The following is a 144179-nucleotide window of genomic DNA, read 5'->3' as shown; positions in this document are numbered from 1 at the left end:
CTCTTCTTTGTTGGTATAGATCTAGGGTCTTAATAATAATAATAATCCTTGCATTTGATATACCGCCTTATACATCATTGAGACTTCTCAAAGCGCTTCACAGATTATAAAGTAGATTGATTGTGTGTTTTGTGGGCAAAACCTGGCAGCCAATCGCTCACAGCAGTGTCCCACAAACAGTTGAAGTGAACATTTTTTGGGGGGAGGGATTATTATCCCCAGAAAGCATTCCGCCAGTCAACTAACAATTGGGTTCCTATTGGGAATCAAACCTGGGTTCTCCCGCTTGTGAGGCATGTGCATGGGACTCCTAGCACTGATTGCTGATTATTTTCCAGAAAGGACTGACACATTCTACTTTGTAACCTGTATTTTTTTTACGAAACAGCAGGTAAAGGTTTGCAACGTACTCTAATGTCAGTCAGTCCAATTTGTTCTATGAAATGGAAATGAATCCTGAATGAAGCTGCTGATTTTGCATCCTGTCTTTCTCTTCATGAGTTTACTTACCTTTTATGGTCTAAACTATAAGAGCAATATATGTGTGTGTTGGTCAGTTTCCATTTATTCAACGTTGAGGTCCTTCAAATGTATAATCAGTCATTACCTTATTCATTGCACTGAACCTTTCACTTATCTCCTGTTAACCCTGCAATCCGAAACCCTAACGGACAGAGTGGTTCTATCTGAGCAAGCAGTAGGAAGCTTGCCAGACAATGCTCTCAAATAGCAAGCCATGTGGTAAGTGCGTCAGTTTAGCCCAGTGGTAGCACTCTCGGCTTTAAATCAGAAGGTTGTGGGTTCAAGCCCCACGTCAGGACTTTGAATCACATGGTCTTAGTTGACACTCCAATGCATTGTTGAGGGGTAGTGGATTGTATTGTAATGAAGTGAATGACCAGTTAATCTGAAGGATTATTTGGGCACGCAGTTTCTGGAACAGGCCTCAGGAATGGCAATAGAGGAGGTCAGTCGATCAGTTTAAACTGCAGGTGGACGGGTGAGAGAGGTTGTTTGCAAAGCAGGTGGGGAAGTGAGGGCGAGGAGGAAGTAGGATGGGCCGTTTCAATTTGACAACAAGTGAACGGGCGGGAGCATGGTTAGACATCAGTGCATCATAACGTACCGAAAATTGCAACTTATTCCTTTGAAGTAGCTGCCAAAATCTAATACTTATACGACTACAAATAAAAAAGAGGTTTTTGTGTGTGAATGTGATGGCTTGCTATGAGTAATTGTGGCATCAACGTAATCATTATTGCTTTTTCTAAACTGTAACCTTATGACCGCAGGCATTAACAGATAAAAACAGCACCCAGAGAATGATTTCCAATAAAAAAAAGTTCATCTCTTCAGTTTTAACGTGCATACAATTGCAAATATTACCAACCTACATGTATATTTTCCAACATGCAAACATATTTTGCAACATGCATGTATATTTACCAACATACACATCAATGGGGGTGATTTTTCTGTACCATGCTCCTATATTGAGTGTTTAACTGACATGCTCAAAGGATGAGTGAATTGTACAGAGCACCTGCTTAATGCTGATTTATTCTTCCACAAAACACAAATTACATCTTATATATAATACATCTTGCAATTGATGTATCGCCTCATCACATCGTTGAGATGTCTCAAAGCCCTTCACGGATTGATTGTATTTTGTGGGTGACACCGCATGTAAGCTGCAGAACTAGTTCAGTAGATATGTCACTGATTGTCATTTAGAATGCCTATGAGGAACTAATAATAATAATCCTTGCATTTGATATAGCGCTTTTCACGTCTTCTAGATGTCTCAAACCGCTTCACAGAATAGTGTCCCACAAAGAGTCATGGATTGAAATGACCAATTTATTATTGTTTTTTTTGAGGGATTATTATCAAGTATCTGAACTAAGGAAACTTGCCCAAAGTTTCACCCTGCTGGGAATCGAACCCAGGTCTCACGCTTGCAAAGCGAGTGCTCTAACCACTGAGCTACAGGACTCCACATAATATCTGATTAGATATTAACAGAGACGTGACACTTGGAGAAAGAGCTGTTCACAGTTTAATTGCCAGATTGTCGGTATCAGTCTTCAGTACAATTGTGTGAGTCCGACTGGGAGCTGGTGCAGTGGAAAGGCACAAATAAACAGGAAAATAAATGTGGGTTCAAGACCAAAAGGAGAATTGCAACAACAAGATGTAAAGATAAGATGTACAACCTTTTCAAGATAAGCCAATGTTTTCGATCTAAGCTTACAGAATGGATATATTTGCAAATCCATTGCAAATAAGTTAAAATAGATTAAAACTCACAATATGAAACCAAAGGTTCAATAGTATTCATGCAATAGCAGGCATTTGCTTATACAATGCAGTCACTATGCTCTATAACAAATCGTGTGAAGCACTTTGAGGCATTTTGACATAAGGTTGTGATATCTTATAAGGTCCTTACTCTTCCAAATGTAAGGACAGTCATCATTAAGTGATCATCAGAGTATGTTAGTAAATTTGGGATAAATGTCTTGCAGACGGATTCTTGACAATAAAACTAAGATAATGAATTAAACACCGACCTAGTAATGTTTTTTGCCCCAGTGGTTTTTACCTGCTTTTTTTATGAATTAACTGCAGCGAACATTATGCTACGTAAATGGACCTCAGGCTCACGAATTGCTTGCAACATCTGAATGCTACCAACACATTTAACTGCCAAGCATCCTTCCTGTTTCCTTTCCTTTACTGAGTGACTGCACTACTTGTAAAATATTTCGAACCCAAGATTTAATCTTATCACCCATCAGCATCTAAGCACAAACCTTTACCTAGTATTCTATTGATTTCCACATCAAGAGGCACTGTCTCTGCACTAGATTTAATAGGTGTCGGGTCCATTTGTTTATCAGATTTATACTAGGACAGGCAAAACTAAATTGCATGCTGTGCAAATTGAGCTGCAATCTTTTTTTCACTATTCTTTGGACACTATGTTGACAAATGAGGAAAGTTGTTCTGTGTAATATTAGGACGAGAGTTTACACGATCTGTTCTGACCAGTGTTCATATGGATATTTAACAAATTTGATTGAATTATTTGAAGCAGTCACCAAGAATAATAATAAATAATTATATCTAATAATGATAATAATCCTTGCATTTGATCTAGTGCCTTATCACGTCTTTGAGACGTCTCAAAGCACTTATCAGCACATACTGTGAAGTGTAGTGACTGTATTTTATAGGCGAAACACGGCAGCCAATTGCGCACGGCAGTATCCCACAATAATAACCCTTGCATTGTGACTAAAGAAGTAAAAGTGTCTGCCCGGCTCGATTGTTAGCACTCTCGCCTCTGAGTCAGAAGGTTGTGGGTTCAAGCCCACGTTAGGACTTGAAACTCACAAACCTATGCTGATATATGAATACAGTGCTGAGGCTGCGCTGTAGTGTCAGAGGTGCCATCCTTCGAGTGAGACATTAAATCAAGTTCCCATCCATGCGCCTATTCAGCCTAATGTTAAAGATCCCACGGCACTATTCAAAAAGAGAAGGGAGTTTCTCCCGGTGGTCTGGCTAACTATCCCGCAAATAAAATTGGTCACTCACTTCATGGCTGTTTGTGGGACAGTGTAAATTTGCTGTTGCATTTGCTTGCAAAACCCAGAGTCACTACACTTTACAGTATATATAAGCGAGAGACCTGGGTTCAATTCCTGGCAGGGCGAAACCTTGGGCAAGATTCCTTACTCCACATGCTTGATAATAATCCCTCAAGAAAAGAAATAATAATAATTTGGTCACTCAATCCACGACTTTGGCTGCTGCGAATCACCCACAAATACAGTTAATTTACTTTATTCTGTGAATGGACTGTATATTTTTATGAGCGAAATGCAAAGATTATTATGATCATTATTTATTAAAAGGAAAGGTTCAGAAAACCTCTCAGGGTGGTCAGGGTATGGAATGATTTGACAGGGGAGGCGATTACAACTTGCATTTATATAGTGCTCTTCACATGGGGCAGATTCCCGGAGCGCTTATTAGAGTGGAGTGGGGATATTTAGAAGAGAATTAAACAAGCGCAAGTAGAGGAAGGTTACTGGAGGGTAAGGGGAAAAGTGGAGTTTTGGGATTAGAATGAATGGCTTCTTAGAGGAGCAAACATCATCACAGATAAATGTGCCAAATGGCCTCCTAATGCAACGTACATTTCAATAGTTCTAAGGTGACCACAATACACCTACACAGGCTGTTGTTTCAAATTCAGTCACACTTGGAATACAGTTATATTTGGTGTCAGACTGGCTCAGTTGGTGGAACTCTCACCTGCAAGTCAGAAGGTTGTGGATTCAAGCCCCACATCAGGACTTTGAACTCTAGGTCCAGAGTGACTCTTCAGAGCACGATTGGGCTAACAGAATAATGTCAAGTTTAATGATTGTTTTTAGGCAAACATGGCAGCCACTCATCATACACACAAGTACCCAAAAAGCAGTCATGTAGTATTGCTTAATATAATAGTAAGGTTACTCCAGTGGGAATGTGAAGTTAGGAAGTGAAGTCCATGGACTGTATGGAAAATGAAAAACCTCACAACCAGAGGCTTGGGTAACTGACTACAGAACTCCAGCCATGTCCTATCCTACACCAGGAAGTGGAAAATCTATGACCTTGATCTCTAGATCAAATGATTTGTTTGGATAAAGAAAGCCCTTCGCCCAATCTGAACCCATGAAATATACAGTCAATTCGCTTTACAGTATATCCTGTGAAGCGCTTTGAGACGTCTCGAAGACGTGGATAAGGCGCTATATCAAATGCAAGGATTATTATTATTATTTTCTTATCGCTCCAGAACACCCACCTAAGTATCCTCCTATCACAGCATCAAGATAATTTTTAAGTGAGTCGCAGGGTCCTGGCCTCAGCCACCCTTCCTGCCAACTTGTTCCAGTTGTTGATTATCCTCAGAGTAAATAAAAACTTTGCAGTATGTGGCCTGACATTACCCTTTGCAACACTCAACCCATGTCCTCTTGTTCTACTGTTTTGGTGCATCCTAAAGTATTCTGCGTTTGCTTTTTCAAACACATTTAAAGTATGCCTCTATAAGGTCCCCTCTGAAACAGGTCAGGTCAGGTGAGACATTTGGTCAGGTAAGCACAAAGGCATGACACACAGTTCCATCATATGAGAATTGAGCAGGTCTTCCCTCCATGCTATCGAGAATTGGACTGTTGCATTCTCTTTTGGAGTGGCAGCTTAGACTGTGAGCTCCACAACCACAACAACTTGCATTCATGTAGCGCCCTTCACATGGGACAAAGTGTCAGAATGCTTAACAGTGGCGGCCTGATGCCGAGTCGGAGTGGAGGGAAGAGGTGACTGTAAACAAAGTTCCAATGTGGGGCTTGAATCCATAACCTTCTGATTCAGATGGAGAGTTCTACCAACTGAGCCAAACTGATACACACACAAACAAACACATATATAAATGTCCTACCACCCTTTGACTCCCCTTCTGAAAGGCCTAGGAGGTGAGCTGCATGTAGTGCAATTAGACACTAGGAGACATGTAGGATTATTCCAGTTCTTTCTGTTCTCTCTCTGATGATTCAGATTAGAACATCTCTACATGGAGGAGCATGTGAGCCCTGGATCTCACCACCCCATATAGCAGTAGATTTTTTGGGGTAATCCAGTTGATCTCTCTACATTGAAAGCGATTGTGGTGATCACATTTCCACAGATCGTGTAAACAAGAGAGTGAATTGTAGAATCTTACAGCACAGTCTAACTAGTCCCACTCCCCCGCATCTACCCCATGTCCCTGCATTTTTTTCCTTTTCAAGTAACTATCCAATTCCCTTTTGCAAGCTACTATTGAATCTGCTTCCACCACCCTTTCAGGCAGTGTGTTCCAGACCGTAACAACTCTCTGGGTAAAAAGAAATTCTCATCTCCCTATGCAAAGTGCAAAGGTAAATATATTTACAAAATCTATGCAGCATAGTTCTGCATCAGATTGGAATACAGAATGACCTTTTGAGCAGCTTTTCAATGTAACCTCAAACTACATTTTCAGATCTCTATCACCTTCCCTCCCACACTACGCTGTAAATAAATTGGATTTTTTTTAATCAAAATTCGTTCTTGCACAATTTAAATCTTTTAAAATGGAATCCTTGCGGCACAGGAAGACCATTCAGCCCATGAAATGCCAACTCCCTGCCCTTTTTCCCTTCACTTTTTTTCAAATGTGTATCCAATTCCTTTTTAAATGCTGCTGTGGACTTGGCTTGATCAGCCATTTGTGGTAAGGCATTTGATATACTAGGTGTCAGCCTGGCTCAGTTGGTAGTACTCTCACCTCTGAGTCAGAAGGTTGTCGGTTTTCAGTGAGTCCAAGACAACAACATTTATACAGTGCCCCTCACACAGGGTAGAGTCCTTTGCTCCTGTTACTGCTTATCATCATAGGCGCAGTTTGACAAGGGCCTAGAAGGCTAAACCAGTATTTTGCAGTAAAATTGGACCCTTTGTATTCATAATTCCGGATTTATATTTAAAAACACTCGTTTTAGTGAAAAACAAAGCGCTGTCCCTGCAAGGGTGAAAATTTCACCAGCTTCTCTGCTTTCTTGCAAATTGATAGGTGAGATGGCACTGTAAAAATACTACATGTATTGCAAAGATGAATCTTCACAAAATTTTAATGAAAACAAAAGTTAGTCAGATGTGAGGATGATGTAACTGCCAAATTAATCCCAGAGGACCTGGCAAGATGTGTATGCTAGAAGACAATAAATAAAATAATAATCCTTGCATTTGACATAGCGCCTTATCACGTCGTTGAGAAGTCTCAAAGTACTTCACAGGTTACACTCTAAAGTGTGAGTTTTGTGGGCGAAACACAACAGCCACTTGCACACAGCGACGTCCCACAAACAGTTGTGGATTGAATGACCAGTATTCCTCTTTTTATACGGAGATTTAGTCTAGTTGCCCAACATTGCCAAAGACTTTTGCTGTGATGAGCCTGACTATATATTGATTCACATATTTTTTGTCATTCACCAAGCCTATGGCACCAAAAGATTGTATTTCTCTTTGCCAGATTTCAGTGCTTAATTTCAGTTCATTCCAGCAACTATCACAGTGACCGCTCAGTTATATCATTGACTAACCTTTCCGAAGCAATCAATTGATGCTTGTTTGTGTTCTTTTAAGCATTCTATGATTCAAGGAGAAACGCCAGGAGCTTAGTTTGTTTCTCAGCCCTCTTGCAATTCTAGCTGGAAGGTGGAAACAAATTCTTGATGGGAAGTTTTCTCTCAGTGCTTCACACATTAGCAGGACAAGTAATTATACCAGTAACTCACTTGCACTCAGAGCTCTGCCAGTGCTCCCAGTGACTGGGAACAGAACTCATTCAAACAAAGTTGAATGGATTGAATGGAATGACCATTGGAAATGAAGACATGATTTACTCGCCCTCCCCCATAATATATGCTTTTTTCAGTGGAAAAGCAAAGGTGTATATGTTCAAGAACAACAACAAATAATAATAAGAATCTGATCACTCAATCCCGACTGTTTGTGGGACGTTGCTGTGCGCAATTAGCTGATGCGTTTGTCCCACAAAATACGCAGTCAATTCACTTTACAACAACAAGATTTCATTTATAGAGCGCCTTTCACATCGGGAGGACGTCCCAAGGTGCTGGACAGTTGGGTCAGGACCCGAGCAGGGGTGAGGGGAGGGAAGGGAGGGAGTATACTGTATATTCTGAGAAGTGCTTTGAATGTCACGAAGACGTGATGAGGCGCTATATCGAATGTAAGGATTATTATGTTACAAACCTAAATATAGGTTCAAATAAAAAGCCTTCGGAGCCAATTTCCTTCTTGAAGCGTTGACTGAACTCACACATCAGTTCAACGTTTGAAGCGCATGAAGTTTCAAAGAAGCTATAACGGCATTCTTGTGATGATTCAGTCAACCATAACACTAAAAACAATCCACATAAACCAGAGCTTTGAGTCATACTGAACAACTAGCTCAAGTGCCTTATTTACGCTGCCAACCTTAGATGAAATAATTTCTTTTTAAACTTAAATTTACAAAAAATTATTATTTTCAAGTGATGCTATGGGATCTTTAATGTCCACCTGAATATAGGACCTTGGTTTAACACACTAGTGGCCAACCTTTATAGAATCATAGTATCATAGAATTTTCAGCACAGAAGGAGGCCATTCGGCCCATCGTGTCTGTGCCGTCTCTTTGAAAGAGCTATTCAACTAGTACCACTCCCCTGCTCTTACCCCATAACCCTGGAATATGGTTGAGGTATAGGTGTGACGTGACAAGGAGCTATACTTTATTTAAGGCCCTGTTGGTTGGTCAACAAAATAACATTTCTAGATTGAATATTTCTTTGATTTTCATCCTTAAGTCAAAAAATATTCAATCAAGAAAACTGAAAACACACTAATGATTGAACACGGACTCACTTAGACTCGCGAGAATGTTCGGGGGCTGATTGTTAACAGTAACTTCCACAGGTTGCCCATCACTGATTAATGTCTCATCTGTAGCCCCCCCTCCCCACTCCCTCAGTACTGCCCAGGCCTATATGAGTTGGGAATTTTAGTCACTGCTAAATTAATTGAAATCTTCAGCATATTGTATCACTGCCCCTATTCCATGCTTAGATCTAAGGCCCATGTCCAACTATTTCCCAATAACCCTTCTTGTGTTTAATGCTCAGGTTCTTAACCAGTTTCTTTTTGAACAATTCTGTTTATCTTGTCTCAATATAGCCACTTGAGGTAATGAGGAAGGAGCTTCATGTTGACCTTGACATGACCAAGGAGCATGCAAACTGCAAAGTCTGGAGATATGTCATCCAACAGCAGAATGAGATTGATAAAATATTCATTACTTACTACATATATCTCTCCCTTAGCTTTCTCTGCTGCTTCTAACATGGTTGACCACTCTCTGCCCACAAATATACAGTCTCTGCACTTCACAGTAAAATGCCATGAAGTGCTTTGAGACGTCTCAACGACGTGTTAAGGCTCTGTACCAAATGCAAGGATTCTTTTTTTTATTACTTAAGGTTAGGTCACCACTGGATTTTTAAAAAATCCATTGCCTACAACACAAAACTGTCAAGGAAGGAATTGATAAGTTTCATATGTACAGAATCTCGTAGTGATTTGAAGCTCAGAGATAAACGCTTGAGATTTGCTAAACTTGCACAGCTCGAACCTGTTTTGTGGCAATATTGTGCTGCCCTTCTCTTGATGAAACAACATAAACTTCCTTTCGATACCTTTTAGCTTCTGCTTATGCAGGAAGTGGCTACAAAGAATTGGAAAATTCTGCATAGACCGTAAGCTTTAATTACGATAAGAACTCTCTGTTGGTTTCAACACTCAAAAACCACAGCATTCGAGTGGAAAAGCAGAGTGGTACGAAGAACAAAACTAAACGCCAGATCACAGAGAAAAATAAAAGCATTAGCTAATCTCTCGATCGTTTTGCAGGCATGTCATTTAATTTTAAGAGTCACCTCAGTCTTTCTTACGCAAACTGTTTCACAATTGGAGGACCCTCAATGCAAAACCAAAATTCAGGCAGTAATCGGATTTCTGCGTTGATTTGTATTTTGACACTTGATGCTCTTTTGATTCCACGCAGCGACTGGTGGAAATACTTCTGGATCTACTTGCTTGAATTTCTTGATATCATTAGACATCACATTTGATTGGTATATTTATTTTATATGAGCTAGTGGAGTCTTGTGGCTCAGTGGTTAGATCACTTGCCTCGCAAGCGAGCGGACCTGGGTTTGATTCCCAGGCAGGACGAAACGTTGGGCAAGTTTCCTTACTCCACACACACCTGGTTACCCAGAGTAAGTAGGAACCCGGTTGTTAGTCGATTGGCAAATCGCTTTTCTGGGGGTAATAATTCTTTCAGAATAAATTAAAATAATTTGGTCATTCAATCCATGACTGTTTGTCGGACGCTGCTATGCACAATTGGCTGCCGAGTTTCGCCCACAAAATACACAATCAATTCACTATACAGTATATTCTGTGAAGCGCATTCAGACATCTCGAAGAGGTGATTAAGCGCTCTGAGATGCTACCCCGCGTGGAGGGCGCTATATAAGTGCAAGTTGTTGTTATAAGGCAAGGATTATTATTATGTCTGTGGGACATTGCTGTTTGCAAGTTAGTTGCTGTATTTGCTTACAAGATACATACAGTCGCTACACTTTACTGCAGGAATAAGCTTTCGGTTAAAACACTGGGATCTGTTGCAAACGGTTGAGAAAGAATGAGAGTCTATTCAGGTAAACAAAGGAATTCTTTACAAACTCGCCTCATACAAAGGAAGAAGTAACCCACGGAACAGAATCCCTTTAGAGGAACTGTATTTGAATATTATGATTTGTTTCCACAAATGTACTTACAGACAATGCATTGTGTTTGTATGTTGTCGTACTTCAACGATTAAAATCGCAATTAAGAACTTCAATGTTCACAGCTACTACCTTTCAGGGAAGTAAAAATACAGTTTTTTTTTAAATCGCCTACAAAATACACAGTCAATCCACATCGCAATATATACTGCGAAGCGCTTTGAGACGTCTCAATGACGTGATTTGCTGTCGTTGTTGTGATAAGGCGCTATTTCAGATGCAAAGATTATTATTATTATTATTAAGTATAAATTTTGCACTCATTTGGATGAGGAACAGAGAAATTAAACATTCATAAGAACGAAGAATTTATTGGGCGGAAAGAAGACCAAGGTCCATATAGTTCGCCTTCCACCATCCATGGCAGTCGCTTGACATGTCGTGTCCACTTGACATTCTAGAAAATTGATATATAGCCATGGGGACGTGTCTGTCTTCCCCGACTCTGATGTCGCATTAGGTTTCTGATGATGATTACTGACTCATAATGGGATTTAGTTCCATGGGCTCTGCCCCAAGGAACCACCTCACATCATGATTCCACGCAATCTACACAAACACCTGATAATAACCAGAAGCTGATGAAAGAAATATGGGAATATGGGGCACAATGGGCCCCATTGAATTGCCTTTAAGGTTTTCAACCCCAAAAGGGTTCCGTTACAGTATTCCTCTAACACTGGGGACTATCCTTGTTGCTCCTCCTCTACAATGCCTCTGACAGCCCAGTTAATCCGCTTATGCAGCGGTGACCAGAACTGGACATGTGGCCTGACCAGAGCCCTACACAGCCTGGGTGTGACTCACAAGTTTAGACCAGTAATCCACCCAAATAAAAATAAAATGGTCATTCACTTCACAGTTGTTTGTGAAATATTTGCTCTGCGCAAATTGGCTGTCCCTTTAGCCTAAAAGTATACACTACACTTTACTGGATATTTGTAAAGCACTTTTGAGACATCCTCTCGACCTGAAAGGCACTATATCTAATGGAAAGATTATTATTATTAAGACATTTCTATTTTGTATGACTTTAGGATGACAATGCTGACCCCACTGAAATATTAACACGTGTTTTGTGAAATCAACCTCTGTGGAATTGCACTTGCTTAGGCGGGCAACTCAAAATTTCAGTTCTCTATGGTGTGGCCAAGGGTGGAGTTCAGTAGATTAGTGGTGAGAGCACTCGCCTCGCAAGTGGTTCAATTCCCGGGCAGAGCGAAACGCTGGGCAAGTTTCCTTACTCCACCCACCTCTGTTTACGTAGCAGTAAGTTAGTCGATTGGAGGATCGCTTTTCTGGGGATAATAATTTCTAAAAAAAATAATAAATTGGTCACTTCAGTCCATGACTGTTTGTGAGACACTGCCGTGCGCTACCGCAAATATATAGTCAATTCACTTTACAGTATATTCTGTGAAGTGCTTTGAGACGTCTCGACGTGATAAGGCGCTATATCAAATTCAAGGATTATTATATTATATTCGTCTACCCCCCTAATCACCCACTCAGGTGATTCCTAGCAGAACTGCTCAGCATCTCTTGCATTGCAATCACATTGATAGTGTTGGCAAACCCAGTTGTTTTTCTGATCAGCTTTCCATAGTTGCTGGACCTGCTCTGTCAGTTATTCAGAATCAGTGACATCTGTCAGAATAACCGACGACAAATGCAATGAGTTAAACAAGTAGATGGAAGTAAAAATAAAGCAATCTTACCAGTGTGACCTTGCCGACTAAAGCAACACAAGCCAGTATTTGGTTCAGGCTTAAGTCTATTTTGGTCTCTTCTGCATGCATAAGATTCTTCACTCTTTGAAATTATCATCCCTGCAAATAGGAATTATTATTATTCCATATGGAAAGAAAATCAACTGGGACATCAACCCTTAAAAAAGTTGCAGCCTGGACAATCAAACTTCCTTTCTGTGCTTGGATTTGTTGTCCAGAAAACCAGGAGAAACTCCCTTCTCTTTTTGAATCCAGCTGAACAAGCGGATGGAACCTTGTTTTGAATAATAATAATAATCCTTGTATTTGCACTTTTCACATCTTCTTGACATCTCAAAGCGCTTCACAGAATGGACTGTAAAATGAATTGACCGTATATTTGTGGTTTGAAGTCTCTTCCGAAGGCCGGCACCTTTGATAATTCAACACAAGAGCAAATGCACTGAAGCAACCTCTAAATCACACAAGGAGAGAAATTTCTATCGGAGGTGGGTGAGTACGTGTTATTCTCTTTCCATGTAACTCAGGGTAACCGTTCCTATATAATCCAGTGTTCATTCTTTCTCACCTGATCAGACTTCGGATCAGACTCGAGTGTTATAATCTTCGCGTTTGACATGGCTCCTTTCACATTCGACAAAGCAGCTTCGCAGGCGAAGCGCGGGAGCTAATTTGCACACAGCAAAATGCCCCACAATCAGGTTCCCATAAAGCATTTTAAAAACCATTATAGCAAAGGAGAAGTGAAATACTTAATAGAGAACAATAGAAAAAAGGGTAGCCACATAAACGGGAAGAGGTCTGTTCACTATGGAAGGACACACAGACTCAACCGATGGCTACGTTTACAGCACTAGAACCTTGCAACAACAATAATCCTTGCATTTGGTATATTGCTTTATCAGGCCCTTCAGCCACTCTGTCCCCACCCTCTGGAACTCCATCCCGAGGTCTCTCTGCCTTGCCCCCTCCTTTGCCTCCTTCAAGACCCGTCTCAAGACCCGAGACTTCGACCGTAACCCTCATTCCCCCACCCTACCATCCACCCTCCCCGATCCCCAGCTCAGGTCTGAAACACTGATTGTCCAGCGCCTTGGGATGTCCTCCCGCTGTTAAAGGTGCTATACACATATAATTTTGTTTTTGTTGAGATGTCTCAAAGCGCTTCACAGAATATACTGTAAAGTGGCTTGATTGTATATTTTGTGCGAAACAAGCAGCGAGGTTGCAGCTTTGAATTAATATCTTTGCTGAGGTGATCTCAGTCAGGGTAGCAACTTGAAAAAAAGCATACAATTGAGTTTGGTATTTCTTCCTCCCTCTGTGAGCTATGGAAGGGAAAGTTAAGACACGTTTGTAGCTGAGCTGGAGGTTGGATTCACTAAGGGTGGGAACCAAAAGGGTGGGGTGGGGATGGGGGAAGGGAAAAGGTGATTAAAAGCATGGTAAAAGAGGAAGGTCTTCAAACAGGCCTTAGAGGAGGCAAATGTAAGCTTGTTTGCTCATGTAGGTCTGCAAACCACACGTGCACATGACAATTTGCCGTTTAAAAGGCCCCAGTGACTGAAGATGATCTTTGGTGCCGCTCTGTGGCCAAAACAATCCTTGCACCAAACAGCATTTTAAGAACAAAGTTCAAAGCCAGGCTGATATTTGAAATGTCTCCATGTAACAGGCAGTGTTTTGCTTTCAAAAATAAAGAATGAGCTATTTTATGTATTAATCCATCAATCTTTCCATGAGCAAATTGATTTAATCAACAGATGGGGGGGAAAAGACACAACTTATCTGGACCTTCTCAAGTGTCCTTTTAAAAGCCAGTAAGTCAGGTACTATGGAACAGGCGCCACTACAATCACACTAAACAGTCTGTTAGTTTGCATCAGTAAACTCACCTCTTTTCCGAACCTTTAGTGTAAAACCCCCTCTTCTTACCTTCACTCCCAGGAACGTATGAATTGTGGATGTGAAAGTTCGATTGCGCCTTCAGCCACCTTCCTACGCCCCTCCCTCTACCTTCCCGATTGCAACGCCCTGCTCGGGTCCAAATCCCCGACTGTCCAGTGCTCTGGGATGTCCTCATGACATGAAGGGCGCTATACAAATGTAATTTGTTGCTGTCGTTCCTAGCCTTGTGTTCTGAACCATGGGAATCAAATAAAAGTAGCCCGGCATTATCTTTCCCTGGTTCCACTGGGTGCAGCTCAATCAGGGAAGAGCTCAGCAACATGGACAATTGAAACCCACATTGTTGTTGCTTGCAGTTTATGGCCTAAGGAAGCTAAACCACAAACATATCACACGTGAATCGAAGTTAAATGAAATTCCACGCAACAGAAGGCAGTAGGCATCAGTGTGTTTATTTAGGCTAAAAAGAAAATATCAAATTACTTGTGTATTATCTGTTACATCAATAATTAAATACGTCACCACATACAGATGGATAATGAAACATAATAAGGTTACAGAACATTCCGTCACACATCCATTGATTTTGATCCCAGATTTCTAGAATGAGTAAGCATTATGTAGCGTTTTAATCATAAAACGTAAGTCTTTACTGCAAACTGTAACTTAAACCCACTCGATAGATTATCTGGAGTCTGCAGTCTTTCTCCATCATTGTTTTAGACTGCTGAGACTTCCACTTTTAAGATTATGAAATTCATAGAAAAATAAAAAAGTTAGTGAATTCGGATCTTGGGTCATTTGGGCTAATTTTATTTTCTTGCTTATTATTATTGTGACCTGATCTTGTTTTGATCCAAGTTAATCGCTGCAGAGGAAAACATGCAAATGAGGGTCAAGTCAGCATTGGCAATGAATGCCAACCAGCAGGGCACAGAACAGACAATGTCAAGGAAAATCTGATTTAAACATATCACCAGTTTTCACTTACCATCTTTTTCCCGCTCATCTTCTAATCCCACATCTTTTTCCTACATCAAATGTCACATTGAGGGAACGTGTTCTATAAAATGTCAATTCAGCTGCGTTTACTTACACACTTTTAAGATATTTTGTGACTAAATGACTTGTTACTGTGGGGGGAGCTGGAGCAATGTGGACTGACCGGATGGTAAATAGGTTACGTTACGGGATCTAGAGAGTTGGTAGGCGATATCTTCAGCTGCTTCAAGTTTGCGGAGCTCAATCAGACCCTCTCCAGCGTGGGATAAAGAATTGGCGATTAATTCGGCTGCTTTGGAATCTCCCTCTGCGGAAATGATGGCTGCTTTCTTCTGCTGTTCGGCCTTTTAAAATAAAATTTAAAAAAACCATGATGCTGTAAAATGATTTATGGTTGGATTGAGTCAAAGAAAATACATTCCATTCGAAGAATGAACAACTGGAAAACTCAGCAATGTGTCAGTTCTTTTCACAAAAGCAATTGTGCAATTAAGAGTCAAAGAACATCCCTTTTCAAAACGGTACTCTCCATGTTCAGCTGCTGAATGCAAAGGCATCTGCGTATTACTCCAAGCCTCGGCGTTATCTCTATCTCCTGCTCTGTGCTATGAGATCACCAGCCAGGACTATAGTGGGAACACTATAAAGAGACATTCTGTATCTACCGCAGGGCCAAAGTTGAAAGAAACGAAGGGTAAACACCCAACTGGTATCTAGTGACCTCTGGTGGTATAATAATAATCTTTGCATTTGATATAGCCTCATCACATCGTTGGGTGGTCTCAAAGCGCTTCACAGAATATACTGGAAAGTGAATTGACTGTATATTTTGTGGGTGAAACGCAGCAGCCAATTGCGCACAGCAGCATCCCACGAATAGTCGTGGATTGAGGGACCAATTATTTTCTTTGAAGGAATTATTACCCCCAAAAAGTGATTCACCAATCGAAAAACAGCTGAGTTCCTACTTTCTGTTAGAAAAACAGGCGCTTGGAATAAGGAAACTTGCCCTGAGGTGTGGATGATGGACGAGATTAGCACTCACTGAATAAACGCAAATGGAACTGTGCTCTGATGGATGTGGTGCGCGAGCCAAATGGGAGAGGATTTTCACAATGAATACTGTCCAGAGTTTAGGTACAACAGCAACAACAACTCCTATTTATATAGCGCCGCTCGCACAGGCTAGAGTCCCAGAGATAGTACGTGAAACGACCAGTTATTTTGCCAGTTGTGACTGGCCAGCAAGTATTGTGTAAAACTACGGCAATGACAAACAGAGATAAGCACTCACCTTTTCCACCACAAACCTGGCCCTCTCGGCTTCCTGCTGTGCTACCTGCTTCAGCTCAACAGCCTCAGTGAATTCTTTGCCAAAGGTTAAGTGAGTCTGAGGAAAAAGAAAATTCGGAATCATTTTAGAAAAAAAACGACAGACAACAACAACTTGCATTTATATAGCGCTCTTCACATTGGGTAGCGTCCTGGAGCGCTTGACAATGACCCCGAACCAGGTGGAGAGAGGGGGGGAGGTGACTGCAAGCACAATCAAGAAAAAGGTCTTTAGGTGGGATTTAAGTGGGCAGAGAGGGGGCAAGGTGGAGGGATAGAGGGAGCTCCAGAGCGTAGTGACTGAAAGCACGACTGCCAATTGATGGCGGAGCGGAGGGGGCGAAGGACAAACAGGAGGCTGGAGCCAGCTGAGCAGGAGCAGTGGAGTGGTGGCGGGGACGGGGTGGGGGGGGTAAGCAAATCAGATTTGTAGGGAGGTGCGAGGGCATGAAAGGATTTGAAAACAAGTGAGAGGACAGATAGGACAACTGGAACAATAATAATTTGTGCGTCTGATAAACGGGCTGCACATTCTTGTGTTTTTTTTNGGTCAACCGGGTATCTGACATGTATGGGAATCCGTTGCCATACTTAAGAGTATCCAAACTGAGCTCCACATATGCACATGGAAATCTCCCCACATGTCTTGAATGGAATGGGTGCTCTCTGGAAGATTGTTGGCCAAGGGTCCCAGGAAAAACAATCCTTGAATAGCGTTGTGGGATCTTTAATGCCTGTCTACCTGAACAGGCAGAAGGGATCTCGGTTTAATGTCACATTTTTAACAGAGCTGCTCTTCCTCTCAGCCCTGCACTCTATTGCAGCATCAGCCTCAATCATGTGCAGACAAGCGGTTTGAATCCACAACCTTTGGACTCGCAGGCGAGAGCGCTACGAACTGAGACAGGTTGAGACTAAACCAAGAGTAAAGGGTGGAAAGTAAGGGAAAAGCTACAATATAGTTACCAGAGACACATCATCCAGGATGAGTCCAAAAGTGGCAGCTCTCTCATTCAGGTCCTCACTGACCTGCCTGGACACCAGCTCTCTCTGTGTGATCAGGTCACTAGCATCGAACCGGGCCTTGAAAGAGATTTATGTCAAATTATTTTTGAAAAGAGCTACATTATTGGATTAATAGCAATATCTAAACTATAATAATAATCATTGCATTTGATATAGAGCTTTATCACGCATTTGACACGTCTCAATGTGCTTCACAGGATACACTATAAAGTGGATTGACCATATTTGTCCAGAAATTGGGCTAACTTTTTTTTTTAGGCCCCATCCTCACTTGGCTACATTTCACCCCTATCCAACAACAACAAGATTACATTTGTATAGCGCCTTTCACGTCGGGAGGAATTCCAAAGGCGCTTTCTCCATTCGGCCTCGCTCAATTGGTGTATTCACAATTGGTGAGAGCTTTCAGCCATTCTGCCCTGCTCTCTGGAACTCCCGTGTCGAAGTCTCTCCAACTCACCCTCCCCACTTCGAAGCATGCCTTAAGGCCTTCCTTTTCGACGGCACTTTTGTTCCCCCTCTTCCCCCACCCACCCATCCTGTGGAGTGCTTTGAGGTGGCCTCCTGACATGAAAGGTGCTATATAAGTGTAAAATTGTCGTTGGTGGTTGCGTTAATATTATTAAACGTTTAAAATAGTCCCTTTAAAGTAAGTGGGCTACCCATTGTGGTCTGTCACAATATTTTCAAGGGATCAATTGAGAGCAGAATGTCAGTGCAGTGTGAACCAAAACAAGGGCTGTGAAAATAATGTCCTTAAGGTAATTTCAACAGCAGCCCCACTTTTTTTTTTAAAAGCATGAATTGCAAACAAAACATTGCAAGACATGGTAGATGTTAATCTCATTAATACTGTATTAATACCTCTCCTTCCCCCCACCCACCACACACTCTCACACACACACAAAATCACTTACTACTACAGACTTCAGGATTTCTGTTGTGATTGACGGAAGGACTCTTTCATCATAATCTTCACCAATGCTGGTGTAAATCCTAGGAAGCTCGTCAGCCACTGGTCTGAACAGGATACGCAGTGTTATGTTTACATTCTGTAAATCTAAAAGCAGAGAATTTTTTTAAAAATAAGGTTAATGTGCAATAAACTGTGAAAAGTTCCAGGCAGAGGGCGAAACCTTGGGCAAGTTTCCTTACTCCACACAGAGCCTAATAATAATCCCTCCAAAAACTAAAAACAATAATTAAATTGGTCATTTTCAATCTACGACTGTTTGTGGGACATTGCTGTGCGCAATTGGCTGCTGCGTTCGCCCACAAATATACAGTCAATTCACTTTACAGTGTGTTCTGTGAAGCGCTTTGGGACGCCCTCCCGACGTAAAAAGCGCTATATCAAATGCAAGGATTATTATTATTATTATTATAAAAGTCACAATTGTTTGTCGGGTCAGTCCTATTTCTCCATCCATCCACAAACTCCACCTCCATTGAATACACTCTTGAAACTGTTAACACTTAACAATGTTAAGTGAATTGACCGTATATTTTGCGAGCGAAACATGGTAGCCAATTGCGCACAGCAGTGTCCCACAAGCAGTTGTGGATTGAGTGCCAATTTATTTATTTTTTGAAGGAATTATTATTAAATAGCTGAAAGTACTCTCTCCAGAAGTACATGTGGTTTCTATTGAGTAATTTTCAGCCATACAAAGATTTCCTATACCCAACACATGAAAAAAATTACAGCTTCCATCGTACTTTACTGAAACCCAATCGGAAGACATTGCTCTTTATTCATCTCCATCACAGACCAAACTGAGGGCATCACTAACCGCTTAAGACGCTGCTAACTGTATGACTAATAATTGTACAGTTGTACAATTCTTTTGCTTGTTGTACGCTCACCTTTACTACCAGTGACAACTGGAACATTCCGTGGCCGGGAGCGGCAATCAAAGATGATTGGTTTTTGTACCCATGGAATAAGAAAGTGGGTCCCTTCTCCAACCACCAGCTCCTGAATCCCACGAAACCGATCAAATATCACAGCTCTGTGTCCGGCATCAACTGAGTACATAAAATGGATTAAATATCAATTGAGCGGCAAACATCACACAGCAAATACAATCACCGTCAGCGCCTTGGGACGTCCTCCCAACGTGAAAGCCACTATACAAATGTAATTTTGCTGTTAATTGTTTGGCGACCAATACAGAACCACTCCATTTGATGGCAATTACCTGTGAAAATCCACTGTTGTTATGGGCGCCCATGTCAATCAAACGCAAGGACAATTATCATGACCGGGTCTGAGCTGTGAAAGATGCCCCACTCCCCATTGCGTGGTGTCTTACAGCCGCAGAGAAGGGTTTAGAATCGTAAAATTATACAGCACAGAGGAGGCCATTTGACCCATCGGGGGTCCGCCCCGGCGCTTCGAAAAGAGCTTCCAACTGGTCCCGCTCCCCCCGCGCTCCCCCCGCAGACTTGTCCCCCCCAAATATTTATCTAATTTGGGTTTCATTCCATAAGAGTGGGTTGAAGGTTAACGCGGGGAGATCGGGAGGGCCGGTGAGGGTCAGACTGTACTAATATAAAGGCTGATCACCGCGTTGAGACGCCTCAAAGCGACTTCACGGAATACACTGTGCAGTGGACTGTGACTTGTGCAGTTTGGACAAGTTTTGAGAACCTCGAGGGCGGCTCAGGCCGTCCTCCTCCTCCTCCTCCTCCTGCCCCCCGGGTGCCGGGCAAGGACACGGGGGGGGGGGAGGGGGGAGCAAGGACTCTCCTCCTCACCCCCGACCCCCGGGGGGATGGGGGGGCGCTCACCGTTATAAAGCGCCGAGTTGACGACCCCTCCGGCGAGGGCCACTCCGAGGCCGAGCTTCCCGATGGTTTCCAAGAGCCTGGCGGCCATTGCCGAGCCGGTTCACACCACACACAGCCGGGAAGGAGGGAGAGAGAGAGAGACACGGGCTGTGAGGCCTAGAGTCGGCGCCTGGGTCACCTCCACACCGTGATTGCCTGCAGCCGCACCGCGCATGCTCGCACGCCGTGCATTCTGGGAGTTGTAGTTCTTTCACCACCCGCTTTTGCGTCATTGCTGGCCTGGCCTATGCGTGTCGCGGTGTCTTCTGGGGGCTGTAGTCGCTCCCCAGCGTCAATGGCTGTCTGGGTCGTTGGGTGCCGCGGTGCATCCTGGGGGCTGGTGGCTCACCCACCGTCCCCTGCCGAACTACAACTCCCGACATGCTCCGCGCGCACCAGCCAATCAGGCTCCTCCCCCACACACACCCACTGCAAACCCACGTGGAGAGGCAGAGAGCAATGGCAATCCTTCCCTCTTTGCCTTTCCTTTGCTGAAGGGTCGGTTTGCATCAATAATAATTATTATTATAGTGATAATTATAATAATAATCATTGATAATAATCCTTGCATTTGATATAGCGCCTTATCGCGCCTTCGGGTCATCTCAGAGGCGATATTGTAAAGTGTACTGTAGTGACTGTGTTTTTGTGGACAAAATGCGGAAGCCGATTGTGTACAGCCGTAAGGGTTTGCTCGGCGAGAGAAGACCAAGGTCCACCCAGCTGGCCTGCCGCCATCCTGGCAGTCACATGATATGTTGTGTCCCAAAGTCTATTATATCCCGAGATATTATTTCCTATACGACCAGTTAGTGTGTGTCCTTCAAAACTTATTTCTAGCCCAGCAGTTACCCTCGGGACATCCTCCCGACTTGAGAAAACACAGAACCATTGAAATTTAACACAGAATAGTCTGTGGTGGTTCCCTTACGAGCAATCCTTTCAGTCTCATGTACCTGCCCTTTCACTTTTCCGGGATTGATAATCCCTCCCAAAAAATAATAATTTGGTCACTCAATCCACGGCTGTTTGTGGGACACCGCTGTGCACAATTGGCTGCCGCGTTTCACCCACAAAATATACAGTCAATTCACTTTACAGAATATTCTGTGAAGCGCTTTGAGACGTCTCAAAGATGTGATAAGGCGCTGTATCAAATGCAAGGATTATTATTATCCTTGTTCAAGTTTGTAAATAAATTTACAACCTAATTGAAAAGGAATGTATTCAATAAAGGGGTATAATATGGATACATTGTAATAAAATGTAAACAGCTTTTGCAATATGTGGTGAGAAAAGGATATATATACGGTAGCAACAAAAGATTGACTAACATGAAACAAGCCTGCAGGAAGCATCAAGCAGGTTGCCACAATTTGTCCTTATCTCCAGAATGTCTTGCTCTGCTGTGGCTGTGCGGGCATAGTCCTGCGATGATTTACAAAACTGTCTGAAGCAAAGAGAAGCTTAAGGCAGATCTGAATTTGATGCAGCAACGTGGCACAATTAATAACTAGTCTTAGAAAATACCGTTGGCTTTCTTCCTATTGATAATAATGATAAGCCTGGCATTTGATATAGCGTCTTATCATGTCATCGAGACGCCACACAGCATTTGACAAGATTCACCTCAAAGCGTTTCTTAACTGTGTATTTTATTGACGAAACGTAGCAGCCAGTCTGCGCACAGCAATGTCTCACAAACAGCCACAACCGGAGTGAGCGACCAACACGCACTCTGAATCTGATAAAATATAAAACAAATGTGTTGGTCTTTAACTTACTTGTCTGCAATGTGAACTTGAAGACGAGTTGGCAATAAGCCACAGCCTTTAAAGATACGTTCTTTATCACAAGGAATGGTTACTTAGACAATCATGCAACATTTAAATGCCTATTTTTATGATCAATTGAAAGCGTTGTTCTTTTCTTCCGAGCCTTTGTCAAATAAAATGTGAACTTTAATAGCCGGCCCAGTGCCAGATGCCGGTGGCAAGCAAGTATTGACTTTGCATTGAAGAAAAACAATGCAGAGATCTCGATCGCTCTTCACCCACAGAATCTTATGAAACTGACTCACAAATGTCATGTGGTAAATGATAGACTTCTGAAAGCAATTGCCACAAAAAGAGGATTTTTGTGTTCTGACAACTACAAAGGGATTCTGCTATTATTGTGACTTCAAGACCCTCCAGCGGAGTGTACTTTTCTGATAAATATCAGCATTCACAAGCTCTGAAATTACGCTTTAAGCAATAATCAGTCCGGTGACCAGCCAAGCTGCTGACAATTAATTTTGCTTGTGTTCCTTAAATCGTGTTGTCATCATGCTTGCGTTTGAGATTTAGTCATCTTTTGTGTCCTTTTTTGGTTGGGTAACAAAGCAATTTTATTAATAATCTCGTAAAGCTAGATAAAATAACTGAAATGTTAAATACACCAAATTTCACATTGCTTGATTTCTAGTTTATTTGCAGCAACGGTTTAGCAAACCAATGTTTTATTTCTTTTCACAGTGTGAGCAAAGCGCACTGTTAAATTACAGCGAGGAATTATCTGTCGTAGCCAGCACGCAGAAAAAAAATTTTCGTACAAAAAATTCCGTGTCAGCAGCACTTGTGAAACACAGTCCTCTCAGATTTCATATTCTGCTTCCCCTCATTAAAAAATAATGGACCACGGGATTAATAATCCTTACATCTCCTACAGCGCCTTTCATGTCAGCAGGACGTCTCAAAGTGATTCACGGGATTTACAGTAAAGTGTATTGGCTGTGTGTTTGTGCGGGCGAAAGCTGAACGGAAAGAAGATCAAAATAGTCAAAGAAACAGTGTGAAAGGAACAGGAGGAGAATGATAACTGGTAATACAGTATTGAAAACCATAATTAGCAACAACAACTTGCATTTACACAGCACCCCTCACGCAGGGTAGTGTCTCGGAGGCGATTGACACTGACGGAGCCTGATGCCGAGCCGGGGGGAGGGGGGAGGTTAGTGTAGGGACTGTCGAAGAGGAACGTCTTCGGGCACGACCTGAAAATGGGGACAATCATCCCTGCTGATTGACGTGAAGTTCCAGCCGTGACCATGTGGGGGAGGTGTTGCCATGTGTTTCTGGGCCGGGGCGATACCAGTGCGAAGCCACAACAAAGAGGGTTTGAGGTGGAAAAAGATCCTTTGAGAATAATACCTGATGTCTCACAGTTTGCAACACACGCGGAACGATCTGATTACGCTTTAACCATAAGAGCAAAACCTGCGAAGTTTGTGAATGAAACTCGCGGGCGGCTGAGTTTTATTGTGTCCTTCATTACTCTCAGCGACTGCTCGATTCTCTTATAGGATTTGCAAGTGTTCGGTTGTGTTTTTTTTCTGTCTGTGAAAATTTCTTTTTTTAAATTTTGCCGTTAAAATCTTATCCTCTGAATATTCTGAGTGTTTCCAAGTAACAAGAACAACTTGCGTTTATATAGCGCCCTTCACGCAGGGTAGCGTCCCAGAGCGGCAGTCCTTTTATTATAATAATCCCTGATTTTGAAACCTCTCCAAACACTTCACTGTTTTTTTCCTGACAAGTGTCGTGACTGTGTACATTTGTAGGCAAATGACTTGGCAAATGAACTTGCGCACTGCAATGTCTCAGAAACAGCCCGGAAGTGAATGATCCATTTTTCTGGAGAATTTTTGGCCAAGACATAAGAAACCTATCATTAGGTGGTGGTTGTTGTTGTTAAATGTATGGATTTACATCAATAAAGTCTGAATGACAAATCAACGAGAGATGGGAATCTGCTCATGTGAGTTAAATGTACGTCTTCAATCCATGGCTGTTTGTGGGACTGCTGTGTGCAATTGGCTGCCGTGTTTCGCCCACAAAATATACAGTCACTACACTTTACAGTATATTCTGTGAAGCGCTTTGAGACGTCTCGAAGACGTGATAGGATGGTGTATCAAATGCAAGGATTATTATTGTTATTATTATTAATATCTTCAAACAAGGAAACTTCTGAAAGACATTTTGAATTGTAAAAGGATGTCGAGTGAATACGGTCCTAATGATGGCATGGATAACACCGATGGTGTTACTCGGGAGGCAGCTGAAAGCATTTAGGTCTAATGCCAATCACTGCAACTGACAGGACAGTATAATAACTATTATCTCCGCTCATTCTTTTTTTACACACGCACACATCCTACTTCCCTTCCACACCAAAATGCTAGGCAGTTTTTTCTTCACAGATTCAAGAGCATAAACCGCTGTGATAATTGCTGGCTCGGGTCCAAAACACTGACTGTCCCCACCGTGATTCACACACAAGGAAAATGACTCATCAAAGCCTCCATTATTATTATTATGGTAATTGTAATTCTGACAGTTTTCTACCGAGACACAGATGATAATAACAGGCTGTTTTGTCAAGAGTGTATCTCGATTCTGCTTCTCCAAAGGGCACGGCTCTTATGACAAATTATTTGGACAACTTTTTTTCCATCAAGTTACAAACACACGCTCCATTAACGGAAACCACATTGCCAGTTCATCGTTTGAACTCATTTGATCCTACAACCCATTTTGAGACCCCCCCCAAAAACGCAACTTGCACTCAGTGCTGACCCACTACGTGACACCGTTTGATAAAGTGATGAAGAGGATCAAGGGAAACGGGGCAAAGGCGAGTAATTGGAGTTGAGTTACAGATCAGCCATGATCTAACAGAATGGCGGAACAGGCTCGAGGGGCTGAATGGTCTACTCCGATTCCCGTGTTCCTACACCAACAACAACTAGGTGCATTGGTGTACAGGATAGTGTCTCGGAGCGCTGCACAGTGGCGGGGTTGGACGCCGAGCAAGGGAGAAGGGCGAGGGGACAGTAGGTATGGTCGAAGTTATTAAAAGCCGATTTATGAAATCCAACCTCCCCGATCCTGACCCCCAGCTCAGGTCCGAAACATTGATTGTCCAGCGCCTTGGGGTGTCCTCCTGACGCGAAATGTGCTGTGTAGATGCAGTTTTGTTGTTGCTGGTGTTTGGGAATCTTCCCATTTATTTAGAAAACAGGATTTTGTTGCCAAAAAATGGTACATTGAAGCTTAAGACTAAATAGTCATTTCCCCTCGTAAATGTGTAACAGGATGCCAAGCACTGATCTTTAGGATTCGCAGTTTATTTGCAGGGGGAAGGATATGTAATAATAATAATGATAATAATAATAATCCTTGCATTTGATATAACGCTTTATCACGTTGTTGAGATGTCTCCAAAGCACTTCACAGAATATACTGTCACGTAAATTGTATATTTTGAGGACGAAGTAATGACATTTTTCAGTGCATTTTTTTATCATTGGAAATGGCCATTTTTTTCTTTATTTTAAAATAATAACTGGACGGAGATGGCGGTATCATTTATTGATACCTGCTTCGTCAACAAAAATAACTCTATGGAAGAAATGGCAGCTTAAAAGCTATTAGCTTGTTAGCAACACAGTGAGAGAGCAGCGAGGTTATAATTCACTTTATAAATCCTGCCATAAATCTTTCAAAGCTGGTCTGTTGAACCTAAAGTGCCTGAGGCATTGCCTTTCAGTTACAGCAAGGCGATTAATGGTAGGTTTACAGATTGGTGTTTCCTCTGGTCTCCTGGCTGGCCTCCTCATGATGTACCAGCTAACTATTTGAGATGGGAGGAGATTATGCTTCTTTTAGCATATTTATTGTGCTCCAGGTATCACTTAAGTACCAGTTCAATTCATCTATTCAAGCGGAATTTGTTAGCCAAAATGGCGCACGAAAATGGTTACATTTTACATTCAAATTGTAATTTTATTGTCGTATAATCACACTGGTGCTAAACAGGAGAGGTGTCAACGAGGAAGGAAGTGGAAACTTCTAAGTGTAACACTTCTGTTGGGACCTGGAATCATATAGTTTAAGACAGTGGTGGCCAACCTTTTTGGTGGACATTAAAGATCTCGTGACACTATTTGAATAGAGAGGGGAGTTTCTCTCTCCCGCTGTCCTGGCCAAATAATCCTCCCAAATAAAATTGGTTACTCACTCCATGGCTGTCTGTGGGACACTGCTGTGTACAAACTGACTGCCGCGTTTGCCCACAAATATACAGTCAATTCACTTCAGTGTGTTCTGTGAAGCGCTTTGGGACGTCCTCCCGACGTGAAAAGCGCTATATCAAATGCAAAGGTTATTATTATTATTTGTGTTGTCTCAACGAGGTGATAAAGCACTATGAAATGCAAGGGTTATTATCATCAATTTGGGTCATCTTTCCCCAGTGTTTGGCTCAATCTCTCAGCCATCACTGACATGTAATCCTTCGATGTAAATTGTATTGTACTGTATTTCCGTATAATTGGAAGATTCTGCATTTTATACAGGACCATCCGTAGATAACCCCATTGACCTATTCAGCGCAGTCAAGCCATATTGAAAGGAAAGCTTCAGCCTTAACTCTCCGCAATCCCTGGAATAATGAGATCAGCGTTGCAGTGAAATAGCAGAATATACAAATGAAGATAAAGCATTAACACCAGGAAAGACATGGAAACTGTCAGGTCTTTCTGGCTGCTTCCGCACACTGACGCGCTGAGGAGCTTAGCGTTAAAATAATTCTATCAGGGAACACCACCTTGATCGTCTAATAAATTTCTCCTTTCAACTCCTTTGTTGCGAGGAACCACAGGACAAAGCGAGGAGGTGGGAAGAAAGGTCCTTTGTGCAGATCGCTGTCCCTGTAGTGATCCTGCTATACTGGGCTGCATTGTAAGCACGGCTGGTGATGTGTTTATTCCTGACCTTTGATGATAAAACGGTCTGGAATGTGTGACACATTTTCATTCACATTTTCTACTAACTTATACAAACGTGATTGATTTACAGAAATGTCTACAGGAACGTTATGATCTGCAAAAGCAAAATGTATCACTTAGCAATCTTCTGGGGTTTGCTGTGTGCAATTGGACTTCCTGCAAATACACATTTACTTTGCAGTAAATCCTGTGAAGCACATTGGGACGTCCTCCCGACGTGAAAGGCACTATACTAAATGCAAGAATTATTATTTTAAAAAATCAATAATACTAATAATAACAACATTTGCTTACATTTAGACTGTTGGTTATTCCTTTTTCCAGGTGACGAACAGGCAGGATGGACAGAATCTCTACAAGAATCTGCAAAAATAATAATAATAATAATAATAATAATAATAATTTGGTCTCTCAATCGACGCTGTTTGGGACACTGCTGTGCGTAATTGGCTGCCGCGTTTCGCCCACAAAATATAGTCATTTCACATTACAGTATATTCTGTGAAGCGCTTTGAGACGTCTCGAAGACATGATAAGGCACTGTATCAAATACAAGGATTATTATTATTATTATTATTATTAAGTACCAGTGTTGTTCTTATGACTCCTCTGAACAAGAACTTTGGAAAATAAAGCTAAAATATTGAAAGAGTTTAAATCCTCCTATTTAATGCTGCAATATTTAGCGATAGATGCGAATATATACAAGGACAAGTGTCAGCTTTTTGTGAAGCCTTGCAGGAAAAGACCAGGGTATGGGACTTTCCATTCTTCACATTATTCTCGAAATAATTTTCCTTGTGACGTGTTTTAGACAGAATACTGGAATTAAGTCTGTGACAGTCTTACTTCTGTATTTCTGCTTTCCTTTTCTATCAGCAACAAAGAAAATGATGTGCTCCAATCATGTCCAAATAGCTTGTTCCAAAACAAACTACGATGCTATGTATTAGTTTCGACTGAATCCACATGATGTGCAGAGAGAACATCTGTAGCAGCCCTCACTGTAAATGTCAGTAGCCCAGTGGTTAGAGTAGTCGCCTCGCAAATGAGAGGATCTGGGTTTGATTCTCGGGTGGGGTGAAATGTCGGACAACTTTCCTTACTCCACACGCCTCTGTTTACCTAACAGTAAATAGGAACCCAGTTGTTAGTCGATTGGCTTTTCCGAAGATTAAAACTTCCTTCAAAAATGGCCTCCTCCTCTCTGTGATACATTTTCTATAATTCTAATTATGAATAAATGGGAGGTTTCCTTTATATGCATGGAAAACGTATTCCTTGTTCGGTCTTAATATTTATAATATTTATTTGAAGTTTTCTCTTTTGGGGAAAGCTACACTTTCAATACTCATGTGAGTAATAGAATGAATAATAATAGTAATAATAATCCTTGCACTTGATATAGCGCTTTATCACGTCACCGACACGTCTCAAAGCTCTTCACAGAATGTATTGTAAAGTGGAGCGACTGTGCATTTGTGGACGAATCGCGGCAGACAATTATTATTTATTGATGTGATGGAGACTGATTCAGGAGAAAGCAGGAAGAGAAACAATCTGCTTACTGTAGTAACTTTCATCTTGATAACTGGCATTAACAATGTTTAATTGATGCTGTATTGAGATGGGAGTCTGAGGTCTCACCATCACAGCAAGTTAGAACTGACTGATGAAGACAGCAACTTCTCCTAATAATTTTATCTGGACATGAGAAGCTTGACATTGGTTGGATAGTTGGCCACCAATTACTGGATATACAAGTCTGCTTTCGCACGTTTAACAAACAAATCAGATGAAGCTTCAGATGGTGACCAAAGAAGATTAGAATTTTTCCCATTTCGTTCTTATCTCCGTTTGAAGGTAAAAACGCACACTTTACCTTGATCCATTGACCCATTTCGCCCACAAAATACACAGTCAATTCACTTTACAGTATATTCTGTGAAGTGCTTCGAGACGTCTTGATGACGTGTCAGCCTGGACAGGGAAATATTGGAAGGCATCAGAAACGCGAGTCAATGACACTGAGCTAATGAATTCTCATGCATTCCTTCCACTATTAGTATCTCTTTATGCATCTTAACTATCTTCGTATTTATGGCTTGGGCTGATAATACTCAAGTGTCCATTCCACGTTTGTAACTGTACGGATGACCTTTCAGAATTATAAATTAACGCAGGATGTCAATTCTGCTTGAAACCAATAGATTCGTCGCTAATTTATTTCATTCCATCCAACCATTAAGTGAACAATGTAGCACTTTCAGTGGTAATTGAATTTACATTTTAATAGGAGTGCAACAAGAGGGAAATAGTTCTGACGTGACAAATATCTTCAGGCAACTCTGTATACTGCACATTGAACGCACTAAGCGAAACTGTGGTCAAAGAACTGCTGATCTGCTGTTAGTCTGTCGATTTGTAGCCTCTTTAAACAATGTGCTGACTCACTCAGAGAGAAATGTGGATCTAATGCATGTGTAAACTGATAAGATCTCTGAATAACTGGAGTCTATCTGAACGTTCAGAAATATTGCTAGTTGAATTTAGAGTCCTTTTATGTGTCTAGGATTTGTTACAGCTTGGAGACAGATGTTTGCAGCTCATTTCAGCCTTAGGTCTGAAATTCCTTTAAAAAATAATAATAATAAATTGGTGACTCAATCCACAGCTGTTTGTGGGACGCTGCTGTGCGCAATTGCTGCCGCTTTTCGCCCACAAAATATACAGTCAATTCACTTTACAGTGTATTCTGTGAAGCGCTTTGAGACGTCTCGAAGACGTGATGAGGCGCTGCTTCAAATATAAGGATTATTATTATATTATTATTATTGCAGGTCTCTACTTCATGGAAGGGGTTTCACCACGGAGCTAACCAGTTCTTTAACGCCTTTTTGTGTCGGTGGATTTCAGGGGCAAGGTGATAAAATCTTAGGTTCACTCCTGATGGGCAAGTAGTCAGCCTGGCTCAGTTGGAAGCACTCTCGCCTCACAGTTACAGTGAGGGCTCACACGCCAAGAATAAGTCACTCACACAAGATTCACGACACCGAGTTAGAAATCGAAGGGGAGAACAAAAAATTGCACGTTTCTCAGAAGGAAATGTGGATATTCTGTATTTTTTTCCAATAAAAGACGGAAGTCTATTCCGAAGCCACTTTAAAGCTGTTAGAAAGAAGATTGGCATCTATAAGTGCTTCACAGATACCTTTATTTGTGGTGTGGGGAGTGGGTGAGTGGTTTGAAGGCAGGCAGAAGGCAGAGGAGATGTTGGCTGCTGAGCAGTAGTGCCGGCTATCAGTGAGATTGCAGCTGTGAAAAGGGAAAGCAGTCACAAGGAGAAATTCATTGAACTCCCACTCAATCAAAGAAGAAAATGCTGGTTCTATGTACCACACTTACAGTACATACTGTATGGAAAAGTACAGAGGCAAATGTACAACATAGAGCAGCTATCGAGAGGATTCGAGCATTGCTTTCACAGAGGAGTGAACACTGGCTCCTCACCACCACCACCATCATCATCATCATTATCACCGCTCCAGCTAGATTCAAGAAGCACCAATTGACTGCTGTGTTCACCCAAAAACACCCAGTCACTCCGCTTCAAGGTAAATGCCGTGAAGCGCTTTGCGATGTCTTCCCGATGTGAAAGGTGCTACACTGGATGCAAAGAATTATTATAAGAATTCTTCGATACAGCTCCTTATCACGTCGTCGAGATGTTGCACAAGATTTACAGTGAAATGTGTTTTGCGGGTGAGGACGGCAGCCAGCTTGCACCCAGCAATGCTTCTCAAACAGCAACCACGACAACAAGAACAATAATTTGGGATTATGTAGTGTCCTTCACACGGGGTAGTGTCCCGGAGGGTCTCACAGTGGCGGAGGCTGACCACGAGCCAGGGGACAAAGCAACACAGTGAATGCCCAATTGTATCTGGAGAGGGGATGTTGGCCAGGACACCACACGAGTTGTGGGCAGAACATGGTTAGAACAGTTTTTCTCAGGGTCTTGGTTGGGAACGTCGATCCATTGGGAATTTTACCCCAGCTCCTGTGGGAGAATCTCCGACTTTCCCACAAAGTGAGGAGAGATCCAAACTAGCAATGGCCCCAGTGGGTTAAGTGACTGTGCACCCAGGCGACAGATGAACAAGAATTACAGGCTGTAAATCTCTTATACGCCCTTATCATGGTAGCCAACACACGTTCTGTTTGGTGGCCGTTGATTGAGAATGATTACAAAGGTTCCGACTTGAGAATACTTTTTAGTAAGAGGAGACGATACCAGCCTTTCCTGCGAGTCTTGTTTTCGCGTGAAAAATGCTCACCATAATTTGAACCATAAGACACCGATAAATCCACCCGTAGACGCCGGTATTTTAATAAAATAATAATAATAATCCTTTTAAATAAATAAAATCAATCAATAAACAAACAAACAAACAAACAAACAAACAAACAAACAAACAAACAAATAAATAAATAAATAAATAAATAAAATGTCGCTTCGATGGGAATCAAAAAAAGGAAACATTTTGTAAGAGGGAAAAGGATCTTGAACGGATCGTTTTCTCCTTGTAGTGTTGGTGTTGCTCCGGCCTGCTTCACGTCCCCCACCTTGCCCACCCCACCCCACCGGGCCTTCAACCTCTCTGCCCCCGCCCTCTGGAACTCCACCCCACAGTCCCTCCACCTCGCTCCCTCCGTCGCCTCCTTCAAGACCCGTCTCAAGACCCGCCTCTTTGACCGTGCCTTCGGTCACCCTCCTACCCCGACCCTCCCCCACCCTCCACCCCTCCTGATCCCAACCACCAGCTCAGGTGTGGATCCCTGACTGTCCAGCGCCTTGGGATGTCCTCCTGACGTGAAAGGCTCCGTGTAAACATAATTTATTGTTGTTTGCTGTCAGAACTGGATTGGGGTCATGCCCTCCCTTCAAAGACTCTTTAATAAGTCAGACAAGCAAGACAACCATCAACAATGGAGAGAGGGGGTTGAAAAGGGGGAAACCTGAGAGAGGTGTACATAATTATGAAGGGTCTTTGACAGGGTAAATAAAGGAGTCGGTGACTAAGGAACGTAGTTATAAGATATCCACAAGAAGAACGAAAGGAGGGATTTTTTTAACTCAGAGTGTGGTTGGGATGTGCAACACCCTGAGGCGTATTGTGGTGGATAAGGTGGAGTGCATTGTGGTTTTAAAGCAGGAAGTAGACAGGCAAGTGAGGGAGAGGGGCTTGGAGGCCTTTGGATGTAAGACAAGGTGGTGGGATTGAATTGAATTGAACTCCTTGCTCTGTGAGCCAGTACAGACCCAATGGCCTCCTTCTGTGCTGAATAGTTCTATGGTTCTAAGCCTCACAAGTTGTTCTGTAAAGGTCCTCTCGTATTGGAAGCAGATGCACGTCAGATAACTGTTGTGGGGAAGCTCCGAGACTTCGGTTGATAGCTGCTGGAAGGCGTTAAAGTCCATCCAGAGTGTGTTTTCCATTCCAGACACAGGGGGAATTTCCATGTGTAGGTGACAGACATGTGTGGAAGTCTCAGTCTGGTTTCAACACTCTTAAACGTGGTTTTTCACAACGTTGTTTTGCACGAACAGCAAAAATAAACGGGAAGTTTGAACCTTCGAAAGTGCAGCTACATGAACACACCACAAACAGCAACAAATCAACTGTAAGTTACGTCTCCAGAATGTACATAATAAAATAATCCTTACGCTCGACAAAGCAGCTTTTCGCGTCAAGAGCCGTCTAGAAGACGTGATAAGGCGCTATATTAAATGCAAGTGTCATTATTATTTTTAGTAAGGCGATGTCTCAAAGCGTTTCACAGGATTTACTGTAAAACATAACGGCTTGTGTTTCTTACACCGACGTACTTTTATATATTGTAACCACTGTGAAAATATCTGTAATTTCTCTCCAACACAGCTGGGAAACGTCAACAATGAAATGAAATGGTGTGTTTAGTCAGGAAGGTGGTAAATTAAAGTGGTTGCAGATTTTTGCGTATCTAAGAGACAGCGAACGGCACAATACTCTCCTGGTACTTAATGTAACTGTAATGTGATGGAAGATTCATCACAGAGCAGTAAAGAGATGTGTGTGTGTGTGTAGCAGATGATTTCTAACGGTGATAATCCCTTTGTCAATTTGTGCAGCCAACACAGACACAATCAGCCCAAAGGCTACGTCTCCATCAATCCACCAAGGTAGATAAGTGCAAGCAGGCAATTTGCAGTCACCCGCAGAAACCTGGGATTAGCAATGGCCTGTTTCTATAACTACCATCAAAACGACTTAGCAAGGTCACAGCAAGGTTGTGGATGCTTTACCTTTTCTGTGATTATCCTAATTAATTAATCGATCAATCAATCAATTTTTTTTCCTGTAATGAATCCCAGGTGCAGAATGCATTTCATACAGTGATATCAATGCAATCAATTTATAATAATGACAATAATAATAATGCTTACATTTGATACAGCGCCTTTCGCATCAGGAGGACGTCATAAAGCGCTTCACGGGATAAACTGTAAAGTGCAGTGATCTGTGTAAATGACTGTGTAATTAATAATAATAATAATCCTTGCATTTGATAAAACGCCTCATCATGTCTTCGAGACGTCTCAAAGCGCTTCACTGTAAAGTGATTTGACTGTGTATTTGTGATGCTGAAAATGGCAGAATTCATCACTGTAACATGGAGTTTTACATTGCCAACAACCACTTGATCCAAGAACTGAACTCCAGCAAAGCTGCGTTTATATTGTGTCACCTGAAGTTTATGTTGAAACAGATTTCACATCTGTTTGTAAGCGTTTGCAACGCCCTGTTTAAATCTTTTGGGCCAGTTTGGAATTAATAGTCACCAGATGCCAATAACGCCCCTCTTGGCTTTTGTTTGAAAAAAAGGTTGACTTTTAATAAAACATTAATAAACGAAAATTGTTCAGCTGCATGTGACATCCTGCGACAAAGTGAAGACTGGTTCTCAGATGTCAATTTATTTGTTCATTGCCAATTTTGGAAATGATTAGGTTGTTATTAGTTTATCATTATTCAATATCATAAAACATGTGGAAAGACAGGATAGCAGGGGTTTGAAGCTTAAATAACATTAATAATTCTTGCATTTGGTGTAGCGACTTGCTTGTCAGGAGGACGTCTCAAGGTGCTTCACTGGACACAATGTAAAGTGTAGTGACTGGGTATTTTGTAGGCAAAATTGGCAGCCAATTTGTGCATAGCAAATGTCTGACAAACAACCCTGAAATGAATGAGCAATGTTACTTTGAGGATTGTTGGCCGGGACACGGGGAGACTTGATTTATTCAGCGGCCTTCACAATAGAATAATGTCTCGGAGTGCTTTACAAGATGGGGTTGGACTCTGAGCAGGAGCGGTTGGGAGAGGGGGAAAGTGACCTGAGGTGGGGATAGAGTGGTAGATTTTGAGGCAGGATTGAAAGCCAGACAGAGAGGGCATCGGTGAGAATAGGGAGGGGATGGGAAAGAGGGTTCGAGACAAGGAGTTCCAGAGTTTAGGGATGTGGAATCAGATAGCAGAGATGTAGGCCAGTCGACCCATCCCATTGGTGTCATGTCTCTCCCAGTCTCCTGCTTGCTCCCCATCCCATCCCAAACCTTCTTCATTAATAATAATAATCCTTGCATTTGATACAGCGCCTTATTGCGCCTTCGATGTCTCAAAACGCTTCACAGAGCATACTGTAAAGTGAATCGACTGTATATTTTGTGGGCGAAACGCGGCAGCCAATTGCACCCAGCGTCGTCCCACAAACAGTCGTGGATTGAGTGACCAATTCTTTTATGGATGGAATTATTAATTGTTCACTGAATAAGAAGTTTGTTGCAGCCTTCACATTAATTCTGTTAAGAAAGCCTTTGGAAAAACGTGTTGCTGACACAGAGGCTTCAGTCATTGAGAAACGTCTCTTGCATCATGAGATATTAATGGTTTCACTGTGGCCACAATGCCGAGTTTATGGAAAAACTGAGTCTTCCTGATGTCCTGAGTGCCGTAGATTACAGATTGAACATTAAAATATTCTGGCAGCCGTGTGCTTCCACCCAGGAAGATTTGGCAGGTATGCAAAACAATGTCCACTTCCTGAGCTATGAATATTTAAACAAATTTATACAAGCTAAAAAAATTGCTGGGACAAGGTATCATCTTTAATGTGCAACAAAAGGCCAATGTTTCAAGCACTGCTTCAATCCTCGCTGGTGTTAACATAAGCCCTTTATTGTTGGGCATAAACTGTGCTGGAAAATCAGGAATTGATATTGAAGTGATGTTATACGACTACTAATAATCTTTGCCTTTGATATAGCGCCTTATCGTGTCTTTGAGACGTCTCCAAGCGCTTCACGGAACATACTGTATAGTGGAATGACTGTATTTTGGGTGCAATTGGCTGCTGCGTTTCGCTCACAAAATACAAAATATCCTGTGGAGCACTTTGAGACGTCTCAATGACGTGATAAGGTGGTGTATCAAATGTATTATCATTATTATTAATAAAGCAATAAGTTCACCAGGATTTTCCAGGGAGACCGGAGTCGCTTCTCACTGGTAAAGTGGAAAATCAGGGTCATTGCAAATAAGGAGATGAAATCTGAGTTTGGGTAGCTTCCCATATACGGTAAGCCAATAACAAGTTATACCCAGGGATGGTCTCGTATGGATCCGCTTCTGTTACCCCTTGCCCTGCTGTGAAATGGAAATTCAGAGAAGAGCCAAGCTCTTACATTAGTTCGCAGCTGACGGAAAGGATACAGTTTACCAGAAAGGCCAAGTCCCTGGATTCATTTAAGAAACAACTTGATACTTTGATGGGAGGATGGTGGAGTGGGTGGTTGTTGGAGAGAGATGAGATCCAATAGGCCCAAGGGTCTTGAGATTGAGATTGAGAGGAGGCAGAAAGTGGTGGAGAAATGGAGTCATGGAATCAGAAAGTCACTTATAATAATAATAATAATCCTTGCATTTGATACAGCGCCTTTTCACGTCTTCGAGACGTCTCAAAGCGCTTCACAGAATATACTGCAATGTGAATTGACTGTATATTTGTGGGCGAAATGCGCACGCAATATACCAGTGACTGACGCGCATATTATCGAGTGCTCAAGAACCCGAGCTGTTTCGTGGGAACTTATTGAGACTGACCTCAGAATGTCATTAACCAGTTACGGCTTCCAACATGTGGCACACCTGGGTAACCAGTAATAAACGCCATCCATCTGGCATGGTTCAGCAGCTCAGTTAATGCCTCTGCATTAACTTCCATGTGTACATCATCTGGCCTGGAAAAGAAATGGCTTGTAAAGCTGCCATAGCACACAGAGAGAGAGAGAGAGAGAGAAAGCGCGAAAGAGAGAGAGAGATATCTATCAGTCGTTAAAGCTGATGAGGCTGGGGATGAATTTGGACAGTGTGATGGGGCAAATACGGAGGTGAATTTGTGTCGTTACCCATAAATTGATCTCAATGTGAAGGGAGTAGCAGGCAAGTCAGTTGAAAGAACTGTGGAATGTTGCGACCTCCTTGGCAAGGCTAAAGATTTAATTGAAGGCAGCAGCTTATTTAAGAGAGGAGAGAGAGAGCATGTGTGTGTGTGTGTATGTGTGTGTGCGCACACACACACTGTGGGGTTCCATGCACTGTTTTGTTATTATTCATTTGGTGACGGATTCTTTTGATCTCCCGATGAATAAAACGCTTATTTGAGTTCCCACCGTCTCTCGCTCACAGCAGGACAAACATGATTTTATTAGGGAGGGTGTGTGTGTGTGTGTGTGATTTCACTTCGCTCTTTTAACTAGCAACTTAGACTGAAAATATATAAGGCTATAATAATAATAATCCTTGCATTTGATACAGCGCCTTATCACGTCTTCGAGACATCTAAAGCACTTCACAGAATATACTGTAAAGTGAATTGACTGTGTATTTTGTGGACGAAACAAGGAGGAGGGTGGGGCCTGGAGCTAGGGGTGGGGGCGAGGATACAATATATCCTGAATGACTCACACAGAGACCCCCTGCTTGTAGGTCAAAGACAAAATTTCGGAGTTGAAGATTTATGACCCATTTTCCCGGGAAGTATTACTACAAATTCCAAGCAAATCTGCTACCATTTCGCCAAACTGATATTTGTACCGCAGTCGGTTGGTGAACGTTATACGTTGACTGAGAGACGCTGGCTAAATGCATTTCCTGAATTGGTTTAATGGCAACTTGTGTTTAAATTCAATTTTGCTGCAGGAACCGGCTATCTGATAGAGACTGCACGGCCTCCTTTTAGAAATGACAAGAATCTGGCTGCCTTCCTTATGAAATTAAAACTATTTCAAGATCTAATTATTGGACTCAGCAAAGCCTGATAAGTTTGCAATCACACCAGAGTTGCATTGACTTCCTGTAGATCAGAATTGCTGTCGATATCCAGAGCATTCAACCTTCTCTTCGATCGCGCATTCGTTCACTCTCCTATCCCTACCTCCGCTCCCTGGCCTCCACCCCTCCCAATTCCAACCCCCAGTTCGGGTCCAATTCCCCGACTGTCCAGTGCTTTGGGATGTCCTCCCAAGTGAAAGGCGCTGTGTAAACGTAATTTGTTGCTGTCATTGTATTTCCAAGGTCCTACCTTCACGTAGGCTAACAGCACACTCCGAGGCTCAAGGTTGTGGATTAAAACCCCAGTTAGGACTTGCAACCGATATTGTCTACACTGACACCTCAATGCTGTTCTGGGGATGTGTTGCATTGTGGAGGTACCGTCCTTCGGCCGAGACAAACCTGTTCAAGCGGTCGTTAAAGATCCCGTGGGTTATTCGGAAAGAGAAGCTTCTCCCAGTATCCTGGCCAAAATAAGATTGGTCACTCACTCCGTGGCTTGTTCTGTGTGCAAATTAGCTGCTGCTTTTGCCTGCAAAACACACAGTTGCTACACTTTGCTGTGAAGCACTTTGATATGTCCTTCCAACGTGAAAGGAGCTATACCAAATCTAACAATTATTATGTTATATAATGGTTAGAATAGTGCCAGCTGGACAAGCGGTTACTGTGTTAATAATAATCTTTGCATTTGATACAGTGCCGTATCATGTCATCGAGATGTCTTAAAGTGCTTCACAGAATGTACTGTAAAATGCAGTGACCGTGTGTTTTGAAACGCAGCAGCCAATTGCGCACAGCGGTGTCTCGCAAACAGTGTTCTCATTGGAAAGCTGTTGGGCTTCAGCTGGTTAATCTCTGGCAGTTACTCTAGTGCACACTCTGGAAGTCCCCAAGGCTCGCTTCTTGTCAACCTTCCACTAATACATTCCCCGAGTTAGACTGTGTCCCTCTTGGGAGAGAGTGCATCCCATTCCAGACAAAGCAGCATTTGCATGTGCAGGTGGCCTGTGTGTGTGGAGATCTGATTTGAATGCTCAACCCACACTGATGTTTTTTTCATGTGTCAAACACACGACTAACAATCGCCATCCAGCCCTCCCCCAACACCCCCAATGGGACAATCTATCACTGACAGTAAAGTGCGGGTGCCTCTCTTGGTGCCTGAAATGCTTATGTTGGGAGATGGAGTGTAATGAAAGTATTGTAATAATGTAATAATAACAATTATACTTGCATTTAATATAGTGCCTTATTATCACGTCTTTGAGGCTGTGTATTTTGTGGGCGAAACGCGGCAGCCAAACAGCGCAGGACACACAGGCAATTTTCAGTCAGGTGCAAATGAATGCATTTGTTTGCCTGATCTGTCCAATGTGTCTAATTCCTCAGGGTGGTCCTCAATGTTTTGCATTCAGCATCTTTGGTGGTCTTGGAATGAGAATCTCCTAGTGGTATATTCTGCGTTGTGTGTGTGTGTGCGTGCGTATGAGAGAGGGAGTTGGCATTCAAGTCTCCTCACTGATCTCTTATTTATTTGGGTGGGACTCGAAATTGCATCTGACACCAAACAGGAATTAGAGAAGCCAAATTAACCTGACCTTTGATCTTGGGCGCGTGCTCAATCAAGACAAATAGTGCATCGTAAACAAGAACCAGGCAATGCAATCAGGTCGTGTGATGAATTGAAGTGTCTAAGTAGCAGTCAATATAAAGCATCTCTTTTGATGCTTTCCAATTGCAGACTGGAATCACTCACACATTCTAGCAAGATATAGATATTGCCACATGTACTGGACCCAGACTGGATCGTTTTCTTTTAGGAAATAACATTATAGGGATATAGTACGTAGGTAGTTCGGGACATATGTGCAGGCGGCCATCAGGAAGGTGGAAGGCGAACTAAATGGAACTTTGGTCTTTTCTTTCACCAGAATTTCTTACGTTCTTATGTTATGTAGGAGAGATGTGAAATACACATACCAGGACTACAAAAACACATTTCTGACCGTTCACACCGTCCACGAAAATTGACTTACATTTCTGAACCTCTTTGCCGAATTTTCTCTAAATCTTATTTTGAAAACAAAACCTGCGAACAATGTTGTGTCCCAGACTGGGAGAAACTCCCTTCTCTTTTCAAACAGTGCTGCAGGATCCTTAACGTCCACCTGAACAGGCAGACGGGACCTTGGTTTAACATCTCCCTATAAAAAGGACGGCACCTCCAACAATGATACACACCCCCAGCGCTGCGTTGGATGCCATCTTAGACTATGCAAGTTCAAATACCAATGTTGACTTAGTTCGGAGGTGAGAGTGTAACTAACAGTTGTGCTGACGTAAATCTGTGAAGTGCTTCGATCCATGAATATAAAAGGCACTGTGACAAATGCAATGATTATTGTTATTATAAATCTACCCAGGTTTGCGAGTTAAACCTCACGCCAGGCTGTACAGCACACAGTCTCTCTGAAACAGCAGATCTACTGCTCTTTATTCATTTCCTGTCTCCAATCATGATCACTGCATGGGGGCGAGGACCTGTCGCAGGAATCAGCCAACCATCTGATAAAATCAAACACATATCAGTGGTTTGCACAGAATACCGCAGGAAGAGCGCATGGGGTTTTATACAGGTGAGTGAGGGGATTTTAACAGGCAATGGGCATTGCTCACATGAGAATTGGTTCCTGGTTGACCTGGGTTCGATTCCTGCGTAGGGCAAAACGTTAGGCAAGTTTCCTTAGCTGCACGCCTCTGTTTCCCTTGCAGTAAGCAGGCACCCGGTTGTTAGTCGATTGGCGGATCGCTTTTCCAGGTGTTAATAATTCCTTAAAAAAGAAGATTAGTCACTGAATCCACGACTATTTGTGGGATGCTGTGCGCAATTGGTTGTCACGTTTCACCCACAAAATATACAGTCACTTTACAGTATATTCTGTTAAGCGCTTTGAGACTCTCGAAGACGTGATAAGGCGCAATATCAAATGCAAGGATTATTATTATTATAACCGCATATGGAGTGTGTCTCCCACAAGCCAAATCAAACTGCTTTAGGTTTCTCAATAAATGTTGTTTTTCTGATTTAAATGTCAACCACTTCACATTGAGTAATTCCTTGGCACCTACTCAAGATTTCACTGCTATATCTATAACCCTTCCTTACTATAGCAGCCAGCAGGTGTTAAACCATATGATTATGAAAGAGTAGCAATGTCATTCAGCAAGAAGATTGATAGAAGAAATGTTCCCTAGATTGGAGAGGAGGTGGTTGACAAGATAGAGAGTCTATTGTAGAAACCAGCAGCTTGATTCACTACATTAGGCCATATAAATGACGGATAACACACTGTATCATGATGGGTTCAGTTGAACAGATTCTTGGGAAATTCCATAGGTTGGCTAGTACTTTACTGTGGTAGATTACGGCTGTGGAATTACATTAAAATATATGGATTTTGTATGGATTGCCTCATGGAAAAGGGATACATTGAGGAATTACAGACATAAAATAATAATTATAATCCTTGCCTTTTGTACAGTGCCTTTGACATTGGGAGATTGTCTCAAAGTGCTTCTCTGTTGCAGTCAGAATCCATGAGAGCTTGTGTAGGGAGATTCATGTTGGACTGACTGATTGAAAGGGTGAGAAACACAACTATCACACCACGGGTGCCAGAGGAAGCAAGAGCCATAAATCCGAGGCTTTATGATAATAATAATAATAATCCTTGCATTTGATATAACACTTTTCACGTCGGGAGGACGTCCCAAAGCGCTTCACAGGACACACTGTAAAGTGAATTGACTGCATATTTGTGGGCGAACGCGGCAGCCAATTGCTCACAGCAATGTCCCACAAACAGTCGTAGATTGAAAATGACCAATTTATTATTGTTTTGTTTTTTTGGAGGGATTATTATTAGGCTCTGTGTGGAGTAAGGAAACCTGCCCACGTTTTGCCCTCTGCCTGGAATTGAACTCAGGTCTCTCGCTTGCAAAGCGAGTGCTCTAACCACTGAGCTGCAGGACTCCACACACATTATATACTATATAACGTCTTGGAAAAATGGTAATATTTGAAGACTACAAATAGGTCACTGATGGAGGCTTTTCAAAAAGGACCGTTATATTGAAATAATGTTACAGACAGAATCCAGTTCATAATCTCCTGAACCCTCAAAGTTTCCTTGACATCAACAACAACTAGCATTTATATAGTGCCCTTCATGAGGGATAGCGTCCTGGAATGCTTCGCTACATTTTACAGTGTATCTGGTGGAGCCCTTCGAGATGTCCTCGCGACGTAAAAGGTGCTATGTTAAATCCTGGAATTATTGTTGTTATTAAGTATGATTTTGTACTGATAATAATAATAATCCTTTTATATAGCAGTAGGTTCACTGGCTGACCTGGACAGTGTGCTGTGTCAGCCCCTTAATCACCACTGATCACATTACACCTGAACAATGGGGCAAAGACCCAGGTGGCGGATGTGTGAGAGACCTTAACAGGCGTATAAACTGACATGGTCATCCATCATTACCCCACACCATCACAGCAGGGAACTCAACAGGCCACAGAAGAACAAACTGAAAACGAAACCCCTACCTGCCATTCCTGCAACCCTTCAGTTTCATTTCTTTGTAAAAAGAACGATTTAGGATGTCGTCCTAGAATTCATCTACAACTTGACTTTCTGCGAGTTATTGCAAAACGTGTGAACAGATCTTAAAACTATACTTAAAAAATAAGTGGAATCCTGTAGCTCAGTGGTTAGAGCCCTCGCCTTGCAAGCTAGAAGACCCGGGTTCGATTCCCGGGACAGGGCGAAACATTGGGCAAGTTTCCTTACTTTGTTTACCTAGTAGTAAGTAGGAACCCAGTTGTTAGTCGATTGGCGGATCGCTTTTCCAAGGGGTAATAAATCCTTCACAAATAAAAAAAGATTATATAAATAAATAAATAATAATTTTGGTCACTCAATCCACGACTATTTGTGAATCGTTCTCCATAGGACAGTTGCAACCTACGAGGAACAATTTCACTTGAAGCTGCTCATTTTGACACCAGGGTTTGTTTGCTTTAACCTTGTTGTGGCTGATTAATGTGAAGGAAGTTGGTGCTTTCACTTCACAGCCAGCTGATGTTACTGTTGAATACTGCCAGACCAGGGATAGCTTAGCCATGTCCTCCGGGTGGCCTGAACACAAAAGTGGTCTGTTCCTCATCACTGTCATGTCACACCTTGACAAGGACCAGGAGTACATTACAAACAGCAACACAGAATTCAAATGATTTCAAATCAACATAGAAATTGTGGAGCCCTGCGGTGTATTGGTCAGAGCACTCGCTTCGCAAGCAAGAGACCTTGGGTTCGATTCCCAGGCAGGGCGAAACCTTAGACAAGTTTCCTGAATCCACACGCCTCTATTTACCTAGTAGTAAGTAGGTTGTTAGTTGATTGGCGGATCGCTTTTCCGCAGTAAATAATTCCTTCAAAAACATAATAATAATAACCATTTGGTCACTTCAATCCACGGCTGTTTGTGGGACGCTGCTGTGTGCAATTGGCTGCCGCGTTTCACCCACAAAATACACAGTCAATTCACTTGACAGTATATTCTGTGAAGCGCCTTGAGACGTCTCGAAGATGTGATAAGGTGCTATATCAAGTACAAGGATTATTATTATAAGAAGTTTATGTTGGCATCGCCATACGCAGTAAATTCAGTGTGTGTTTTTATGTGGAGAAGGGACAAGGACTCCGATGTTTATCAAAAATAAGACGGCTGTTGATACAAACAGCTTCGAAGGTAAATAGGAAGGACTTATCACATTTAATGTGTGACAAAACACTGTTAATTTTATCCCATTGGGTGTTGGCTGGGGTTGATCTTATGACTTGTTCAGTGGCAAATAGGCTGATTCCTTTGCTTCAGTTTAAGAGTTAAACTACCCAGCACAGTGATACCACCATCTGCAATTGGCTTTATTGAACGCAGATGACCTCTGATCTCCACTAATGCCCCTACAGCTTAAGAAGGAAATTGGAGTTAACTCCATTCATTTATTTTACGCTGTTCTTTCTTGCTGTAGTCTGGCCACAGCTGTCCTTCTGCATGATAGACTGTTTAGACAGTACAGTGGGGTAACTGCTTCCAAGAAACCAGGTGTGAATAAATTGTTTACACGTATAAAGCTTATCACATTCCCTTCTCTCTCTCTCTCTCTCTCGTCATTGACTAAATGGCTTTAAGACTGGTGCATACCCAATGCAGTTTACCGACACATTAAAGCAAATCATGGGGTAATAAACCCTTCAAAAAAGATTATAATAATAATTTGGTCACTCAATCCACGATATGCAAACGGCTGCCACATTTCGAGATCTGACAGCAGAACATGATGACACTGACTTGCCTTACGCAGCACCCTTTACGTGTCTCGGAGCGCTTATCAGTGGCGGAGCTTGAAGTCGAGCCGGGGAGAGGGAGGAGGGGACCATGGGGACGATCAAACGAACGCCTTTCAGTGCGGTCTGAAGGCGGGCAGAGAGAGACTGAGGCAGGGAGTTCCAGCGTTTTGGGGCAGAGCGGAGGAAGTAGCAGGCAGGCAGACTCCGCCACTGTCAAGTGCTTTGGGACACTACCCTTCATGAAAGGCGCTGTATAAATGCAAGTTGTTGCTGTTGTTGTGGAGCTGTGCATCTCCAATCCAGTTGGTACATGACCATGTAACAGTCCATGGCATTGGGATGAGCCACGGCATTATTATTTTGGTTGAAGGGAGAAAGAAATCAGCAAATAGCCATGGCCAGACTACAGGAAGAAAGAACAGTGTAAAATAAATGAATGTAGTTAACTCCAATTTCCTTCTTAAGCTATAGGAGCATTAGCGGAGATCAGAGGTCATCTATGTTCAATAAAGCCAATTGCAGATGGTGGTATGACTGTGCTGTGTAGTTTAACCAACCATCTGTTGGGTTGGAAACCTTCAGACTCCAATTAACAGCAGCAGAGGGAGATCGCCAAGAGACTTGTACAATACTCAAGTGATCCATCTTACTTGCAATCGATGGACGCTAACTGGAGCCTCTTCAAGGGATTTGAAGCCCATTGACAAGCATATGGTGTACGGTTGAATGGTCAATAACATCTGCTGGGAGCTCATTCCTTCTGGCTGCCACTCTCACCGATGTGTCAGGTCAGCGACTGAAGTTTATGTGATTGGACACTGCACGGCTGAGGCTAGAAATGGTTCTGACACGACTGTTTGTGGGACACTGCTGTGTGCAATTGGCTGCCTCTTTTTGCCCACAATATATATACAGTCAATCCACTTCATAGTATGTTCTTTGAAGCGCTTTGAGACGTCTCAAAGGCGTGATAAGACGCCATGTCAAATGCAAGGATTGTTCTTATATCGATCATTAGATTTGACAGTTCTGCAGTTTTTAAAGAAGACCTAGCTTCCAAATTAGATTCATTTTTAAATTTTAAGACAAAATCCTCTTACAAGTAAAGACGAGATGGAATTTTGGATGTCTGTTTTGATTTCAAAATGCAAGTCATTGCTTTTATTTTATTTGAAATGTCAAGGAGTCCGACGAGGGCTCAGCCACACGTTTATTGTTACAGGAAGGAAAATATATAACGTCTTTCCCAATCCAAGGGGGCATTAGGGTCAGTATAATTTCCACAGGAAATCATGGTAAAATTCAGATTTAAAATACAGATGTCTTGAAACGTTCAACCCAATCTCATTGAACTTTTCCGACCCTGTTCTTACTGTATTATTCTTATAATAATAATCCTTGCGTTTGATACAACGCCTTATCAGGTCTTCGAGACGTCTCAAAGCACTTCGCAGAATAGACCGTAAAGTGAATTTACTGTACGTTTGTGTTGCTGAAAATGGGAGAATTCTGTTCCCTAGGCTTGTAGTTCCCACCTTGATAAGTAAATGAAGTAAAGGGCTTTGAGACGTCTTGACGATGTGATAAGTCGCTATATGAAATGCAAGGATTATTATTAATATTATTATTAATGCAAAACGTATTTGACTGTATATGCAAGAGTCGCATGACCACAACGAGAGTCAGTTGAAAAATATGTGTTATGTCTGGTAGTCCAAACAAAGACTTTAATTCTGCCAGACACCTTGCTAATCAGCCTTTGAGTAGTAAATCTATCGCAAAAACAAGGGAATTAGTGAGTTGAGGAGTCAGGCCAGAAATATTGCCTTTCACTTCTGATGCAAGAAGTTGGCGGGAAAAGCTACATCCTAACCGTTTTACGGACTTTAGCCGAGAGCCGATTTAATTTACTGTCTTAAGCTTAACCATTGTATCCTACAAATGGATGTGTTCATATGGAACAACAATAACCCGAGGGAGTGCAGTTTGGGAGAGGGCAGATTCAGATGTAATTCCTGGAACAGCAACTGTTTAGCAACCATCAATTGTGCGTTCAGAATGATTCTCTTTGAAGCTTTTCGGATCTCACTCCCGGCTCATTGAGGTGCATTTCGTTTTGCCCAAAGCGAGTCAAATTAGGAGCTGTGCTAACAGGGCAGGAAGGTAATTAGAACAAATGGTGGAAAGGTCAGCACTTGGGACGAAGGTTATTTATCTCTCTGTAAACTTTAACTTAGAACCGTTAAAAAGGTCAAATCTTTTTTTTTGATCGAATGGTTTGTATCCCCACGGACTGGAACTCACAGAATTTGGTTTATTTTGATTCAGATTGCAGTGACAGCGTTATATACATCGTTTCGTGTCGTTGGAATAGAATTCAGCTGAACGTTCAGGGATTAGCTACTTAAATCCAGTTTTTAATCCCATCAATGGGACTTTCACAGATGATTTGTGATGTTACCCTATTTCTTGTGAGATCAGTGTTTTTTATTCAGTGGGTTGATTCTTAGATTTTCTCCATGCAAAACAGCATTAAAAAATAATAATATATCGGTCACTCATTCCACAACTGTTCATGGGACACTGCTGTGCACAAAATATGCAGTCAATTCACTTTACTGTGAATTTGAGACGTCTCGAAGACGTGATACAGCGCTGTATCAAATGCAATTATTATTATTAATATTATTATTATCAAAACCCTGGTGCAAAAAATCTTGCTCGCCTCCCCCCACTCTGCACCCACCCTTTGGAATTCCATCCCACTGTCCCTCCATCTTGCCCCCTCCATGGCTACCTTCAAGACCCACCTCAAGACCTTCCTCTTTGACCGTGCTTTCGATCTCCCTGCTTCCCCCCACCACCCTCCCCCATCCCGACCCTCAGCTCGGTCCCGTAACTCTGTCTGTCCAGCGCCTTGGGACGTCCTCCTGACGTGAAAGCCGCTATACAAATGTAATTTTGTTATTGTTGTTGTTGCATTACTATTGTCTGTTCAGAAGATTCCCAGAAGCTTTGGTATTTGTGAAGTGTGTGTCGGATATCATGCACGTTTTCAGATCACAAGAGACAAAGATTCTGTGGGAACTCGCAATGCAGTGCCTGTGTTTAGATTTGTCTTTTAAAAATTCATGCTACGATCTCTGTGTTTGAAAACCTCTTGAGACATCTCCTCAACCTCCAACAGTTTCCACAATCAGACATCTCTCCCAACAGTTCCCCATGTCTCGACTCCTCCGCTCACTGCCTTTGCTCAGCTAACATAGGCCTGTTGCATATCCCCGACACCTTCTGCAAACTACATCTCCAAGTGGAGTCCCGTAGCTCAGTGGTTAGAGCCCTCGCCTTGCAAGCGAGAGACCTGGGTTCAATTCCCGGGTAGGGCGAAAGGTTGGGCAAGTTTCTTTATATATAACATACAGTCAATTCGCTTTACAGTGTGTTCTGTGAAGCGCTTTGAGACGTCTCGAAGAAGTGATAAGGCGCTATTTCAAACGCAAGGATTATTATTACTATTATTATTATTAATCATCTATGAGAGTCCAATCTGGCCACCATACAGTGCTGTGAGACACCATTGTATGTGAAGGGGGTTATATAAGTGCAGGTTGTTGTTGTTGTTAATTGAGCTCCCAGATCATTATCTCCCTGATCAGGCTCCAAAACTCCATAAACAGACTTGAACCTCAGTGAATGTTTTTCCACCACCTTATCAACTATCCATTGACCTGTGTCCCAGCTTCCCTAACAGCAATGCACTGCCCCCCTCATTACTCTCCAGCTGTTAGGGCTATTTCCTGGGCACGTCAAAGTGATAAATGAGTCATTGATCGAATTCTCATAAGAAAAGAACAAATTGAATTTCAATGGAGTGGAACCATTGATGGTTGAAAAATCTCCATTCTAAATTGGCTCAAGTACAGTGACTCTCCTGAGTCATGATATCGGGAACAAGTCTCAAAAAATATTATAATAATTTGGTGACTGTTTGTGGGACATTGAGTGCAATTGGCTGCTACGTTTCACCCACAAAATATACCGTCAATTCACTTTACAGTATTCTGTGAAGCGCTTTGAGACGTCTCGAAGACTTGATGAGCTGCTACATCAAATGCAAGGATTATTATTATTATAATAAACCTGCCCTGTTATAATCAAACGTATCTGGGTTGGAGGAAGGTTCAAATTCGAGCTTGAGCTCAGTCTAATTCCCGCTAAAAAGCTTCATTTAATCATCACTTTATCTTAGCGAGATTTGCCAATTAACAGGTAAATTGATTCCGTTTCTTCTATTGGTTCCAAATCCCTCCATGGTCTCGCCCCCACCCTATCCCTGCAACCTACCTCAATCCTACCTGGTGTGGCGGTTGGATGAGATGTTAAACTGATGTCCCGTCTGCCTGTTCAGGAGCGTTAAGGATCCCTCGGTGCTATTCGAAAAGAGAAGGGAGTTTCTCTCTCTCCTGGTCAACAATCCCCAAATAAAATTGGTTACTTTCCCCCAGTGCCTTCGCCGCCTCCTCCCTTTCATCCTTCAAGGCCGGTCTCAAGACCTTTCTCTTTGACCGTGCCTTCAGCTCCCATCTCGACTCTCTACCCCCTCCTCGCTCCCTCCCTTCCCTCCCCTCACCCTGACTATTTCCCCCCGACCCAACTGTACAGCGCCTTGGGACGTCCTCCCGACGTGAAAGGCGCTCTATAAATGGAATCTTGTTGTTGTTGTTGTTACTTACATTGCTGTGTGCAAATGTCTGTGCTGTTCGCCTACAGGATACACTTTGGAATAAAATTCTGTGAAGCGCTTTGAGACATTCTCCTGACCTGAAAGGCCCTGTATCAAGTGCAAGGTTTATTTCATTCTACTTTAAGAGTAAATACGTTTAACAAGGTGCCGCATCTGTGTAAAAGCCACGAGGTTGTAAAGTCTTCAATGAAAGGTGATTACAATTTCTGAACTAAGGAGGTAATGATGTGAGAATTGAGGGAAGGAGCGACTCTTTTTTTACCTCAAAGCGTTTGGGATAATAAAAACATCTGCTCTATCCATTTATTGCAGAAATAAGCCCCCATTGTTCAAATGATGCAGTATGATTCTAACAGCTTGCAATCCTTCAGAAACACTGGATGGAAATGCCTTGGACACGATTTCCTGATTCAGTCTCAACAATTGTAGCCATCCAAATCCCAGTCTTACTTTTTTTGGACTTCCACCCAACAGAGAGACTGACTACAGGGCAGTGTATTGTAATACAGGGCTACAGTGATATAGTGCAGGCATCAAATTTTGGTTTAGGTGCAGGTCTGAGAGCCAGTTGGCACAAATCCAATTTTAAATCAAAACCGAACGCATCCTTTTTAAGGGAAAAATAAAGTACTATTGTGTGCGGTTTTCAGGGCATATTTTTATTCATGTTTTCAGTGAGTGAGCTGAATGTTTCTCAAGTTTTTTTTTCTCTCAGTTTGGTTCGGGGAGTCTTTAAGCACGGTGATGGGTCTCCGCATGTGTCAGAGACCCGGCTGACCGAAAAAACATAAATCCTCTTTAACTCTTAAGACTGATGGCAGGTTGAGGTGAAAAATCAGCTTTTCTCAGCTTCATGGCTTTGCACATTAATATTAATAAGCATCCTTGTATTGCATGTAGCACCTCATCAAATTGTCAAGACGTCTCAAAGCACTTCACAGGATTTATTTGTGATGTGTAGTGACCGTGTGTTTTGTGAGAGAACTCGGCAGCCAATTTGCACACTGCAACGTCCCACAAACAGCGATGAAATGAATGATTAGTGATAGATAAGTTCCGTCAAATATCAGCAACATGCTACTTACTGCTCAGTAAACAGAAGCATGTGGAGTAAGGAAACTTGCCCAACGTTTCGCCCTGCCTGGGAATCGAACCCAGGTCCTCTTACTTGCAAGGCGAGTGCTCTAACCACTGAGCTATAAGTCTCCAGGATAGCAATTCCAGGATAGACACCGGAACAAATACTCGTTTTCTTTCAACTGTCCCCTTGGCAATTTCTACCCCTCTCCATGAGGTAGATAGGTACCTGTACCTCCTGATTTTAGCTCCTCTAACACAATACCTTGTATTTATCTGCGTTGAACTTCAATCCCAAGTGGATCTACAACCTGTAGATCCCTCTGAGTAATATATGTTGTTCCCCTCTGCTTCCTTCCCCTCTCTCCCCCTCTCCACCCTCCCCTTGGTGTTGGTGTCTGGAAATGTTACAGTTTCAGAGTTTGTGAATCCAGGTAATTTATGTACATCAGGAACAGGGCCCCAAGGCACCCTATTCAATACCTCTTTCCATTCTGCCTCCCCTTCCCCTATGGCTAATCTCTGCTTCCTTCTGTTTAGTCGCTTGCTTTTATCTTCTATCCCTTTGATTTCTTTCAGAAACATTTTCATTCTCTCTCTTCTCCCCCCACAATGGTTTAGTTTTTTTTTCTGTTGTTCTATGTAACTGAAGTGAGGAACGATGATGATAGAGATATGACTGGCTTTTCTAGGAGGGATGTGGAGCTTTGAATGATTCCCGTCCACACCCCCACCCCCCACACGGAACCAATTTTGGGGAATTCATAAAAAAGAACAAATGATACGGATTTAAAAAATCAAAGATCGACAATTGGCAACTCTTATTTTATTCTGGAAGCTGAAAAAATTGCCTCAATAATAACGCCTCAAACTATCGCGATCCGGTGCTATTGTACCTCTCCAACAGAGAGGAACAAGTCAAACTGGACTTGGAATCGAAGCGGGAAACAGAAAACTGCGATGGTTTGAGTTTTTGGCTCTGATATAACTGGGCTGAGAATACAACAGCAGCAACAACTTGTGTTTATAACGCGCCCTTCACGCTGGGCAGCGTCTCGGAGCACTTAATAAACAGAAAAGCATGTTTGTGCTTTGTGTTTTATAATAATCCTTACCTTTGATGAAGTCCGGGGGACTTACCACAGCGATGTGCCACAATCAGCCATGGAGTGAGGGGCCAGTTTTGTCTGGGGGATTGTCGGCCTGGTCTTCTATGGAATATCGCTTAGAGGTTCGGAATTGTTTTGATACTCATTTTTTTTTCTCTCCGGAGTTCTTAAAAGAAACAGTTCAGAAGAACTGCTTGCTCTGATTGCGGGTGCGTCACTCGATCGAGCGACCGCTTCTGAGAGCGTCTGGTTTATTTACCGGTCAATGTCCACCGCTAGTTTAAATTGCCACGGAGGAAATGGGCAGGATGCTGACCAGCTTCATCGCTACAGGCTTCACCTGAGCTGACAGGTTCAATAGATCAGAGGGCTTAGAAACGGAGCAATTTAGTGGGTTCAAAATAAAAAAATCCAAGTGACGAGGACACAGCTGCTGGTATTGAACTGATGGAACACCATGTCCTCTCGCTCCAGGCCACTGTAAAATCTTTATCAAAGCAGAGGAAGGACAAGTGTTAGCAAAACAGAACAAAGCAGTTTAGTGCCACTTGACTGAGGAAACAACTAAGTGGGAAGTGCTGTTACTTGATTGCTGTTTCGAGCCTGCGTCTCAGTAGCTAACAGAGTGGAAGGAATTTATGTCCCATTTCCTGAGGTCCTTCCCTTTGACGGTCTTCATTCAGCAGAAGTGACACATTCACGACACTGAAATATTGACCTCGCAGGCAAGCTCAAGGAGAAGGTTTACACACGTGCTGTGTGATTGGCTGTGGCTTTGCCTTTTACTGTCTTTGTCAGTCACATCTGAAGTGTGCAGAAGGTCCTTTCTTTTGCAAGAGGTTTCCCATCAGCGAGTAAAGATGCTGTGTGGTGTGGTCAGAGAGCGTTTCGAGTTTGCTCATAGCTTCGAGATCTATCCATGTTGGGTTTCAAAGCCTTTGGTTACAATTCAAGAGGAATTTGCTGAACTGTGCGTTTGTGTGTGTGTGGTGTTTGTGTGTGTGTAAAAAAAGGACTTCGAAGTGCTGTTTAATATCAATTAAGCATCTGTGTGCACGGGTAACTATGCCTGTGTGTAAAAATGTCATTACTGCATAATGCGGTTAATTTAATCACCGAATAATGTAAAAAGTGATTACCGCATTTAACAAAGCTGTCTTTTCTCTATTCACAAGAACACAATCGGAGATTTCGTGATGCCAATCTCTCGGCAAACCTACACTCAACTTCAGCAACCACTTTTTATTGACCTTTGCCTGTTGTTCAATGTTGGATTTCAAAGATCTCAGAATTTGAGGGGAATTTAGCTGATATGCATCAAGAGCTTTTTAAACTCCAGCTTGGCATCACTTGACTGTGACCGTCTTGGCTTCATCTTGTTGGACGTTTCACTGAAAAGTATATCATCTTCTGTGTGATAGACAGAATTGTACCATTGCTGTCGTTTCACCACATATCGTATTTCAGATTCCTTACACTTATCCTTGCATTTAACACAGCGCCCTATTACGTCATTGAGATATCTCTTAGGGCTTCACAGGATGTACTGTGAAGTGTAGTGACTGTGTATTTTATAGGCTAACGCGGTATTTATGCGCAGAAATGTCGTACGAATAGCCATTGAAGTGAATAGTCTAAGTTTTTCAGGAGGATAGTTGGTGTCACTGGATCTTTAACACCCACCTGAACAGGCAGACGCAATCCACAATCTTTTAACTAAATTAATCAATATTAATTTACAATGAGCGGCTTTCTGTTTATTTTTACACTTTGTAAACTGTTTCTCCGACACCTCAGTTGGTAACGACACCCTGTGCCAAATACAGAGTTCGAGGCAGGATCCCTGTTAGCTTTTGAAGAGGGATTTATAGCTTAAAAAAGGACTCATTTCACAGGCCATGGCAGATAAAAGGGACTGGATGGATTCCAGTTTTGAACAACAAACACAGGCACGATGGGCCAAATGACTTTCTACTGGGTTGAAAATTTCTACAGTTCATATTGCAGTAATGGATAAAATCCCACATACCTGCAGTGAAATACCAGATTCACTTCCCACCTACACCCAACGAAATGTTACCACATCTGCTTAAGTGAAATTCACAGCTGGATTAAAGTTTGACTCGAGAATGAATCCAGAGCCAAGAATGTTGCAATGGTTACAGGTTTACAAGCCTGATGTACTAGACTCCCTATTACAAGGTGAGAGTGCTCTGAGTTGATATCCTGTGTGACGATCACGATATTAATTCAAGTTGTTGTTGTTATTAAATGTACCGCATAACAACATTGTTATACAGTACATTCAATCCGGAGCCAATTTGGAATGAATCCAAATCCTCTGAAACGCTCTGACTCAATCCCTCTGACTTGCTCCCACTTTGTCTGTCTTCGGATTGCAACTGAAGACGTTCCTTCTTGACCGCGCCTAAGGTCACCTCCCCGCTCTTACCAGCCGATCGCCGAACGCTGCCATCGTTCAGCTCTCCGAGATGTTCCGCAGTGCGAAGGTCTTTATATAAATGCAAGTTGTCGTGTTTTCCTCTTGTGTGTCATTAGAAGTGCTGGGGATTTGTAGCGATGGGGCGGGTGGGGGGGGGGGATTTGTTATTTATATTTTGGATTTTAAAGCCCCAAATATATAGTTTTAATATTACAACAACAACAAGAACAAGAACAACAGCAACAACTTGCATTTATACAGCGCCACTCATGCAGAATAGTGTCCCTGAGCGTTTGAATGATGTAGAACCAATTTTTTTGACAATTGGCACATTCGTTGAGCGAGGGTGTGGCTCGATGAGTCCTGTGTTTGGAAGCCTGACTGGAACATGAATGAACCGGTGATTTGCTCAATCGCCTCGAGCTACAGAGAGGGAGCAAAGTATCTAACACCGACATAAAGCAAAACATGCTACAGGATGTCAAGACCGTCAAGGTGTGGCTGGTAATGTTGTTTGCATCATTGAAATTTTTTTTAGGTTTGAACAACTTCGACCACAAATATACGGTCAATTCACTTTACAGTCTATTCTGTGAAGCGCTTTGAGACGTCTAGAAGACGTGAAAAGTGCTATATCAAATGCAAAGATTATTATTATTAGATCACTGACATTTTCGAGAGCTTGTTCTATGTGGATTTTAGAGGCAATTAATTGCCATTCCTACTGGAGTCCTGTGGCTCAGTGGTTAGAGCGCTTGCCTCGCAAGCGAAAGGACCTGGATTCAATTCCCGGGCGGGTCAGGACGAGACCTTATGCAAATTTTCTTACTCCACACACGCCTGTTTACCTAGCATAGGAACCCGGTTGTTAGTCGATTGGCGGATTGCACGGAGGTGAAAGTTGCGACATTTCACAATAAGTTTTGCCCACAAAACACATGGTCAATTCACTTTACAGTGTATCCTGTGAAGCTCTTTTGAGACATCTCGAAGACGTGATAAGGCGCTACATCAAGTGCAAGGATTGTTATATACTGTATATTATAAATGCTGCGAGATGCCATCAGGCACGATAGAAATGCAAGTTGTTGTTGTTATACTGCAATGCATTCGACATCAGGAATTGGAACCCATACAGTCTAGGCTGATGCTCCAGTGCATTGCTGGGGTGTGTTCTGCATTGTTGGAGGTAACGTCTTTGGGATGAGATGTTTAATCAAGTTCCCGTTTGCTTATTCAGGTGGAGTTTAAGGTCCCGCTGGCACTATTCGAACAGAGAGTTTCTTTCTTCCAGTGCCCTGGCCAAATCCCCCAGATAAAATGAATCAATCACACCATGGCTGTTTGTGGGATGGTATTGGAAGCATTGCAGAAGAATGGTGATTGAATTAGTGTCGGAAAAGATCATTAAATTAACATTTCAGATCCTGCAATGACTCATTTTCTTACAAATCCATTTGTGTTTCCCCCTACCTCCTCCCCCCCTTATTTTTTAAACAAGATCTGATGAAGATTAATCAGTGTTACGAGTTCACGATTTACTCTGATTTTCCCTCGTACACTGTTTAGGAGAGACACAGCATTGCATTATAATAATCCATGCATTGGATACAGAGAGTAATTAAGGACACTAAGTGAAGTCTTGCAATTCACTCACAAGGCAACCCCACAAATTATTCTTGTTAGAGTTCAGTCACGGTGGCTTGAAGCAAGTTCACACTGTGAACTCTTGAAGTTCAGTGATGCACACGTCTTTTAATCACAACTCAATCCGTTCCACTTTGTACTGATGAAAGAAGTCAGGCAAACATTTGAATGCACCCTTATTGGGATCTTAAGACTTTGAGCTCGTAGTCTATCCTGACTCTCCAGTGCAGTTCTGGGTGGGGGGGGGAACTCTGCATTGTCAGAGGTGCTGTTCTCTGGAAGACTGAGGTCCCCACAAATCTTTGGGTGGACGTTATAAGTCCTGTAGCTTTCTTCGAAAAGAAAAGAGACTTTCACTCGATGTCCTGATCAACAATCCCCTAAATAAAATTAGTCATTTGTTTCTGTCTGTTTGTGGGACTGTGTGCAAATTGGCTCCATTTCAAACGTCAACAATGCAAATTATTATCGTTATACAGTCACTACACTCCAGCAAATCCTGTGAAGCGCTTTTTGATGTTTTGGCATCTTGATAAGGCGCTGTCTCAAATGCAAGGTTTATTGTTATTTATTTTAAAAGACGCGGCTTCCATTGAAATCTTGTTTTTCGTCAACAGCATTTTGAAGGAAACAACAGAGATGGTTCGATAAGTGTTCGGCTGTGAGTAGCTACTTGAGAAGGGTCACAGATGGGGCAATAATGCCTTAAAGCTTGGAAATTCACACTTTGAGTGGCAAATTTATTCTTCAGAGGATCATATTTTGGGGTCTTGTTTTCGTAACCCTATCTCCCTTTGTGGAAAAATCTTGATTTTTATTGCATTTTAACACTTAATGCAAACCTGGTGTTGCAAGATAGATTAAAAACCTCACAGTTAGGTTTACTTAAGGCAATTGCTGAAGAGATGCTATTTATACTTAACTGTGTTCAGGAGAATTATAAATTAATCCCTTAGTTGCAGGGTGGATGATCTGCCTCAGGATGTTTGAATGAAGCTTTATAATGAAAGCATTTGTTGACACTTTTAAAAGCAAATTGATCGCTGTAGCGAGCGAGCAAGTGATCAAACTTGATTTCACATGTGTTTATGCTCTGTGGATGTTGGTTACTGTTCTACATTTTACTTTTAGGGATGTAATGTCAAAGAGTTTCTTTTACACTGAATTGTCAAGTTTCCAATGTTGTTCAGCATTGGGTGTGTGTTTACTAATAATACTAATCCTTGCATTTGATGTAGTGCCTTATCACGTCTTCAAGATGTCTCAAAGCGCTTCACAGAATATACTGTAAAGTGAATTGACTGCATATTTGTGGGCAAAATGTGATAGCCATTTGCGCACAGCAGCGTCCCACAAACAGTCGTGGATTGAAGTTACCAATTTATTATGTTTTTTTTCTTGAGGAATTATTATCAAGCATGTGGAATATTTGATAATAATCACATTTGGCCCACAAAATACACAGTCAATTCACTTTACAATGTATTCTGTGAAATGCTTCGAGTCATCTCAAAGGCACTATATCAAAGGCAAGGATTATTATTATTATTATTATTATCAGTTGCGAACGCTCCTGTGCTCTGTGGACGTGCTCTGTGTGCACGTTCATTTTCCATTGCTGTGCAAAATCAATAGGATGTACGAAAGGCCACATGGTTGATGCGTAGTGCAGTTACACCAGAGCACATGGTGAACACGAAGGATAATGAGCGTGTTTGTGCTTCTTGGAAATGTATAAAAATCTGTGGGCTTAACGCCAGAAGATGAGCCAAGTTACCCGCACCTCGGATATAATGCTTCAATGTTCCACTCAATATTGGATGCAACATTTTGCAATAATACCATTGATCTTTTTGACAGTGATTGTCTCCACCCTTTTTGACAGTGTTTGTCTCCCGTGCCAAATACCTTACTCACTCCGAGAGGTGCTCCATGGGGAGGCCAGTTCGCGAGAATGCACTTTAAAGTGGGTTTACTGTCTCGGATCGAGGTGATGTATTCATTCCAAGAACTTCCAAGTTGCGAATGCTCCTGTGCTCCTTGTGTTGTGCCACGTGTGCCTGTTGGTTTCGTGGCTGTTTGTGGGACGTTGCTGTATGCAATTGTGCTGCCACGTTTACCTACAAAATGCACAGTTGCCCCATTTCACAGTAAATCCTGTGAAGCGCTTTGAGGTGTGCTCCGGACATGATAAGGCATTTATTCAAATAGTCAAACATTTACTCACTTAACTAGTCAAATAATCAAATATTTCTGATAACATTGAATGACTAGGGGGCTTCCTGTAAACGTTTCGACAAACAACTTTCCCTTACGCTCTGTGAAGCACTATCCGGTTTTACCTGCTTATACCTGTCAGTACAACTCAGGTACACACAAGTTCAGCTTCCTGCTAGAGTCACTGTTCCAAAATGGTTATTTGCTTAAAAGGATAAGAGGACATGCTTGCATTTGATATGGCGCCCCAACACCTCTTCGAGACGTCTCAAAGCGCTTCACAGAATATACTGTAAAATGAATTGACTGTGTATTTTGTGGGTGAAACATGGCAGCCAATTGCGCACAGCAATGTCCCACACACACCGTCGTGTATTGAAGTGACCAAATTATTATTTTATTTAAGGGATTATTACCCCCGCAAAAGCGATCCGCCAATCGACTAATAATCGGGTTTCTACTTATTGCTAGACAAACAGAGGCGTGTGGAGTTAAGAAACTTGCCTAACGAGTGCAGCGACTGTATATTTTGTGGGTGAAATAGCGGTGGGATTGAGAGACTGAATCATTATTGTTTATCTCTTTATTCTTGAAGAAGGTTGATGGCAGCAGGAAATAAGCCGCAAGTAATGAAAAGGAAAATTACTGGTTGCTAAACCATCCCATTCTTTCTGATGGAAGGTTAGACCGTCAACGTAAGAATTGCTAGATAAAAAAAAGACCAAGGCTCGTCCAGTTTGCCTTCCACCATCCTGGCAGTCGCACGCAAGTGTCATATCCCAAACTCCTATTTCCTAAAATAAATCTACTTAACTTGCTTTTGAATGAATCGAGACTTTCTGCTTCCACCGTCTTCCTGGGGAGCCTTTTCCATACACTTACTGCTCACTCGCTGAAGTAGCGTTGCCGCAGATCTGTTTGGAATTTACTCTCCCTTCAATCGCAGACCGTGTGAGGGTGACTTGTTTACGCTTCAGAGTTGAAGCTTGAGAATGTATTGTAATAATAATAATTATAATAATAATAATCCTCGCATTTGATACAATGCTCATCACGTCGCCAGCCATCTCAAAGCGTTTCACAGGATATACCGTAAAGTGAATCGACTGTATATTTTGTGGGCGAATATACTGCATTTGAGCTGTTGGCTTGAGGTGAATGGGATTTCCATCGTTAATGTGCTTGTTAGAAATTCTACGGCTTCCCATCATCGATTTTCGCTCCATTTTTCTCGCCCGCTCGTCCTCTGTGGAAGATGATTCAGTATGATTTCCATGGGCTCTGGCACTGGCTGCTACTCTCTACATCTGAGTCCATGATGGAGTTGGCAGCCTCTTGTGGTGGAACCTGGCCCAAGCCTGTCCTCACCCGATGTTCACATTCCAGAATTAATCACTGGAAAAATCAGGAACAAAAGCCCTGGGCCATGTTCTTCCCTCAGCTTCTCCCTCGCCCAAGGCTGTGGTTGTTGGTTCCAGTGTACCATCCATCATGAGCTAAAAGATAGCACACATCAATTCACTTTACGGAGTATTCTGTCGAGTGCTTAGAGATGTCTCGACGATGTGATAAGGCGCTGTATCAAAAACTAGATTATTATTATTTTTATGTTTTGCAGATTGGTGAAGCTTTCGGTCATTGAAACCGCCAATAAAACATTTGCAGCTTCTGCAAACACTCTTGGCTATTGAGCTTGATTATTATTATTATTATTATTATTATTATTATTATCCATTGGTGACTTAGCTCAGCCAAATCCGCCATCGGGTTTAAGCCACCTGCCTAAATTACAGTCACTACACTTTATGGCACACATCAGAAGTGGGAGCTTCCTGGGTTGCCTAATTACTACCACAATAATAATTATAATGCGCTTCAGAGGTTTATTGTATTATTATTGATGGTGATGTTGCTGATCATCTCTATTTGTACTGCCTAGCCTGAGTTGAGTGTCTGACATTAATTGTTCTCACAATAATTTGCTTCCTAAGTGATTCACTACATTTCTTGCTGTTCGTAGTTCACATTTTAAGATTGTTCCTTTTTCTCTCCCCAGCGTGAGTGGCTAGGATTGCCCAAAATCTTACTGCAAGCTATAGATTCCCCAATGAAGTGGGCTGTTGTCCTCCACGGTCTACTGTTCAATTACTCCCATGACTGATTGGCATGTGTTTTGTTTAGTGCTTAAAATGACAGCTGAATAAATCTTTAAAATTACCTGCTCATTTGGGCTCAATTATGCTGAAATTAGCTTACTGAATTCAATTCTCCATTGAAACCACTGATCTCATTTAGAGGGAGTGATTTTTTTTTACCTAAACTGTCATTTTCTTGTGCATTTTTATCTGTCCTTTACATTTGCAAGGTCTTTACCAAACGTTACAAGATTTATTGCATTTATTATACAACCAAAAGTTTCTCAAAGCTGCAGAAAGATTCTGAAAATAATCCTTACATTTGGAATAAGGCCTTTCACTGTGTTCCTACATTCACGTCAGGAAGACATCTCAAAGTGCTTCAAATTATATACTGTAAAGTGGAGTGACTGCATATTTGTAGGCAAATGTCTTGATAAGAGGTGGGTTATAATGACGGGTCTGATTTTATAAATGGTCATGAAACGTTTAGTTCTTTTACACCAATTGGAATAACTCACATTGTTACTTTCGTTTGTGAGACAGAAGTCTAAACTCAGACACATTTAGAAGCCAGACAGAGCTTTCTCAAGGTACTGAATACAGACAACTTGGCCGTGGTTTACTGATAAATGAGACTAAAAGTCTGGGTTTGCTGATCTGTTGCTGAGTCAGGGCATTTATATTTATAGCTGATATCTGCTGACTAATTGTAGCAAAAGCCATATTTATTACAATGAAGGTGTCTCTAGTAACCGAGGGTGCAAGTAAATTGTTAACTTGTCAAAACGAATGTAAGATAGCGATTAGGGGGATCTTAAAGTGAATTTAGGAGAAACTGCTTTCAAGCAATTGCTTGAATCAGATACTTACAGATACGTTCAGGAGGAAGCGAGACCCTCACATAACAATAATAATAATCCTTGCATTTAATAAAGCGCCTTATCACGTCTTTGAGACGTCTCAAAGCGCTTCACAGAATATACTGTAAAGTGAATTGACTGTATGTTTTGTGGGTGAAACGCGGCAGCCAATTGCACACAGGCAACGTCCCACACACAGTCATGGTTTAAGTGACCAATTTGTTATTCTTATTATTTAATTTTTTTCTCCACATAATGGAGAGGGAAACAGAAGGGTGTGGGAGGGGGTGAGGAACAAGTGAAAACTCGTGCGGAGGGTAATAAACGTGGGCACAGACTGGTTATGTTCTTTGCGAGAGCAGAGTGGGTTCCAAAAGAACAAATGGACCGGTTGCAATCGGAGCAGAGAGAGTGAGAGAGAAAGAGAGAGAGAGCGAGAGAGAGAGGAAAGGAGATGTGGAAGTGGTGCCAAGCAGGAAGGAACAGGCAAATGATCAATACAGGGTTGTTAGAATGAACCTAAGTGACCGAGCGATAATTTCTCATCTCTTCCTCCCGTGCGTTTCTTACGGATTTAAATGGCTGAAGGTCTGTTGAGTCTGTTTGCTGACACATAATTGGAAAACATCACACACGATCAGGAAATGGCACCGATGTAGGATGGTGAGACTGAGGAAACTAATAATAATAATAATAATTATCCTTGCATTTGATACAGCGCCTTATCACGTCTTGGCGATATTTCAAATAATACAGTGTAAAGTGAATTGACTGTATGTTTTGTGGGCGAAACACCCACAAAATTGCACACAGCAGCGTCCCCACAAACAGTGCTTGATCGAAGTGACCAAATTATTATTATTGAGCACGTTATAGCTCAGAGAACCTGAGCCCCTTTGAACAAAGCTGTGAGACCAGCTCAGCGTGAAGGGCATGAGATAAACGCAAGTTGTTGTTGTTGTTGTCCTGGCCTGTCCAGGCTTCAACTTTTTTCCTCCATCATATTCTCCCATTTTAAAGCCCATTTGTAGGGTTAAACGGCCCAAATCCCACTTTAATTCTGTGTCTATTTCAAAATTGGGCTTTGACGCCTCAGTTAACGTTGATTTAATTGGGGATTATTGGTGGGAACAGATAGTTCGAGGTGAGAGCTCTAACCATTGAGCTACAGCACTCCACGTTAGGTGAGTGTGTTCGGCCCCACTCATGTTTTGCAGTTTACTAGTTTTGTTGTGACTTGCACCGTCTCCAGCTGTGTTGTTTTACATTGCCCAGGTGATGCGTTCCTCAGGTTTACACCATTTTTCCTCATATTACATTATTTGGATTTCGACTCAGACTTTCAATTAATGAGAGCAATATGATTGCACAGACACAGTGATGATCTTAATAAATAATCCTTGCATTTAATACAGCACTTTTCACGTCAGGAGGATGTTTCAAAGTGGATGTCCGATATACTGTATAATATAAATGTACGTAGGTACACAGTGTAGTGACTGTGCACTTCACAAAGCGCTGTATCAAATTCAAGGATTATTAAGCAAGGTCGACAAATGCAAGTTTTGTGGATTCTGCTGCAAGTGAAACCCTTCCTGTACCATGCTCAATGGAAGGGTTAGTCAGGCACAGCAAACTCTTAATAAAACTTGGTTGTGTAGACTCCAGAAAATCAGGACAAGGGGAGCATAATCTTAAAATTTAGAGCTAAGCCATTTACAACAACAACAACAAGATTCCATTTATTGAGCGCCTTTCACGTCAGGAGGACGTCCCAAGGCGCTGTACAGTTGGGTCAGGACCCGAGCAGGGGGGAAATGGTCAGGGTGAGGGGAGGGAAGGGAGGGAGCGAGGAGGGGGTAGAGAGTCGAGAGGGGAGCTGAAGGCACGGTCAAAGAGAAAGGTCTTGAGACCGGCGTTGAAGGAGGAAAGGGAGGAAGCGGCGAAGGCACTGGGGGATGGAGTTCCAGAGCCTCGGGGCTGAGAGGCTGAAAGCCCGGCCACCGATAGTAAGGCGGTTGGGGCGGGGGATGTGGAGCAGACCGGAGCCAGAGGAACGGAGGGTACGGGCGGGTAGGTAGGGGGATAGTAGGTCGGAGAGGTAGGAGGGAGCGAGGCCGTGAATGGCCTTGTAGGTGAGGGTGAGGATCTTGAATTCGAAGATTTAGGAGTGAAATAAGGAGGCAATTTTTTCACACAAAGGGCAGGGGAAATCTGGAACTCTCTCCCCCGAAAGGCTGTGGATTATTACATTTTCAAGACTGAGGTGGATAGGTTTTTGTTAGGTCAGGGTATCAAGGGGTATGGGGCAAAAATGGTTAATTGGAATGATCTTTATAGAATGGCCATGATATTATAGAATGGCAGAACAGACTTGAAGGGGCTGAATGGCCTACTCCTGTTCCTATGTTCTGATTAATGACTGCGGGCTAGAGCGGAGTGCACACATTCTGTGGAGGAAGGGACTTGATGGACCAAATAGTCTTTTATTTTCTCATTACATGTGTTATAGAACATTAACCTTGTCCATATCCATCTAACACAGAAAAAAAAATGTCATCCCTACTGTCAAACAATCCTGCAGGTGGAAGGGACTCACTGTGTCACCCCATGTTGTTGAAATATATGGTTTATTACCTCAGAGTGCCTTGGCATATTTCAAACCGAATGTTCCAGAAGGTTTGATAGTTAAATGGTTAAAAGTAGCTTTGCTGAACGGGCTGAGATTAGTTTCTGATTACATTTTGTATTTTCCTGGGAGATGTTCACACCTCTGAGACAATGAGCAATCAGGTCCCTGAGCATAGATGTAAGAACGATGGACCACAGAAAGAAAAAGCTGCAGCCTCAGACACCTGCCTGTCTCAAGGCTGAGAAACAAGCAGCGTGTGGTAGGCTGCCCACAAGTTGTCCACATCTCTCTCTCTGTGCAAAGCAGCCTGCGAAGGGTATGGGCTATCTCTGTGACCATGGAAGGTGGAGATAGAAACACATCGAAGAAAGATGTAACTTTGGATTAGTTGTATAGAGGGTCAGCACACTTTCCAGTGGAATCAATATAGATTCTACTGTACCTATGTATATGTCCAGGAGATGAGGGAATTTACCTCCAGTAAGAAAGTGACCATTAAAAGGGAAAGAGGAGGAGTGGTCGGCAGAAGCCAGAGGAAAGACAAGGATGGAGGTCAGATGATCGTTGCCCAGAGTCAGCGGAACGGGTACATGGTTTGATTCTGTAAATACTTATATTTTCAATCTACGACTGTTTGTGGGACATTGCTGTGCGCAATTGGCTGCCGCATTCGCCCACAAATATACAGTCAATTCACTTTACAGTGTGTTCTGTGAAGCGCTTTGGGACGTCCTCCCGACGTGAAAAGCGCTATATCAAATGCAAGGATTATTATTATTATTATTATTATTATTTGACTAATTGTTCAATAAAACTTTGTTGCATCACTTGTCGGGTCATATTTCGAACTCAGGGGTCAGAAATCCTATCAATGTCCGTTGGACTTGTTGTTATACTGATTTAACAATTTTTCAAAAGCTGTCACTGTGTATGAAATACTGAGGATGCCAGCAATTACATATGTAATGGAAACCGAGTGATAGGAACTTTGCAGTGCGGATTCCAGTTAGACAGCAGTTAAAAATAGCTGGCTGCTTTTTGGCTGTGTTTGTTGGAAATATGGTACGGTAAATAATAATAATAAAAACGGACATTAAAGGATTAGCAACAGGAAAAAAGAAACAAACCTGAAGGAATAAAAGCATCCAAGTAAATTAGAACTGAAATTTAATCCTAAATTACAAAATCAGGCCGTCTCGGAAAAAAACGTCACTGACTTGTGTTCTGACAAAGTCAATCGAAATGCAGTTTAATAATGTTGATGGAATAATCTAATATTTGCAATCAACATTTCAGTTAATTCATGCTGTATCCGGTGACGCGCCTTGAGACATTTCGACTATGTGATAAGGTGCTATATCAAATGCAAGGATTATTATTATTATTATTATTATCATTATTTTGCTACAAGCACATTATCCCAGTTACTGACTCCCACACTCTGGTGTGATGCCATGTAACCATTTATTTTATGGTAGCGCTGCCCTCAATACAAGAGGTGAATGATCAATTTAATTGGAGGATCAATTATTCTACTGATGTCTTCCTGTCCAACACCATAGTTTAATAGCGAAATCAATAGCTTTCTCATTCATGCGGAAAAAATAAACATCTTCATTTACTGACATCATCTGAAGTTTGTTTGCGGCCTTCATAATAGTGAATTGACAGGGAAAAAAAGTTTGTGAATTCAATAGATCTTTGAGTTTGTGTTATAGATGATGAAGACTGGTCTTTTGTAGGTATTGTTGCCATATTTTCTATATTTCAAACTATTTGAAGTGTTACGCGAGGAAGCCGCTCACTCACTTGAACTATGTAACTATATATAACATGACAAAGGGGGTATTTCACACTGTTATCCTAACATGCACACCTTATTCCCCTGTAAACAGAAGTACACGATGGAGAACATTACAGATAGTCGAGATCGGGTCATTTAATCAATGGAACGGGATGAGTATATAATGACATAATCTGAAACCCGTGGATTAAATTACAGCCACTTAACTGCGCAATTGTGTGGTATTTTTATAATTTTATGTCAAGGTCTCAACAAAGTTAAAACTGCACCAACGGGGGAGGTTGAAAGCAGCATTGAAATGGCACTGATTGATGACTGTGTCCTCACATATCCTCACAAGTCCTCAACCCACTTTATAGCGTTTTCTCCAGGCCGGTTTAAACAAACTGGGGCCGTCCTTGGATATGGAACCCATGATCTGATTTTGCCGAAAGCAATGTGGAACCATTACATCAACAACCCATGAGAGAGTTAACCACACTTCTTACTTCAGAACCAAATTAGCCCTTCAAAGTGCACAATCCTATCATTTTCCCATAACAACTTATCTAAAGTTATACCACCTACCCCGTAACATTCATCACGCTCAGACATAAACGCTACCATTTAGTTGATTTTGATTAGAAGTATAGCGTCTACAAACCATTTGAAACCAAACATAAACTTTTCTCACCAGAACAGAATAATATTTTGAACAACGACATATTTCTGATTCCGACAGAAGGAAAGCAGAGAGAGAGGAGAGAGAGAGAGAGAATGGGAGCCCTGGCGTAGGGTTGGAAGGATAGCAGGACTATTTGAAATAATATTCCTATAATATTTAGCCAACTAATATGCTATGCATAATTTAAGATATTCTTTGAAACATTGATTGGTGAATGCGAGTGTTTTCTTGTCTCTCTCTCTCTCTCTCTCTCTCAGCCCCTGAGCTACAAAGCATCTCAATGACCAGCTGATCAAAGGGTCTTACCCTTAAGTGCTCTGAAAAATAAGGAGCCAGAGAATTTGGAATTTAAACACATCCTTCTAATACGAGCTCAGACATTAAGCTCTTTGGGAGCATTGCTCACCCAACAGTAACTAGGGTGTCAAGGAACTGTCGATAAGTAATAGTAACCCTCAAACGTGCTGTGAGTTGCACTGAGCTCATGTCGAGATTCTTAAACCGATTGAAACTCAGGTTCTAAGGTTATGCAGGTTTGTTAATTAATGGAGAAGCATTCACATCACAATGTCACTTTTTGATGATAATAATAATGATAATAATAACAATCCTTGCATTTGATACAGCGCCTTATCATGTCTTCGAGATGTCTCAAAGCGCTTCACAGGTTACACTGTAAAGTGGATTGACTGGGTGTTTCCTGGTGAAATTGATCTATTGATGTCTTCCTGTCCAACACTGTGAAGCAGAATACACTCAGTGTTGGGGCCCAACACCCAACAATAGAGAACAGGAGCTGTTTATTATAATTTTATAATTATTTGAGCGAGGCGATCAAAAAGTTTAATTGGCAGTTGCAGCACCTTGGGACGTCCTCCTGACGCGAAAGGCACTATACAAATGTAATGTTGTTGTTCTTGTTGTTGAGAGGTTTTCAAGAGAGACAAAAATGTAAATTGTGTGTTGGGGGAAGGGAGGGGGGAAGAGAGAGGACTTTGAGCTATTTTATAGAGCTGTTCCCCCTATTGGGTCGTTTTCTACAAGTCCCCTTTTACAGGGCTTTTGTGACAGACCTAAGTTTGGGTTTGGGAGGAACATAACACGTTGTCTGATCTGTTTAAACTGCGAGAGAAGACCTATTTACAGGAGTCAGACTTCCCTTTGTACAAATCAGGGGGTGTCGGTTTCTTTAACCTTGAGATGGACCAGAAAATATATTGTATGACAAACAAAGAGAGAGAGAGAGAGAGATGGAGAGCCACAGGAATCAGTAACATGCACAAGGTTTGGAATGTATACAGCAGAATGGATTGGAGCTGCATTTAAAATGCATCCTATTTTGTTGTATATATCTATATATATATATATATATATAGAAATGTCACAAAAACAGTATTTTGCCCTTTTTAAAATATATTTAAAGGCAGATCCGTTTAATAATCCCTGTGCGTATTGTGTTACCTATTCACTCTTGGTGCAGACTGGATCCCACACCCATCAAATGATTGTAGATTCCTTTACGAACTCGTGTGCACATGAGCGGAAAAAAGCACCATTCTCCCCATCAATCCACGAATTTTAACACGAATTGGACAGAAGGCTTCGCAAAGGGAGGACAAAGCCAAAGGGAAAGAGATAGATAGAGAGAGAGAGAGAGAGAGAGGGCTATTCCCATTGCAATTAGAATTGCTGAGCAATGGGCATTTTAAGGAGAGCAAAAAAAATACTAAATAGGGAACCAGTCTGAGCTCACAATTTAAAATATATTCAAATACATACATATATATACCTTTGATCCCTTTACATATGCTATAAGCAGTCTCTGATATATATATATGAGTGTATATATATATCTGAGTGTATGTGTATATACAGCCCTATATATATATATATATCAAATGATTGTCGGGTGTATATACTGTATGTGTGTTTCACTACGATGTGGGATAGTGAGAGTGGGTGTGGAGATGAGGTTAAGACTCAACCAACAACCAACAACCAACCAACCAGGAACAGCTGAGTTAGAGCTACTTTGTGGCTCAAAGGCACTCAGTCAGTCAGTCACAGTCAGTCCGCAGTCAGTGTGGTTCTCAGCTCTCTCTCTCTCTCCTCTCACACCACACACACACACACACATATATATATATATAGCTTCTCTCTCTCTCTCTCTCTCTGCTGCTATGGAGATGTAAACGGATCAAAGTCATAGCAAAGAAAGGAAGACACCAAACCCTCACTGAGCGGATATTGAACTGCATCTTCACACAAAAGATGAAGATCGCATCCTTTATTTTGGTCCTTTCTCTGGTGAGTGATTTGACTTTCTCTCCTCTCCTCTCTCTCTCTCTCTCTCTATACCTCTTACCCCCCAATCCTCCCCATCACCACCACTAACACCATTCGGTTGCTCACCTGCTTTTTTATTCCTCCCTCCAAAAATAACGCTGTATATATTGATTTGTAGATAGAATATATATCTGTGAGTGCTCAGGGTAAACCATTCCTCATGATAGAGACTGGGAGACAGAGAGAAGGAAACAGAGAGAGAGGGACAGTGTGAGAGATGGAGAGTGTGAAAGAAAGACTGAGAGAGAGAGAAAAAAGGCAACTCGTTATTTTCTCTGTTACAGGATCCGACCCCTTGTGTGTGTGTGTGTGTGTGGGAGGGTGTGTGTCTGGGGGTTGTGTGGGGTGTGTGTGTGGGAGGGTGGGGTTGTGGGGTGTGTGTGTGTGTGTGGGGTGTGTGTGTGTGGGGGTGTGTGTGTGTGTGGGGTATGTGTGTGGGGTATGTGTGTGTGTGTGTATGGGGGGGTAATTTACAAGATGGGTCATGTACCCCCTCCCTTCCCAATCCCACCCCCACCCCCACACCCTTTTGTGGGGCGTGCGGACAGGTTCACAGCACGCGACACATTTTGCCGCTCACTCCTTTTTCAAACCGGGTTGGGAACGAACATACGTGTGCAGGCACCGCACACGCCCTGTTAAGGGTGCGCTTGCTGATCACACGGCTGACGTGCCCCCCCATGTTGCCCTGTACGCACACGTGTTTGCAACCGAAAACACACAAAAATGTCTGGCTGCACCACATGTATGTATGTATGTTTGCGGTGCAAGAGCAGATCAGTCCAGTCCCTGTGGTGGTAGAGATTGCTCTCTGCACCTCCACTGAGATAGGGGCAGAGCATCGAGGTGTCCCCACTGGGGCTCTGTTGCCTTTGTCTACTGGGAGCAGTTAGACGGGGAGCGAGTCACTGCCGTACTTTATTTTCAGGACCAAATAAATTCATCGAGACGTCTGGTGAGATATGATAAGGCGCGATATCAAATGCAAGGATTATTCTTCTTTTTATTACTATTCCCTGGATCGCACTCCCGTTATCTCATGTTGACAGGGGCGAAGGCTGAGATATCTGAGCCTGGATTCACGAATGCTGTGGGTGAGAGCAGTGTTCAGAACCGTAGGAGACAATGGACAGGTAGCGATGAAATTGAACCGGTTATTTTAAGCAACGCTGGCGATTCTCACTCATTGTGTGCAACTGAACAGCTGGACGTGGGATGGGCAGAGAGAGAGAGGGGTGGGGGGGGGGGGGGGAGGGAGAGATAGAGGGGGGAGAGAGAGGGGGAAAGATAAATCTCTACTCCATTCAGCAGGAAATCTTAGATGCTTAGTCACGTTAAACAAACTATGCTTTAAGATGGATCACATTCCCTGGCAGCCCTCAGTTTAAAATAAGCTTTGATAAAGCCCGGTTGTGTTCTGGAGAGGGGGAAATCAATCTCTAATGTTTTACAGGCATGCGTCGACTTAAAGGGGAAATTTTAAGAGATGCCAAGTCTTGTGAAGGGAGGGGGTGAATAGTCTTGTGAATGTGAGATGCTAACTTGCCTCTGACCATCGAGTTATAATCTTTTCTGTTGCACACGGCACACATCATTCGTTCTCTTTTTATGTATACAAAATAGTCGGTTTTTATTCTGTCCTTTAACTGGCCCAAATTCAATTAATTCACTCACAAATGTGTATTTTCCCGGGAGGGAGGGCGGGAGGGAGGTGCAGTTTAATAGAGGCAAAATTGCAGGGTTTTATTACAAGGCGTTTGGGGCGGGCGGGGGGGGGGAGGGGGGAAAGAGAAGGAAACGTGTAGGTGATTAACATTTGCTTTTTCAAAAAAAAATTGAGCATTTGGTTGCAAAGGTTAAAACATCTCATTCCATGTTCAAAAAAGAATTCCAGCTCCACCTTTCAAACAGATGTGGCGAAGTTCTCCTTTGATTCCCAGCTAGTCTCTCCTGTGTTGTTTTACTCGAAGGTCGGAGGGTGGGGGCAAGAGGAAAATCATTTTTTTTGAAAAACAACAACTGAAAGCTACTTTTTTTGTGTGTAACTGCTGTCATTAGCTGCTCGCCTTGGGGGTGATGTTGGTGGGTTAGACTGGATTTTATTGCTGGGTTTCCTCTGAACAAAACATTGATTGGAACGAGCCAACTGTGGTGGTCAAAGGGAATCTTCTTGATGTAAAACGAAGGTCTAAATTCTTATTGTCCACAATATATTTATTTTTTGGAGGGTGTGTTTGTGTTTGCGTGTGTCCTTTCGACCTGAAAGGCGCTTTGGGATGTCCTCCCAACGTGAAAGGCGCTGATACAAATGCAATTTGTTGTTGTTGGTTGCTGTGTGTGTGTGTGTGTGTGTGCGCTCGCGGGTGTGTGTGTGTGTGTATTGGAGGGAACCACTTATTTATCTGCTTGAGGCCACATCTTCTGTGAACAGTGTGACTTGACAATGTTCACTGAAGGTTGGGATGAAATGGAAATGGACGTAAGGGACTTAGAATCATGTCCATTTCTTCTGTAGCCCACACACACCCCACTTTGCAACACGACACGGGGTGTATGGCTTCAGCGGGTAGCAATGAAATTGAACACTTTATTTTAAGCAACCTTGACCATTCTCATTGTGTGCAACTGAACAGTTGGATGTGGGATGGGCAGAGAGAGAGAGACCGAGAGGAGAGGGAGGGAATGAGAAATCACTACTCCACATTCAGCGGGAAATCTTAGACAGCCATAAAAACGGTGTCACTTGATGATTTTTTTTGTTTGTTTAGCTAGTTTTTTTTTATTATCTTTAAATTAAATAAAACATTTTTTTGGGGGTAGATTTTTATATTTTCCCAAGGAGGTTTTTTTCCAAAGTGGTGAGTGGTTTGGGGATACTCTGTGTGTGTGTGTGTGTGTGTGTGAGTGTGTTTTTGAGTGGGCTGCATTTCAGAACAGTGGACTGTTTTATGGGGAAGTTTTTTTTTCTCGTTCTGGGAATAATTCGATCCATCAGACTCGGGAGGGATCGGTCTGGATCAAACAGGTGCACAGGATCTACAGAAGAGACGAACAAAGGGCAAGCTCGCTAGGGGGATGCGAGCAGTTTCATTTGAAAGAACTTTTATTTTTTTTAAGTCAGATCAGAACGCTTGGTGATATGGCAACCCCCAATCCTGGGGAGTTTAGAGCAATAGGAAATCTACCCCTTTTGTCCCCCTATTTTTGGTGCTAAGCGTTAGAGAAGGGTTCCTTCCTCACATTGGCTGATGTGACTGTTGATAATCTGTTGTACAAGTGTCCTTTCTTTTGGCATTGAGAGACATCTGACAGGACACACCTGGGTAAGAGAGGCATTATTCTACACAGGAACGCTGTGTATGTGTGGGTACACATACACAAACTCACCTCGCCCCTGTTATGAGCTGAATAAAAAGGTTTGCATTGCATCAGTGGGAAGGGACGTGAGAATACCAAGACAAGGCCGAGTCCCAACAAGACTGGAGAAACAGAAAGAGAGAGATGGAGAGAGATTTAGCAGATTTCAAATGGATCAAAGAGCCGGAGGTATGATCAATACAGTGCAAAGGTTGTGAAATCAGCTTTGCAAATAATCCAACATTATTGCAATTAACCGGGTTGTTGCAGACCAGAACAGATTTTGCTCTCAAACTTGTCTTTCTAGTTATGCAGAAAGACAAGAGTTACATATCACCACATTGTATCATTAAGAGTCCAGCACACACACACACACAAGCATTGAAGACTTGCACACACACACAACAGACTTGCACACACACACAGAAGACTTGCACACACACATTGAGGATTTGCGCACACACACACTGAAGACTTGTACACACACACACTGAAGACTTGCGCGCACACACACACAGTGAAGATTTGGACACTCACACTGAAGACTTGCACACACACAGTGAAGACTTGGACATACACACACTGAAGACTTGCTCACACTCATACACACATAAGACTTGCACACACACACATTGAACACCTGCACACACACACATACACACCTGAGGATTTGCACACACGCGCACACACACACCCACTGAAGACTTGCACACATACACACAGAAGACTTGCACACACACACACAGTGAAGACTTGGACACACACACAGTGAAGACTTGGACACACACACAGTGAAGACTTGCACACACATACACTGAAGACTTGCACACACACACACACTGAAGACCTGCACACATACATACACCTGAAGATTTGTACACACGCACACACACACACACCCACTGAAGACTTGCACACACATACACACAGAAGACTTGCACACACACACACACTGAAGACTTATGCACACACTGAAGACTTGCACACACACACACTGAAGCCTTGCACACACACACACAGTGAAGACTTGCACACACACACACTGAAGATTTGCGCACACACACACTGAAGGCTTACACACACACTGAAGACTTGCGCACACACACACTGAAGGCTTACACACACACACTGAAGACTTGCACACACACACACACACACACACACTGAAGGCTTACATACACACACACTGAAGACTTGCGCACACACACACACACACTGAAGACTTGGACACACACACAGACACTGAAGGCTTACATACACACACACTGAAGACTTGCACACACACACACACTAAAGACTTGCGCACACACACACTGAAGGCTTACACACACACTGAAGACTTGCACACACACACACTGAAGACTTGCACACACACACACACTGAAGACTTACACACACATAAACACACTGATTTTGTGGGCCAAACTGTGCTGCTTTGCAAAAGATGTTTTGCATTACAATCTGTCTTCAATATCAGGCTGTAAGGCATTGTGAACAACAACAATTTGCATTTATATAGTGCCCTTGATGCGGGTTTCCTACCGGAGTGGTTGACTGTGGCCTCCTAGCGAGAGGGAGAGGGTGGAGAGCAATATGCCTTGTAACCTAACCCCTGTTAATGTTATAACCTTAGTTCTGTCGGCTTGGCATGGTTTGAACCTGGGTCAATAAATCATAGAATCACAGAATCGTACAGCACAAAAAGAGGCCATTCGGCCCATCGAGTCTGTGCGGCTCTTTGAAAAGAGCAATTAATGTCAATCCCACTCCCCAGTCCTTTCCCCATTAACTCTGCAAACCCGTCCTCTTCAAATACCCGTCCACCGCGTTTTTAAAAGTAGTTATCGAATCGGCCTCGACCGCCCTTTCAGGCAATGCCTTCCAGATTTAAACAACTCGCTGCGTGAAAAAATTTCTTCTCACCTCCTTCTTTTAGAGACTATTTTGAATCTGTGACCTCGAGTCACCGACACACTCACCAGTGGAAACAGTTTTTCCCTTTCCAACCTATCAAATCCCCTCATGATTTTGAAAACCTTTATTAGGTCTCCTCGTAACCTTAAGAACAATGATAAATAATTAAGCAGGAACCCGGTTGTTAGTTAATTGGCAGATCGCTTTTCTGGGGGTAATAACACCTTCAAATTTGGTTACTGAATCCGTGACTGTTTGTGGGTCAGTGCTGTGCACAATTGGCTGCTGGGTTTCGCCCACAAAATATACAGAAGACAGATCCTCTTACTATCCTCCCAAGTTGGTGGTGGTGGGGAGAGGGGAGGAGAAGAGGTGGGGGGGAGGAGGACTGAGCTGGCTCCAGATTTGATAAACTGATGCCTGAATCTGCGGAAACACTATATCAGGGAGTGAGCAGAAAATGTACGGAACAGGCTCCTTAGGGAGACGGTGGAATCATAAAGTGTCGATTCTTTCAAGAGCAGATTAGATATTCTGATAGAAAATAATATCTCATGATACGGTTTGGTATATAGTTTGGGACACAAAACGTCAAGTGACTGGCAGGATGGTGAAAGGCGAACTGGATGGACCTTGGTCTTTTGTCTGAGCAATTCGTACGTTCTTATTTATCTAATCGGTACACTGGTCCTAGCTGGACAAACAGCACGCGAAACAGCACTTCAACGGCAAACTGCGGTTTTAGCTGCTTAAATTCCAGCAGTTACCCCAAAATCTGGGACCTCACCAGCCTGAGACTAGTACTTTCTGCAACTGGATAAACAGGATGTGTCCTTCAATTGGGTTTGGTAAACATGGTAATGGATTTCCACTTGTGTCGGATGCACGGCTGACCAGAAAAAGCAATGGCTATATATAAAGGTGATTTTTATTCCTTATGTAAGTGGTTGCGTATATTACTTTTTTGAATGAATCTCTCGATTTCTTTATTTCTAATTTAACTGTATTCGCCCACAAAATATGCAGTCAATTCACTTTGCAGTATATTCTGTGAAGCGCTTTGAGACGTCTCGAAAACGTGATAAGGCGCTGTATCAAATGCAAGGATTGTTATTATAATAGGTTCAGTATCCGCCTGTTTCAATACTATCTCCTTTGGAAGTAAGAATTAATTTGGGAGTTTGAATTTGGTAGATAATCTGAATAATTAATTCATCACAAGAGGGACCAGGTTCCTGCTGTTTGCTGTCTCCCACTCCATGGGGATATCTTGTTAAATATCTCATTAAATATTAATTCATCTCATTATTAAATCTCCAGAATTTTCCCCTTTGTAACTCACAATTTTATTTAAATTTTTAAACCAGCGATTTAATAAATAAATCTGTGATCGCAACATTGGAGAGTTTCGACCGTGTGGATGAACTGTTATTACACGCAGCATGAATTAGCCCGACTACGTAAACATAAAACAACACTACATAATGCGATGCTTGCAGTGAAATGGAAACATTTGGCAATGCATTAATGGGGCTGCAGGGAGTTTCGCACTTGGCTGAATTATGCCACGTGACTCCTCTCAGCTCACATATCTCGCTGCTGTGCCTATCTACTCCACTACTACCAGCCTGCACTCTTAATTCTGTCCAGATCAACCACTAAATATCCCTCTTACCCACAGGCCAGAGCTAACGCTGACCAGAATCCTTCTCAGTGTTACACTGATGGCAGCATTGATTTGCAATCTGGGGGGGGATAAATGTCTATATCACATAATATATAAAATACATAATATAGAATCATATATATAATGTTGAAAGCAATATAATGAACGGCTTAAAATAACACATGTTCGTGTGGCTCAGTTGGTAGCGCTCTCGTCTCTTGAGTCAGAAGGTTGTAGGTTCAAGCCCCACGTTGGGACTTAGAACTCACTGTGGTCTTAAAGGTGCTGTGAATGGGCTATTTTCGGAGGTGCTGTCCTTTGGATGCAGTGTTAAACCGAGGTCTCGTCTGTGTCTGTTCGGGTGGACATTAAGGATCTTGTGGCTCTGTTTGAAAAGAACGGGGAGTTTCTCCCGGTGTCCTGGCCAACAATTTCCCCCACCCCAAGTAAAACACTTTATGGCTGTGCATAAATTGGCTGCCGTGTCCACCAACAAAATACACTGTCGCTACAGGCCACTGAAAGCTCGTTGAGGTGCTTCAAGACATTTCAACATGACGGAGTTCATATTGAACGCAAGGGTTGTTATTATATCTTTCCAGAAGGAAATACTTAGGGGAAGCCTGGAAAACCTGCAACACATCAACTTTCCCAGAACTGGACTAGGTGTTAATAAAACACAAATTGATTTGGCTCGCAATGGAATGCATAAATATGCGCTGAGTATTGCTAGTAGGTAACTATTGCAGTCTGTCAGAATGTGTTCTTCCCCCCAGCTCTCCGAAGGCTGTGAAACCTTGGGACGTCCTCCTGACGTGAAAGGCGCTATACAAATGTAATTTGCTGCTGTTGTTGTTTGATGTTTCCGCTTTATCTCACTAGGGTTAGCTCTGCGTATAATAATCCTTACATTTGATATAACGCCTTATCATGTCTTCGAGACGCCTCAAAGTTATTCGCAGGATACACTGTAAAGTGAATTGACTGTATATGTTGTGGATGAAATGTATATGTGTAATATCTTTGCCTATAATACCTAACCCTCCAACTCCAAAGAAAACACTTTTCAAGGCTGTAGGAGAAAGCTATTGATCGCCTAACAGAACCCAATTTAATATGTACAGTGTCTCTATGACCACAGGACTAGCTCAAGCCAATAGCATTTGATACAGTTTAAAACCCAGTGAATTTCATTGCTCATCATTTCCAGGTCACTTTCTATCAGCAAATGGCTTGGGTCTCCATTCTATTTCTTGAGTGCTTCCATCTGAAAATGGCTTCAAGAACGGAAAGAACGCTATATTGCTGTCTTAATCCAGCTCAGGTCCAAATCCCTGAAAAGTTCCAACACTTTGAGAAGTCCTGGTGAAAGGTGCTGTGTAAATATCATTTTTGTTTGTAACAAGTCAAGTTCCTTTTGGATTTATCCGTTTGCGTACGCAATTGTCTGCCACATTTCGCCCGCAAAAATGTAATCAGTTCACTCCCCCCCACTTCCTCAAGTCTTATCTTGCCCTACGCTTTACGATGAGCCTTGCTCACACAGTTCTGTTCCTGACTTAGTCTCCTGGTGAGAAGCCAATCCTGAACTGGTAGATGCCAAGGTGGATTTGGTTATGAAAAACTTGGACAACCTTGAGTAGGGGAGAGAGAGGGGGACGGAGAGGGGGAGAGAGAGGGGGGTAGAGTGGGGGAGAAAAGGGAGGGGGAACAGCACGGGGGGAGAGAGAGAGGGGAGGGGGAAGAGGGAGGGAGAGAGAGGGAGGTCAGACATTTCATTTAAAATTCAAAGCTTGCGCTGTTCAGGATTACATAAACGGCAACTTCTCTCTGGGAGAGATGAAAGTGACCTCTCATTAAATATACATAGATATAAAAAGCATTAAATATTCAAAATAGTTATTAAAAATTCAATCAATTGAATGTGTACACATACATATTTGCACTGCTGAACACATTTCACAGTCTTGATTTGTTTTAGATTAATCTGATTATGCAAACGGCAAAATAAAGCTAGTGGAACAATCTTACTGCAAAACCATTAAATATGGATCAGATGTAATACCTGGTCTTTCACACAAGGCCGTGTCATTGTAAATGGTTTGTGGTTCCAATAATATGCTGACACAATCCAGTCGACTCACATACTTGAGCGCAATGTAATTCATTATGAGTTTCTACCAGAGGGCGCATAGAAAAAGGAACAAAAATTCTATTCGCAGATCAGTATTTTTAAGCAAATCTCCAGGACGGAAAGAAGATGTTTTCTGAACTCTTCATATGAACCAATAATAATAATAATAATAATCCTTGCATTTGATACAGCATCTTATCACGTCTTCGAGACGTCTCAAAGCGCTTCACGGAATATACTAGAAAATTAATTGACTGTATGTTTTGTGGGCGAAACTCGGGTTCGATAGAACGAATAACCTTTTCTCCTTCCACGCTATCTTTGTGATCTTCTCTCCTCTATATTTCCGTCTTCTCAAGATAATCCCTTGATGTTGACCTTCCTGAGTACATTTGGTAGTCGGACATTGCTCTTGTGTGGTGGGATGTCCCAAAGTCATGTAACTGTGACGAACATGTGTGCAATTTCTGGTTTTCTCTAACGATTATAGATACCTTTTATCCAGTGTGTCCAATTTCCGTTTCCTTTTCATTGACTCGTTTCCCTGATAAGTTGTACTCTCTGGCCAATAAACCATGATTGGTGGATCGGTGGAAGCACTCTCGTCCAAAGGGCAAGTGTTAAAGGGACAATATTCCTTATTAGCTATTGACCTTGAAGTAGTAACTCAACAGGAACGCAGACACCAGCAGAAATGTATTTTGACCGTAATGGAATTTTTAAAAATATAGGTGCTGTTGCCCTTTGACATTATGTAACTATTTCATCCAAACTGACTGTTTGCTCTTTTCCTCAGTCTTTATACCTCAGTCATCCCCTTTTCCTTCTCTTTGTTAAACTTCAGTGCATTTAGCACATTAACCTGATAGAAGCTACTACCGGAATGGAGCATTTATCCACGTTTTGCACCAAGGCAGGCTTCAGGTGTTAGGTGTAGTGAAGTCCTGTAGCTCAGTGGCTAGAGCACTCGCCTCGCAAGCGAGAGGACCCGGGTTCGATTCCCGGGCAGGGCGAAACGTTGGGCAAGTTTCCTTACTCCAGACGCCTCTGTTTACCCAGAGTAAGTAGGAACCCTATTGTCAGTCAATTGGCAGATCACTTTTCCAGGGGTAATAATTCCTTAAAAAAAAGGTCACTCAATCCATGACTGTTTGTGGGGACGCTGCTGTGCGGAATTGGCTGCGCGTTTCACCCGCAAAATATAGTCAACTCACTTTCCAGTGTATTCTGTGAAGCACTTGAGACATTTTGAAGACGTGATGAGGCACTATATCAAATACAGAGATTATTATTATAGACAGGCCCAGCACAGAAAGCACGGGGAAGACACAAACAAGGCATGCAATGCATTCAGACCCGCAGAACAGTGTGTTCTAACACAAATGCCTATAAATAATTGAAGAGAACTGGCTTTGTGGCAAGACGTCTGGCAAACCTTTCGCTTTCATTTAGCGCCAGAATAAGCCAAATGAACTGCGGTTCGTTTTCATGATGATTGGCCTCACCACAATGAGTACCATCGTGCTTTTGGATATAAGGTTACCTTTTGTGTTGTAAAGAAAGTTCGGTTGCTAGACTTTACGACTTGCGGCTGCAAATCATTACAGTAAAGGGGCTGCCAAGAGCGAGCTCAGAGCCGAACAACAATCACTTGGCTTTGGGACAGCATTCAACTACCTGAAATGACTCCTTTGTGATTCAGGCCTTTGCCCAATTCGAAAGGGAAATTAACTTGCTGTTTTGTTCTGGCTGTTTCTTGGATTGATCCTATTATACATCCTTGTGGGGATGCAGAGATTAATTTAACGTAATGGACTATGTTGTTTGATTCTTTTCATCAGGGCTGATGGCTGGAGAAAATCCAGCAAAGCCCTGGCCAGTATATTGGAGGTGACTTTCCAAAAGTTGTCTAAAATGGCCGTGGAAAGGAATTGTGACCACATATATGCCCCCCAGATCTCAACTCCTCAAAAGCTCCTGGCGAGTAGTAAATTGATGGAACAGGCTCCCCGGGGAGACAGACACCGGAAGCAGAAAGTGTTGATTCTTTCAAAAGCAATTACATCGATGTCTTTTAGGAAATAATATCTTGGGATGTAGTTTGGGATGTGACGTGTGTTTGCGACTGACTGCCAGGATGGCAAAAGACATCAATTTTTAGGTTCTTATAACTCAAGCATTCTGACCGGGCACCTGAGCTGCGTTTGTACGTTTGTGTGTAGACATTGGATGAGGGTAAAATGGGAAATGCTGGAGGCCATTTCTTTATAATTACCATGAGAGTTTGGTCTCTTCCCTAACCAGCTCTTCCTTTCAGTTTTCAAAGCAGTTTCCCTCAACGCTCTTCACAGATTAAATAATTAATGGAACAGACTATTTGACAAATGTGACAACCCTCAGAAAACGAAGGACAATTTTGACCGACTTTTCCTATTAAGGGAGATTTCTGGCTTAGCGTTCCACATTGTCAGGAATACTCTGCTTGGACTCAGTGTGGCAATCCACAAATATGATATTTCTGAAAATCCTTTAAAACAGCTTACAGTTCCAGTAAATATTGAACGCCGGGATGATGTAAACAACAGCTAAGAGCCAGAGACATCATAGAGTCTGAAGACTCATCAGTTTCAGCTACTTGGATTAATTTCAATCTGGCTAGAGCCGGGGTTCAATTAACTTTTAAATTTGATTTCACTCATGTCCAAAAGTAATTAGCATTGAGGCACAGGTTAGTGGAATGTTGGACACATGTGCACGTTTGCATACAGAAGGTTTCACTTTCCTTGCTCTTACTATAATAATTTCTTCCAATTTTTTTTAAAAAGATAATAATTTGGTCACTCAATCCATGACTGTTTGCAAAATTGGCTGCCACGTATCACCCACAAAATATACAGTCAATTCACTTTACAGTATCTTTTGTGAAGTGCTTTGAGACGTCTAGAAGACGCGATAAGGCGCTATATCAAACGCAAGGATTATTACCATATCAAAATAGTGTGAGAAACCAATAAACAAGGCAAACAGGATATTGGGCTATTTTGCTAAATCAGTTGAATTCAGACAACAGCAAATTACACTTGTAAAGCGCCCTTTATGTCAGAAAGATGTCTCAGGGCACTGGATAATCGGGGTTGGGACCCGAGCTGGGAGTTGGAGTCAGGAGGGGTGGAGGGCAGTGAGGGGCGTTGGGTTTGGGAAGGTGGCCGAAGACACGATCGAAGAGGAAGGTCTTTAGACCGGACTTGGAAGAAGGCAAAAAAGGAGGTGAGGCAGAGGGATTGCGGGATAGAGTTCCAGAGTGTGGGGGCAGAGATGCTGAATGCCCCCAGAATGCTCCCAGAGGTCACACTCAAGATCTATAGAGCCCTGGACAGGCTACACATAGAGTACTGTATGTGATTGTAGTTGCCGTGACATAAGGAGGGTTGCCTAGGCTTCAGAAGCTGTGTAGAGGAGAGCCACGGGATGATCGATCCCCAGTATGAGAGGAATGAGCTATGATCCAGTCGACTGAGGTACCTCATGACCAAAATCTATTTTCTACATTATCCCAAAGGTTCAGGAGGCACAAATCAGTAATGCTTAAAGCGGATGATTATATCTATGCTTGGAATACAAAAAAAATCAATGCAGAATCTTGGCACCAATCCATTAAGCACCACCTCGCACACATTGCTTGCAGAGAGGCCGGTTGTAGTGAACCATGAGAAGGACTTGAGCCATTATCAGCACGCCAGCACAAATTCTCCTACACTTTTCCCACTCCCGACTTATAGAAGGCAGATGTGTTGAAAACAGGTTCAGGAGAACTGGCAGCCTCACCTGCCAACTGTTATTTCGCCACCAAATGATCAAACAGTAATTGCTATAAATGCTGAGCACACGTGTGGGGAAACCCTTTAATTGCATCAATATCCCTGGCTTTAATAAATGCATGCGGACACAAGAGAAAGCATCTCTGTCTACCGTCTGTTATCTAATAATAATTTGGTCACTCAATCCATGACTGTTTGTGGGGACTCTGCTGTGCGCGATTGGCTGAGCATTTCGCCCACAAAATGTACAGTCAATTCACTTATACAGTATATTCTGTGGAGCGCTTTGAGATGCCTGGAAGACATGATAAGGCGCGAAATAAAATGCAAGGATTATTATTATCTCAAAACCTGCTTATTCTTAATCAGATGTGCTATTTGAGTCTTATTCTAAACATTATCAGCAGTGATATTTCTTCCTTCCTTTTTCTCTTGTGTTCTTGCTCCTTTTTATTCACATTCTACGCCTTTGCATTTTCCTACGTCTCCTTCATCTTGAGCCCAACAGTTCACCATGTATCAGTTTTTGTGACAACCCAAGTACCTTTATCCATTTTCATCGCCCTGGTCTGTGAGGCAACTACCGTCCCATTTCTAACCTGCCCTTCCTCGCAAAAGTCCTAGAACGCGTTGTTGTCAATCAACTTCGCGCACCCCTCTCCTCCCACTCCCTCCAATCCGGTTTCCGCCCTGTCCACAGTACAGAGACTGCGCTTGTGAAAGTCACAAACGACATTCTCTCTATCTGTGACCAGGGCTCCCTCTTCCTCCTTGTCCTCGTGGACCTCTCCGCGGCGTTCGACAAAGTCCATCACGCCATCCTCCTCCACCGCCTTTCCTCCGTCATCCACCTCAGTGGGACCGCACTCGCCTGGTTCGAGTCCTACCTCACAAACCGCCAGCAGTACATCTGCACAAACGGCTTCTCTTCCCGATCTCACCCGGTCACCTGCGGGTACCCCAAGGATCCATCCTTGGCCCCCTCCTCTTTCTGATCTACATGCTCCCTCTTGGGGATGTCATCCGCAGACATGGGGTACATTTCCACATGTACGTGGACGACACACAACTCAATTTTTCCACCTCTCTTTGCGACCCCCAGTCCCCTGATGTTCTGTCATCTGCCTTTCAGACCTCAGGGGCTGGATGAGTGTAAATTTCCTTCAGCTGACAAGACCGAAGCCATACTCTTTGGCTCTCATCAACGTCTAAAATTTCATGGCTCTCACCTCCTCCACCTACCCGACCCCTAAAACTCTTCGAACCCATACGCAATATAGGCGTCAGGTTCTCGACCCCCAATTATCCTTCCTCCCCCACATCCGGTCCCTCACCAGCATTGCCTTCTTCCACCTCCGACTCATCGCCCATCTCTGCCAAAACCTCTCTCCGAAAGCCGCTGAAACCCTAGTCCATGCCTTTGTCACCTCTCCCCTGGACTACTCTAACGCCCTCCTCGCCGGTCTCCCATCCACTACCATCCATAAAATCCAGATCATTCAAAACTCTGCCGCCCGCATTCTCACCCGCACCAGACTGCACTGGCTGCCTGTCCCAAAGAGGGTCGACTTCAAGATCCTCACCCTTGTATTCAAATCTCTCCACTCCTCTGCACCCCCCTACCTCTCTGACCTCTCTCCTCAAAACAGTACCCGTTGCCTTCATTCCTCCGGGTCTGGCCTACTCCTTGTCCCCCGAGTCCTCTGCTCCACCCTCGGCGGCCGTGCCTTCAGCCACTATGCCCCGAGGCTCTGGAATTCCCTTCCTCACTCCCTTCGCCTCGCCCCCTCTCTTCCTATTTTCAGGTCTCTGCTGAAGACCTTTCTTTTTGACTGCGCCTTTGGTCTCCTTCTTCCCCCTCCCCCTGGCTCGGCGCCGGGATCCGTTACTGTGAAGCTCTGAAACACTGTCTGGGGTGGAGGGCACTATATAAATCCAAGTTGTTGTAGCTCAGTGGTTAGGCACTCGCCTCGCAAGCGAGAGACCTGGGTTCGATTCCCGGGCAGGGCGAAACGTTGGGCAAGTTTCCTTACTCCACACGCCTCCGTTTACCTAACAGTTGGTTTAGTGCACATTTATTTACGTTCTGTTTCATTTAAAGGGAAATAATGTAACTTGTGGAACAAACCGAAAATGGTGGATTTCACCGTTGACCTTTGGTCAACATCGAAACCACAAAGATTGGAATGAAAAAGCGAAACTCGTCTAGGAATCTTCCAGTAGTTTCTAGTAGAAGTTCAGTGAATGGGTTTATGATTGAGAGAGAGAGGGATTGCGTGCAAGGGTTAAGTAGATAATGAAGGTATCAAACTGGTGAAAGGGGATCTTTTCTGAGACCGGACTTGCAGCAACAACAAGAACAACAACAGATTACATTTGTAAAGCGCCTTCCATGTCGGGAGGATGTCTGAAGGCGCTGGACAGTCAGGGATTTGGACCCGAACTGGGGGTTGGGATCACGTGGTAGGGGGAGGGAGGTGTGGGGAGGAAGGGTAGGAGTAGGAGAGTGGCCGAATGCTCGGTCGAAGAGTAGGGTCTTGAGACGTGCTTTGAAAAAATACGTATACCATTTGATGTAATCAAATTGTGTCTTTATTTTTAAGGTGTCTGTGTTGAAAGCCCAAGAATGGTGTCCAACCAAACAGTACACTGCTGCTGGAGAATGTTGTGAAGCTTGTCCCCCTGGAGAGGGGATGAAGGTCCTCTGTGGGGAGGAAAACACTGAGTGTGAGATCTGCTTGGACAGTGAGTACGCTCTACATTACAGCTCCCTATTCCGTGATCTGTTCTACCACCTCTGTGACTTCCTAACCCCCTACCAACCTGTCCGCTTCCTCCGCTCAGCGGTCTCTGGTCTGCTTCACGTCCCCACTGCCTGGCCTGCCCCGCCCCACCATTGGCAGGCAGGCGGATCTTCAGCCTCTCTGCCCTCCCACTCTCTGAAACTCCATCCCACAGTCCCTCCACCTCGCCCCCTTTCTTGCTTCCTTCAAGACGCGTCTCAAGACCCTCCTCTTCGATCGTGCCTTCAGTCACCCTCCTAACCCCTACCTTCACCGCCCTCCACCCCTCCTGATCCCAACCACTAGCTCGTGTGCGGATCCCTGACTGTCCAGCGCCTCGGGACGTCCTCCTGACGTGAAAAGCACTTGTGAACATAATTTGATGTAATTTTTGATTGGAGAGTCTGTGGCCTGGTTCAGGACATGAACTGATCTCAGTTTCAGTCCAAATTAAGAGTTATATTTTGGCCCTTACAAGAATGTTTTCCTTTTTTCCTCTAGGTGTCACTTACTCAAACATCTCAAGCCACACCGACCCGTGCCAACAGTGTACAGTGTGCACAGGCACAATGACCATGAATATTCCTTGCATGGATAGCTTTGACACGGTCTGCTCTTGCATGAATGGGTTTTACCTGAACAGCAGCGAAGATGAAAAGTGCCTTCCGTGTGAGATCTGCGACAACGGGTCTGGTGTCCTGGAGCAATGCACCGAAACACAGAATACAATCTGCGAGGTCTGTCCTCCAGAGACCTATTCTGACCAGAAAAGCAGCATCGACCCATGCATGCCTTGCACTATTTGTGAGGAGAATGAGATGATGGTCACGGAGTGCTCGTCTGTGCAAGACACAGTATGCACATGTAAGTCCACTCGCCTCTTGGGAGCTGTCACTTGAAACGCGTCACTTCTGCTTGATGTTTTTGTTGAACAAAACTAGTGTAGTGTTGAGATGCACAGTGGGGAAGTTGATTCATAAATTGAAGCTGATGATTTTGATTACAAGACTGTGGGGAGTGGGAGGTTTGACTTAAGTTACCAGGTATCTAGCAGACTTGATAATGATAATCACAAGGCGCTATACAAATGCAATTTGTTGTTGTTAATACACATTTGTCTATGTATTGGTCTGATTGTTATTAATGGTGGATCCAGATGGAGGTGATCATGTACCCCATGCAGATCCAGATCTATACTAGGCAACTCTAGCCCCCGCATCCTCACCCACATATGATTGACTGCAAGGTCCTCACTCTCACCGACATATGCCTTTGAACCCTTATCTCTAAGCAACTCCTTATCTCTCTGATCTTTCCTATCCCTATTGTGCCTGCTCTGCTCTCCACCTCCACTTAAACTTGATATAGTGTCTTTCACATCGGGAGGACATCTCAAAGAACTTACCAGGATCCAGAGTGTAATGACCATGTATTATATAATAATAGTAATAATAATAATTTTTGCATTTGATATAACGCCTCATCAGGTCATTGAAACGTCTCAAAGCGCTTCACGGATCATACTGTAAAGTAAATTGACTGTATATTTGTGGGTAAAATACAGCAGCCAATTGCAGTGCAGCAATGTCCAACAAACAGTCGTGGCTTGAGTGACAGATTTTCTTTTTTAAGGAATTATTACCCCCTGGAAAGCGATCCGCCAATCGACTAAAAAACAGTAGTTTCTACTTACTGCTCGGTAAACAGAGGCATACAGAGTAAGAAAACTTGCCCAACTTTTCGGCCTGCTCTGGAATCGAATCTGGATCCTCTCGCTTGCGAGGCGACCACTCTAACCAATACTTTACAGAACTCCATAGTAGGTGGTGTGAATGCTAAGTGTTATAGGTGGACATGTAGCATTTTAGCAGAGGCAGGTGCGTGAAGTGCTACAGTAATTTTTGCGTTAAAAATTGCACAACGCTAAATAAAGAGTTTGTTGCCTTTGAACTGCACAAAACCGCAAGCATTTCTGTTTGACGGCAGCATTTGTGACCTACGTAACATTTGGCCGAAGTTCAAATTTATTGATAACAGCAGAAGAAGAATTTTATGTTAAAATAAATGAAGAACATTACACAAGAGGAAGTCCGGAAATTCTTAAGGTTTGCTAAACATGCTATATCGTGGATCCCAGTCAATATTCTTATTAAACTGACCCGATGTCACCCTGGGAACACTTTGATATGTTGCCAGCAGCCCATATACTGGCATCCACGGAGAAAAAAGGATTTCGCTACCTCCATCTGGAGCAAATGATGAACCTCCCTATTTCCCATTTGTCTGCGTTGCTTTAAAAGTAACCACTTAGCCATTACTGCTGACACGATATTTTGGAGAGCAAAGCACATATAAAGCATCTATTGACGAAAGCCATAAAAGAGCATCTACAAACGCTATTCAAGGCTACACAGCATTGATTTCCAGATGCTCAGCCTTTGATGATACGATTTGCCTGAAGCTCTACAGCAGAAATGGTGCGAGGCCTGCGAAGGGCCTTGCGTAACCCAAATGAGTTCTTGTGTAGAGAATGCTGGAGTCAGAAGAATATGACACTTATTTAGCTCGGAAACTAATTAGCATCTACAGTCCTATATAGGGCCATGTCAAGCTAACACAACTAAGCTTTTGTTGATGGGTGCTTTCTGCTAGAGGGTAGGGCCTGAGACTTGACCCAAGGGATGGCCATGAAAGGCTGAATCTGAGCAGGGGAGAGCAGTTCAGGTTAGAAAATATCATTATCTGCTTCCATCTGTTCTTCCCGGTTGCCTCTTGATAGTTCGCTCTCCACAAGAGATGTTCAAGAATTAATTAATGACTCTTTTATTTTTTTTAACTGGGATCTCAAGGCGTGGAGTGAATCCAATAGGATGATTGAGAAGAGTAGCAGAGGAGATAAGATCAGTCAAGGCGATGTGGCAAAAAGTGCTAATAATAATAATAATAATTGCATTTGATATAGCGCCTTATCACATATTCGAGATGTCTCAAAGCGCTTCACAGAATATACTGTAACGTGAATTGACTGTATTTTGTGGGTGAAATGCGGCCCAATTGCACTCAGCAGTGTCCCACAAACAGTCGTGGATTGAGTGACCAATTAGTTATTATTACTTTTTTNGAAGGAATTATTGCCCCTGGGAAAGTGTTCCACCAATCGACTAACAACTGGGTTCCTACTTACCGCTAGCTAAACAGAGGAGCGTGGGACATCCTCCCGATGTGAAAGGCGCTCTGTAAATGTAATTTTGTTGTTGTGTGGAGTAAAGAAACTTGCCCCAAATTTTGTCCTGCCAGGAATCAAACCCAGGTCTCTCACTTGGGTGGCAAGTGCTCTAATCACTGAGCTAAGCTTGGGGTTTAAAAGCCTGTAGATCGTATGAGTGAGTGAAGCCTTTAGGTGTCACTCCAGCTCAGTGAGTAGCGCTCTCGCCTCTGAGACAGAAGGTTGTGGGTTCAAACCCCACTTTGGGATTTTGAGCACACATTCCAAGCTGACACTCCAGTGCAGGGCTGGGGGGAAGCAGTGCTTTGTAGAAGGTGCCATGTTTCAGTTTTGATGGTTAAAACCGAGGTCTCATCTGGGCCTGTTTGAGTAGACATCAAAAGATCCCGTGGCACTGTTCGAAAACAGAGAAGGGAATTTTTCCCAGTGTCCTGGCCAACAATCCTACAGATAAAATTGGTCACTCACATCATGGCTGTCTGTAGGGGTTGCTGTGCATCAGTGATGCAGCTAGGAATTTGCTCAAAGGGAGGTAAGAGGCAGAGTGACTGATTAACCACGTTCACCACACTTTACAGTGAATCCTGTGAAGCACTTTGGGATGTCCTCCTGACATGAAAGGCATAGCACCAAATGCAAGGATGATTATTATTATTATTACTAATATGATTTAAAGATTCTGAAACCTGAAGAACGACTAGCGGAGTTGCAGCTGCCTTCGCTGTGATGGCACATGGCTTTAAAGTACCAAGAGTTGTATGTGATGCAGATCTAAAGAGACTTCTAACTTAAACACTTACAATTAGTTCTCAGGTAGACCAGATCCAAGGCGAAACCAATCAGTGCTTTGAAAATAATTTGGATAAATGCCGGTAGCTCCTTTACTCCAAACGCCTCTGTTTGTCTAGCAGTAAGTAGGAACCCGGATGTTAGTCAATTGGCGGATCGCTTTTCTGGGGATAATAATCCCTTCAAAAGAATAATAATAATTTGGTCACTCAATCCACGACTGTTTGTGGGACACTGCTGTGCGTAATTAGCTGCCGTGATTCGCCCAGAAAATACACAATCGATTCACTTTACAGTATATCCTGTGAAGCGCTTTCAGATGTTTCGAAGACGTGATAAGGCGCTGTATCAAATGCAAGGTTTATTATGATAACTTGAATATTAAATGATTCCAGCAGCTCCCTGAGTCTAGGCATGGTTTTTATCACGTACAATATATTTTCAGAATTCTTTATCTGGATTGAAATTGCCTTTTTGGGATTTTTTTTCCACGCCTTAATGTTGCTTTGAAGTTGGATTGTGCGATACAGATCAACTGAACATGTCTAAAATGCAGTGAGAAAGTCAATACAAAGTTAGCCATGTGGCACTATCTTATAAAACTGTCTGTCACTCTGAACATTTTTAGACTTTTTCTCATGACAAAACCAGATTGGAATCCTGGAGAAATGTGCTGAAACACTCAGTAATCTTGGCTCAAAATTTGGTATTGGTTTTGGTCAGCCCGAGTGTCTGACATGCGAAAACTCATTATTATGCTAAAATGTACCCAAATCACACTGGGAACTCCACATATGTGTACCACGTGCACATAGACTTCCCTGTGTCTGAAATGGAATGCGTAATCTCTCCCTGGAGGGTACCTGCTTATTTAATTCCAGAGAGTATTAGGTGCAGTTAGTAAGAGGACTCCAGAGTGTGCATTGGAGTCAAAGCAGATTGCTATTGAGGGCTCCTGTAGCTCAGTGGTTAGAGTGGGTTTGATTCCCGGGCAGGACAAGTTTTCTTACTCCACACGCCTCTGTTTACCTAGCAGTAAGTAGGAACCCGGTTGTGGATCGATTGGCAGATCACTTTTCCAGGAGTAATAATTCCTTCAAAATAAATAAAAATAATTCGGTCACTAAATCCACGACTGTTTGTGGGACACTGCTGTGCGCAATCGCCCACGAAATATACAGTCAATTGACTTTACAGTATATCCTGTAAAGCGCTTTGAGACACCTCGAAGACATGATAAGGCGCTGTATCAAATGCAAGGATTATGCCTATTCTTATTGAGGGCACTGTCCATTGCTTGTCAAGCTGGGACCACCCTACCCGTTAGTGTTTTGGCTTGCAGGGTTAACAGGAGCTGCCTGGAAACTCTCTCTGCCCCCAGTGAAAAATGTTGTTGCCCTCAAAAGGGATTAACAAGTCAATTTTAGCCCGGTTTGAATGAACCCAGGCTGATGGGATTAATCTGCTGGTGGATGGCATATTCGTAAACATTGACAATACTAAAATAAATTACGGGGAGAAGAGGAAAAAAAAATCAAGAAAGTGAGCAGCTTGCTATCCGATAAGATCAGTAGGGATTTTTTACCAGAAGGCTTTCGACGTTATCGGAAAAGGCCTTGCGTTTTGATCCGATGAGCTGAGCCGATTCCGCAAGCCACATTCCGCAAGCTTTGAATATTTTCCCCGTCACCCATTAGCTGATTTTCATTGTACCGTTTGGTGGACAAAGGACCTTTGATCCATTTGACCTCAATCTTCCAAGATACTTACTTACTCTCTTCCCAGTTTCTCAAATGAGTCCAGCTTCCTGACCTATATGCCATCCTTTCTGATTCCACTTGTTCCTGACTCTCTGTGTAAACAATTGCCGCCTGTTCCCTTTACATCTTGCATGATTTGGGTTTAAAGCGACGATTTTCATTGTCCGGTTGCTCTTTTGCATCTTTGCATTCGAAATAGCACCTGATCACGTCTTCGAGACGTCTCCAAGCGCTTCACGGAACATACCGCGCAAGTGAGTTGACTGTATATTTTGTGGGCGAAACGCGGCAGCCAATTGCGCACAGCGGCGTCCCACAAACAGTCGTGGATTGAAAGCAACAACAAATTGCATTTGGGTGGTGCCTTTCACATCTGGATGACGTCCCGAGTTGTTGGACCATAAAGAGTTTGCACCCGAGTTGGAGGTTGGAGTCTTGCCTAAAAATACACAAACACTTAAAGAAATGCCCAGAGGTGCTCTGCCGTAGTAAGGCTCATTATCAAATGCAAGGATTATTATTATTATTAATAATAATAGATCAAAACTGGGGATCTACAGGGTCTATAATGCTTAGCGTCATACTAGCCAGTGGCTTTACCAACCTCCGCAGTTTGTCCTTGAAGAACGCTGCAACTTGTGCTAATGACCTCACCAAATCACTCACAGTTGGGGTAGGAAAGAAAATTCCTCGCAAATGGTTGGAGGTCAAGCTCGCGAGCAAGTCGTTTCCTCCGCTGCGATTAAACTGATGAACTCTTAGCTTCTGGCAGCGTAACACCTAACCTTGTCCCTTGTGGAGGGCTGCGAATGAGAACCGTTACCATAATGGCACACTGTATCTCGACCCTCCACTCATTACTGCCAGGTCTGTGGCTGGTGTTTGTCAGTTGTTCATCCAGACGCCAAGCTTCCTCTCCGAGCATTTTCTCTCTTTGTGACAAGTGTAACAGCATGTCGAGTTAATGCTTGCGTTTTACCATTTAACATTCTTTCGCTGGTCAGACAAATGCCTTTCTCGGTTGAGACGTCTCTGCTGAAACTCACTGTTGACGATTCAGTTAGACAGCTCCTGAGAGTGACTGTGAACTTTACAGGATCAGAGGCTCTGCACTGGGTTTAAAAGTACATTTCCAAAATCCTAAGTGACTGACTCATGTGATCCACTCCATATTAATAATATTAATATAATAATAATCTTGTGTTTGATATCGTATCATCCTCCACCTCCGCACTCCCTTTCCAACCCCCAGCTCGGTTGTCCAGACAGCACTGTCAAGCACGTTTGAGTCATCCTCCCAATGTGCAAAGCTCTGTGTAGACATCTGCTGAATTGTATTGCATTTTACGCCAGGAGGACATCTCAAAGCGCTTCGTGGGATTTACTGTAAAGCATAGTGACTGTGTATTTTGTAGGCGAAGGCGGCAGATGTTCGAACGCAGCAGTGCCCCACAAACAACTATGAATGAATGCCCAATTTTAGCTGAGGGACAGCGGAAGGAAATTCCCTTCTCTTTTTGAATGAGATCTTTAAAGTCCACCTGAACAGGCAGACGGGACTTTGATTTTACATCTCATCCAAAGGACGGCACCTCAGTGATCTCGCCAATGCAAGACTTCAGATTTGTTCAGCTGAAGAAGGCTCTTTGGCCCATTTCTTTTCATCCTTTCAGAATACCTGCTTTATTATCCTCGCCTCACAGCATTGAGCTGTTTATCAAACGAGACTGAGTTTCCTGGTTTCAACCACCCTCCCAGGCAACCTGTTCCAGTCATTAATTACTTTCTGGGTAAAGAAAGTCTTCCCGGTGTCTGCCGTGAAATTAGCATTTTGCAACTCTAAACCTCCCTCCTCTGGTTCTTGCTCTTGTTCATTCTAAAGGATTATTCAGAAACTATGAACGATCCAATTACGAGGTGCAAAATGTGACATGTGGGATTTATCACATGGAATTTGTTATCGAATGTCACATTTTTCTCCCCCTCATTATAAATCCTATACGTCCCAGCAGAATACTGCAGAGTATTTCGTGGGGAATGTGAAACCAATGTCCCATAAGATTACTGTTTGTGAGCCCAAGAGGAGCGCACATCAAGGGCGTTGAGCTCACAGGCAGTCAAGGAGCAAAAATGCACTCAGAACTGACAGCAGGCAACATTTCTGAAAGCACGTGAAACATTGATATTTGTTACCCTCGAGCAGAGGAGCCATAGCTGCAAATCATGAAAGAATCGCAGTTCAGAGAATGATTATCACCCACCAGAGCTTTACTTTCACGGTTTATGATGTTATGTAAAACTTCCACTCAAAGTCGCTCTCGGACCAGTTTGTTCTAAAGTGAGCTGGTAACATCCTATTTATTGCCAATGCAGTAAATCCACTCCTAAATTTTAAGTGGACACAGCAACAGATTTTTTTTAATGAAAGATTCGGTCGCAGGGGGTGAAAAATTTCTCCCGGGTCTAACTGCATTCTTTTAAATGCTCCGAATGAAGGCCACATATTATAAATTCAAGTTGTTGTTGTTGTCATCTATTTTCTTAGTGTTTCAGAGTGTCCGGAGTTTGGTAGATTCTGAACTTTGAAGCCATTTTTCCGAAGTTCTTTTGAGAAAATACGGAAGGTTCTTTAAGGGTCCTGCAGTTCAATAGAATAAACTCTCCCTTCAGAAAATTCCTCAATGTAATCACTGGCCGCAGGCCCAGTGTGTCCAGAAATGTGGAGAACGTGGGTCAAACGGAGGTGGCAAGGCAGAGTCCATGGGATTCAAGAAAAACATTTGTGTTCCTGCAGATAACAAGGAGCGTGTCCTGCTAAACAACTAACATCCCAAGTTGGGAACAGACACAAACACACACAACCTCAGAGGTTATCATACTCCCACGATCTAGTCTGCAGTTCCTCTTGAGGTCTTCTGTGCTGTCTGAGTAGCTTGTTTCGACAAAGCGTTACAAAATAATAGTAATTTGGTCACTTCAATCCACGACTATTTGCGGGACACCGCTATACGCAATTGGCTGCCGCGTTTTGCCCACAAAAGATGCAGTCAATTCACTTTAGTATGTTCTGTGAAGGCATTGTGTGAGATGGTAGATCATCAATAACAATAACCTTTATATAGCTCCCTTCACACAGGGTAGTGTCTCGGAGTGGAGCCTGACGCTGAGCCTATGGGAGGGGGAGGTGACCGTAAGCAAGGTCTTCGGGCACGATCTGTAAATAGGGAAGGAGGCAGCAAGGTGACAAGGCAAAGGGAATTACCAAACAGACATAGGAATTAAACGGCAATTACAAACGGAGTAGAATACTCGCTTATTCGCGGAACTTTTAACATTCCTGTATATTTGACCTCCAACTTCCTGTTGTGATGACTTGTGAATTGAATAGATTGGGTGGCACCAGAAACTGAGGCAAGGAAATGGCCTTTTGTGAAAATGATTCAAGAAAGTGGAATGGTCGTCAGGCCAGAAAGCCTCTGTGTTTGGGATGTTGAGTTGGAAATCTTGTCTGTTTCTGATGTTTAATATCCAGTGATACGTGGTCAGTAGCAACGGACCTCAGACCTGGACTGACGACTGATGAAATGTTCAGAAAAAAAAAAATTTTTTACAAGTGCGTCGCTTTTGCATTCTTTCACTGAAACGAGAAGACGGATGATTGAACTCCTGTAATTCAGAATTTTTTTTGAGGGATTTGATACAATGCATTGTAAACATTTGCATTCCTTGAACAAGCTTTTTAAAGATAACATTGGTGTTCATCTCGTTATAAATATTAACAATCCTTGGCTTTTAATTCGGCAGGATGTCTCAAAGCGCTTCACAGAAAATATTATAAAGTGTAGTGACTGTGCATTTTTGTAGACAAATGTCCTGGTCAATAATCCGCCCAAATAAAATGGGTCATTCACTCCACGGCTGTTTGTGGAACATTGCTGTGCGCATATTGACTGCCACGTTCTTCCGGAAAACACACAGTCACTACACTTTACAGTACATCCTGTGAAGCACTTTGAGGTGACCGCCTGCCTTGAAAGCCACTCTTTCTTTCTAATTCATTAATATTAAGTGTGTGAACTCTACTGTGAGGCGATTTCTCATTCAAATCAAATAATGGAACAGCTGGCAAACAGACAGAAGGAACAGCATCCAACAGAAACAGACTCCATGGCAATCACTCAGGTGGACTTGCTTTCTGGAGATTGGACTCCAGACTGACTCAAGCTACAGTGACAAAAAACAGAAAGCTATAGTGAATTGTATTCTGTAATAAGTGGATGTTACGTGTGATTAGGGCTGAAAGTTGATCAACATGCACATTTTGTGACAATAGTGTAAGAGGTCTTTTATAATAAAAATAATAATAATACTTGCATTTGATCACGTCGGGAGGACGTCCCAAAGCGCTTCACAGAACACACTGTAAAGTGAATTGACTGTATATTTGTGGGCGAACGCGGCAGCCAATTGCGCACAGCAATGTCCCACAAACAGTCGTAGATTGAAAATGACCAATTTATTATTGTTTTGGGTTTTGGAGGGTTTATTATTAGGCTCTGTGTGGAGTAAGGAAACTTGCCCAAGGTTTCGCCCTCTGCCTGGAATTGAACTCAGGTCTCTCGCTTGCAAAGCGAGTGCTCTAACCACTGAGCTACAGGACTCCACGACTTCAGGGCCAGGGATCCAGACAATTTGCGAATTGTGTTAACCATGTGTAAAGACACAGAGGAAATTACAGGCTCCCTTAATTAGTTAACACCCAATAAAAGTGTGTTCTATTCTATTAGGGTCTTGACTGCTTTGCCACTTGAAACCCAAGCCATTGCAAGATTCATTTTTCTGCCATATTAGTTCTGAAATTATAAACAGATTTGGGCCACACCACCAAATCTGCTGATGCTAATCATTGGCAATGATTGAATAGTTATGATTTCGTCCTGTCAAACTCGACCGAATAGAATCCATCAAAGAAACAGAAACGGAACTCTTTTGATCCACCAATTATTTTTGGGGGTTGGGAGTGGGGAATGTCGTACTAAGTAAATTAGCTGCTGGGTTCACCAACAAAACACAGTCATTACACTACGATAAATCTTACTAAGCACTTGGAAAGGGAGTTGGATAGGAACTTGAAAAGTAAAAATGTACTGGGCTATAGGGTGAGAGTGGGGGAGTGGGACGACAACAGCAGCAGCAGTAACAACTTGGATTTATACAGTGCCCTCCACGCTGGATGGCGTCTCAGTTAGGTAGCTCTTTCAAAGAGTTGGCACAGGCATGATGGGCCGAATGGCCTCCTTCTGCGTTGTAAGATTCTATGATTTCTATGGTTTTTAGGTGTTTTGATGGCACTATATCAACATGGATGTTAATGCAACGACAACAACTTTACATTTACACAGCTCCCTTCACGTGGGATAGCGTCCCAGAGCGCTTGACAGTGCCAGAGCCTGACCCCGAGAGGGAGAAGGAAGGGGGAGGTGACTGTAAGCAACGTTCCAAAAAGAGGAAGGTCTTTAGGCGGGGTTTGAAAGTGGAGAGGGAGGGGGCGAGGCGGAGGAATTGAGGGAAATACAGGGACTGGATGAGATGATACTCATTTGATATGCAGCTAAGCCTTGGCCTTCATTTTCACTTCGAGTGCTTTTATTTGCTTTTATAAATGTGCCACAGGACAGGATATTTCTCCAGTGCTGTGTCAAGTCAAGTCAACCACCAGGAACATCAGTGCCAAGTGCAATTGTGGTCGAGTTCAGAGCTTAACGTTCATTTAAACCAGATCTGTTTTTTGGGGGGGCATTTGCAGTGAATTGCCAAAGTTGCATTGTTAGAAAAAGCTGATGATTGATGATTCCCTTTGAGGGTTCCAGTTGCAGCTTTCCCTTGAAGCCTAAAAAAAATCAAAGCATCAGCAATACTGATCCCAAAAAATGTTTAAAAAAATTTTGACTGCAAATATTTGCAGTAAATTGTCTCCTGGTTTTAAAAGGTCCACTTTGTCTCCCTCTCCTTGTCTTTCATGTCCCTGCTTCCCTGCTTGATTTCCCAGTAATAATACTAATAATCCTTGCATTGAATATAGCGTGTGTGAGCAGCCCGTCCTGTCTGTTGAATTCAACAACAACAACAAGATTACATTTGTATAGCGCCTTTCACGTCGGGAGGACGTCCTGTTCAGTGTGCCATTGGATCATTTGTGGAGTTCTGTACCTCAGTGGTTAGAGCGCTTGCCTCGCAAGCGAGAGACCAGGGATTGATTCCCGGCAAGTTTCCTTACTCCACACGCCTCTGTTTACCTAGTGGTAAGTAGAAACCCGGTTGTTAGTCGATTGGCGGATCACTTTTCCGGGGTAATTACAAAATGTACAGTCAATTCACTTTGCTGTATATTGTGTGAAGTGCTTTGAGACGTCTCGAAAACATGATAACGCGCCGTATCAAATGCAAGGATTATTTCTATTTATTATTTCAAAACACTTGTCTTGTGTGAAGGGTGAAAGTCGAACTTTTGTCTTAAGGGACGGGCACTTCAACCAGGAAAGACCAATGGGTACGCTCTGACTTATAGTGAGTTGTAATATTAATCATAAATTATTATTATAGCAAAGGTGAAAAGGGTCATAAATTAGTGGTAGCCATTTCGCTCTCTCAGGACATCCCGAGGAATGTGTTCACAGGTTCTTAAAGGTTCCATTATCTAAAACAGGTGGAGCTGCAATTTTTCTCTGACACAGTTGATTACGTGCAAATGCCAAGAGCTGAGGCTTGTTAGGAACATACTTTAAGCTGCAAACAGTGGGGCAGCTTCCTACGAAAGTGTAGTAACAAATCCAGTTTGGTTTGTCAAAAGACCGCAGCAGACCACAGCAAGCACTTATTAAAAAAAATGTTTTTGTGGTGTGGTGAAAAGTACACGGAGCAGTACCTGTGACTGTGGGTGGGTCTGATGTCAGTCTGCAAGTGCTATCACTCAATGTAAGTCTCTCACGCGTGGTTCTGTAGCTTAGTGGTTAGAGCACTTGCCTCGCAATAACCCGATTTCGATTCCCTGTCAGGGTGAAACCCTAGGCAAGTCTCCTTACTCCACACACCTCTGTTCATCTAGCTGTTACCTGGTTGCTAGTCGATTGGCAGATCACTTTTCATAGGGGTAGTAAGCCCTTCAAAAAAAATTATACTAATGTGGTCATTCAATCCACGACTGTATGTGGGGACGTTGCTGTGCGCAATTGGCTACCGCGTTTCGCTCACAAAATACACAAGTCAATCCACTTGGCAGTATGTCCTGTGAAGTGCTTTGAGACATCTCGATGGCGAGTTAAGGCGCTGTATCAAATGTAAAGATTTTTTTTATTATTATTAAATCAAGGCATGTTGCCCACCTCCCTGATTGCTGGAGTGTGCTCCTTAGAGAGCACAGGACTGTGCAAAGCTATGTGGTTTTCCACCAGGGAATCAAAGTGAACAACATGCTACATTAATACTGAAAACCTCTGCAGATGTTTTGTGTCTGTTGCCAGGCCTTTCGTACCGTTCTGAAGGCAACATTCCCATTCCATCTCCCTCGCTCTGGGTGTGAACCCACAGAAACAGGGAATTCCATTGGGAACGATCTTACATTATTTCCAAGATTTTCCCAGGAAAGCTGACTGCCAAATTTTTCCTGTTGATGGTTGCCATCAGCTCAGAATCTGCTCAGCATTAACCATGAAACGGTTAGAAAGGGCTAAGTCTGTGATCTCCCAGGAACATGCCCTCTGTATCCTCATGTACATCGCTGCTCAAATCTTTCTTAACAACAGGGAATGGCTTGTTATATTCTAGGCTTTTCTGTAACAAAACCCAACATTTTACTCATTGTTCTCCAACAAAATATACACCATCAGTCTTTACAGTACATCCCGTGAAGCATTTTGGGACATCCTTGGCCCAACTAGTCCATGGTCGTGCTTATATTCTACACAAACCTCCTATTCCCTTCTCTCTCGTGTGTGCATGAAGTATTCCCTTAAATACACAGATGCTCTTAAATACACAGACCAATTGGCTGCCGTGTTTCGCCCATAAAATATACAGTCAAATCACTTTACAGGATATTATGTGAAACGCTTTGAGAGGTCTCGAAGTCGTGACAACGTCTTGAAGGCGCTGTATCAAATAATAATAATAATCCTAGAATTTGATAATCGCTTTTCACGTTTTTGAGACGTCTCAAAGCGCTTCACAGAATTCACTGTAAAGTGAATTGACTGCATTTTTGTGGGCGAAACGCGGCAGCCAATTGTGTACAGCAGCGTCCCACAAACAGTCATGGATTGAAGTGACCAAATTATTATTTTTTTTCTTGAGGGATTATTATCAGGCCTGTGGAGTAAGGAAACTTGCCCAAGTTTTCTCGCTTGTGAGGCGAGTGCTCTTAACTACTGAGCTACAGGACTCCAAATGGAAGGATTATTCTTATTCTTATTATTAGACTTACTAACAAGTGGAAGCAGTCTATCAACCTCCAACTTATTGAATCCTTTCATTATCTTAAACGCCTCTAATTAGAGGAGTAGACCTCTCATGAGTTGCTTGACACTCGCCAGTCGCTTTCAATGGGAAATAAAATATTGGGAGCCTTAGGACTGAGCGGTTTAACTACCTCAAGTTGTTAGTGATGGGAGTAAAATAAGTAAATCAGTGGACAGATAAATCCCTGCAGTGATACTAAACACTTAAATTAAGCCAAGGCAAAATGTGTTTCTGAATCCAATTAAAAACCAATTTAATCTCCAAAAGGGGCCAAGAGATTCCCAATCATCCTAGTTTTCCAGTATCCTCTTAATAATCTACCTTGGGTAAAAAATCTGTAGCTGTTCCTGTTGGGAGTTTTTCCCTCTCCATAATAACAACAACTTGCATTTATATGGTGCTCCTCACGCTGGGTAGCATCCCAGAGCGCTTGACAGTAGCTGAGCACGAGGCAGAGCTCTAAATTGTTTTGAACTTTACCGACACACTCTTATCTTTTATTTCATTGACTCATAGAATCATAGAGTTATACAGCATGGAAGGAGGCCATTCGGCCCATCGTGTCTGTGCCGACTCTTTGAAAGAGCTGTCCAAATTAATCCCACTCCCATGCTCTTACCCCACATCGTCCTGCAAACTTGTCCTCCCCGAATATCTATCTACTTCTCCCTTGAAAGTTGTTATCGAATCAGCTTCCACCCACCGGCCTTTCAGACAATGCATTCCAGATCCAAGCAACTCGGACAATTTCAGTGAAACAAAATCTTATCTCATTCCCTCATGCTTTTTTTGGCAAGGCGGCCACCTAATTGCCATTCGTCGCATCAATCAGAACCAGATTTGAAATCAGTTGCCTCAGAATTCAAAGTGCCTTCTCTCTATCACAGAAACACTATTCTCACCATGAATAGAGCAGTTTTAACCCACTTTCAAGCAATTTGGAATGCAATTTCTGCTGGTCGCTAAGTTACCAACTTCAGTGACATGAATTTATAATGAAATTTCCTCCCTCTTGCGTGGTCAGTAACCTTACTGACACCTCCTTCTAGCAGAGAAGGACTCACAGTTTATAGCTCAACTGGCGTAAAAAATTCTTGAGGCTGGGACTGAAAGGAAATATCACACATTCCCAGTAGGGTGTGATATAAAGAATTGATGGGCTTAAGGCACAATTCATCATGTAACTGGTATTATGCCTGACCGGCAAATAATAACAATAATCCTTGCATTTGATACAGTGCTTTATCACGTCGTCGAGACGTCTCAAAGCGCTTCTCAGAATATACGGTAAAGTGAAGTGACTGTGTATTTTGTGGCAGCCAATTGCGGCAGCCAATTGCGCACAGCAGCGTCCCACAAACATGTAATATTATAAATATTTGATGTTGATAAGTGAAAGGAAATTTGAAATTCTCCCTCGCTCCCTCTCTCTGTACTGACATCTCACGCTCGGTTGAACATAACTTCGGTCTAAGCTCGCGCTTGTCAGTGTAAGCTGCAACAGGTTAGCAGATTGGCAACTCCTTGCCTTCTCTAAAGCCATGGGGCTGAGCCTGGGACTGAACAGGCGGCTCTTACAGTGAGTCGCAACAAGAATCCTCCGATGTTGAGAGATTAAGAAAAGGGCAATCCACTCTCTTCCTTTCCCTCTATGGTCCTTTCATCAACGGGCTGTTGCGTGCTGTAAGAATTTACATCAGGGAGAGAACAATAAGAATTATAACATTCAAATATTGGCAAAATATCTGAAACAATCTTAATACGCGTATAATGATTACATACCCCATTGACTTGTGAGTAGCATTTACAAAGCAACACTTGTCTGGCAGTCCTATCTGACAAAAAAAGGCACTGTGAATGCTTCTTAATTCTCGGAATGCATTGTTCTTCAAAAATGTTTTTGGATTAAAAAAAATGACGTTTGCCCTCGAGCGTCAGGTTGAGATACTGCTGATCTCTGTCCCACAGAGCTTTGGGGCAACATCTCAAAGCTGTGTGCCGCTTCTTAATATGAAATGAGAGTTAAAACACTTAAGCCATTGAGTCCCAGTGTCCTGGCCTCAACCGCCTTTCCTGGCCACCCTCTTCCAATCGATAAATGCCCTCTGGGTAGAGAAATACTTTGTGGTGTCTGACCGGAAATTGCCCTTTGCAACTCTAAACCTTGTTTTGTTGCCTCAGTGCAATCCACGACTGTGTGTGGGACGCTGCTGTGCGTAATTGGCTGCCATGTTTCGCCCACAAAATACACAGTCAATACACATTACAGTGTATCCTGTGAAGCGCTTTGAGACATTTTGTACACGTGATAAGGCGCTATATCAAATGCAAGGATTATTAGTATTATCCTCGGGTATTGATCCAGGTTTGGGCTTTTTCCTATTGATAATGTTAAGCATCTCTATGAGGGCTCCTCTGAGTTATCGTCTCTCAAGCCTGAAGAGGCTCCCTGGTTTTGTCTAATCATTGCTCACTGCACATGGGATGGACATGTTGAGTGATTTAACAAAAATGGCCGCCTGGATGCTCTAGTCCATTACATTGTCCATGATGCTGATCAGGTCTACGGGCTGTTTACACTGACCCAATCCAAGCATGTTCTTTCCAAACAAGATAAAAAGTGCTACCATGTGAATAACTCAGAGAGGTAGCTGGGGTTGAAGCAAAAGGTGTCAATGTATTCAAGAGGTTTGCAGGGCTCTGAGGAGAGCGCGGGGAGTGGGATTGAATTGGATGGCTCTTTTCAAAGAGCCAGCACAGATATAATGGGCAGAATGGCCTCCTTCTGTGCTGTATAATTCTATAATTCTATGATTTTAAGTAAGATGATGCACACATAGAATTATAGAATCTTACAGCACAGAAGGAGGCCATTACTTTGTATTCTGCAAAGCGCTTTGAGGCATCTCAAAGACATGATAAGACGCTGTATCAAATGCAAGGATTATTATTATAATCATTAGGCCCATTGGACTTGTGCTGGCTCTTTGAAAGAGCTAGCCAACTTGTCCCACTTCCCCGCTCTTTCCCCATAGCCATGAAAGAGAAGGGAACAGAGGGATTTAAGAGAGGGGAATAGGAGGGGTGGGGGTTAATGTGGATATAAACACCAACATGGGCTAGTTGGACTGACTGAATGTCTCTTACCTCATTGTGTAACTGTTATTCCTAAATAAATTATTTAATCTATTAATTAATAAATAAATTATTAAAAAGAAAAATAAAGAAAAATAAATGTAAATTATTGAAATGAATAATTCCTAAATTATTCCTAAATAATAACAATAATGAACATTGTAACATCTTACTGTTTATCAAAGAGCACTGTGAAAGACTTGGTTACAAGGGACCAACACGTGGAGAGGAGAGACCTTGGGGGAGGGTCCGATCTCTTCCAAAATAAATAGATGTTTCCACGAACTCCACGCCAGTAAAAGGCCCCAGCTGATGATCGAACTCTCAACGTATCCCAGAAGTCTGTACGTGCACTCCTCAGCCACATGGAGTTGATCAAAGGACTACAGCAAGGTTTAATGAAAGAAAAAAATTTGGCCATTTAAAGTTTATAAAGTGTCCCGCCCTTGAAATACGCCTTTCTGCAGGTGCTATGGTTTTCATCAACTCCCTCTCTTTGAGGATTATTAGTTGCTTCCAACCTACTCACGGCACAAAATATGTAGATACTTTTGGATGTTCAAGCAACAGAGTAGGTGGGTTGCTCAGTTTGGTTTGGGCACTGTTAAGCACAGTGATGGGTTTCCGGCTGTCCTCAATGGGACCATAAATGATCGAGTCTTTCACAATGGGTTTCAGACACTCGGCTGACCCGAAAAAATCCAACAGTTTGATAAAATTTAATTGAGGAAACTTCTAGGTTAAGAGCTCTCAACGGATCTCGTTCTTAGAGACACGTTCATGATACTGAGTGTGCTTCATCCTGGATTATCGTGCGCTATATCAAATGAAAGGATTATTATTATAATACTTCTATGTGTAAATTATCGATGTTATTTCCAATGGTGCACCACGAGATGACACATTGACTGAACCTTCACCATTTTGTGTCTCCAAAACAGCTCACAGTCCCCGTTTTTTCTCAACCGCCTTGGATGTGACTTCAAAAACCACGGCGACCGTCGAGATAATGACCACCACAGCTATCCCGAGTTCCCCAAAGCTGATCTGGAAGGGCAACAATGACAACATCATTCCTGTTTATTGCTCCATTCTGGCCGCTGTTGTGGTGGGACTTGTGGCGTACGCTGCTTTCAAACGGTAAGTCTCTGGTCTTATCTCTTTTAATATGTAAAAGAATATATAATTCTTTCACCCACAAAATATGCAGTCAATTACGGTATATTTTATGAAGTGCTTTGAGACGTCTCAAAGATTTGATAAAGCGCTATATCAAATGCAAGGGTTATTAGTAATATTATTTTGGGAGTTGACAGATTGTTCAGAACTCTGGCTGTGGATGGAGGGATAAGGTCAAGTTGGCCAAAGGGCCTTCTTCATCCAAACCAATCTCATGATTTTGTGATGTGTCAGGGATGTGAGCCTAAAAGGACTGGAAAGACAACAAAGTAGGGAGTCTCAAACAGGATGTTGGAGAATATCTACATTTTAGATACAGTGTAGGCTGTCGTTAGCGCTGCTCAGCAAATTATTGGTTCATTCCGGCTTCGAACCGCTGCCCACAACGGATTAGATTACAAGAGGAGAGAATTCCCCAGGCAAGGAGAGCTGATGTGGGAAGCTGCATTGTTGGCTTTTTCGTGCAAGCTTTTCCAGAGTTGGTTAGGTTGACACCTGGAGAAACTAAGAGTGACCAAGTGTTTAAAAGGTCACATTCCTCTCTCTGCTAGGCTGCTTTACGTAGAGCACACATCTCCCTCATGTCTAGGTTATGTAAATGTGCCACTTAGTAAATGGTGATAATAATAATAATCCTTATATTTGATATAGCGCCTTATCACGTCGGCTAGATAGCACAAAGCGCTTCAAGGATACACTGTAAAGTGAATTGACTCTATATTTTTGTGGGCGAAATGCGGCAGCCAATTGTTAAGAGAGAAACATTCACCATATGCACAATTGTGCCTTTGGGGTGAAAAATACGACATTTCATCAAATCAAATTGAATGTAGGGGGTGAAAATTGTGATTTTTTTAAATAACAATTTTGATTCAATAATTCTCATCTGTTATAATAATAATAATAATGATAATCTTTGCATTTGACATAATGCCTTATCATGTTTGCGAGACATCTCAAAGCGTTTCAGTGGTTTCTACTGTGAAGTGTAGTGACTGTGTGTTTTATGGATAATAATAATAATAATAATAATAATAATAATCCTTGCATTTGATATAGCGCTTTTCATGTTGGGAGGACGTCCCAAAGCGCTTCAAAGCATTGTAAAGTGAATTGACTGTATATTTGTGGGCAAACGTGGCAGCGAATTCAATGTCCCACAAACAGTCGTAGATTGAAAATGACCAATTTATTATTGTTTTTGGTTTTGGAGGAATTATTATTAGGCTCTGTGTGGAGTAAGGAAACTTGCCCAAGGTTTCGCCCTCTGCCTGGAATTCAACTCAGGTGTCTCACTTGCAAAGCGAGTGCTCTAACCACTGAGCTACAGGACTTCACGATGAATTTGGTGACCAATTTGCAGTAGCAATGCTTCACACACAGACATGAAATGAATGTCCCAATTTTTTTATCTGGGGGATTGTTGGCAAGGACATGTTCTGAAACGTCACCACATTTTACCATCCCACAGTTTTATAAACCTGTTGATTAACCTGATTAACCAAAAAGGTGGCTTCAGAAACAGTATACTGCCACTTACATAGAATAGAAATATATGCTCTCTCTTTCTCTCTCCAACATTATGTTTCTACCATCCTCTCTCTTACTCGTTCAACGTCTCTCATCCTCTCTCACTCTCTCCAACTCATTCACTCTTTTCGCTCACTCTCTCTCTCGCTCTCTTGGACTATAGTCCATGCTGCCTTATGCTTGGGCTAGTTTGTGCTGTGTTAGCCCACAACCACGCCCTATGCCCCGAAACTATGGAATTCTCTCCCTAGATCCCTCCACCGTGCCCCCTTCCTCGCTCCCCACCTTCAATTTCCACCTAAAGCCCTTCCTCTTTGATCGTGCTTATGGTCACCTCCCCCCTCCCTCTCCCCCTGGCTCGTTGTCAGACTCCGTCACTCTGAAGCGCTCCGGGACCCTATCCCGCGAAGGGCGCTAAACAAATGCAAGTTGTTGTTGTCATTTTGTCCTCCTGGGGTTCGCTTTGAGGTTCCTGATCTCATTTCCCTTCTGCCCTTTGCTCCTAGATGGAACAGCTGCAAACAGAACAAGCAGGGAGCGAATAACAGGACAGTAAACCAGACCCCGTCACCGGAGGGGGAGAAACTACACAGCGATAGCGGAATCTCGGTGGATGGTCAGAGTCTACATGAGCAACAACAACAACAGAAGCAACAACAGCAGCAACAACAACAACAGCAACAGCAGCAGCAAAAGAGCCAAGGTGGGTGCAAGAATAAGTCCATATTCGATGGAATATCAGATGCTTTTTGAACACTGTTGTCACACTGTGCGTAAGACAACTATAATAATAATAATCCTTGCCTTTAATACAGCGCCTTATCATGTCTTCAAGACGTCTCAAAGGGCTCACAGGATACACTGTAAAGTGAATTGACTATATTTTGTGGGTGAAACGCGGCAGCGAATTGTGCATAGCAGCGTCCCACAAACATTGGTGGATTGAGGGACCAAATTCTTCTTCTTTTTATTTTTATTTTCATCCGAGGGTTGTATTTCATTGTCCTCGATGGGCTTTTTGTCATATCACGTTTTATTCTTTTCTTACTTCTGAAAATTTGGTTAAACAGATGAATACTGTATTATGTTTGATCAGTGGCTTGTGTTTAAGAGCTAAAAGATGTCTAGATCAGCAGTCAGAAACAGTGATAAATCCAAACCAGTTTGGAAAATTGCAATCCTCTTGTGTGGATCGTTTGTCAAGGTGTCTGCCTGAACAGGCAGCTTCAAGGGCTATAAATAAAGGGTAGAGAGCAGCTTAGAAGCCATTAACCAAATCCTCTATTCTGTCTTGCCGATGAGACACTGTCATTCTAAACTGTAAAAGGCTTTACAAGGGAAGCTTTAATTCAGAAAGCAATCGGAGAATGATGTTCACAGTTGTAGCTGATGGGGCCTTTGCCAGGAATCGCCCTCTAGTCAATCAAGTCATTAATTTGGAATAACTGTTTCTTGCTTGGCTTATGGACGACCATGAATGATTTACACACTGTGCAGAAATTAACTGATGCGTTCACCTATAAAATACTCAATCACACTGCTTTGCAGTAAGCAAGATCCTGTGAAACGCTTTGAGACGTCTCGAAGACGTGATAAGGCCCTAAACTGCAAGGATTATTATATCAAATACAAGCATTATTATTATCTTGACAATGTGATAAGGCGCTACATCAACAGGCAAATGTTATTATTATTATTAATAATAAATTCACTGCTGTCTTTGGGGAGTGTGGTACTCTCAGTTCCTGGCACACAGGATGTTTCTGAGATTAATTAGTAAACATCTTCATTAATAAACCGAGATTTGCTATTAAAATGGTGACAACAGCAAAAAAGAAGAGAAGCTGCCATGTGTATGAGCATAACCGGAACAATGCTATCAGTTACACCCCCAGCAGCAGGCTGAGAGGATACATGTTCACAGCCATGAAGGGCAAACTGAGGACAGACGTCCGTACACAGTGGGTGACCAGCAGCTGCAACCAGTTACCAGGTAGACCGTTTGAGGCCAAGACTGATTTCAGAGCATCTTGATACCAGGATAATAATAATCCTTGCATTTGATATAGCACCTTATCACATCTTCGAGACGTCTCAAAGCGCTTCACAGAATATACTGCAAAGTGAATTGAGTATATATCTTGCGGGCGAAATGCGGCAGACAGTTGCGCACATCGGTGTCCCACACACAGTCGTGGATTGAGTGACCAAATTATTATTTTTTATTTGAAGGAATTATTACCCCCTGAAAAGCGATCCGCCAATCCACTAACAATCGGGTTCCTGCTTACTGCTAGGTAAACAGAAGTGTGTGGAGTAAGGAAACTTGTCCAATGTTTCGCCTTGCTGGGAATCGAACCCAGGTGTCTTGCTTGCCAGGCGAATGCTCTAACCATTGAGCTACAGGACTCCACAGGATGGTAGAGAGATGGTAGATAATTTGGAAGTTCAAGATCGAATGGACTGAAGAGCCCTGTTTAGCTAAATCTCTTTAGTGATGTATAAATGTTTGATATGTTGGCAGATTATTTGCTAATTATTTCCACTGGGCGGTGAGACTAGAGGGCATCAATTTAAAACTATTAGCAAGGGAGCAAAAGGGGGAGATTAGGATTTTTTTTCACACAGGATGTGCAATGCCTTCCTGGCTGTGGTGAATGAGGCATATTACCTTATCAAGAGTCAATTACATAGAACTACATGGAATGTAACAGACGGGAAGAGGCCACTCAACCCAAACTAGCCCTTACTGGTACTTATACATTACTAACATGATGTCTCTCCCGCACCAATCTGTTTCCTTACACATGCAGCAAGTTTCCTCTTAAATATGTTAATGTTTTCTGCTTCAACAATGAGTTCCACATTCTCACCATTGAATAAATTCCTCCTATACTCTCTTTTAGATCTGTTGCTGATTATCTTATATTAATAATAATAATAATCCTTGCATTTGACATAGCGCCTTATCACCTCTTCGAGACGTCTCAAAGTGCTTGAAAGAATTAATTGTAAAGTGAATTGACTGTATATTGTGTGGGTGAGACGCGACAGCCAGTTGCGCACAGCAGCGTCCCACAAACAGTCGTGGATTGAGTAACCAAATCATTATTTTTTTTTGTTTGGAGGGATTATTATCCCCAGAAGAGCGATCCACCATTCAACTTGAACAACCAAGTTCCTACATACTGCTAGGTAAACAGATTCAAGCATCAGGATGACTTATTGATGGGCAGGCCAGATTAGCAAGAAGATCCGAAAGGCTGGGACAGTGGCGGTCAGGATTAAGCATCAAGCAGGCTCGAGAGAAAAGCAGGATTCAATGTTATATTGAATCAATGGCAGCCAACATGCTTTGGCATCTTTTTTTGTACTCTTTAATGCAATTGAGCCAGTATCAACTTACTCCTTGCCAACAAATAAATATAACGAGATATTTTATCGAATAACATAAAATATCTCAATAATTCAGTATTTCCGCCTTCCTTGTCGAAAGGTCTTTCATTCTGTTCTGTAAGTTGTGGGACTGATTGTTGCAGGAATGAGGTTACTGATTTACTGATTGTGGCAGGAATGAGGTTACAAACTGGGAACAATTAACCTGAAATGAATAATGGGATTCCAGTGATTTGTACACAAACAAAAAACTTGCAACAACTTTCAAACCCACCCCCCCCCCGGCTGGAAAGGATTCAGTCATCTTGTAAGATTGAAAGTTGTTTATCTGAAAAAAAATCTTTCTTTATTGTAAAGCAACAACATATGTTTTGCACAAGCAAAAACATTATCTGATGAAACCTTTCACCCCATCTTCTGTTCCAAACATGTTGAAAGCCTTAAGGGAAAAGCATGTCTCAGAACAACCGAACTGAGCCCAAACGTCTTCTAGTTATTAAAACTGAAATATATTCCGTGGTTTCGAGTGTAAAGTGTAATTTGGCCCAAATTATGTAATAATTACACCAATCCTTGCTTTTGGTATTGCGTCTTTCACATCTGCATGCGGTCGGTCTCAAAGTGCTTCACTTGACTTGATTTCAAAAGAAACGGTGACTGTGTTCCTGTGAGTGATCACAAGAGCCAAGTTGCACACAGCAACGATCCCACAAACAGCCAGTGAATGATTGGTGAATGACCAAATTGGTGAATGACCAATTTTATTTGGAGGATTATTGGCCAGGACACCGGGAGCGAGAAGGCAATAGGTAAAAATGCAAGCGCTCCAGTTTCCGGGTTTGTGAAACGGAGGCATAAAAACAATAAAGGGATTAAAAACCCATATTTCTTATCGCCTTGAGCAATTGGAGATGCTTTTCAAATCTCAGAAAAAAAACGTGTTCTTAATTACGACCTCTGTAAATAGAAACTTCTGTAAATATTAAAACGGGAGAAAAGATGAATGTTTGGTAAATTTTCTCGTCCAGATTTTACACGAATTTTTTAAAATGTGCCAACCTCGGAGCAGATAAATCCTAATGGAACATTTGATGGCCCTGAAGTACATTTTGCAAGTTAGATGTTAATCAGTGCATTTCACATTCTTTCAAACCTTTCACTCTTCCTGTGTGGAGTGCTGTTCCCCGCCCCCACCCCACACCAGAAAAATATTTTCTCAATGGGCTGCCGTCGTATTTTGATTGCTCCCTTTACGGTAGCTTTCATAGATTCATAGAATGTTATGGCACAGAGGAGGCCATTCGGCCCATCGAGTCTGTGCCGGCTCTTTGACAGAGCAAGTCACTTTCACTAACCCCAATCACCAGCTTTCTCCCCATAACCCTGCAAACTTTCATGTTGGTTTATATGATACAGTCACTCCGCTTTACAGTTAAAAACCTGTGAAGCGCTTTGAGATGTCCTCCTGAGGTTGTCCTTCTAAGTGCTCCAAGATGCTGCCCTCCATTAAGGGTGGTGTATAAATGCAAGTTGTTGTTGGTGTTGATGTGAAAGGTGCTGTATCAGGTGCAAGGAGTTTTATTATTCCTGATACAAAGCAAAGCATTTAGAGATGAAATCCCATTGTCACTTCTCCAGAATATCTCAGAATTTCTACCCATCGTGCAGGACAGCGTCTCAGAGTGCTCGACAGTGGCGGAACATGACCCCGAGCCAGGGGGAGGGAGGAGGGGAGGTGACCGTAGGCACGGTCGAAAAGGAAGGTCTTCAGGCATGACCTGAAGATGGGGAAAGAAGGGAGCAAGGAAGGAAGGGGCAAGACGGAGGGATAGAGGAAGAGTCGTACAGAATCCTGTGAAGTTTCATGAGAGTGTAACCCACGCTACTAAGATTCCTGAGTTGAAAGAGTCTCACCATGAGGAGTTGTAGCTTTCTAGACATTTCTCCATCTTGAATGAGTTACATGTGGATTTTCAAATCTGTTTCTTGTGTTGAGTTGAAGCCCTCCGGGGCCTATTTTCCCCCTCAGATAGCAAAAGTTTATACAACTGCAACAATGACAAAAAAAAGAAAGAACGGGGGCTTAGATTTAGGATTATTTTAACCCATCTCGAGGTCTGATCTACTCTTAATGAGGGAAATCCTGTCTAAAATTGTTCAGAAATAGCATGTTTCAATTAGTGACATTTCAGAAACTTGACTGATGGATGGTCTATAATTCATGGAAAGGTCCACAAATAAAAGCTGTTTCACATTCGCTCCCTCCCTCCCTCCCTCCCTCATTCCAAGGAAGGTATACTTGATGTCCACTCTGTTCTAACGAAACCAATTCCTCTGCAGACAATTGCTCGAAGCATTGAGCTAATATAATATAATAATAACCCTTGCATTTGATACAGCGCCTTATCACATCTTCAAGACGTCTGAAAGCGCTTCACAGGATGCACTGTGACGTGAATTGACAGTGAATATTTTGCTGGGCAGAATGCGGCAGCCAATTGCGCCAGCTGTGTCCCACAAACAGTTGTGAGTTGAGGACCGATTTATTATTATTATTATCTTTTATTTTCCCTTGTCTGTAGGTGGCCGAGCAGAGGTGAAACTCTACACCACTCTGCCTCCTCATAAGAAGGAAGAGGTGGAGAAGCTCCTGAAGAGCTGTGAGGAGGAGGCCGAGTGGTGCAGCCTGGCTGGTTTGCTGGGCTACAACGAGAAGCACATAGACACTTTCAAGCAGGATGAATACCCCGTGCACGCCCTGCTGTCGGACTGGTCGGCCAAGGACTCGGCCACCATGGATGAACTTTGCACGGCCCTGCGGAAACTCAAGCGGGACGACATCGTCGAAAGCCTGAGCAGCGAGCCTACAGCCACCTCCGCTGTGTGACAAGGGGAAACAACGAGCAGCGACCGGCAGCCTTACTCTTCTGAGCGTTCCTTCTGGAATTGGGGAGACCAAACAACAACAAACAAACAAAACGAGAGACTGGATTGAGAAGAGCAAGCGCGTGAAGGAGAAGGGAGTTCACTCGATGCTTTATGAGAGGCCCCCTTTAATACACTGATGCATAACTTTCAGTATTGTCCTATCTACCAACTTCCCCTCCCCCCCAACCCCCCCTCTCCCACCCATGAACGAATGGACGAACGAACAAACGAAACGTCAGTGTGGACTTGTGTTTCTTCTTTTGTGCTGCTTGCAGCACTTTTTTGCTTAACAGAAAATGTCTGCAAGTATCTATCTTACAGTCTTGTAAATTGTTAGAAGCCCCCATTGCCTTTCCCCCTCCTGCCTCCCGCCACCCCCCGGCCGCCGCCCTTCCCCACCCCCCCCACTCCTGCCCGCGTTCTCCGCATGTGTATGATAGTGTTTGTGTAACTAATTCTAGCATAGTCCAAAAAAAAGCATAGCCTGGATTGTCTGGCTGATTGCCGACCAGGGACATATATGTGTCTTTTCACTGTGAAACCTCGGAAACTTCGAAGCGTATTAATTTGTATCTCAGTCTGCAATGTGACGCGACCATGGAATTTTTAACTGAAACCTGCCTTTCGCAATCCAGCATTGAGGATTGAAGTAGCCACACTCTTAACCAAGGGGTGGTCTTAAGATACACTGTTGACTACCAAGGACATAAATGCCTCTGTCGTTCGACTCGATGATCGAACCACATTAGAATAGGCTTGAGAAACTTGGGGGAACGATAGCCTGTGAAGGCAACTGATGTTGGACGTTCTCTCTGTTCGTGCATTTTTTTTCTTCCCATTGAGTTTGGAAGTGGCAGCCGGCAATGTAATAGAGACAGCATCACGGTGATTTTTCTGGTTTTCGCTCCTCGTCGCTGGGTTTACTGTTCCGAATAATCTGTTCACTCTGGACACAAAATCTGCCCTCACAGAGAAATTGTCCTGGACGTCAGTTGTAGAAAGCGGTTTATTTCAGATTAGTGGCTGTTCCATATGCTTGTATTGGGGCAAACTGGGATTGGGTTAGGGCCATATCTCTCTCTCTCCCTCTTTGGCTCTTTCTCTCGTTAATGAATTAAGTTGCTGAAAAAACCTCAGGATCTTATGAAGTGTCAACGAATCTGTTGCACGTAGACAGCAGAGGATGTCACCGCTCCCTGCTTTCCAGTGTCCTGCTTATACCCTCCACACTTTCCTCCCCCATCCATCATAACACACTCATTTATTTTCCTCGCATTGTAACACGCTCTTTCTCCAACACAACATAACACACCCATTCTTCCCCATGTGCGTCACTGACCTCTTTCAATCAGTGTTTAGAACCGAGGAGAGCTGTGTGCAGCAGAGGGACATTCCAAAAGATAGTTAGGCGTAAAAGCAAGTGGGGTGATTGACGCATGTCGTGTCTGCTGGAGCCCAAGTCATCCATCTTTAGTGAAACCGCATTCTCCTGGTCGAGTCCTATTTGACCGACCTCTATCACTTTGTCTCCACAAACATTCTTTTCTCCCACCCCCCCTCCCTCCCCGCATCACCTATGGTGTGCCCCAAGGCTCCATTCTTAGCCCCTTCTCTTCCTCATTGACATGCTCTCTCTCAGCGATGTCATCTGCAGACATCGGGTCAACTGGAATCAACGCCAATGTACTGCAGCTCGATGTTGACAACAACATTTACACAGCGCCTTTCAAGTCAGGAGGACATTCCAAGGCGCTGGACAGTCAGGGATCCGCGCCCAAGCTGGTGGTTGGGATCAGGAGGGGTGGAGGGCGGGGAGGGTAGGGGTTAGGAGGGTGAGTGAAGGCACGGTTGAAGAGGAGAGTCTTGAGATGGGTCTTAAAGGAGGCAAGGGAGGGGGCGAGACGGTGGGATTGTTGTAGCATGGAGTTCCAGAGCGTGGGGGCAGAGAGGCTGAAGGCCCACCCACCAATGACAAGACGGAAGCCAGATGACTTACTGAACCTATGCATAATCTTGGCGTCAGGTTCAATCCTCAGCTGTCATTCCTAGCTCACATCCAATTCCTGACCAGGACCACTTTCCTCCACATTGCCCACCTCTGACCGTACCTCATGCAGTTGAAACCCACGCATTCATCACTTCCCAGCTCGAGCCTTGCATTGCTCCTCCATTTCATTACTGTTATCCCAGCTCCTTGGGACGTCCTCCTGATGTGAAAGGGGCTATCCAAATGTAATCCTGTATCATATTATATTGTGTTGCTGCCACCAACCCAGCCTGGGAACAGGGAAAAACTGTCAGAAACTCAAAGGGCATTTTTACTTTACTATTGAGACACTCCTGTTCCATGTCAGTACAATTGCTTTCGGGAAAATATTCTCAGTATTAGTGAAATGTTAAGTTAAATATTCCATCTGAGGTTGTCATTGCCTGGTCCAACAATGGATGATTTACTTTCAGATTGCTGAATGTCAAACCTTTTACTAATTAATAAACTTATCAGTATTATAAAGCTACTTTATTGGAATTTTTAACACAATTCAAAAGAAAAAAACATCTACATCTCTTCTAAGCTAAAACTTTCACCCACAAAATACACAGTCGATTCACTTTACAGTATATTCTGTGAAGCGCTTTGAAGACGTGATAAGGCGCTATATCAAATGCAAGGATTATTATTATTATAAACTTATCCCCCCACTGCTTCCTATTCTCTTCCTCACGTCCACACATCTCCTTCATCTCTTTCAAGTGAGAGAATTGCTGATTTTTTTCTAACCTTCCGTGTTAATATCAATACCAGTGCAGCTCTGAGTGAAGCTTCAAGTTGCTTCCGAGCTATTGGGACGGATTATATCTCAACCTACCTACCAAATACGAGACAAGTTGGGGAAACATGACACGACACCCAAGGGAAGTATCACCAACACACAAACACAAGTGTCAGCCTGGCTCACTCTCATCTTCGAGGCAGAGGTTTGTGGGTTCAAGCCCCACGCTGGGACTTAAGTGCAATGCCGCGCTGTCCTGGGGGAGTGCTGCATTGTTAGATTGCTTTCCTTTGGATGGAACGTTAAAACAAGATCCCATCTGTGCCTGTTCAGGTGAACGTTAAAGATCTCCTGGCGCTCTTCATAAAGAAAAGGGAGTTTCTCCCGGGAGTCCTGCTTAACACTATCCTCAAATAAAATTAGTCATACACTTATTTTATGGCTATTTATGTGACATTGCCTTGGGCAAATTTCTTGTTGCGTTCACCTATAAAATACAGTCACTCCACTTTACAATGAACCCTGTACAGAGTTTGAGATGTCCTCCTGACGTGAAAGGCACTAAAACAAATGTAAGGATATTTATTATTGCATACACTCGTTATGTATAATACACATTCTCTGTGTGTAGTACACACTTTACATGTCGCACACATTTTCTGCATGGAATAATTTACATTTATAGGGCTTTTGGGCCACAGTTTCTTTCCAGTAATATTCTCTGAGTCTCATTGTGAGGTCAGGAATAAGTAAGTAGACAGTTGTTGGGACAACTAAGGCGGAAGTAGCCCAAGATTGAGGCAGGAAATGGTCATGAGGTCGGCTGCAATATGGAGAGATTTTCCTGCAAATACTTTACAATAAAATATGATGCAGAGAAACAGACGACAAAGAACAACTCACATTTATGTATCGCCCTTCATGCGGGGAGCACTTAACAATGGCGGAGAAAACAAACACTGAAACAAGGTGAGAAATAGCAGCAATGTCATTAAACTGTTGTGTAACGTGAGCCTTGACTTGAGCCCTGGTGTATTTACACAGCAGTAGGTGAGGGTGAGACTTACTTCTAACACCACTTGCTGAGCCAGCCTGAGACACTGACAGTAATGAGTTGCTGCTTAAGTAATTTATTGGCAAATGTTCAGAATTAACTGGTGAGATGTTTGTCAATAGTTACAGCATTTCCAATTCAAACACAATGCTCCATTTGAGCCAAGCAACCAGAAAGATAATTTTTTTAAAAAAAATAATTCTAAACAGGATATAAATTTAACGGACGCATCTGAAAGCAATATTATTTGTGCTAACTAGTCAAGGATGATTTAATATACTTTTGATTTTGCACTCTTAAAATTTTGATTTAACTTTTGGTTTTCCGAAGCTGTAAAATTAAAACTGATCCCTTTTGGGTTTGCTGAATACCTGGCTAAACAGCTTGTGTTTGATGTTCGCCACTCATCATTACAACAATAATAATCCTTGCATTTGATAATAGCGCCTTATCACATCGTTGAGACGTCTCAAAGCCATTCATAGAATATACTGTAAAGCAAATCCACTGTAATATTTTGTGGGTGAAACATGGCAGCCAATTGTACCCATCATTATTCATTAGATCATTATAACGCCCCCACTTTTTGTTCCAACACTATAATCTAGAACAGATCAGTGAGACGCACCTCGGCCTCTTGTGTTCACAGAAATGCTCATCGAGTTGGAATGGGCAATGGATTAACACACGGTTCTTTCATGGTTGGGAACCTTTGAGACCAGCATCGATTTGACATGGGGGAAGGTCTCGTCTGTCTGCTCGTCTGAGGGATGTGGAATCAGTTAGAGACATCTTGATGCTGTCTCAGCACAAATCTGCCTGTGATTTGGCAGGAAATTTACAGGCTCAGAGACAAGTGGAAAATGTCGCAAAGCCAGTGGGTGCTGTTGTGAGATTCAGGGCTGTGCGGTTCATTGTCGGGGAAAGCTAGAGAGTTTTACTCTCAGATATCTCTGAACGAAAGAGTGTCTTACTCCGATATCTCTGAATGTGCTCGACAATGCCAGCGAGTGTGTGAAATGAGAAAGTTCTGTTCACTTGTACCTTAACGGCCACTGTTAAGTGCTCTGGGACGCTACTCTGCGTGAGGGGTGCTATATACATGCAAGTTGCTGTTGTCGATGAGTCCCAACATTTCAGAAAAAGATTACAAGCGGCATTATTTAAAAAAAACACTTTATTCTGGTCAAGGTTAAGAGGACCAAAGCTTCTGGCAGTGAGTTCCAACTTCTCACCACCCTCTGTATCAAAAGCTTCCACTAAAACTCTCTTTTAAATCTATTACTGGCTATCTAATATTTACACCTCCTTCTTATGGACTTGCGAGCAAGTGCAAGCAATCTATTTATGTTGACCTTAACCAACCGTTTCATAATTCAGGTCCCCTTTCAATCGTCTCATCTCTCGGAAAAAAAAGGCCCTGATAATTATGGCCATCTGTGATTCCCTCCGTGCTCATGCCCTTTGCATGCAGTTTGCCCATGGTGCACAATAGACCCCGAGACCTTGATTTGAACGGCGTATTCCAAAATAGCAACATTTGTCAGCAATTACCTGCTCTGACTTTGCTGGAGGCAATTGTACAGTCTTCACAAAGAGCTGTGAGTGTGGAGTGGCTCTGCTTCATCTTAAAGAACTGAAGAAAAGACGTCAAGGGTCTGAGTTGTTAAATCCCGCTCGCTAAAGCTTAGATGATTACAGGCCGCTGAAAGTGAAGTGTCCATGTGGTATGCCTTACTGGGAGTGGGTGGAGATGGGGTGGGGGTGGGTGGTGGTGGGGGTCGGGGAGGAGGAGGGGAGGGGAAATTGGAATTCTGCCAAATTTAGGTTCATCGCCCCCCCCCCCCCCCAGTCCAGCAAGCCTTTGTACTGGGCATCTGCCCTCCATATGTGAGCAACATCTCGAAACCATTTGGCCTCTTGTTTCTCGCTGCAAAGTTACAAGCTCCCAAGTTAACATTCTCCAGCCACGCAGCACTAAAAGGTCCCATAGTAATAATAATAATACTAATAATAATCCTTGCATTTGATACCTCGCCTCATCACATCGTTGAGACTTTCCGAAGCGCATCACGGAACATGTTGCAAAGTGAATCGACTGTGTATTTTGAGGGAGAAATGCGGCAGCCATTTGCGCACACCAGCGTCCCCACAAACAGTCGTGGATTGAGTGACCAAATTATTACCATTTATTTTTCTTTCTTTGTTTTGGAGGGATTATTACCCCCCAGAAAACGATCCTGCATGTGGAGTAAGGAAACCTGCCTATGGTTTTGTCCTGACCAGGAATTGAATCCAGGTCCACTCGCTTGCGAGGCAAGTGCTCAAACCAGCAACCTACAGGACTTTACCATCATCATGATTAGGAATCTCTCCTCAGAACGATGTGCCTTGCTTACCTAATCCCTTGAAATTTGAGTCAGTAGCTTCCCATTGTTAACACGTTAAGTAAAACTCCCCACTACTTGTCCAGCTAGGACAACGAGGGTTTTACTTAGCAAGAGCCAAGTGGCAAGAATTCCATCAGCCAGTGACTGATCTGCTCCTCCAGGCAGCCCAACGCTTATCGCCTTTGGACCCACTTGAAAGCCGCTGCTACATAATATATATTTGTCCTTGTATTTGGCAAACTTTTAAATAATCTGTGGGAAATTGCTGTGTGCAAATTGTGCGGCGAATTCACTGCTAAATACACAGTCACTCCAATTTACAGTATGTCCCGTGAAGCACTTTAAGATGTCCTGGCTTAGGCTCTGTATCAAATGCAAGGATCAATTGTTATTATTTTATGTTATAATGGGATGAAAAGTGCGATATGTGATATGCTAATTATCTGCATTTCTCACCTCAATGAATCTCAGCTTTCAAATGATTTAGACTTAACTGTAATAATGTTCAGATCCTAATAGAATTAAACATCCACAGTAAGCTTTTATGAAATGTTATTACCTTGAAATTGATCCTCTGAAATAAGAAGAAACTGAAATTAAAATAGATTTATTTTTCCTTCTATTAATCAAGTACTTCAGTGAATTGGATTGTGTAGGTGATTATTAAGGTTTCTATTGATCCCTGTTGCAGGCGCTATAACCCATGTTACGACGGCAAGAATCCTAACAGATTTCTTCTTGTTAATCATAAATAACAATACTTGCATTTAAAATAGTGCCTTTCATGTCAGGAGAACATCTCAAAGCGCTGCCCACGATTTACTGTAATGCATAGTGACTGTATAGTTTGTAAGCTATGGTATTTCGTTAAAAAAGTACTGCGAATTAGAAGCTACTATGTATTGTACTCATGTATATAATTACCTGTGCTTTGGTCAGCTTCCCCTACTCACCCCCTTGGCTACCACCCCCAGCTTGGGTGTCCAGCCAGCATTGTCAAGCGCTTTGACCATGAAAGGTGCTGTGCCTTTGTGTCATTTGTATTTATCGATCCACGACTATTTGTCGGACGCCGTTGTGCGCAATTGGCTGCCACCTGTCGGCTACAAAGCGGACAGTCAATTCGCTTTACAGTGAAATGCTTTGAGACGTCTCCAAGACGTGATAATGCGCTACATCAAAGGCAAGGATTATTATTATCAGCACACCCACATGCGCACGCACACAAGGACACACACGCGCGCGCACACACGGACACACACGCATGCGTGCGCGCACACGGACACACACACGCGCCGACACGGACACACACGCCCGCACGCACACACGGACACACATACACACGCGCGCGCGCACACGGTGAAAGTCACGGCTGTCATGACAGTCGTGAAGTCTCTCCATCTCCTGTATTGAGGTCTCTTGCTGCCAGTGTACTCAGTGAGCAGACACAAAGAGTTGAGCTAATAGACAACAGATAAGCAGCACTTTGCACAGTTGTTTGATCTGGTGGACGGTACCCAGGAGACATTGGAATGTCAGAGTCCACGGGGTATCACATGATTAGAAATTCAAATCAGATGCCGAAAGTATTTGAGGAGCTTGACAATGCAACCGTTTTGCCAAAGAGAGTATCATATGATGGAGGGGGTGGTGTGGGGAGGTGGGTGGGTGGGGAGGGAGTGAAAGATGTCTTGTTTTAATAATAATTCTTTCATTTGGCTATATAGCGCCTTTCATGTTAGGAGGATGTCCGAAAGTGCTTCGCAGGATATATCGTAAAATGGGTGACTGTGTTTTGTGGGCAAATGCTTTGTTGTGAATGTTCCTTTCCATCTTGTTTCGCTTACGAAATACGCAGTCAATTCACTTTACAGTATATCCTGCGAAGCGCTTTGAGACGTCTTGAAGACATGATGAGGCACTGTATCAAATGCAAGGATTATTATTATTGTTACTGCATTTCGTTAATTTTTCCTCCACGATATTCATCTCTTGAGTATGCATTGACTTCTTTTTGCAAGCAGAAAAGTGATGATGATCAAAACATGATAATTTTTTCTCTCGACCAGCCATACAGTGACTGACTGTACATTACTGGACGGTGTCCATCTCAAGTCTGGCTGAAGGGGATCTAATAGGTGGTGAGGAACAGATTTAATGTTAACTGTGTGTTTGACACTTGACATGTAATCTCATAAGGGTGGTGAATGCACATCACTAAACCCATCCTGTGGGACTGCCCTGATGCACAGTCTTCTGTGAATGAATTGTGAACATTCAGTCAACGCATAGAGCTAATCTGCTCCTGATACAGATATACAGTACATATGCACTTATATAATATAGAGACACAATGGGCCGAATGGTTTCCTGTGTTGTAAATATTCTACGATGCCCTCAGTCATCAGTTGTAGATAACTTACAAAAACATTAGGCAAATTTCCTTACTCCACACACGCCTCTGTTCACCTAGCAGTAAGTAGGAACCCAGTTGTTAGTCGATTGGCAGATCGCTTTCTGCGTTAATAATCCCTTCCCAAACTTTAAAAAGAGCACAATACTAATTTGGTCACTTCAATCCACAACTGTTTGTGGGACGCCGCTGTGTGCAATGGGCTGCCGTGTTTCGCCCACAAAATATACATTCAATTCACTTTACAGGAAATTCTTTGAGACGTCTCAACTACGTGATAAGGCGCTATGTCAAATGCAAGGATTATTATTTATATTATTATGACTTCATTGCATTATAATGCAAGCAGCGGTTTTGATTATGCCTTGCAAACATGCCACATATATTAGGCCCATGAAAAGCAGATAGCTCATTGATTTCCTTTACTAATAAGCCACTAATTGTGCTCCTCGTGTTTCTGTAAGAGCTACAAACGCACAAAGATTTTTTCATTTGTGAGGGAATGATAGAGGGCCCTTAAGCTCCCTATTTGCAATGAATGAGGCATAATGGATAGCTGGGAGTGATTGTTCAGACACTAATCTAATCAAGAGGTTCAGGAATTGCTGTGAACCCCTTCAAATACCCATCAATGAGATGGAGACCATTACATTTAGTAAACTTCATTTCTCCGGGGAGTTTCAGTTCCACTTTCACATTTGCCTTTTCTAGCCTTGTCTTTGTCATAGTGGCTCAAATAATAATAATAATCCTTGCATTTTATATAGCACCTCATCATGTCTTCAAGACGTCTCAAAGCGCTTCACAGAATATACTGTAAAGTGAATTGACTGTATATTTTATGGGCGAAATGCAGCAACCAATTGCACACAGCAGCTTCGCACAAACAGTCGTGGATTGAGTGATCAATTTATTATTTTTAAAAAATTGAAGGAATTATTGCCCTGGAAAAGCAATCCGCCAATCAACTAAACAGGTTCCTACTTACTCCTGATAAACAGAGGTGCATGGAGTAGGGAAACTTGCCCAAGGTTTCGCACTGCGAAATGTAAGAACATATATAAGAATATAAGAACAGAAGGTTTTGCCGGGCGAAAGAAGACCAAGATCCATCTAGTTCACCTTCCATCATCCTGGCAGTTGCTTGACATGCCATGTCCCAAACTATACACTGTATCCCCAGATATTATTCTCCAGCAGAATTCTCATTTGTTCTTGAAACAAACAACATTTTCTGCTTCCAGCATCTGTCTCCCTAGAGAGCCTCAACCATACGTTTACCACTCGCTCACTGAAGTAGTGTTACCGCAGATTTGTTCCGAATTTAGTTCTACCGAATTAGTACCGCAAATTTTCAACCGTCATTTAAAATCGTCTGGAAGCATTTTTCCTCTGAACTTCAGAAGCCAGACCTATCACACAAAGAGGAAATATTCAAATTCCTAATGGGGTTAATTTCTCGATCGCCGATGGCACTTCCTTTCGCATGGAAAGAGGAAGGACAAACAACCTGTGTCTCTCTCACACATCTGCCTTTGTCCACATCAGGTAAAGAATCAATGAGTCACTCAGCGAATACCAGTGGGTGAGTGTTCAGCCATTCTGACTCTGTTCTCTGGACTCCATCTTAGAGTCCCTCTGCTTTGTCCCCCCCATCATCCTCACTGTCTTCAAAACCAATCTTAAGAACTATATTTTTTACCTTGGTTTCAGTCACTTTCCTCCTCCTCATTGAGTCGCTTTGCTCCTCAGTTAATAATAATCCTTGCATTTGATACAGCGCCTTATCACGTCTTCGAGATGTCTCAGAGCGCGTCACAGAATATACTGTTAAGTGAATTGATTGTGTACTTTGTGGGCCCTATTCCCACTTCCAACTCAGGCTTCGAGACGTACTACAAACATGTAAAGAGCTTCACAAAGAAGGAAATTGCCATCGTTCTTGAATAGGTACGTTTTCGACCCCCATCAATACACACACGCGCACATACACACCACACACACACACGCATGCACTACTCAATGCATCTTTCTAAACATGTGCCGTTTTTAAAAGACTTAATAAAAATGACCTCTGCGTCGGATGATAAGAACCTGTTACCAATGATGTGGTTCATTAACGACGAGCTGGTTTTAATCAGACAGACTCCTTCCTTTGGAAAACGTAGAGACCTTTTGATTTGGACAAAGATTGCGTTACACAGACTCGGGCAATCGCACAGGCATAATTTCAGCCTGTGCATAATTTCACGAAAGCTGTTCGTTGTTTTTCTTTGTAAAACCTTCTCATCCCTTTTTTTGGATGGATCGGATGGATGGATTTCTTGGGGCCACTTTCTGCTTTGCCGTGCTGCTTCCAAAGCTGTTTCGTATCAGCCAGCATTAGTCCCATAGCTCAGTGGTTAGAACACTCGCCTTGCAAGCGAGAGGACCTGGGTTCGATTCCCAGGCAGTGCGAAACGTTTGGCAATTTTCCTTACTGCACACACACACGCCCTCCACACACACATCTCTATTTACCTCACAATAAGTAGGAACCCGGTTGTTAGTCGATTGGCTTTTCCGGGGGTAATAATTCCTTCAAAAAAATGAAATAATAAATTAGTCAATCAATCCCTGACTGTTTGTGGGGACGCTGTTTGTGGGGATGCTGCTGTGTGCAATTTTGGCTTCTGTGTTTCGCCCACAAATATACCGTCAATTCACTTTGTATATTCTGTGAAGCATTTTGAAATGTCTCAAAGGCGTAATAAAGTTCTGTATCAAATGCAAGGATTATCACTATTATTAAATTCGATTTGCTACTTATTCACCAAAATCCTCAAACTATCCAATCTCTCTTTATTTGGTCGGCCTCCTCCCTGTTATTGTTACTATATCATCCCCAGTTTGTTATAATCAGGAAATTTACATGGCTTAGTTTCTATCCCCTCTTCCAATTGATTGATGCGGTTTTGAAAGTCTTTTCAGTGATTATGACTATACGCACATTGAATTTCAGATATCATTTAAAATAATGATCCTCTGTAGACATTTGCACTAATATACTCCAAAGCTATAATGTGGTACAAAACCTTTCTATCCACCCTCATCATTGCTACGTACACATGTTTCTAATTAGTATTTCTGCTATGAAATGATATACATCAACGGCTGAAGAAGATATCATGTACTGTCCTCTGGGGAGGCTTGATAGAATTCTTAATGATTGTCAAGGCTGTGGACACATTGTCGTCTCTGGTGGAGCCACGCAAATTCTATTTGTTTGGCTGTTTCTCCTTTCACATTCTGTCATGAATTCTCAAAGCCACATGGGCATGAATTCTTACCACTTTGACATAATAATAATCCTTGCATTTCTTACAGCCCCTCATCCTGTCTTTAGGACTTCTCAAAGCGCTTCACAGAACTTACTGTAAAGTGAATTGACTGTATACTTTGTAGGCGAAATGTGGCAGCCAATCGCGCACAGCGGTGTCCCAAAACAGTCGTGGACTGAGAGACCAAATTATTATTTTTTATTATTACACTTTTTTTTGAAGGAATCATCATGAAGCGCAGATTGGTCAGGAAGAATAGGCAAGAGACAAGCCCATAGAAGGGTAGATGCATTGTTGATTTCATACAGTATTTATATACAGAATTCAACACCAGATATGCTCTTACCTTACACTGAGAGATGGGAGATTTACCTCGTGTGTACTGTATAGACAGGACATTGGTGATTGCTCCATCTCTGATATCCAACATTACATTGTATGATCTTATGAAGATTTTATGTTGGAATTGCTAATTTTCAATTAGGCAAACCCTTTATCAAAGGGCCTAATTCTGTGTCTCTTGCATTGTTCAGTTGATTGGATCAGTTAGCTACAGTCACGGTTCGACTGGCTGAATAGATGGAGTTCCACGTAACAGGATATCGCGATAAGATTGAACCCATCCAAAGAACAAAAGCTCGATGGTGAGAATTGCCGACTTGATTCACATCCCGTGAAACAATGGATTTGCAGCTATTATTCGTGCTTGTGATGGTGATCTCGATTTGTTCTCTGTTTCGCTAGTTGCTTTGTCGTTGGCTAAACCTTCGGTTTGTTGGAATTACATGAGAAAAAGTCACAATCTGAACCATCTCTGCCACAGTGTCTTGTGTTCATTGCTTAGTGCAAAGAGTCCGATAGTCATTAAAAAGACAAAAGTGTCATGCGACCACCGAATGCAAAGATTATTTTATTTATTACCCAATAACACTCAGCCACATGGACAGGAATAGTGAGGCCGGGCACACAGTCATTTGGGGCTTATCGAAGAGACTTAGAGCAACAAGCAAAACTACAGCAAATTACATTTGTAAGGCGTCTTTCACGTCAGGAGGACATCCCAAGGCGCTGGACAGTCAGGGATCTGCACCCGAGCTAGTAGTTGGGATCAGGAGGCGTGGAGGGTGGGGAGTGTAGGAATAGGAGGGTGACCGAAGGCATAGTCGAAGAGGAGGGTCTTGAGATGAGTCTTGAAGGAGGCAAGGGAGGGGGAAGGTGCAAGGCAAGCAGGCCAAGAAAGCTTCTGTGATGATTCTATGTGACTAATACAACCTCCATGGCCCTGACTCCATATCAGCAAAAGTGTAGCAGGATTGGGGAGACATTTGCTGAATGTGTTGGGATCACATAAAATAAAATTATGTAAAATAAACACAATCCACGAATGCTTGTGGGACACAGTTGGGCGCAATTGCAGGGTTTCGCCCACCAAATACGCAGTCAATTCACTTTACAGTATTTTCTGTGAAGAGTCTTGAGACGTCTCAATGACGTGATAAGGCATTATATCAAATGCAAGGATTATTATTACTATAATTATAAAAGAATGTCATGATCTCCTCACTGAACCATCTCTGCTGCAGTCTCATTTATTAGCTGTGACCTTGCATTGTCCTTTTGTGCAAATGTATTTAAACCTTCAGTATCTGTAGCGGTAGCTTGTTCTGGGCGCTTGCTTTGCCGTGATTAGCCAGGGCTGGATTTATGTTACACTTCAGTTCTGACGATGTATCTTGGAACACGAAATAAGAGCAAAATCGTTCACTTTTTTCCCCCTTCTTATTTTTACTTTATTGCTGTTTTAAGCAAAGATTTCTAGTGAAGGTAAAGGATAAACCGTCGATGCAAATGTTTGGATTTCACCACTGAGAGCTATAGGTATCACAAAGAACTGCACAGTGGATAGCTCCCTGGGTTTGCTTTCCGAAAGATATAATGCAGTGTTGTATTCCTGTGGTGTACACTCCACTACTAACGCGAGCTCATGTTAGACTAGCGGTGAGGTTAGGGTGTAATTGTATCAAAAAAGAGGTTATTAAAGGAGACAGGCTCCATTCTTCAAACACATGAGACCTGTAGTTACAGGTGGTGTGCGGAGCTTTAAATCTTAACATCCTGAAGTTTAGCTACAGAGGAGTGATTCATCAGTCAACTTAATAACAGCCTTCATTTATTCAGTGTTTCATTAACAGTTAAGACCGCTATGGAATCAACTTCAATGCATCACTTCATGGTTGTTTGTGGGACGTTGCTGTGCATAAGCTGGCTGCTGTTTTTATCTACAAAATAATAATAATAAAATAATAATAGTAATAATCCTTATAATTGGTATATAGGGTCTTTTACATCGGGAGGACGTCCCAAAGCACTCCACAGGAATATATTGTACTAATACTGTAAAGTGCAGTGACTGTGTTTTGTGGGTGAATGCGAAAACAGAAAATGAAACAGAAAATGTTAACGTTCTCATTGAAAATCCCTCGTGAAAACGCATGACTTTTTCTAAATAGCCGAGGGAGGCGAACAGTTAAAAGCCAAACCTACAAGAAAGCAGAGATAAAGGGTTTACAACTGAAAACCGAGATCTGTCTCTATAATGAAAGAGTAACTTAATCCTTAATCACTAAAATACAAAACAATGAAAGGCAAGATCAGATTTTCACACATGGAAATCGCTTACTTTCATGTATTAGGGCCATTAATCAGATGACAGTCTTTTGTGCTGGCGCTTTTAGGGGATTAAAATCGTGTAATGGCTCACCAAGTATTATCCTTCTTGTGGCTAATAATATCCCTTTCAACAGTCACTCAGGGTGCCTCAGACGTGTTTACACCGCAGTGAGATATCTCTGGGGTCCTCTTGTCCTGCTGTTATCCTGCACTGTACAAGGGCAGTAAATTGCTAGCGTTTCGGCAGCATCCATGGCGAGGGAAGCCTTCGGACACGCAGACTGTTTGCCTCCCAGTAACATTGGTACAGATTGTATCATCCTTTCGGTGTTGCAGGAGAGGTCCTAGTAAAATTAGGACCGATGAAAGTGGGAGAGCAGATTAACGAGGGAGATGAGCAAAGTGTGTCAATTGGGGAAAAGAAGCCCAGGGATAGGGTACTGGTGAATAGGACTAATAGCCCAAAGTCAGAATTAAGGACACTATATCTGAATGCACGAGCATTCGAAACAAGATAGATGAACTAACTGCACAAATAGAAACAAACGGGTATGCTCTGGTAGCCATCACCGAGACATGGTTACAGGGAGATCAAGGGTGGGAGCTAAATATTCCAGGGTACGTGGTGTATAGAAAAGATAAGCAATGTGGTAAACGAGGAGGTGGGGTGGCCCTGCTAATAAAGGATGGGATAAAAACAGTAGAGAGGAAAGATTTTAAGTCAGAAAAGCAGGAAGTAGAGTCAGTATGGGTAGAAGTACGTAACAACAAGGGGCAGAAAACTCTAGTGGGAGTAGTTTATAGACCCCCGAACAGCAGTCACAGTATCTCTCAAGGTATAAATCAGGAAATTAGCGGAGCATGTAGCAAAGGAAAAACATTTATTGTGGGTGATTTTAATCTGCATATAGATTAGGACAACCAAATTGGGAAAAGTAAGATAGAGGAAGAGTTTACAGAATGTATTACGGATAATTTTCTAGATCAGTGTGCCGAGGAGCCAACCAGGGAACAGGCCATATTAGACCTTGTTTTGTGCAATGAAGCAGGGCTGATCAGCAAACTGGAAATTAAGGCTCCTCTTGGGCAAAGTGATCATAATATGATGGAACTTAGCATTAAGTTAGAGAGAGAAGTAGTTAAGTCCGAAGCAAAGGTCTTAAAATTAAGTAGAGCCAACTTTGCTGGTATGAGAGAGGATTTAGCTAAAATAAACTGAGAAATTAGACTTAAAGATTTGACAGTAGTCTAGCAATGGCAGACGTTTAAGGAGATAGTGCAAAATTCCCAGCGAGCACAAAACATAACATAACATAACATGTAGGAGCAGGAGTAGGCCATTCGGCCCTTCGAGCCTGCCCCGCCATTCAATCATGGCTGATCTTCTAATCTAACTCCAGCTAATAACCTGACCCTGCCTTATCCCCATATCCCTTTATATCTTTTTCAATAAGAAATCTATCTATCTCAGTCTTGAATATGTTCAAGGACTGAGCGTCAACAGCCCTTTGGGGTAGTGAGTTCCATACATTCACCGCCCTTTGAGTGAAGAAGTTCTTCCTCAACTCAGTGCGAAAGGGCTGCCTCTGATTTTAAGGTTGTGACCCCTGGTTTTAGTTTCTCCAACCGGGGGAAACAATCTCCCACTATCTACTCTATCATTGCCCTTTGATGATCTTATAGGTTTCTAGTATTGCAGGTGTGGTCTCACCAGGGCCCTATACAGTTGCAGCAAGACTTCCCTACTCTTATACTCTAATCCTTTCAATGCTAACATGGAGAGGAGTCCAGTGCAGTCCTGTAGCTCAGTGGTTAGAACACTCGCTTTGCAAGTGAGAGACCTGAGTTCAATTCCAGGCAGAGGGCGAAACCTTGGGCAAGTTTCCTTACTCCACACAGAGCCTAATAATAATCCCTCCAAAAAAACAAAACAATAATAAATTGGTTATTTTCACTCCATGACTGTTTGTGGGACATTGCTGTGCGCCATTGGCTGCCGCGTTCGTCCACAAACATACAGTCAATTCACTCTACAGTATATTCTGTGAAGCGCTTTGGGACGTCTAGAAGACGTGAAAAGCGCTATATCAAATGCAACGATTATTATTATTAACATGCCGTTCACCTTCCTAATTGCTGCTGCACCTGTAGACTAACTTTCTGTGATTGGTGTACAAGGACACCCAAGTCCCTCTGGACACTAACACATTCCAATCTCTCCCCTTCTAAAAAATAACCCGCTCTAAAGTTTTTGCTACCTGGGTAGATGACTTCGCACTTCCCTACATTACACTTCATCTGCCACCTACCTGCCCAATCACCTAACCTATCTATGTCTCGCTGCATTTTTTTAATGTCGTCCTCTGTGTTGACACTTCCTCCTAGTTTTGTGTCATCCGCGAATTTAGATATATTAACTCCGATGTCCTCATCTAGATCGTTGTTGTGGATGGTAAATAGCTGAGGCCCAAGGACTGATCCTTGTGGCACTCCACTAGACACATCCCACCAATCTGAAAAGGATCCGTTTATCCCTACTCTTTGTTTCCTACCTGTTAACCATTCCCCAATCCACGTTAATATGCTCCCCCCAATTCCATGGGCCTTTATCTTTTGGACTAACCTTTTATGCGGCACCTTATTGAATGCCTTCTGGAAGTCCAAATAGACCACATCCACTGATTCACCCTTATTTAGTTTACTGGAAATATCCTCAAAAAACTCTATGAGATTTGTCAAAAATGACTTCCCTTTTGTAAAGCCATGTTGACTTGGCCTAATTATATTGTGCCCTAAATACCGCACTACCACATCCTTAATCAATGATTCTAAATTTTTTCCTATCACTGATGTGAGACTAACTGGCCTATAGTTCCCCATCTTTTCCTTTCCACCTTTTTTAAATAGTGGTGTGACATTTGCGATCTTCCAATCCATGGGGACTGTTCCAGAATCCAAGGAATTTTGGAAGATCAGACATAAGGCCTCCACTATCTCATAAGCTCCTCTTTTAAAACCCTGGGATGCAAACCATCCGGACCAGGGGATTTGTCACTTTTTAGTGCTCACAGTTTCCCGAGCACCAATTCTCTACTAATGAAAATTTCCCTAAGTTGCTCCCTGTCCTTATCCTTTTGGTGCATCTCTATTGTTGGTAGACTTGTTGTGTCTTCTCGGGTGAAGACAGATGCAAAGTACCCATTTAGGGACTCTGCCATGTCCTTGTCCACCATTACAACTTCTCCCGTCTCTGACTGAAGTGGACCTACATTTACCCTCACAGCCTATTCCTCTTAATATATTTGTAAAAACTTTTACAATCAGACTTAATGTTCCTGGCGAGCTTACCCTCATACTCCTTTTTCTCACTCTTCTTGAGTTTTTTAGTTTTATTTTGCTGGTTTCTAAAACTCTCTCAATCTTCAGATTTGCCCCTTTTCTTGGCAGTTTTATAAGCCTTTTCTTTTAATTTGATGCTTTCCCTAACTGCTCTAGTTTGCCACGGATGAATTGTTTTCCCTGTGGTACTCTTATTCCGCAAGGGAATATGCAACTGCTGAGAATTTTGCACTACATCCTTAAATATTTGCCACTGTTGGTCTACATTTTTACCTCTTAATCTTATTCTCCAGTCTATTTTATCTAAATCTTTCCTCATATCTACAAAATTAGCCCTATTTAAATTCAGAATACTTGCCTCGGATTTAACTATATCCCTCTCTAACTTAATGCAGAATTCAATCATATTGTGATAATTCAATCATATTGAGGAATAAGAATGCCACGGGAAAGGTGGCTCAACCGTGGATAACTAGAGCAGTTGGGAAAGTATAAAGTCAAGACTGAGATAGATAGATTTCTTATTGCAAAAGGGATTAAGGGATATGGTGTTAAGGCAGAGTTAGGTTATTAGCTGGAGTTAGATTAGAAGATCAGCCATGATTGAATGGTGGGGCAGGCTCGAAGAGCTGAATGGCCTACTCCTGCTCCTACATATTATGTTATGTTATGTTATGTTATGTTATGTTATGTTATGTTATGTTATGTTATGTTATGTTATGTTATGTTATAAACAGCTAAGATGAGTAGTAAACCTGAGGATTGGGAGAACTTTAGGGATCAACAAAGGAGAACCAAAAAAGTGGTTAAGTGGGAGAAAATGGAATATGAGGGCAAACTAGCGAGGAATATAAGGACAGACTGCAAGAGTTTTTACAAATATATAAAGAGGAAGAGGCTGTCAAAGGTAAATGTGGGTCCGTTAGAGGCAGAAACAGGGGGAATTATAGTAGGGGTCAAAGATATGGCAGAGTCATTGAACAAGTTTTTTGCTACTGTCTTCACTTTAGAAGACACTGAAAACCTACCAAGAATAGAGGGGAACCAAGAAGAAAATGATAATGAGCAACTTGGGGAAATTAATATTAGTAAAGAAATGGTTTTAGGTAAATTGTCAGATCTTAAAACTGATAAATCCCCTGGACCTGATGACCTACATCCTAGGATTTTAAAAGAGGTGGCTACTGAGATAGTGGATGGCTTGTCTTTGATCTTCCAAAATTCTCTGGATTCTGAAACGGTTCCCATGGATTGGAAGATTGCAAACATAACACCACTATTTAAGAAGGGTGGGAGAGAAAAGATGGGGAACTAAAGACCAGTTAGTCTGACATCAGTGGGAGGGAAAATTCTTGAGTCCTTAATTAAGGATGTCATTATGGGATTCCTGGAAGACCATAACAAGATTAGGCAACATGGCTTTACAAAAGGGAAGTCATGCTTAACTAATCTTTTAGAGTTTTTTGAAGATGTATCTGCAGGTTAGATAGGGGGGAACCAGTAGATGTAGTATATTTAGATTTTGAAAAGGCATTTGACAAAGTGCCACACAAAAGGCTATTTCACAAGGTTAAGGATTAATGGGAACATATTAGCATGGATTGAAGAGTGGTTAACGGGTAGAAAACAGAGAGCAGGGATAAACGGGTCCTTCTCGAATTGGCAGGATGTGACTAGTGGATTGCCACAAGGATCAGAGCTTGGGCCTCAGCTATTTACAATTTACATCAATGATCTAGATGAGGACATTGAATGTAACGTATCTAAATTTGCGGATGACACTAAAGTAGGTGGGAGAGTAAGCTCTGAGGATGATGCAAAAAGATTGCAACGGGATATAGATAGGCTCGGGGAGTGGGCGAGTAGATGGCAGATGGAATTTAATGTGGGGAAGTGTGAAGTTATTCACTAAGGTAGAAAAAATAGAAAAACAGATTATTTTCTAGAGGGGGAGAGATTAGATAGTGTTAGTGTTCAGAGGGATTTGGGTGTCCTTGTACACCAGTCTCAAAAAGTTAGTTTGCAGGTGCAGCAGCAACTAAGAAGGCGAACGGCATGTTAGCATTCATTGCAAAAGGTTTAGAGTACAAGAGTAGGGAAGTCTTGGTGCAACTGTATAGGGCCTTGGTGAGACTGCACCGAGAGTATTGTGTGCATGTTTGATCTCCTTATTTAAAAAAGGACATACTTGCCTTTGAGGGGGTGCAGCGTAGATTCACTACGTTAGTTCCTGGGATGAGGGGATTGACCTATGAGGATAGGCTGAATTATCTAGGGCTGTATTCTCTAGAGTACAGAAGAATTAGGGGAAATCTTATTGAAACATATAAGATTCTTAAAGGGCTGATAAAGTAGACACAGAAGGACTGTTTCCCCTGGTAGGAGAATCTATAACCAGGGGTCACAGTCTTGAAATTAAGGGTCAGCCTTTTAGAACAGAGTTGAGGAAACATTTCTTCACTCAGAGGGTAGTGAATCCCAAAAAGCTGTAGATGTTCAGTCCTTGAACATTTTCAAGGCTGAGACTGAAAGATTTTTTTAAAAATAGAGGGATTAGGGGATATGGGGATAGGGCAGGTAATTTGAGTTAGGTCAGAAGATCAGCCATGATCTTATCAAATGGCAGGGCAGGCTTGAGGGGCCGAATGACCTACTCCTGCTCCTAATTCTTATGTTCTTATGTTTTTATGATACAAAACAGGAAAGAATGCCTGAAGGGAAAAGCTATGTGGGAATCCCAACGAAAGGAACACAGTTGTGGTCCCAGCAAAAAGGATACCTAAAGCTCTTCAATAGCAACTTTCAAGAGGGAATTAGATAGGTACGGGAAAAGGAAACATTTGCAGGGCTACGGGGAGAGCGCGGGGAGTGGGATTGATTGGGTAGCTCTTCCAAAGAGCCAGCACAGGCATGATGGACTGAATGGCCTCCTTCTATGCTGTATTATTCTATGATTCTATGATTCTTTGGCAAAGAGAATATTGGGGTTCAATGCTCTGTGGTGAAGCGTCCAATGTGAATAGTCATAATGATAATAAGTGCTTTATTATAATACTAATTTTTCAATAATATGAATTCAGTTGGAGTGCAAACTGGGTGAGGAATCAGAGGTAACTCAGTACTCTAAACTCCCTAAACTCTGTGGTGTGACCCTGATATGAAAAGGGGTTTAAGGGCCTTCTTTATTCAAATCTCTCCAGTGATCTTGCGAAATACTAATGCCCTTTTACCTTCCTCTAGGCACTTTCCAATCTGGTAGCCATGCGGAAGTAATTTAAAGTGAGAGCATTATTAATCCTTGCGGTGTTGTTAATCCTCGCAAACTCTGCTGTTTTGCAACATGTTATTTGCACATTACAAAACAGCAAAGTGTGTGAGACGTCTCGAATCAAAGCACTTCACAGCATGTACTGAAAGCGAATTGACTGTATATTTGGTGGGGCGAATTCCGCCTATCTGCAGAGTGTGGACCTCTGTGTGATGTAGAAGGCAAAACATTTCCAATGGGAAGAAAGGTCTTCCACTAGCTCAGACACTGTTGAGTGCAGGATTGTAACCAAAGTCGCACGAGATCTGCAGACGTAGAGATTGCCATTGCCTCGGACTAACATTAATCCAGCTCATTAATGTTAAAGTGTTCAGGCTTTTATTGAGCAGCAAAGTACATCATGTATCCCATTTGATCCAATTTTGTTCACAGACGTATTGCAGCTTTGACTTCAGCACTCGTTCGAAGTGAACATTAGGAGACAAATCTAATCAAGTCGGGATAGTGAACCCAATTCAGTGGAAAGGGGAGAAATTAAATCTTCCTAATATGACGAATGGCCTATCTGTCTGAAAACGATTATCTATTATGTCTCAGATATTGTTTAACTGTATTACGCTCTCAAAACAAATAGTCAGTGAGAAGAAAAAGGCATTGGCATACAAAATGGGAACAGCTACAATGCTTGTTTGTTGTGTTTAACTTCCAGCAGCAGAGAGCAGTGACAGTGACATTCACTTGTTTTTTNCTCCCATAGAAGATTCATTGCAATCATCATATCGAATACGTTCTAAATCCACAAATGTTTGTGGGGACACCTCTGTGCGCAATTGGCTGCTGTGTTTCATCCATAAAATATACAATCAATTCACTTTACAGTATAACCGGTGAAGCGCTTTGAGACGTCTCGAAGATGTGATAAGGCGTGTATCAAATGCAAGGATTATTATATTATTATTATAATAAAACTCTGCAGATAAGAAGGTTGTGGGTTTGACTCCTGGCGTGGGTGAGCTGGTGTGTTTCTGGGACCAGTTGGTTCATAAACAGAGTTCAGTGCCCAGGGCTAGGCAGAGGAGAAGAAGCACATGCCCAATACATTAGCAATATTAAGGCATTTATTTTTCTAATCGGTAGACTGACTCATCCTTGGAGTCTGGTTGATTGCTATGGGCAATCTTCCAGTAATATTTCCCAAATGGTGGTTCTTAACGTTTGAAGCAAGGCAATAGGTGTAACCAATACTATTCTCTTAGGAGTGAGCCACAGAGGAGCTTGCTTTGGTTCTCATCCAATGTCACGCATTTCAAGGGTGGATCACTGAGTTGGAGTCAGGAGCTGTAACCCTGAGTTGTGTCTTTACTCCCCTCCCCATCCCTGGGGTGCTGGGATCAGCGATAGTGAACCCAAACTGCTCCTTAAACAGAAGCTCAGCACAAGCCAGGAATCGTAACTCGCAATCTTCTAATCTAACCGTGTTAATGCTTTCCTCCAGTTACACCAGTTGTGTCTCTGTATAACCCACATCCCATGCATTAACTGCAACAACAACAACAACAAATTACATTTGTACAGCGCCCTTCACGTCAGGAGGACGTCCTAAGCCTCTGGACATTCAGGGATCTGCACCCAAGCTGGTGGTTGGGATCAGGAGGGGTGGCAGGTGGGGAGGGTTGGGATAGGAGGGTGACTGAAGGCACGGTCGAAGAGGAAGGTCTTGAGATGGGTCTTGAAGGAGGCAAGGGAGGGGGGCAAGGCAGAGGGACTGTGGGTTGGAGTTCCAGAGAATGGGGGCAGAGAGGCTGAAGGCCCGCCCGCCAATGGTGGGGTGGGCAAGTTGGGATGGGTAAGGAGACTGAGAAAAGAGTAAAGAAAATGAATGTGTAATTAACACTTCCTAATAGTTAGCTGACACAGTCCAACTTACACAGCAAGGCTCATAGAAACTGGGTGTTTACTGTCACTTGGTCCATCATGTCTTCACTACTGTTTCCTGTTTGTTGAAATTGTCTTCATTTTTATCAATCTCACTATCCAGCTCTCTCACCTTAATATCCCCTTATTTGTTTTCTGAACAGGTAGTTATCAAGTTCCCTTTTTGAAGGATTCCATTGATTCAACGGCTACTTCTGGTGATGAATTACAAGCCCTCTCGACTCTGTGGGTGATGAAATTCCTTCTAAATCGTTTTCTTATTGGAAAGCAGAAAGGCATCAAATGTAAATCACGGCTTCAAGTCAATAGCAGTTCTTGAACGAGCTGATAAAACAGTTCAATTTTGTTCTCCCTTTCATGTGCTGAAAATCCTCAAAAAAGCTCAAAGGGATGGAAAATTATCGACCACTCTACTGCTTACAATGCAAGTCAATAGGTTTTTGTCATGTAAAAGCTCTCTGTTACCCCATCAACTGACCTATAATGAAACAATTTCCCAATTCTTTTGATGCTAGAAAGCATATCAGAAAGCATATAAGCAGATTCAATGTTATATAAAAAAACATACCAGAGATACTTCATTTGGCCTTCGGTCTTTAGCCTTCACCATGAATGTTCTTGTCTTTGATAGTTTCCACATTGACATTAATGATTTGTTTCCTGTTTGACTGGGATGTCCAAGGCATTTGGGGTTCTTAACAGTAGACTGCTAATGAGACTTGTTAGATATAGGAAGACCACAGTCTTCTGCAGTGGCATCAAGCATAGCCCCACGCCTAAAGCTATACGCAAAGCTAATGACCATGTAATTAGGAAGTATGAAGATTTTATGGTCTGGATAGCAGGACAGTAAAGTATTTAACTTGTAACTATTGGCCAAACTCACAAAAGAGCCATTCATGAATATTGGCTTCAGGGTTAACTGTCTTGTACATTCTGCCAACTTGACTTCAGGCCCCAAATAAATCATCCTGTGAATTCAGCACCATCCTGTGAAGTGCGTGTAGGTCAGAGATACATCGCCCATAAATAGGAAAGAAATTCTAAAGCTGGCAGATAATGTGGAGTCAATTTTTTTTTCCACTTGATTTGTGTATATCAGACAACAACTCCTTTATCCTGACTCCCACTTTCTATGCCTCACGTCACGCATTTACATCTTGAATTGCGCTGCTCACCAATAGAGAAGCTCCCACTTGACTCGCATTGACCCTGAAAACCAAATCCCTAATGGTTCTAGCTGGACAAGCAATGGGAAGCCAGACAGTGTTTGTAATGGCAAACTACTATGTGATTTTAGCTGGTTGAAGTCCAGCAGTAAACCCCAGCATACACTTTGGGGTTCCCAAACCTTGCATCTTGCCAACCTGTGCCTAACACGCTATGTTCTGGGATAAGGTAAGGAGGCTATGGTGAGAGAGTACATACTCCAAACCAGACCACAGGAAATTTGCAAGCTTATGTGGAATGCTCAGTTCTTGGTTTGAATACTCTTAAACATGGTAATGACACCCAAATGATAAAAAAAAACTGATTGCAAGTGGAAACCTATACCTTCATGTTTAACAGTAAAAGAGATGGCAATAGATACAGGTCAGTGCCCTCAGTTTCACAAAATAATCAGGTTAACTCCAAATAAGATTTGTCATTCGCTTCAGGGACATTTGCTAGGTGCAAATTGGCTGCTGTGCTCGCCTATAAAATACACAGTCACTCCATTTAGAGTAAATCCTGTGGAGTGCTTTGAGATGTTTCGGCAACGTGATAAGGCACTGTATCAAACACATTATACGGTCCCTTTAAATGTGTCGTTTGAAGAGTCTCTATACTGAGCTCATTCAAAATGATCTACATAAAAATTTGAGCAAGCACAGACTTTGATCACTATAGTCATGCTGTGGCATTTGAGGGCACCTCCTAACTTGAAAGGCGCTACATCAATGTAGATTGCATTGCATGATACTCATCCAGCAGAATGCACGTAACTATGGAACCTCAATTATCCACCAAAACAGACCCAACCTCCGGTGGATAATTACAGTGGCGTTATAGGTTTCAAGAGCAACTGAATCCATTTAAAACAGTATTACTTTTAGAATAGATCTGGGCATAAAAAGAATACTACTTGGGTTTCTTCAGAGAATCGTTCCACTGAGGAGCTGATCACCAAAGAGCAGGAAGGTCCCACCTTGAAACTACAATCTGTGTTGAGTTACTTGATCTCAGTCTGCGGGAACAGTAGCACTACAGTAGATGATGTCTTTAAGCTGACATTGCACAGTCTGGACATGTGCAACATGGACACCGCTTGATGTAACATAGGGCTTGATGCTTGTCAACAGTCAGGTACCATTTCGGTGGAATCCTGTAGCTCAATGGTTAAAGCCTCGCAAGTGGGTGACCTGGGTTTGATTCCTAGCAGGGCGAAATGTTGGGCAAGTTTCCTTACTCCACGAGCCTCTGTTTGCCTAGCAGTAAGTAGGAACCTGGTGGCTAGTCGATTGGCGGATGTCTATTCTGGGGGGAATAATTTCTTCAAAAAAAAACAAATGAATTGGTCACTCAATCCACGACTGTTTGTGGGACATCGCTGTGTGCAATTGGCTGCCGCGTTTCGCCCACAAAATATACAGTCAATTCACTTTACAGCATATTCTGTGAAGCGCTTTAAGATGTCTCAAAGACATGATAAGGCGCTATATCAAGTGCAACAACAACAACTTGAATTTATATAGCGCCCTCCACGCCGGACGGCGTCTCAGAACTCTTTAGAGTAACATATCCCGGGGAGGGGGAGGAAGGTTACCAAAGGCGCGGTTACAGAGAAAGGTCTTCAGCAGAGACCTGAAAATAGGAAGAGAGACGAAAGGAGTGAGGAAGGGGGGAAGGCACGGCTGCTGAGGGTGAAGTGGAGGACCTGGGGAACGAGGAGGAGGCCAAACCCGGAGGAATGAAGGCAACGGGTACTGTTTTGAGGAGAGAGGAGGTCAGAGAGGTAGGGGGGGTGCAGAGGAGTGGAGGGATTTGAATACAAAGGTGAGGATCTTGAAGTCGACCCTCTTTGGGACAGGCAGCCAGTGCAGTCTGGCAAGGACTGGGGTGATCGGGGAGCGGAGTTTGGTGCGGGCGAGAAATGCGGGCAGCGGAGTTTTGAATGATCTGGATTTTATGGATGGTAATGGATGGGAGACCGGCGAGGAGGGCACCAGAGTAGTCCAGGGGAGAGGTGACAAAGGCATGAACCAGGGTTTCAGCGGCTTTTGGAGAGAGGTATTGGCGGAGATGGGCGATGAGTCGGAGGTGGAAGAAGGCGATGCTCGTGAGGGATCGGATGTGGGGGAGGAAGGATAATTGGGGGTCGTAGCTGACGCCTAGATTGCGTATGGGTTCGGAGAGTTTTAGGGGGAGGTCGGGTAGGTGGAGGAGGTGAGAGCCGTGAGAGTTTAGACGTTGATGAGAGCCAAAGAGTACCGCTGAACGTTCAGCTGAAGGAAATTTACGCTCATCCAGCCCCTGAGATCTGACAGGCAGCTGACAGAACATCAGGGGACTGGGGGTCGCAAAGAGAGGTGGAAAAATAGAGTTGTGTGTCATCCGCGTACATGTGGAAATGTACCCCATGACTGCGGATGACATCCCAAGAGGGAGAATGTAGATCAGAAAGAGGAGGGGCCAAGGGTGGATCCTTGGGGTACCCGCAGGTGACTGGGTGAGAGCGGGAGGAGAAGCCGTTTGTGCAGATGTACTGCTGGCGGTTTGTGAGGTAGGACTCGAACCAGGCGAGTGCGGTCCCACTGAGGTGGATGACGGAGGAAAGGCGGTGGAGGAGGATGGCATGATGGACTTTGTCGAACGCCGCGGAGAGGTCCAGGAGGTCAAGGAGGCAGAGGAAGCCCTGGTCACAGATAGAGAGAATGTCGTTTGTGACTTTCATAAGCGCAGTCTCTGTACTGTGGACAGGGCGGAAACCGGATTGGAGGGAGTGGGAGGAGAGGGGTGCGCGAAGTTGATTGACAACAACGCGTTCTAGGATTTTGCGAGAAAGGGCAGGTTAGAAATGGGACGGTAGTTGCTGGGGTTTGAGGGATCCAGGAAGGTTTCTTGAGGAGGGGGGTGATGACAGCAGTTTTGAGGGGGGCATGGACTGATCTGGAGGAGAAGGACTGGTTGATGACGTCAGCCAGTAGTGGGCAGAGGAGGGGAAGCTGGGTGACCAGTAAGTCAGTGGGAGTGGGTCGAGGCAGCAGGTGGTGGGTTTTGTGGAGGTGATGGTGAGTGAGAGGGAGGAGGGAGAGATGGGGCGGAAGGAATGTAGGATGGGGTTGCTGGTAGGAGCAGATGATGGGGAGGGTGAGGGGGAGTGAGAGGGCGTGGTGGTGGGTGACAAGAGGCAGGTGGATGAGGCTGCCTGGCAGATGTTGTGAATTTTAGACGAAAAGAAGTCCATGACCTCCTCGCACTTGGCATTTGATATGAAGATTGAGGAGGCCTGTGCGGGGTCACGGAGGAGGTAGTGAGTGGTGGTAAAAAGGATGTTAGGGTTGTGTTTAGCCTCCAAGATGATGTTGGAGTAGAAGGCTGTTTTTGCCCATGTCAAGGAATGGCGGTAGCTGTGGAGATGCTCGAGCCACAGTTGGCGGTGGACTGTCAGGCCGGGTTTGGGTTTTTAGGCGGCGGAGATGGTTGTTGTACTAGGGGGTACCAAATGCAAGGATTATTATTATTATTTTTATTCCCTCAGACGAACAAACGTACAATGAGCGCTGGTGACTTGTTGTGACTAATAATGGGGGATCGAATGAAGCCCTGAGCGAAAGCCTAGATAATCAAGGCTTCCATGACTGAACCTCTTGCTTGACAAAAATCGTTGACAGTTGGCCCTTTAAAGCAAGAAGCCAAATTCCTTTCAGCTGCATCGTGTTTAGTCTTTGTTGCTTTTGCCAATTATACGCCAGATTTGAAACATGTGTAGTTATTATTACCGTCTATTTGTATCACCGTCGCGGCAATCTAAACTGCACGTAGCCAAGAAGGTGTCATATAATAATAATATTAATCCTTGTGTTTGATACCTCGCCTTATCATGTCATTGAGACGTCCCAAAGCGCTTCACAGGATATACTGTAAAGTAGATTTTGTGGGTGAAACGCGGCAGCCAATTGCGCACAGCAGTGTCGCACAAGCAATTATGGATTGAGTGACCAATTTTTTTGAAGGGATTATTACCCCCGGAAAGCAATCCGCCACCAATGGACTAACAAGCAGGTTCCTACTTACTTACTCTGTGTGCAGAGTAGATAGCTACAAAGTCTAATAATAATAATCCCTCCAAAACAAAACAATAATAAATTGGTCATTTTCAATCCACGACTGTTGGGGGACACTGCTGTGCGCAATTGGCTGCCACGTTTCACCCACAAATATACAGTCAAATAACTTTACAGCATATTCTGTGAAGCGCTTTGAGATCCTCATCCTCGCCTACAAGGCCATTCACGGCCTCGCTCCCTCCTACCTCTCCGACCTACTATCCCCCCACGTACCTGCCCGTACCCTCCGTTCCTCTGGCTCCGGTCTGCTCCACATCTCCCGCCCCAACCGCCCTACCATCAGTGGCCGGGCCTTTGGCCTCTCAGCCCCGAGGCTCTGGAACTCTGTCCCCCAGTGCCTCCGCCGCTTCCTCCCTTTCCTCCTTCAAGGTCGGTCTCAAGACCTTTCTCTTTGACCGTGCCTTCAGCTCCCTCTCGACTCTCTACCCCCTCTTCGCTCCCTCCCTTCCCTCCCCTCACCCTGACCATTTCACCCCTGCTCGGGTCCTGACCCAACTGTCCAGCGCCTTGAGACGTCCTCCCGACGTGAAAGGCGCTCAATAAATGCAATCTTGTTGTTGTTGTTGTTGTTGTCTATAAGATGTGAAAAGCGCTCTATCAAATGCAAGGATTATTATTAAAATTAAAGTCATCTCAGGACAAAACTCCATCCTCCATCTGAACACCTCACACCATTTACTCATTAAACCTAATTGTCTATAAACAGCGGTTGTCACAACAAGCAATAAAACAGACAGCATTAAATGCCAAGGGTGAGGACAGCTCAAGTACAATTGGAAGCTGTGCAAAAGAAACGATATAATCTGAACTTCCATTTTTCGAAGTCAAAGAGAAAAATGTAGCCTTGCTTCTAAACCTCTTCCCTACAGTAAAGAGCTTGCGATGTGCGTTTCACAACTTCAGATGGTTCTGGTTTTGAGAGTGTTCACAAGCACACGGGAGCGGTTAAAAAAGAACGCAGAAATCAAATCCTTCATTAAGGAGTGAAATGCTGGTTGTGGTGTTTTTGTCCTGGTTTCTGTTTCCATTTGCCCATCAGATCTACACTCCCTCCTGGTTGCCGTCCCAAGAACATCTTGGCTTTGCTTTTGCATTCGCGCCCAGGCAGAGATTATAATCAGCTCTATCGCATTTGTTTTAGGAGTTCCAACGTGAGAGCATAAGCCTGTGATCAGAGACAGCAGTCTGTGTGGAGCATTTCATTAGTCCCAGATGGTATATTGTACGCTGAAATCTATTCTTAAGCCCAGAACGACACAGCAGGTTCACCACAGAATAGCAATACACCACCTTAATTTTGTTGTTGTTGTTGTCAAGTAGCTCTCAATTCCTTCACGCTAAATATAATAGGACCTACTTACTGTAAGATGTACTAACTTCTGAACTTCACTAACCTATCTAACCGTTTTTGTTGTACTTTGTTCTGAACTATAAATGATTAGGACAGTCTATCACGATAATCTTTTGCATTTGATATAATGCCTTTTCATCTGGTGAAGACGTCTCAAAGCACTTCAAGTGATACCCTGTAAAATGGAGTTACTGTGTATTTTGTGGGTGAAACGCGCAGAGCAATGTCCCAAAAACAGCCATCGAGTGAGTGAACAATTTTATTTGGGGGATTGTTGGCCAGGAAAACTCCCCTCTTTTTTTGAATGGTGCCATGGGATCTTTAACGTATACCTGAACACCCAGGTAGATGGGATGTGGGTTTAACATCTTATTGAAAGGACGCCACCTCTGAGAACGCAACACCTCCCAGTAATGCATTGGCATGTCAGCTTCAACTACGTGATTCCGTGTCCCGAGGTGAGGCTTAAAGCCACACCTTTCTGAGTCGGAGGCGAGAGTGCTAAGCACTACGCCAGGCTGACACATAAAGTCAAGATATTTGATATCGATTTAAAAAACAAACTCGAGAAAACCTGACATTGATTGTGGATTAAATTACCCTGGCTGGTTCTATTAGTTTACAGCTGGCTTTGGGATGTCTGCACGTGAGCAAAGTAAATGTGTACTTCTTCTGAACTGAACCAAAGTCAAATGTCAGTCATAAAATGTGTTCCAGCTTGCTTCAGGAACTTTTATCAGATGCAGAAAATACAAACGAAACCAGGCCGATCTGATATTAGCCCAATGGAAAATCCCGCTCGGTTGTAAGAAATGTTCAGTTGTATTGTAAAGGGAATTTGGGTGAATGGTAGGATAATAATCACAATAAGAATTCAATATAACATCTTATTTAGTGGGTGAGGCATCTGGAAGCACGTCACAGGGTTTACTGTAAAGTGTAGCGACTGTATATTTATTGGCGAATGCGGCAGCCAATTAGGATATCATGTCCCACAAACAGCCATGAATTGAGTGCCTAATTTTATCTTGGGGAATCGCTGGCCAGAACAACAACTACAACAACAACTTGCATTTATATAGCGTCCTTCACACAGGGTAGCACCCCAGAGCGCTTGGCACCAAGCCGGGGGAGGTGACCGTAGGCACAGTCGAACAAAAAAGGTCTTCAAGAGGAGGCAAGGCGGAAGGGCATTCCAGATTTTCAGGGGGTAGTGACTGAAAGCACATATATCTGATTATTAATATAATAATAATATACATATACAACAGGAGATGATGCCACTTGACTCTTGTTAAGCTACACATGCATTCCACTCACTGGGATCAGTCCTGTAGCTCAGTGGTTAAAGTACTTGCTTCGCAAGCGAGAGACCTGGGTTTGATTCCCGGCAGGGCGAAACGTCAAACAAGTTTCCTTACTCCACAAGTCTCTGTTTACCTGGCAGTAAGTAGGAACCCGGTTGTTAGTTGATTGGTGGATCACTTTTCTGGGGTTAATAATTGCTTAATAAAAATAATAATGATTTGATCACTCAAACCACGCTGCTGTGCGCAATTGGCTGCCGCGTTTTGCCCACAAAATACAGTCAATCCACTTTACAGTATATTCTGTGAAGTGCTTTGAGCCGTTTTGAAGACGTGATGAGGTGCTATATCAAAATGCCACGGATTATTATTACCAGGTCAGTTCCTTACAGAATGCTACCATAATGCCAAAACCTGCCTGCAATCTGTGCCGCCAGTAGATTTGAGTGCAAACTGATACCATTAAGACATTAAAAGTTACAAAACTGACCACCTGCAGTGGTGGTGTGTGTGTATGTGTGTATATACTGGGTCAGGAACGTGAGAGTCAATCTGACGGCTATCAATCTAACCAAACCAGCAGTTTGACAGCGCATGAGAGCATGCATCCAATTTCTAAACACCGTGATTTCTCGAGACCATGTCTAAAGGAGCCTCGCAACATGTTGTACGTTGGTTACAGGTGAAAAAAGGTTCTTTTTTTCCCTCCCTCTCTCCCTCCCATAAACACTGTTGAGAAATATCCTGGTGAACTCACGACAATTCAGGCTCGATGCAGGTTTGTTTGACCTAAAAATAAAGTGATGGAGAGCGTCTGTTACGCGCATTGAAACAGGAATGAACCTTAACATATTAACTCTTGCCGAGTTTCTAGATTCAATACTTGGTGTAAGCCTGAAAGCACGCAGCTTTGACCAAAGTGATTGCACCTTGATTCCATTTGCTGATTGTTAAGAGATAAACTGCTGTTAGTGTCAACTGGACTTGGGATAATGTAAAAGTAAAAACTAGATTATTGTTTGACTTTAAGATCCACATTTTCTTGTATTTTTCTGACATTTTTTTTCCCCCTCGTGATTTTTTGTGAGACTAGTTTTAATAATAATCCTCGCGTTTGATGTAGCGCCTTTTGGCAGGACGTCTCAAAGTGCTTTGCAGGATTTACTGTAAAGTCTAGCCACTGTGTATTTTGAAGGCAAAACGTGGCAGCCAATTTGCATGTGGCAACGTCTCACAAATAGCCATAAAGTGGAGGTCAATGTTATTTGGAGGATAGTCGGTCAGGACAAGGCAAGACACTCTCTTTGTTCAAATGGTTCCATTTTTAGCATCCACATAATGACCTGCTCCCCCCAGCATTGCACTGGAGTGTCTGTCTAGGCTAAGATTTCAAAGTAAATATACTGTATCTTATACAAATCAACAAGATTTGAGTTGTTGGATTTAATATTTCACTTTATAGCAGATGACTGTGGATCAAATGCTTGATTTCTCTTAACTTTTCACCTTTAATAACTGACATTTGCGCACATACCAATTATTAAACACATATCCATATGTAGTAGATTATGACCACATTTTCCTGCACGAACATTTGCAGTGCCATATTTCTTCCTTAGCTTTTAACCCGCAATGGGTGGATTTTATGATTTAATTCTTAAATTACTGCAATTCAAACTCTCATGCAATTCATCAACAATATCATTGTGGTTATCCAGCTATTTAATATGGAATTCTAATCATAACTTTAAAATGGCCATTATGTTTCATACACCACGACCCCTGCAGCGTTTTAGCAGAAATTATCAGAAAGCAGAAGTATTGGGGTGAAAAACTAGGTTTTTTGATCAAAATGGAAAGCTGAGGATAATTATCACATTTAATCCATTAGGGAAACACTGCAATTTTGAATTCAATTTGTGACAAGCCACTTTTGTCTCTATTCCAGGTTAAAGCAAAACATTTTCTTATGTACAGTACAGTTGGGGTAGGATTCAAAGTGCTTCACAGAATATACTGTAAAGAGTAATGACTGTGTATTTTTTAGGTACATGTACAACATACATGCATGGAACCTGAGATGAGGGCGAAGCTGAGTTTTTCTACAGTTCCCATCCCACCTATCGCCTCCCACCACACCCACAAACACACATATACTATAGCCGTTAACACTCACTGTCTAGGCTGAACAGGGAGAGGTACTGAAAGAACAAGGAAATTTGTGGATAGGTAGGTAGAGGGGGCAGGGAGAAACAGGAGGATGAAGTGTCTTGATGTTTGGATTGAAAAATCATAGTGATCTAACAAGTATAATTCCAGTGACTGAGGTATAAAAATCAAATGGCAAGAAAATGACTTTCAAAAACAGTGTCGTCAAATAACAACAGCAACAACAACTTGTATTTATATAGCTCCTTTCACGCCGGGCAGCGTCCTGAAGCGCTTAACAATGGCGGAGTCTGAACCCATGTGATTAGTGTGTTTGAAGCAACAATTGCTTCAAACGCATGAATATGTTTAACAGAAATCAAAAAGTTTTTAGACAACCAAACCTGTGACAGTATGGGCAAATGATGTGCTTTTTACCTATATTTCTCTAATGTGTCAATGATACATTAAAGTTGCTGACAGATGGCTTTTGATGTCTGCTCTTGACCTTCTGCACAAATGCCTCGAGTGTTTGATTACTGCAATGCTCCTGATTGCATTCAAGACACGGAGACTCCACAATCTGATACATGATGGATGAATGGTCAAGGACTATAAAGATAATGGTTGCACTTCCAGCCCGGGGGGGGTGGGGGGGGAGGGTGGAACGAGTTGCATTGTCATCTAATAATGGCAATCCATACATTGGGATCAGTCATAAAGTCTTTCTGACTCTTTCTTGTGTGCCTTAGTGACAGATGATACGCTTTTATACAGTGGCTATGCCTTCTGTATCTTCCACATCAAAAGCTTAGAGAATCTGAAGTGTGTGGGAGACCATTAAAGAGACCAGTCACAGGTAAGCTCGACTTCTTTGGATTTACAGTGATTTCTTTTTCCATCTCCCACTTGCTTTTTGTATTACTTTTACTGACCAGTTTATTGATGAGTATTAGCAAATTTACTACTACTAAGAGTACTATTCCTTACATTTGATATAACAGCTTTCACATTGGGAGGAATGCTTCACAGGATATACAGTAAACTATAAA

The 144179-nt window shown here is 42.7% G+C and overlaps 2 protein-coding genes across 2 annotated transcripts; one reads left to right on the top strand and one right to left on the bottom strand.

Moving 5' to 3' along the window:
- Window positions 1-14576: 14576 nt before the first annotated feature.
- phb (prohibitin) lies at window positions 14577-20519 on the bottom strand. The gene is made up of 6 exons (XM_007901512.2): window positions 20297-20519; window positions 19370-19531; window positions 18421-18563; window positions 17444-17560; window positions 16440-16535; window positions 14577-15489 (listed from the first exon to the last, which is right to left on the bottom strand). Exons 1-6 carry the CDS (start codon window positions 20382-20384, stop codon window positions 15274-15276), a joined length of 822 nt encoding a protein of 273 aa, XP_007899703.1. The 5' UTR covers window positions 20385-20519; the 3' UTR covers window positions 14577-15273.
- Window positions 20520-67497: 46978 nt separating this feature from the next.
- LOC103183821 (tumor necrosis factor receptor superfamily member 16) lies at window positions 67498-110203 on the top strand. Its single transcript, XM_042343277.1, has 7 exons — window positions 67498-67663; window positions 83195-83336; window positions 83876-84238; window positions 101740-101938; window positions 104014-104169; window positions 108007-108025; window positions 109500-110203. The coding sequence occupies exons 1-7, from the start codon at window positions 67628-67630 to the stop codon at window positions 109788-109790; spliced, it is 1206 nt and encodes a 401-aa protein (XP_042199211.1). The 5' UTR covers window positions 67498-67627; the 3' UTR covers window positions 109791-110203.
- The last annotated feature ends 33976 nt before the right edge of the window (window positions 110204-144179 follow it).

The sequence above is a fragment of the Callorhinchus milii genome, unplaced genomic scaffold, assembly GCF_018977255.1.
Source record: "Callorhinchus milii isolate IMCB2004 unplaced genomic scaffold, IMCB_Cmil_1.0 Scaffold23, whole genome shotgun sequence".
Lineage (NCBI taxonomy): Eukaryota > Metazoa > Chordata > Chondrichthyes > Chimaeriformes > Callorhinchidae > Callorhinchus > Callorhinchus milii.
The sequence above is the reverse complement of the archived record's forward strand: the minus strand, read 5'-3'. Positions and strand labels throughout refer to the sequence as shown.

Coding starts and splice junctions, on each gene's coding strand:
- phb (XM_007901512.2), bottom strand. CDS start 20,384: ATGGCCGCCAGGCTCTTGGAAACCATCGGGAAGCTCGGCCTCGGAGTG. Junction 17,561..18,420: donor AAATCCTGAAGTCTGTAGTA/GTAAGTGATTTT, acceptor ATCTCTTTCAAG/GCCCGGTTCGATGCTAGTGA. Junction 16,536..17,443: donor TCCTGGATGATGTGTCTCTG/GTAACTATATTG, acceptor CTTTTTCCTCAG/ACTCACTTAACCTTTGGCAA.
- LOC103183821 (XM_042343277.1), top strand. CDS start 67,628: ATGAAGATCGCATCCTTTATTTTGGTCCTTTCTCTG. Junction 67,664..83,194: donor TTATTTTGGTCCTTTCTCTG/GTGAGTGATTTG, acceptor TTTATTTTTAAG/GTGTCTGTGTTGAAAGCCCA. Junction 84,239..101,739: donor GCAAGACACAGTATGCACAT/GTAAGTCCACTC, acceptor TCTCCAAAACAG/CTCACAGTCCCCGTTTTTTC.